This window comes from Megalobrama amblycephala, linkage group LG14 (genome assembly GCF_018812025.1).
Source record: "Megalobrama amblycephala isolate DHTTF-2021 linkage group LG14, ASM1881202v1, whole genome shotgun sequence".
Lineage (NCBI taxonomy): Eukaryota > Metazoa > Chordata > Actinopteri > Cypriniformes > Xenocyprididae > Megalobrama > Megalobrama amblycephala.
This window is the reverse complement of record NC_063057.1, coordinates 51724808-51846703: the sequence shown is the minus strand read 5'-3', so window position 1 is coordinate 51846703 and position 121896 is coordinate 51724808. Positions and strand designations below refer to the sequence as shown.

General features: G+C 37.1%; 1 protein-coding gene across 4 annotated transcripts; it reads left to right on the top strand.

Annotated features, from left to right (window-relative positions):
* Positions 1 to 2547: 2547 nt before the first annotated feature.
* On the top strand, positions 2548 to 75983 carry gramd4a (GRAM domain containing 4a). 4 transcript variants are annotated; one of them, XM_048154972.1, is made up of 20 exons: positions 2548 to 2814; positions 8878 to 9085; positions 20948 to 21056; positions 48023 to 48143; positions 49900 to 49961; positions 51870 to 52005; positions 53893 to 53918; positions 54040 to 54131; positions 54546 to 54637; positions 55904 to 55952; positions 56693 to 56764; positions 57092 to 57135; positions 59125 to 59234; positions 61042 to 61184; positions 61397 to 61414; positions 66679 to 66823; positions 66990 to 67083; positions 67754 to 67844; positions 69235 to 69303; positions 69762 to 75983. In XM_048154972.1, the coding sequence occupies exons 1-20, from the start codon at positions 2786 to 2788 to the stop codon at positions 69858 to 69860; spliced, it is 1809 nt and encodes a 602-aa protein (XP_048010929.1). In that variant the 5' UTR covers positions 2548 to 2785; the 3' UTR covers positions 69861 to 75983. The 4 variants fall into 4 exon arrangements, with proteins under 4 accessions (XP_048010929.1, XP_048010928.1, XP_048010930.1 ...); XM_048154971.1 differs by having other exon boundaries at positions 2550 to 2814; positions 61030 to 61184; XM_048154973.1 differs by lacking the exon at positions 61397 to 61414 and having other exon boundaries at positions 2550 to 2814; positions 61030 to 61184.
* Positions 75984 to 121896: the final 45913 nt, after the last annotated feature.

Genomic DNA, 121896 nt, shown 5'->3' with positions numbered 1-121896 from the left:
TGTTCTGTGTACTGTAATCTTATCAGTAAAGAATAAGTGTTTCTTGTTTAAAAGGAGATTATTGATTAAGTGTAGCAGTCAAAGGTCATGAGTCTGATCCAGGACAAGAGTTTGAGTTCTGCTCATCGTCACTGAGAGTCATGCTTGAAAAATGTAAGTAAAACTTGTGGCATATAACATTTTAATAATTTTTTTACTGTTCATGTATTTTTAATTTAGGTAATAGTTACTACAGCTATTGTTGCATTAAATACAATTAATGGCAGAAAACAAAATTTAAAAGAGGCTAAACACCTTTTCTGTTTATTTAATTTATTGTGATTTTACAGTAGTAACAATGGTGTTTTGGCCTAAAATTTGGTTATTGTTTTTAGAAACAGAATAAATCTACCTTTAGTTTAACATATAACCTTTTCTTAATTTGTCTTTTTTTTTGATGATCAAAAGATATTTGTGTAATTTCATGCAGTAAATGCCGTTTTATTAGCTCAAATTAATTAAGAAAATACATGAAATATTACAAGCACAACTGTGAGTGCTGCTTTTATACAACAGTTCTATAGAAGTTATATAATATTATTATAATTATTAATAATATACAAATATTAATTATAAAATAATAGTGAAATATAATTGATATGACTTCAGTCTTTATCCCATGTGAGTGTACACAATATATATATATTTAAATAATATTCATGTAATTGTGTAAAACTTTGAGGGATATGAGGGATAACAAATAGTGCAAATAGTTATTTGCCATTTTAATAACCTTCACTAGTAGTTCACTAGTAGGCTAAATAATCATGCAGTATGACAAATATAGAATGCAAATATTAATATTTCTTATATAGTCGCACAATTAAAGGTGCAATATGTAATATTATCTGTCCGCTAGAGGTCGCTAGAGGTCTATTCAAAACAAAGGCGTAGCTTGACGACAAGTTTGAATGTGGAATCTTGGGACATGTGCGCTGCCTCCGAAATCAAATACTACTCTACTATATAGTACTAAAAACAGTATGCGAACAGAGTAGTATGTCTGAATTCATGGAATTCTTGGACACTTTACTATCCTATGAGGCCACAGGAGAGGATTTGTGAACGGAGTTGAAGGGACGTAACTGACACTGGTAGGTCACGTGACAGTAAATAGCGGATGTAGTATGTCTGAATGCATTCATACTACACGCATTCGTACTATATAGAATGTACTTTTTCAATGGTCGTGAAGTAAATTTAAATTCAAATTTAGTACCTACTAAACAGCATGTGATTTCGGATGCAGCCGTGGTCTTCACCTCACAGCTGGTGGAAAAGAATCGGGATAGGACTCGGGCAGAAATCATGTTCATGGACGCGATTATTAACATTACTATAGTATAAAGCAGAGCAGGACCGAGTGTTGTTGGAGCTGAACGAGGCCGCTGGAGCGATTGCGCAACACACGCCTCACGAGCAGCTGAACTTTTATTATGACACAGTCGCCGGCGCTGCTTCCGCTTTTCCGGTCATGAGTATGAGGTAACTCAGATCTGTTTATCATATTAGATACATTTGAGACTGTTGAAAATGATGTAATAACGTTACTCTGTGCGTTTGCTCAGCCGCTGCTGTGAGACACTGTTGCACACTGCAGTAAGATAGATCGATTTTAGAATATCATATTAAATATTGGATGGCTTGTGTTGATAAATGGCTTGCAGATAATTTTAAAACATTTTGTATAATGGAGAAAATTCTATATTATTGTTACTAAAAATAAAGCTGCATCTGATTATGCTATGTTAGCTACTTCACAAAATAGTGTTTTTCTCTGAGGCATGGTAAAGCATGGTACTCACAAAAAATCAAGAAAATTTGATTTAAACTATAAGGCTAAACGTGTTGGGCTATATAACAATAATTAGTTAGTAATTCTGTCTATAAATATATCAAAACAGTTGTTCCCTTGTATATTAAAACATGTAAATATTAAAGCGTCTTTGGTGTTTCCATGGTTTCTACAAAATAAAACCGGAAACCGAGGGTAACGCGGGTATAACGCGATTAACAGGCGACTCCTCGCACGTCCTGGAGCCTTGTTTAAAATTGCAATTTTCTCACGATTTACAAATAGTTGCAAACATTAAAGTGCTCAAGTGAACAAAATATATAACACTGGCCTTGTGGTTTTTGGATATTTTACTGCAAAATTCTTACATATTGAACCTCTCAGTGGCGTGCACAGACCTCTGCGAGGTAGAAATCGCGTTCAGGGGGGAGAAATGGGACCGCAAAGGGCACTTTCACTTTCGCGATCAAAGGGGCAATGGGCTCAAGCCCCCCCCGGACGCCCCCCCCTTGTGCACGCCACTGTTGCACCTTTAATATAAAGGCATACAATCTGCAATAATAATAAGCAAAACGCTAACAAGAATTAAAAAGCAAAATAATAAAAAAGAAAAGTTAATGACTTAATGACTGTCAGCTACCCAAAAAACATGAATGTCAGTCTGTATTTCATTAAAGTAGACAGTGCTGCGGCCCCTTTAAGAGATCAGTGGACGCGTTTAGGAGATCTGTCCGTCTGCTGTATGTGTGAGTTCAGTGACATCAACAAGACACGCAGATCCGTGTTCTCTGGGGGGATTGACATTATCTCGCGCATAATCAAGGCTCCGGGGATATCGCGCGGCTCTTTTTAGACAGCAGAGGGGAAGCTGCTCGGGGAGCTGGAATATATTTACAGCAGTTTTCCAGCAGGTGTTACTGAAGGATCTATCACAGACTATCAGCAGGGTTCATGAAACTTTGCTACGATTTGCGAGCTGGGTAAGTGTCCTTTAAACAGATTCAAGACGGCAACAGGCGATTTACAGTGTGTGTCTTCAGGACTGTCATAATTCATAGACAAAACCATTTCTGTTATGAGTAACGCTCTTTAAAATGAAGCTGTTCATATCACTGACAGTGTCGCACTAAGCTCGCTGATTTAAATAGCTAGCTAAGCGTGTATACGTCATAATCGAATGTGTCATCGCTTTGTTTAATTTGACATTTAAACGCGTTCCAAGAACGTGGCCGTTATTCTGTCATTGAGACGCGCGGTTCAGTAGGGACAAAATGTATCATTCTGTGGAACACAGGACTAGATACATTGTCTCCACACAACATGTAGACGGCCTTGAGAACGTGCGAATGATGGAGCGAAAGTTATGTGTTAGTGATGTTGCGATGATGGTCGTGGATAATCTCGTGAAGTCATTCATTTATCTATTGATTCAGTGACTGATTCATTTAGCCTACTTATCCATTGATCAACCTGTTCTGTTCCGCTCAGGCTTGATCAATAAAATAACTGAACAGTGGATTCATTGATTAACTGATTAATTTATGTATTGAGTTGATCTTCATCGATTAATTCATCGACTGAGTCACTGATTCATTTATCCATTGTGAAATCAACTGAATCATTGAAACAAACCGATTCATTGATTATATTTCCAATGATTTTTACTTTTTATTGATGTCATTGATGAATTAATCCTGATCCGTGGATTAATTCATGCATTGAACTATTGAGTCAATGATTAATTTATAGTAAAAGCATCTGAATCACTGAAATCAATCGATTCATTGATTAATTGGTCTGTTGATTCATCTTTGGATTAAAGGGTTAGCTCAACCTAAAAATGAAAATTCTGCTATTAATTACTCACCCTCATGTTGTTCCACACCTGTATGACCTTCATTCATCTTCGGAACACAAATTATGATATTTTTGATGAAATCTGATGATTCAGTGAGGGCTCCATTGACAGCAAGATAATTAACACTTTCAATGCCCAGAAGGCTACTAAAGACATATTTAAAACAGTTCATGTGACTACAGTGGTTCAACCTTAATGTTATGAAGTGACGAGAATACTTTTTGTGTGCCAAAAAACATGATAATGACTTTATTCAACAATAACTAGTGAAAGGTGATTTCAAAACACTGCTTCATGAAGCTTCGAAGCTTTACGAATCTTTGTTTCCAATCAGTGGTTCGGAGCGCTTATCAAACTGCCAAAGTCACGTGATTTCAGTAAACGAGGCTTCGTTATGTCATAAGTGTTTCGAAATTTCAATGGTTCACCACTGGGGGGGCGTGACTTTGGCAGTTTGATACACTCTCCGAACCACTGATTCGAAACAAAAGATTTGTAAAGCTTCGAAGCTTCATGAAGCAGTGTTTTGAAATCGCTCATCACTAGATATTTTGTTTTTTTGGTGCACAAAAAGTATTCTCGTCACTTCATAACATAACATAACATAAATATGTCTTTAGTAGCTTTCTGGGCATCTGAAATTGTTAATTATCTTGCTGGCAATAGAGGCATCACTGAGCCATCGGACTTTATCAAAAATATCTTAATTTGTGTTCTGAAGATGATAGAAGGTCTTACAGGTGTGGAACGACATGAGGGTGAGTAATTAATGACAGAATTTTCATTTTTGTGTGAACTAACCCTTTAAGTGATCTATAGATTTAATGACCTGAGTCACTGATTCAAATAAACTGAATCATTGATCTTTTGAGTCATTGATGAATTCATATTTTGATTAATTGATCCATCCCAGAAAACATTTGGACGTTTAATGACCGTTGAAATGACGCCCTCCAGCACGTCCAGTCATGGTTGAAAAATAGTTCCAAGATGAAATTTGACGTTATCTTGTTAATTATTATATATTGAACTACACATAGCTAAAAGTCAAAGTAACAATTATACTTGCAAACCTAGAGAACTGTAGATATGTACAAGCTTATCTGAATGAATTTTTTGGAAATGTTCTGTGTTACATATTTTTTTACCTACTTATACCATCCTACCACGACTATTTTTGCCCAAGGACACGACGTTGCCATCGGACCAATGTTTGCTGGGATGGGTTTAGTAATTAATTGAACTGTTAGTCACTGATTCATTTATCCATTGAATCACCAATTGATTCAGTCATTTTCATATTCTAATGGTTTCAGATTCAGCTGTTTTCTCAAGCAAACCATGTCTATGATCAGTGTGAACTCAGTATTCCTGCACTGAGAGAGTTTATGTAGGCAGCACCTGTGGTTTTGAACTCTGAGAATGACTAATGCACAAATAAAGGAGTATATTTTGCTTTTGTGTGTGTATTGTGTAGCATATATTTGATCTTGAATGAACTGAATATAATCTCTGTCTCAGATATGAATGACCTTGTCCTTGTTTGCTTTTGTAAGTCATGGTGTTCGTCCAGTGCTGTAATGGTGTTCAGATAGAAGTAATTCAGAGAACATTGGTGGTGGATATTCATGTAGAGATGCGGGCAGTGTGGAGATCTGTGGGTGGACGCAGTTAGTTCCGCCTTGTGTACTTGACTAGAGACTTCTGCAGCTTTCACAGCATGCAGAATCACAATAACAGCCAAATATAATTTCATAATAATAAGCACCAATAGTTCTCAAGGCAATACCTGTTGTATAATGTAGTTCAAGAGAGAGACGGTTACAATTGAAGCTCCTGTCCCCATTGTGTAGTTGTCTCTCTTGGCTGCATCTATAATGTATGACATGATTTTCTCTACATAATACCTTTTTATTCTCATCTGCTTATCTTCTTTTCAAGTGTTTGTTGAAATGACCTGTCATTGTAAATATTAGCTTAAATTGTAAGTGGTAGAGCAAAAAAAAGTGTTAAAATGCTGTAATTTACTCACCCTCATGTTCTACACCTTTATATCTTGCTTCCATGGAAAAGAAATATAATTTACATTTACTTTTAGCTGATGGTTTTATCCAAAGCGATTTGAGAAATGAGGAACATAACAAGCAATTAATTACAGAGTAAATTATATTCATAGACATTACCAAGTTTATTAGAAAGCTAGAGTAGGAAACCAGCTAGAGCAGAAGAGAAATGGAGAAAAGAAGAAAAAGGTGTTGGTTTTTAAGGTTGTGGAGTAGTTAAAGGGAAAATTCTGTCATTAATTACTCACCCTCCTTTCATTCCACACCCGTTAGATCTTCGTTCATCTTCAGAACACAAATGAATAGGGCTGGGTAAAAAAATATTAATTTCTCGATTTTAATCGATTTTCATTTTTACAAACCGATATCGATTCTTAAATCCAAAGAATCGATTAGTCTAGTCTGTTTTCAGTTGATGAATGAGCAGAATAAGTAGCGCCTCCCATCCAATAAATCACAATAATCTTTGTGCTTTGTTACTTTTGATATGAAGCGAAGTCTCAGATTTCAAATGACGTCCATCTTATTATGAGATTCAAAAAATAAATACCGTTTTGGCGCTGTTTAATGTGACGTGAAAGAAGCGGCAGCACGAGCGCATGTGAACATCCTCTCCTCCGCTTTAATACCAGTTACAGCGCGAAATAAACATGAATGAACATCTGAAGGTATGTTAAAATATATAGTAAAACTTACAGAAATCCGTATCATGTCTCATGTATTAGCTCAATCAGTGTTTCAACCTCGGAAAGACGTCAATAAAACAGCTTGTAGTAAACAATGTCACGTAACATCACATTTACCTCAGAAAAAACATATTCAGTGACCATAAACTCATCAGTCAGCTAGAAAAGTGCTCTAGAAAGCAACATTCTGATAAATATAGCTATGCAACATTGCATATTCATTATAATTTTTAATGTTCTTCAATATTTAATACATGTTTGAATAAATCAGTTATGGCAGCCACGATTTAAATGTTTATATTTAAAAAAAAAAAAAAAAAAAAAAAAAACGAATGGGAGTAGAAATATGATTATGTAATTCTAAACTTTATTTATAATAAAAACATCATTGAGTGTAATTTAAGTGTTTGTATATAAATAAGTTAATTTAACCTTCAATATTATAGTAGTACCAACTGACTTACATGTGTAGTTTACAGCATTAGTTGAAAGATTTTTTCCCTCTAGAAAATTTGCCATGTACTGTAACTGAAATACTACATCCAAGATAATTGATATCGAATCAAAATCGTAATCGTAATCGAATCGAATCGAAAGCATGTGAATAGTAATCGAATCGAATCGTGAAAATTGTGTCAAATACCCAGCCCTACAAATTAAGAAATTTTTGATGAAATCCAAGAGGTATATGACTCGTCCATAGACAGCAATATAATCAACACTTTCAAGGTCCAGAAAGGTACTAAAGACATTAAAACAGTCGACGCGACTGCAGTGGTTCAACATTCGTTTTTAGAAATGACGAGAATACTTTTTGTGCGCAAAAACAAAACAAAAATAATGACTTTATTCAACAATCTCTTCTCTTCTGTTCTCATACGTTGTTTATGTCCATCACTTCCAGGCTCTACATCAGAACGCTGACTCATTATTGGCCGGCTCCTGCTTCAACATCACACGAAAGCATTGTGGTGCTCATGTGATCAGCTTTGGCCAATACTGAGCCGGCATTCGGACGTAAACACGGAAGCCTTCACTATGCTTGCTTCATCAACTGCGTAAGGATAATGACAGGGAAGAGAAGAAATTGTTAAATAAAGTCATTATTTTTGTTTTGTTTTTGCGTGCAAAAAGGATTCTTGTCGCTTCATAAAATGAATGTTGAACCACTGCAGTCGCGTCGACTGTTTTAACGATGTCTTTAGTACCTTTCTGGACCTTGAAAACGGTGGTTATTTTGCTGTCTATGGAGGAGTCATAATACCTCTCAGATTTCATCAAAAATATCTTAATTTGTGTTCCAAAGATGTACAAAGGTCTTACGGGTGTGGAACGACATAAATAATGACCTAATTAAAATTTTCGGGTGAACTAACCCTTTAAGTGTAAATAATATATTATGAAACATTGTAAATATAAAATTGTGCAAAATGTCACAAAGTCTTGAATCCATTTGTTCTCTATAATGGTTGAAACTATTACATTATATTATGTTTCAAAGAGGTAGTGACATGGCCAAATACATTTTGTGGGAAATCCACACATGGCACACATCTCCACTATAATAGAAAAAAAAAAAAAGAAAAAAAGAAAATACTTTGGTCAGTGATTCATGCTCGAGGCAGGAAAAGCCCCAGCAATCCATTTACAACCTATTGTGTTCATTAGAGATTTTCTCTTGCTGTTTGTCTTTAGAACAAAACAGCAAATGAATTCCCTAGTGTTTTAAAAGGTCAGCAGATTACTGAGAACTGATTCATTCACGTGTTTTTGTAAAAGTCCTGAGGATATAAGCATGTGTCACAGAGGTGACTTCTGGGTAAACTATAATGTAATAGCATATTTTAGAGAGGAGATTCACATTTAATCAACTGCATGTTATTAAATGTAGTAGCATCCATTATTTTGTACATATTCATTATAAAAGCTCCAGGTTGTTAATTATTTTAATCACCTCATTAATGTCAAGTGAATAAAACATTGATTGCTGTTGGATAAATACATGGTTATGTTATGATGGCGTATGATTTTTTTTAAATGGCTTCAGAATGTAACTCTTTTGATAGAGGATGGTCCTGATTTAAGGCATGAGATTATACACACAATTTCTGAAATCAAATGAACAGTACACAGTATTTACTTGCACTTTTGTCAGTCGACCAAGTTGACGTGAGCATCAGCCAATGGCAGTAATCTCAAACGAGCCACAAATTGGCTAATTAATGGAATTGGATGATATATATCGGTCTGTCAGTACTATTGACTTACTGTGATAAAGCCACTTTGCATCTTCATTATGTGGACTGAGCTTTCTCCAGTAGGTTGGCAGCGTAACACCTGTGTTCTCTTAACTATTTATTCTCTTGTGTGAGTTCTTACTTTTAAAGTTTTTACTTTCTGTCCTTAATGCTTTGTTGTACTTTGTTGACTCTGCAGGGCTGCCATACACAATGTTAAGGTAAAGCCTAAAGCAGCTGTGTTGAACATGCTAAAGCGGCTGGACAAAATAAGATTCCGCGGTCCCAAGCGAGATGACTTCCTGGATCTACCCGAGTCCCCTACTGGGTCGGACACTGAATGTAGTGATGACATGCTGCTGAGACCTCGACCTTCAATACGAGACAGTGATGAGCAAAGAGACCCTGTAAGTAATTACATTTTAAACTTTATGTATAAAGTATGAAGTACTCATTTAGGAACTTCTGTACAAAACCTAGTGAGCTGCCTACCTAGACAACATTTTAAAGGGTTAGTTCACCCAAAAATTAAATTTCTGCCATTACTTACCCTCATGCAGTTCCACACCCGTAAGACCTTCGTTAATCTTCGGAACACAAATGAAGATATTTATGTTTAAATCCAATGGCTCCGTGAGGCCTGCATAGCCAGCAATGACATTTCCTCTCTCAAGATCCATAAAGGTACTAAAAACATATTTAAATCAGTTCATGTGAGTACAGTGGTTCAATATTAATATTATAAAGCGACGAGAATATATTTGGTGCGCCAAAAAAAACAAAATAACGACTTGTGTAGTGATGGCCGATTTCAAAACACTGCTTCAGGAAGCTTCGGAGCACAAATTAATCAGTGTGTCGAATCAGCGGTTCGGTGCGCCAAAGTAACGTGATTTCAGCAGTTTGGTGGTTTGACACACGATCCGAATCACGATTCGATACTCTGATTCATTATGCTCCGAAGCTTCCTGAAGCAGTGTTTTGAAATCGGCCATCACTAAATAAGTCGTTATTTTGTTTTTTTGGTGCTCCAAAAATATTCTCGTTGCTGGCTATGGAGGCCTCACTGAGTCAACGGATTTCAACAAGAATATCTTAATTTGTGTTCCGAAGATTAACGAAGGTCTCACGGGTGTGGAACGGCATGAGGGTGAGTAATTAATGACAGAATTTTCATTGTTGGGTGAACTAACCCTTTAAGGCATCATAGGTTTACCTCCAACACAAAAGGTAGGATGCAACATTATGCTGCCTTCTAAGGTAACGTTTGTCCAAATGATTTGGACTTGAGTTCTCATTTTGGGCCGTCAGTGTAACCCTTTTCTGAACCAACATTGGTCAAATGTCACAAAACACTATAACCAATTATGCTATACCAGAAAATATCAGAGGAAAACTATGAGCGCTTATGTTGCCAATTGTATCCTATTGACGTAAGGCACTCCCTGAACGCATTGAGTTGATTGTGAGTATATTTCATTCAGCACTGAAAAGTATCAATAAAAATGCACTATTTTACCAGTTAAACTTTAGAAAATGTCATGTTGACAGCAAACTCTATTGAAATCAATTGTGAGTTAAGTCTGTCCACATGGCTATTTGTGTGGCGCGTGGTGTTGTTGACTATGTAGAGCGTTTTTAAAGGTGCCCTAGAATGTTCTTTCACAAGATGTAATATAAGTCTAAGGTGTCCCCTGAATGTGTCTGTGAAGTTTCAGCTCAAAATACCCCATAGATTTTTTTTTATTAATTTTTTTAACTGCCTATTTTGGGGCATCGTTAACCATGCACCGATTCAGGCTGCGGCCCCTTTAAATCCTCGTGCTCCCTGCCTTCCTTTTGGAGGTCTTTTAAACAAATGAGATTTACAAAAGAAGGAGGAAACAATGGTGTTTGAGACTCACTGTATGTCATTTCCATGTACTGAACTCTTTTTATTCAACTATACCAAGGTAAATTCAATTTTCCATTCTACGGCACCTTTAAATAATTTGAAGATGCATATGGCAGTTAGAATGTTGTGTTAAAGGAGTCGAACACCGGACGAGAAGTGCAGCATCGTGCCATGGCACGTCTTTAAATTTCAAACACATTATTTTGTATGAGTGTATGCACACTGTCGCGGTAGCCAGCTACGACTCTAGAGGCTATTCAAAATTCTGCTGTGCAATAAAGTTTTCCATTACATTTGTTTTGAACAGAATTATGTGTCCGCAGTGTGTACACAACCACCCTATAACCACCCTATTGTGGTAAAAATCCATCCACTCAGTTTGTTATTTTCCCTATAAATCGAAAACAGTGTCTCAAAATGAGCCATTCTGGAATGTGCTCCAATGTGACGCCATATTGGAACAGGCCCCGCCCACGACTGGCGACGGAATCTGCCCTATTAGCTTATTGGCTCCCCTGAGTGAGCTGTTCACAGTCCGCCATGTTTCTCTCCTTGCCAGAGCATTGAACAGCAGCGTTCAATAAGAAATGTATTCTTATTAAAGCTACTAAAGTTATTCAGTCATGAGTGTGATTTCTTTCCTTGCTGTTTACGTTCACAGACATAACCGACTGTGTTTGTGAACTTTGTCTGTTTTTGACATAACCTTGTGTGTATTTGAAGAAGTGAAAGAGAAATCAGTTTAATACTCACGCGACGCGCCGCGACATCCAGCTTTCTGTGTGCGTGCTTCGGATGTGTGCGCTCAGAAAAACTGATATGGTTTTAAAATGGCTGCAAATAATAAACTTTCATGATGACTAAGAACTGCAATGTCACATGAGCGTGACCACAATGGAGATGATAATCAAAACCAAACAGATGTTTTGTTAGTTTTGGCAGAATATTTTAGCCAATTCATAGGTGCTATTCATGTAGGTCGTGTTTTTCAGAGGCAGATTTGAGCAGTGAAATGAGAAAAAACGCAAGGTCTCGAGGCATGATTTTTAAACGTTTTTTAAATGCTGTGTCATTTTTGAGGAAAAATGGCATGAGTTCAACAATGCATCCATTTAACACAATTTTACACAGAAAAACAATAGTAAAGAGCAGTGGAATGCAAAAATGTGTGAATGGGCACTAAGAAGGTAGATGCAGTTCCTTCGAATTGTGCTTGTGATAAATCTCTTTATAGAGTCTGACCTTTTCACATTAACTTCCTCTTTATCTTCCATAATGTTGCAAATATTCTGTATCAGCGTTATCTCATTTGGCTGCTTAAACTGAGTTGATATGCAGGAAGGCCTCAGTCTGTCATCTTGTAGCCAAATGATGCTTTAATACACTTCACTATCCTGTTAAAACCAGACACTGTAGCTTCAGTCGGGTACCTTTTCACAGATGGTTTCTGGAAGAATTATTTGCCGTAATCATGTTAGAGATGTTTTCTGAGTGTTTATAGTCATATCTGTGTAATTTGGTGTTCTGTTTATTTTGAGGCTTTCCCCTTAGTGATGGAGCCTCAGATTAGTCATAGTGTTGCATAAGTGTCTCACAAAGAGCCAACTTCCTCTGCTTCCATATGAAACATTAGAGTCTGTTTTTAAATGTAAACTGAGATGCTGTCAAGTGACAGTCCTGTCTCTAGGATGCTGTAGGGCATCTTAATATATGGTAAGGTGTCTAATCCTCATCCCTCAACCATGGCTCTATTCCAAAACCTGTGAGTTGCCCACCCAGGTAGTAGTTTCAGGAATATTTGAGTTTTCCAAATAGTAGGTGGCAAAACCATCCATCCATCCATCAATCCATCTTCCAAACCGCTTGTCCTAAATAGTCATGCCTGCATGTCTTTAGATTGTGGGAGAAACCGAAGCACCCGGGGGAAACTCAAACCAAAAAGGGGAGAACATGCACTCCACAAAAAAAAGGCCTTGTGGCTCAATCAGGAGCAGCAAAACTAGATATTACATTTTCACGAAAAGTGGTGCTGATCCATGCAAAACTTGTAGCTATGATGCTAGGGTGTTGAGTGGTCACCAGGTTGTTGCTATGTGGTTTTCAGCAAGGTTTTCAGATTGGTTTTTAACATGCTGCAAGACTTCACCCAAGTGTTTATAGTAAAATTTAGTCAATACTTTAGTCAATATGATGTTTATATTTACACTTGAGCCCTAATCGGACAGGATTAGTTTGAAAAGGGTAGATGGAGTAATGTAATTTTACCACAAGACGTCTGTAATATTAATGGCCAATTCACACGGGATAAGAAATCTCAGTAAAACTAAAAGAAATGGGAGGGGTAATGAGATTTACACACTGCTGTCACCTCCCTGTCATCGTGTGTATTACATATAACTACAACCTGAATTCCGGAAATGTTGCGACATTTTTTACATTTGAATAAAATGATAACTAAAAGACTTTCAAATCACATGAGCCAATTTTTTTATTTACAATAGAACATAGATAACATAACAAATGTTTTAACTGAAAAAAATTACAATTTTATATACAAAATGAGCTCATTTCAAATTTGATGCCTGCTACAGATCTCAAAATAGTTGTGACGGGGGCATGTTTACCATGGTGAAGCATCTCCTCTTCTTTTGAAAACAGTTTTGAAGACATCTGGGCATCAAGGTTATGAGTTTCTGGAGTTTTGGAGGCAGGCCAATTCAGCACCCGGACTCTTCTACGACGAAGCCATGCTGTTATAATAGCTGCAGTATTTGGTTTTGCATTGTCCTGCTGAAATACACAAGACCTTCCCTGAAATAGACATAGTCTGGAAACCTTTATATACCTTTCAGCATTCATAGTGCCTTCCAAAACATGCACGATGCACATACCATATGCACTTATGCAACCTCATACCATCAGAGATGCTGGCTTTTGAACTGAATGCTGATAACATACTGGAAGGTTTCCAACAAGAATGTCAAATTTGGACTCATCTGACCATAGAACACTTTTCCACTTCGAAACAGTCCCTTTTAAACGAGCCTTGGCCCACAGGACATGATGGCGCTTCTGGACCATGTTCACATATGGATCCTTTTTGCATGATAGAGCTTTAGTTGGCATCTGCAGATGGCACAGCGGATTGTGTCTACCGACAGTGGTTTCTGGAAGTATTCCTGGGCCCATTTAGTAATGTCATTGACACAATTATGCCGATGAGTGATGCAGTGTCGTCTGAGGGCCCGAAGACCACGGGCATCCAATAAAGGTCTTCGGCCTTGTCCCTTACACACAGCGATCATGTTAAAGACCTGATATCAATTAACTTAATTAGTTGCTAGATGTTCTCCCTGCTCAGTCTTTTCAAAATTTCTTGCTTTTTCAGCCATTTGTTGCCCCCGTGCCAACTTTTTTGAGACCTGTAGCAGGCATCAAATTTGAAATGAGCTCATTTAGTAGATAAAAGTGTAAAGTTTTTCAGTTTAAACATTTGTTATGTCATCTATGTTCTATTGTGAATAAAATATTGGCTAATGTGATTTGAAAGTCTTTTAGTTTTCATTTTACTCAAATTTAAAAAAAACGTCCCAACATTTCCGGAATTCAGGTTGTGTATATATATATTTATTAATTCAATTAATTACGTTCTGATTGAATTCTGTTGGTAATAGGCACTTACCTAAAGCTAAATAAAGTTTTGTGCCTCTAACAAGTGCTTTTGGCCTTCTTTTTGATCTGAATGGTTTGCGGGAAACACTTGAGGTTTGCCACAAACTTGTCTCACTGCTTAGAACGCTGAATGCTGCTTCAAGTGCCTCCATACTTGAAAAACTGTGGAAAACTACTTTTAAACAGAAAATGAAGGAATATTTACGTACATATTTGCACGGGATTATCATTACCTGAGGTAATTTTTCCGGACATTTGTATAGAAGGAAAAAGTCACCGTAATCTTTGCTGACATTGTCCGTGATGATTACTGAGATGGCATATTCGGACGTTACTAAAATCACTGAGAAGCTCTGGTAATAATTACTTTACCCCTCCTCTCCATGTAAAACTAATCCCATTTGAATAGGGCTTTAGACACACAAATGTGTCTGAAAAATGGATTTCAATCCATTCTACTCTTTGGAATGAGTCCTAAAACCCGGAAATAAGATTTTTTGGTTAAATGACTGAAATAGCACAAGCTCAAGGTATATTTTACATTTTCAAGTGGCTAAATGGAACTACGGAGGTTGTCAGGAACAATGAACTTCATCACACCAAACATGTAAACTCATCTACTTACTAGTCTGCTTTTACATTCTTGCTGTGTTTATAAGTAGTCTTAATATTTAATGAAAAAGTTAAAATTCTAACTCAAACTTTTCTACTTGTATGATTTAAATAAAGACTGAAAGACTTATAGGAGGTTTAGTGGTAGACCGTGGTACAGTTTTTTTATCACCTAACAATAGTTTTTTAATTCAGGCACTTGTATTTAGGCTTCAATAAAGTAATTTGTGAAGATTATCTTGACGAACAAAGCATGTAAGAATCATAAACTTTTGTTGGTTACACAATGCATTTTCTGCAACAATCCAAAAGCCAAAAAATGAAAAATGCTATAGGCTTTTTGTTGAGGAGACCAAGATAATATTAACTTCGTGGTTGGCCTACAAAAAGATTTCACATCTGTGATGATTCAGTTAAATCTTCTGTTGAATGATGCAAATAAACAACCTTAACTATTATGTATTTTTGTTCTTAATAGAGAATTGAGTCATTAACTTAGCAACATGTTAACATCAGACTCCTCAAACAAGGTCAAGAGTGTTTTAAAAACAGTAAGTTAATATACTGTCAGTTAAGATACTAAATGCCAAGACACTGGGTAGACACTGAGACATGTCTCTAGGGTGTGGAATGAAATAATCACTTTCTTTTCTCATCCCCCTCTCATCATGGATCTAGGCCATGAGCACCCTCCTGAAAAAAGGTATGTTTTGCATGCTGGGGCCAGGTTGCTGGGAACTGGGATTGCTGGTAGACCAGCTGTACCAGCTCAGTTTTGCTTGAGAACAGCATGACTGTGCTTTTCCACAGCTAGACCAGCACTGTACCAGCTCTTACTCAAAAACCAGCCTGGACCAACATGGAATTCATGATCGTTTATGCTGGATTTTTCCGCAGGGCAATATGAAATGAGTACTATGAGGATAAGACCTAAGACCTTGAAGGACTAAATACAACCTTAAAAGACTTGCACTATAATTAAACTTGCTTATATGTACTTAGTGAAACAACAGCGTCAAGCTACTGGACACAACAAAAACCTGTGCTGGTAATAAAAACAATAGCTTATCAGCGTTATTTACTGTTGACAGTTGAGAAATGGCGTGGACGTCAGACGTAAATAGCCACGCACATTATGAGGCAAGAGTCACGTCTTGTTATCCTCTCAAGCTGAAATCCTATCAAACCAGCACATATGGTCACAAGTTTAAATCCCAGAAATCCCAAGTGTGCTCAGTGATTTAAGGTCTGGGTTATGGGAGTGGTATGGAATTCTGGGAGTGACCCAGCCGCTTGATGCGAACTGTAATATCACATGAGATTTTCAAAACCCTGTATGGGTGTGTTCGTTTTTGCTTCCAGACTTGATTCTGTTCCTGATCCGTCTTAGTTTAAACAATTTCTAAGTGTTGGCAATATTTTTCTAAGGCAACAAATGATGCAAGTTTTACAACAGTAATTGTTTTTTTATTGGTTGCCCATGGAATGATTTGCACACATTAATTTTATCCTTAGAATCTCAAATATCACATACTCATACTGTAAAGTCCACATTAATGAAAAAGAGATGGTAAAATGTCTGAAAATATAATATTACTGTTGGATTTAACATGATTCAGTGCTTATTTATTAATTTTAAAAAAATATGGATTTTGAACATTTGTTATAAAACACATGTTAGTGTTATAGTATGAATTATTATTATGGTCTAATTGATCAGACAGTTTATTGTGAAAAAAATCCTATAGACTTGCACTGAAGGAGAGGCTCTTAAAGGGTTAGTTCACCCAAAAATGAAAATTCTGTCATTTATTACTCACCCTCATGCCGTTCCACACCCATAAGACCTTCGTTAATCTTCAGAACGCAAATTAAGATATTTTTGTTGAAATCCGATGGCTCAGTGAGGCCTGCATAGCCAGCAATGACATTTCCTCTCTCAAGATCCATTAATGTACTAAAAACATATTTAAATCAGTTCATGTGAGTACAGTGGTTCAATATTAATATTATAAAGCGACGAGAATATTTTTGGTGTGCCAAAAAAACAAAATAACAACTTACATAGTGATGGCCGATTTCAAAACACTGCTTCAAGAAGCTTCGGAGCATAATGAATCACTGTGTCGAATCTGCGTTTCAGAGCGCCAAAGTCACGTGATTTCAGCAGTTTGGTGGTTTGACATCATAATTTGACACGCTGATTCATAACGCTCCGAAGCTTCCTGAAGCAGTGTTTTGAAATCGGCCATCACTATACAAGTCGTTATTTTGTTTTTTTGGCACACCAAAAATATTCTTGTTGCTTTATAATATTAATATACATTATTTTCATTTTTGGGTGAACTAACCCTTTAACCCTATCAAGGCACCAGAATATCATAGAGGCTTGATGGTGGGCTCTTTGGACCTAGTAACTTATACCTAGTAACCACCCAGAACACCCTAGCAACTGCATAGCAACATGCTAACTATGACCCAGAGCGCCTTAGCAACCCTATAGGCAACCATTACAGCATTTTGCCATTAACTGTTTCCATACGAAAAATCTGAATATCACAAAAAGAACTTGCGAATAAGGCACCATTTCTAGTTTTTCTACTAGTTTCTATTGTAGTTAGTGTGCATGTCTTCTTACTGAATAAATAAAATGATAAACCTTCACTTCAGAATCTTGGCGAAAGTAGTAGGTCATCCGTAGACTTTTCGCCTACTGTTTTTCGAATATTGTGTATTTGGAGATACTACTCTTTTGGTGTACTGTTTTTGCATACTATATAATTGTAAACTATTCAATTTTCAGAAACAGCATTGGTGTTTCAATCCATAATTTTTATGCAGTATTCTAAAATGTGAATAAAAATATGTGGTTGTCACCCCCCTTCTATATCTAGTTCTCTAGTTTTTCTGCTGCTGTGTTGGGATTACTTCTATGATACCCAAAAGAAGCTTTGGCTTGTCCAAGGTTAAGCTTTTAAAAAGGTCTGTATTATTAAAAAATGATAGTGTGATGGTTTCCACAGACCTTGAGCTCCCTCCAACATAATTGTGTTTTGGCAGTAAAACATTTTGAAGAGATCCGATATGCCTCTGCAATGGCTTTCAGGAAGCATGTAACCTGCACATGCTGAGAGGCTGACCAGTCTTACCACTCCGTTTGCATGTGTTTGCATTGGTAATTTCCTGCATCAAGGGCAGCTTTAGTGTTGAATGCAACAGCCGGCTAACAGAGATTGTAACCAGTGGTGCCCTGACGTTTAGACAGCAGTGAGAAATGAGTCATCGCTCACATGCTGATCGAAATAGCTCTGCCGCACACATACAAACACAGACACACATGGAGCCAGCACAACTCTCGTCTGATATTGTAGTGCTGTGTAGTTTGGACTGTGTCATTGCAGCACTTTTTACTTTTTGATTCATGCATTAATGACTCCCTGAAGGCCTCAGGGTAATGAGATCACTTTTTCACACAAGCAGGGGTTTGATTGTCTTTGAATACCCTGTTTATGAAAGCCAGTCTCCTACAGTTTCTCTACTGGAAACTGCCTATTCTTTTGCTCTGCTAATGACCCTTCTAACATGGACACTCAGGACACTTTATTTTGTGCCACAGAGGTGCAAGATGCATGTTAGCTAGTAGGGTTGGGAATTGAGAACCTATGGTAAATTGGAGTTTGCTATATTGTTGTAAAATTTGGCAATATTAGTATTGAGTCATTTAAACACTGGAATCCGATTGCCCGATTCCATTATAATATTCTGATTCCCTAAATTCTGATTCCTATCCCTGGAATATGCCTTTTAATTGGAAATTAGTTGCATGTAAACATCTAATTCAGAATTTATTTCCCAACCATTTCCATTTTTTGGTGATGTTGTCGGCATTTTTGAAGTCCTTATTAAAAGATTAGTTCTTTTTCAAATTAAAATTTCCTGATAATTTACTCACCCCCATGTCATCCAGGATGTCCATGTCATTCTCTTTTCAGTTGAAAAGAAATGAAGGTTTTTGATGAAAACATTCCAGGATTATTCTCCTTATAGTGGACTTCAATGGCCTCCAAACAGTTGAAGGTCAAAATTAGGTCAAAAAAAGGTTCTACACGATCCCAGACAAGGAATAAGGGTCTTGTATAGAGAAACCATAGCTCATTTTCTAAAAAGAATTAAACTATATATACATTTTAACCATAAATGCTCATCTTGAACTAGCTCTCTTCTTCTTCTCTATTAGAATTCCGGCAGTGTAGACACTGCTAAGTGTATTACTGCCCTCCACAGGTCAAAGTTTGAACTAATTGTTATATACTTGCACTAGCATATTGTATATGACAATTTAGTTCAAACTTTGACCTGTGGAGGGCAGTAATACACTTAGCAGTGTCTACACTGCCGGAATTCTAATAGAGGAGAAGAAGAAGAAGAAGAGAGCTAGTTCAAGATGAGCATTTATGGTTAAAATGTATATTTTTAATTTTTTTTTTTAGAAAATGAGTGATGGTTTCTCTAGATAAGACCCTTATTTCTCGTCTGGGATCGCGTAGAACGCTTTGAAGCTGCACTGAAACTGTAATTTTGACCTTCAACCATTTGGGCTCCATTGAAGTCCACTATAAGGAGAATAATCCTGGAATATTTTCATCAAAAACCTTAATTTCTTTTCGACTGAAGAAAGAAAGACATGAACATCTTGGATGACATGGAGGTGAGTAAATTATCAGGAAATTTTCATTTGAAAGTGAACTAATCCTTTAAATTATTGTGAAATGTAGTAATGAAACTAAAGACTGAGTGTACTGTATAACCAAAAACAGCATCAGAATTTGTTAAGTGGAATCTAAATTGTATCCAGATTTGTTAAATTCGTATCCCTATTAATTGGTCTATATATTTTAATGAAACAACAATTTTTGGAAGCAAGAAAATGAAGCACAAATATATTTTACATAGTAGATGTTTTGCCAAGTTATTTAGAGGTGTAATTTTTTTCTCTCTATCTGCTGACTTTAACGTCACTATTAAGGGTAATCGCTAGCGAATAGCATGTTTTGATGCCATCAGCCAATCAGCTGTCAGTGATTAGCTTGGCTCGAAAAAAACTGTAACCTAGAAGTAAGTGCCGTCATAAAATCTCTTCTACTTTTAGCTACCTTTTTGAATAAATGTTTCTTTGTGCAAACTTATGAGGGGTCTCTTTCATTCTCTTAAAGGGATAGTTCACCCAAAAATTCTGTCATCATTTACTCCCCCTCAAGTTGTTCCAAACCTGTATAAATTTCTTTGTTCTGCTGTACATAAAGGAAGATATTTGGAAGAATGTTTGTAACCAAGCAGAATTAAGAGTAGGAAAAAATACTATGGCAGTCAATGGGGGACGAGATCTGCTTGGTTACAAACATTCTTCCAAATATCAAAAATCTAGAAATTTATACAGGTTTGGAACAGATTGAGTCATTTTAGGTGAACTATCCCTTTAATTTCTCTTTCCCTTTCTCTTCCACGCACATCCCTAATTTTCTATTTCCCAAACTGTTGTTGTTTATTTATGTTTAGTAGATGTGTCTTATCAGCTTGGATATAAACCCACGACAAACTGCATGAAGCAAGCATTTTACAGTCATAGGTTTAATGCAGTGAAACCAAACACGTGTGTGTGTCTCAGTGAAGCTAGCATGCCTGCACTGTCAGTCGCATTGGCCTCTTAAAGAGACACCTCTGCTTTTCTGCTGTGTCTCTGCAGTACCGCCCTCTCGCCTAATCTCTCACTCACCTACTTTCTCTGTCTCTCTCTCTCACTGCGGTTCGTCTTTCTGCAGATCTTGCTTTCTTTCGGCCTGTGTGTGTGTGTGTGTGTGTGTGTGTGGGGCGGAATGGAGTCAGAAGCAGGTTCATGTTGTGCTATCAGTGAGTCAGAATTTTACATTCCACATTTGTCATTGAGACCGGTTTGAGGCTTATCTAACTAAAACAAGAGGAAGACACCATATAGAGGACTAGTATTCTGTAAGTCACCGCTCGGAGAGGCTAGTTTTTTGTGTTGGATGGATCACATACATGTCTGTTAATAACCCTGTGTGTTTCTTTCTAGGCTGGTTTGGGGACTTTGTCTGTCATGCAAGACCTGAGGAGCGAATCAGAACGTCTCAATGAGGTCAAGGGTCATTTGGAAATTGCCTTACTGGAGAAGCACTTCCTACGTGAGTACTGGAAGGAGGATGTCTCCTTGTATTATGATATGTGGAGTAAAGCTGATCAAAAGTTGGGATGCTCTTTATGTACAGTATATGCACAATGTTTCATACCTACCTACAGGTTATCCAGTAGAGAGATGGTGTTCAGTATGTGCTGTATACTGTATCAAAAATTTACTAGGATACAGTATGATATATAGTGCTGATATTAAGCGATATGTGGTGTTATAGGTAGGGTTGGGTGTACCTCATCTGGAAAATGATTAATGTGATGGCAAGGGAGTGGCATGAGGACTGTGAGGGGTGGCAACACCAAAGCAAACAAGCATTGAATCATCTACTTAATCTATACTATATCATCTATACCACATCTATACTTACTATAATTAAAAACAAAATAGTCGCAAGCGGTAATCATCGGGGTCCAAGCACCAATGCCCATATGGATGATAGCGATCCAACTTAAAATTAATCTTATGATGTTTTGCTTTTCTTTATTATAAATATTATGTTTCAATTTAAATCCAGGGCTCATTTATAGTTCAACACTGGTTTGTTTTTGAATGTCTCTACCTTGGTGCTTTTCATGTAGGTACAGTATGTTAGATGTTTTAATCTTCATTTGTGTGAATGGCACACAAATTCTACCTTTTTATCTCTTTTAGATATATATTGTGCTTCATTATACTTCTCGAGTTGTGTTGAAGGTTTATTGTAGTGACATGAACAGATTATTTGTATTCTCTGTATCTTGACAGAAGGATTGTGTTTATGTGGTTGGACAAACTCATGCGGTCAGTTTACCACATGGTTTAAGTCTTGTTCACACCAAACTAAAAAGTTGTGCCACATTTCCGTATTGGTGCAAACAAATTATAATTGTTACCTAATTGTGGACTGATTAACTATTGATCACCCAGTGGTACTTTTTGGTACTTGTGTGTGGATGTTGTTGGTCAACGTTTGCTCTCTTTTTATGTAACTGAATGTCTGCACTATGATAGTAAAGCAAAAACACCTACATTATGTGGACAAAATGTTCTCGCTGCAGTTCTCATGAGAAAAACTCTTTCACTAAATAACTAAAATAACATATCCCTTTATTAAAGGGATAGTTCAGCCAAAAATGAAGATTGTCATGTTGCTCTAAACATGTTTGACTTTCTTCTGCTTAACACAAAAGAAGAAAAAATTAAGACAACGAATAAGAACTGGAACTAAAAAATAATAATATATTTACTGATAATCCAGTCATCTAACTGCTGCACACTGATCTTTAAAAAACAAAATCAAATCAAGTTGATTCAGAGAACCGATTCTTTTTGATGAGAACAAATCATTCAGAACAGTTTTAAGAATTCACAGAAAAAAATAGCTCGATTCATTCACAAACATGACATTGCTTTCATGAATAGCCAAAGAGAGCATAGACTGATCTTGAAATTTTCAGTGAATAATGACTATTGTGCATAACTTTTATGGTACTTTCATTGTGCTTTTAAGTCCTTTTTGAAGCTTGAAAGCATTAGTGGAAAACATATACTGACAAAATGTATACCTTGAATATTCCATAACTTGTATATATCTGCCAAATGCATGCAATGTTAATTGCAAATGTTTCTGTAGGGGTTAGGGGTATAGACAATATAATTAGCTCAGTATAACAACAAAAGAAGTCAATAGGCAGTTTCTACCCTGAAAGGAAAAAATATTTAAATGTACAGTGTGTGTGTGTGTGTGTGTGTGTGTGTGTGTGTGTGTGTGTGTGTGTGTGTGTGTGTGTGTGTGGATGGATGTGATCATCGTGTCCATCACAGCTACAGTAAACACTGGTCTGGTTCAGTGTCTCATTTGAGAATGACATATGAACAGCAACTGAAGGTCATTAGTGAATGACACAGTCACAATCGACTTTTATATAACCCTAAGCGTGCCCTAAGAGAACCCACACATGAGAGGGAGTGAGAGAGCACGCATTAGTAAGCTAGAGGAAAATGAATGGGGAGAGATATATTAAATATGAAGTAGGAAAGGGATTATGGAGTGAAGCTGCTGGAGCATCAGGACAGAGGATTTTTGCTCAGGAAACACAGAGTTATAGCCATATCTGTGAGCTCTGATTTGTGAATATTATGCATATATGTGAACAGGAGAAATTACAACACTAGAATCGCAGTGTTATGAGCTAAAGATTTTATGATAATCAAAGTATACATCTTCTATACATCTGAAGTAGGCATAAGACTTGGGGGACATGTCTAAAGCTTCATTTTTTTAATTGAACAAAAGTTTGAATTGATTTGAACATGAATAAGATTTTTGAGGTGAATAAGAGCTGAAGAGTACAAGATTTTCTGTGCTTCACAACTTTTTTGACCTGTTCCTCACACAAAGCTATCGCTTCTTGAAATATAGTAGATGTGTCTGCTTTTAGGATGCTTTTATTGGGCTTTTCTAATTTTTTTGAAGATCTACTTTTTATTTTTTATTTGAAAATTCTGTGTAATATTATCTTTTCTGTTTCATGGACAAGAAAATCATGGTGCTTGTGCTTCTTCTGTTCATTCAACTAAGGACATATATTTTACATTGATGCACCAGCCAACACCATTAGGAGATGAACCCATGATTTTGTTGCTCAACTACCAGTAGATCACGCTATGATCTAGTAGTTCAACTACAGATATTGTTGATGGGAGTGTGTGGAACAGACTCTGGGTTTCACCCTCTGCTGACATCAAATCCTACATATGACTGAGAGTCTATTTTAAGTGTGTGTGTGTATGTACATGTGTGTGTGTTTATCCCATGTGTTCCCGTCTTACGGCTCTGACCCATTTAACACTGAGTTTTCCAGTCATTACAAAGCAGTTGTGCTGACATCACAGGCACTTCCTGTTTATTTGTCTTCAGTATTCTGTTTTTCTCAATCTAATTTAAATTTGCATTGTTTGATGAGATATTATAAGTTATAATGATAATTGATAAATTGATAAAATTGATAATGATAATTTTTCTTTTTGATTTTTATTATTTTCTTTTCTGTTTTTGAGTTGGATTATGGCTTTATTTGTTGTATCATTTAAAAAATAAAAAAGTCAATCTGTAAAAATAAATACAAATTGGACCTATGCACAAACAGTCTTTCCCAGTAACAGGGTCAGAACTCATTCCTTGGTGTATAGCCTGTTATGTAAATATGCCAGGTATTTAAACACTGGTAAGCATACTTGGAATTGGCGAAGTCACACAATCTGAGATCGCCCCCTATACCCTTAAATAGGGCACTATTTGAGGGAACAGCCATTTGTAGAGGTATCCAAAACCATAGTGGATGTTATCAAGTGCACTCAATCAATCCCATAATGTACCGCAATATCGAGTGTACCAACTGATGTACCTCAACGGCTAGCAAATATCCATAAATCACTGTGGGGCTAGTGCCAAATGAATTTCTGTGTCTCACCAGAAGATGGCGCTCGCAACTGAATCATCCATCCATCCATCCATTTTTCAAATTGCTGGCCCAATGTGGGTAAAGCATAACATTATACAGGTATAAATTCCTTTTGAATTGGTTATATTGTTTAATTAAGGTTTATACATGCTAGATTCCATGACAGAGTTCAAGATAAATGTTTTCATTACTACTGAAGCTTCCATTTTGCTAAGTTTCAAATGATTATTTAACAGCAAGCACAAACTATACAAAAGCGGAAGCCACTCCGGCACACTCAGTGTCCGAATTCACTCACTCGTTTACATTCACTCCTTCAAGTGGACAAGATTAGTGGAGTATTGTAGGGAATAGTGAATGAGGTACAGGGGCCGATTTCAAACACAGTTATGGTTAACATGGCTAGTCCATGTGGTAATTATATCTGGCAGGACATCCAAACGTCTGCCTTACATTCATTGACCTCAGACATGGCTTATCATTTGAAACATGTAAGTTGTTGCCTGATGTTAGCTACTTTGCATGGTGGCTCGGTCTAATCTTAACCTAGATAAATGTGCGCTATTATTAGGTGCACATCCAAGTGTTCATGCAAAGTGTGGAAGCTAAATTAGTACCGCATACTTAACTTAACATGCATTTCTCTCTAAAGGAGTTTCATCTTTGCAGTCGAGACTGATTCAGAAATGGCTTAAATGAGCAACTAACTACTCGACTAGAAAAATCTTTAGTCGGGGGCAGCCCTATTATTTAGTATGTCTTACAATTTTGATTAATGGCCTAAAAGTAGGTTTACATTGCGTTTTAACTCCTACATTCAATGTGGTGTCAGACTTTTGAACCCCACTGTATATTGAATGGTTTTATGATGTGATAGATAGACATGATTGAGTCATGGCAGCATGTGTGTGTCTGTTGCAGTGTCACAGTTCTATGTCTGTTAGGGTTAAGTAATGAGATTAAGAGATGAGAAGTTCATCACCTTCTCTTTGGCAGCACACACAAAACCCTGACATGAAAATGCTGATTCAACTGACATCAATTTGCTATATTACAACCCCAAATCAAGAAAAGTTAGGACATATTGTAAAGGACGGAACACACCAAGCTGACGCCGATGAACTAGTGGCGACGAAAGCAGACTGCGGGGTTGGCTCACGTCGGCAGCGTCTGTGTCCAAAGTTGGCCTGACACACCAAACCAACGCTAGACAGTCGACGGCCAAGTAGCACATCCGTTCTGCACCTGCGTAAGATGAAATGCCTTTCCGAAACAGCAGGTGGCAGTATCTGAACAGCCAATCAGGATGATCAGATGGCCCGATGGACCAACGAGCTCCGACGCCGATTCAACATTTCAAATCGGCCGAAAAAAAGCAGATGAGGACCAACTTCAGCCGATGGTGCGGAACACACTGAGAAAACTTAGCCGGCCGACGAACAAAAACTGCCAGATGGCCGTTCCTGCCTTAAAACGCAATGAAAATCAAGAATCTGTGATTTGTTCATTCTTTTGAATCTTTATTTAACTGCCAAAAGTAAAGAAAAGATTTTCAATGTTTTCACTGACCAACTTGATTGTATTTTGTAAATATAAACAATTTTTGATTTTGATGGCTGCAACACTCTCCAGAAAAGTTGGGACAGAGGCACGTTTACCACTGTGTCACATCACCTTTCCTTTTAATTTAACTTTTTAATCATTTGGGAATTGAGGATATTCATTGTTGCAGTTTTGCAAGTGGAGTTTTTGCCCAGTCTTGCCTGATACAAGACAGCTGCTCAACAGTTCGTGGTCATCTTGGTCTGATTCTCCTTTTAATCCTCCTTGGTCTGATTCTCCTTTTAAGGGCCATTCATTTTCAATAAGAGACACATCTAGACTGCAGGTGTAGAGTGTCTACGAAACCACTCTATTGAAGCATGTGCAGATTGAGGCTTGGCAAGAAAGTTGTCATCTTGAATGGCAGTATATGTCTCTGTACAATCCCAATATATGCCTCCACGTCAGTGGTACCTTCATATGCAAGTCACCCAATGCCGTTTGCACTGGAGCACCCCCATGCCATAACAGATGTTTGAACCTGTTGCTGATGTAAGTCTGGATGGTCCATTTCATCTTTGGGACTGAGAACTTGATGTCCGATTTTCCCAAAAACAAGCTGAAACGTGGGATCATCTGATCACAGCACACATTTCCACTGTCTTTTGGACCATCTGAGATGAGCTCGGGCCTAGAGAACTCGCCGGCATCTCTGCATAGAAATGATGTATAGCTTTGTTCTTGTGTAACAGAGATTCGCAACCCAGTCTCATTAGAAAAATGTATCTGTGGGAAGGTTTTTGCGAGTCGCAAAATATGAACCAATACGTACATATCACTGCAGTTTCAAGGTGAAATGTCCACTGAGTGGCGCTAAAAGCGTGTTCATTTTTTTTTGCCGGAACAGATAAACATGAATATGGTAAGTTTTTATGACGTTGTTTTTTTATATACGAATCACCGCAGTTCTGATTTGAAATTTGCACTCCATTGCATTTTAAAATAACATACCACCAACACTACACCTAAACCTACCCGATAGTGTTAACAAAAGCAAATATGACATAAAAAGCACCCTCCATAACTCCATATCAGCTGAGCTACCGAGCAAGCTTGTTATGTTAGAAAAGCGAAACATATGGAGGTGGTTAAGTTATGCAAAGTCCAAAATATATTCGTTTACAAATCGTGCACTTTGGTAAAAAAGCGATTTGAAGTCATAACATAAAACCCACGTTAACATAAAACGATTAAAAGCGCTTGCCGTTGTACTGCCTCTAGCGTTCTTTTCTGTTGGAAACTGCAGTGATATGTATGCACTCTGCTCTGGTACGTATTTTGGTGACTCGTGAAAACGTTCCCAGAGGTACGTCTTTCCTATGAGACCAGCTTGGAGATTCAAGTAGAATTTGATGCAGCGGCAGACTGTGTTAAGTAACAATGGTTTTCCGAAGTACTCCAGAGCCCGTGTGGCTATATTTAATACAGTAGCATGACTTTTTTTTCACGCACAGTCAACAGAAGTTTCCTGTCTTGCCCTATACGGACTGAAGCTTTTATGGATTCCCTGAATCTTTTCACAGTGTTATGTAGATGGTGGAAAACCTACATGCTTTGCAATCTTACATTTTGAAATGTTTAACTTAAATATTCTGTGATATTTTCACTATTATTTTGTCTCTGTCCCAACTTTTTGGAGTGTGTTGCAGCCATCAAAATTAAAATTAGTTTATATTTACAAAATGCAATTAATTTGGCCAGTGATTTTTTTTTTTCTTTTTACTTTTGTCAGTTAAATTAGGGTTTAAGAGAATTATCAAATTACAGAGTTTTGATTTTATTGCGTTTTTACTATTTTTGCGTTTTCTTGATTTTGGGTTGTATATGAAAATTGACTCCATTTAAGTTATTCATAGAAGCTCATTCTCTGGGTTTTGAAAAATACAATATTCATAACATGTGGGAAGGAGTGTTACATAACAGTTTCTAGTGAAGACACATCACAGCTGAGGATTCCTTTTCCTGCATTATTTACTCTTAATTGCCCAGCTTAACACCAGCCTGCTCTGAAATTAGCTGTTCTCTTTTACTGTTATTAACATCCCATGTTTTCTGTCTCGTATTTCCTTTTCCTTCCTACGGGAGACATCATGTTTTGTAAGGTTTCTAGAAAGAAATTTGAACTGGCCATAAGCATCACTTATAAATGTGTAATTATAGGGGTTCACCCAAAAATGAAATTTCTGTCATTATGTACTCACCCTCATGTCATTCCACACCCATAAGACCTTTGTTCATCTTTGTAACACAAATTAAGATCTTTTAGATGAAATCCAAGAGTTTTTTTATCCTCAATAGAAAGCAATGAAATTACCACATTCAAGGTCCAGAAAAGTAGTAAAAACATTGTTAAAATAGTCAACATGACTACAGTGGTTAAACCTTAATTTTATGAAGAGACGACAATACTTTTTGTGCGCAAAAACAAAACAAAAATTCAACAAATTCGTCTCTCCCCTTCAGACTCGTATGCAGTTGATGCAGTGAATTTAGTTCGGAGCTTCCGTGTTTATGTCTGAACACTGGCTCAGTATTGGCTGGCTCCAGCATCACACGCATGCATCGTGCTGCTCAAGTGAACAGGCGTCGGCCAATACTAAGTCAGCGTTCTGATGTCGAACCTGAAAGCATTGTAGAGAATTTGTTGAATAAAGTCGTTTTTTGTTTCGCACAAAAAGTATTCTTGTCGCTTCATAAAGTTTGAACCACTGTAGTGATGTTCACTATTTTAACAATGTTTTACTACTTTTCTGAACCTTGAATTTGGTAATTTCATTGCTTTCTATTGATTATAAAAAAAACTCTTGGATTTCATCAAAAATATCTTGACTTGTGTTCCGAAGATGAACAAAGGTCTTACAGGTTTGGAATGACATATGAAGGTGAGTACTTAATGACAGAAATTTCATTTTTGGGTGAACTAACTCTTTAAGGCCCGCTACTTACATAGTATAAGATCAACCAGATATCAGTAAAGTTGTATGATTACTTTTTTTAAGCAATTAGACTTACGTCTAACCCTCTGGAGTCTGAGGCTGATTTGGGGCTTGTAGAAGTTTTGACATGCCCTGACATTTGTGCTTTTTTCAGTTGTTCATAAACATATAAATGACAAAAGTGTCATTACACTGTATTCAGCACAAACTAGGCTACAATAATATGTGAGGAACATGTATGTACATGTTTGTATTTTTGAAGGAATAATGTTTATGCGTGGTTATTGAAAAAACAAAAAACTTAAGTCACTGAAATAAGGCCAAAAAAAGTATATTAAATCTGTGTTCACAAGACTTTTGGGTATTGGAGTTTGTAGACTAGAGTTTTTGCTTCAGAATTATGTAAAAATTATGCTGCCTACTCCTTCATATAAAACTATATATTGATTTAGTTTTTGTAAGACACTTTTTGTCAAGAAACACAGTATGCGTGGAGGCGTGAATCTGCATGAATAATGGGCCATTTACACCTGAGAAGACAAAAGAATCACATAATAATTACCTGAAATGACTTGCATATTAATGAGGCCTTTCAGTCAGGTAGGCTGTGAAAAAAACCCTCTGTAATAATGTCTCAGCTCATCATAAACAGCAATACTGTGAAATATTATTACAATTTAAAATAATGGTATTCTATTATATTCTTTAAAATATATTGTATTTCTGTGATGCAAAGTGTCTGAACAATTATGTTACCTCTATGGCATTTCATATAGGCTTTTAGCTTAAAAGCATGCACATTTGGAGAAATATTGATGGATTCTTATATATTTATGTCAATTTTCTATACTGAGAAGGAATATTTATTGTCATCACTATGAGTGCTGGATACTGTTTTTTCAATTCATACTTGCAGCCGGAGGGCGCTCTCTGTACACCTTTAGTCCACAAATTATTCTAAAGAAGAAGAGGACATTTCAGGAATGGTGTTTTTAATTCATACTTGCAGCCGGAGGGCGCTCTCTGTACACCTTTAGGCCACAAATTCATATAAAGAAGAAAAGGAACTAGGAACTAACTGCATGTCTTCTAGAGATCGCTAACCATTGCTTTAACATCCAAATAAACACTTTTCAAGATAATAAATACACGATTGAGACAATGAATGCATGTATTGCCTCTGAATTTGCGTCTGAATAGCGCTGGCTCCGTGGGCGTGGCCGCATTAGCGGATAATGAGCTGAATCACAGACTTCTGACATGGCTCTCTTTTCATACAGATTACATAAACACAGAATGTTTGTTTTTGATTTGACTTGCACGATTTAAAACCTGACATTTCAACGTTTCTTTAGACGTAAATGTCATTTTTTTTGTCATTAGTATTCATAAGTTACAGTTCATTTTCTGAGAACTATCAGATTGGACTTCGTTCAGAGGGAGAGGAGAGATCACGCATCATGTTAGTTTTCTTTATTTTACAAAAAGCACAACATTGTGTTTTTACTCTGAGTGTACACAAATAAAATAAGACATTCTATAGTTTCAATTGATATATTACTTATGTCTCTATGACAAGAAATGACAGAGTATTTTAAGTCTGTTTTGCTGCAATGTGAAAAAAATCCTGCAAAACGCGCCGGCGCGTTTTCAGACCTCAGGGAGTTAATAAAATAAACAAAATTGAAGGAGGGTCCCAAGTTGTATGTAGGTTATAGAATATGAGAGAGTTCAGAGCAACATTTCAGAACACCTTTCACATTTCAACAACCACATAGCACCTCTCGCATTTCTATAGAAATGTATAAATGTAATTTTCTCTTCACAAACTACAAAGTGATAAAGAATCATTGGTTGCTTGTCAGATTTGTCCACTCACTGTGGCCTTGACTCATAATTAGTATGACAGTGGTGCCGCTGGCAGGAACTGTGACAGCCTGTAAAATATCAGCTGAAGAGCGGGACAGAATTAGGCCAGTGAGTGGGCCAACATTGATCCAGAGCTCTTTACACAGAGGATAGATAGACAGAAGAGAATGAAACAGCAGAAAGAGAAAACAAGAATGTTAAAAGAGAATATGTGAAAATGACTTTCATTATACCTCTAAAAACTCAGCAGTCTTGGTAGTTTGCCCCCAAAAGAAGTGCCCCATACATTGTAGTGATAAATGCCAACAGAAGCCTGGTGGCTCAAATGGCCTCAACCTGCTGGGGTTTTGTGCTATTTACAGAAACAACATGCCGATGTCATTTCCCTCAGTACTCCTCTAATTTTGTTCCTCCCAAACTCTGAGAGACTGTCTCTTATTTACTACACCCACACCATCTCCTCCGCTTTCTGTTTCTTTCAGGCAGGTTACTATGCGACAGCGGCATTCACTTAGGGGTTTATTGTTGCACTGAAAGGCTGCCGCTGACGCAGAGAGAGAAAGCTTATGTTTCCTCTCAGAGGAACGAGAGGTTCACTGCTGTGAAAGGCAGCTAACATCACAGTACAACAATACGCCAACCATGTCTCAGCCCTTGGCTCTCAAAACCAAGAACAGTGTCTCCGAGATCTCACCATGAATAATTAAAGATTGGTGATGACAGCAGAATAGTCCATCCAGGCATTTGTTTGCTGGAATATTGTAGCTTTTACATTATGAGTTTAACTTTATATTAATGGTCTCTTCAACCATAATAATGGATCATGTCTCAATGGCAAAGTCCTCAATTGCCAGACCCCGTAAGATCAAATACCAAACTCCCAAAAGACCAAGACTAATAGACCCCTTAAGGCCTAGAGCCATTAAAATACCAAAAACTAAGACCAATTCTGGACTACCAAAGACTCTGGACTAAAACCAAACTTCCTAAAAATCTTGACTAATACCTGATTCCCTAAGACCCAAACCCATACCAGATCCCTTAAGACTTAGACCTGTTACAGACTCCCAAAGACTCAAATCAATACCAGGCCCCAAAATCCCAGAACAATACTAGACCATTACCTAAGGCCCTTACCCACACCAGTGTACCACACAATCTGACCCAGTCTAGAATCAATACCAGACCCCCTAAGTTTCAGACCAGTACCAAACGGCCAACCATCCGCTTAGTGTGTCCCTGGCTTAAAACTCAGATCCAAACACATAACAGACCACTTAAGACCCAAACTAATACCAGAAACCCTAAGAGCCAGACCAAGGCCTGACCCCTAGACAAGGCCGAGACCTAACAACAACCTGTTGACCCAAATCCATTTCAAACACCTGAAACAGAGAAAATGCTGATTTTTTTTTTTTTTCAGCATTTATTTCAATCACAGAGATATTTTGTACGGTGGCTCAGTTGCCTTTCTGAGCTTTTATGAAATTATTACAAATTCTCTTAATGGCTGAAGATGCCTGCTGACCCGTGGTTGAGGCAATTATCACCTGTACAGCGGAAATAGACTGGTGTTGTCTGAGATAAGTCATAACTCAGATCTAGACAAAAAAAAAAGTGAATAATGAGACCCAGACTAAAACCAGTAATGAGTAATGTCAAACCAAGTATATGTTTATTTGGTCTTTAAAGGTCTCTAGACCAAAACCACAAGAATTGAGCTCTTCGTAATAAAATAATCGGGCACAAACAAAGAAATGGTCATCCTATGCTATCTGAGAGCTTTTGATGATATCAAAGTAAAAAATGATGATTGATATTGTTTTAGTTAAAAGAAGTGACACTTGATCTTCTGACTTGGATGTGCAGGAAGTAATATTTTCCTGTGTACCCACAGACAGATGAGATACATCTCAGGTAGTTTCCAAGAAACAGGATGTTGGTATGGAATAGCAGAGAATATTGCCTTGTGCATTTGTCTTTAATGACAGTATCTGCATGTCCCTTGACATTTGAAATCAAAACAACTAGGACAGTGTTCCCCATTGGCATCATATAAAACAATATCAAAGTTAAACTGATACTATTGATGCAAGGAATAGATATTTTCTGAAAAAAAAAAAAAAGTTTTGAGGAACCTGAACCCTGGTTCCTAATGGTGCAATTCTGTTAGAGTTATGAATAGGTGTCACAAGTAGTGGCTGATTTGAATAAAGATACACCAAACTCTTTGCGCATGCAAATTATGAATGGAAAAAAATCAAATGGATCCATTTTAAACAACAGTCTGGTTGTTGACAACACTAAACTTGAGTCATGGAAGCGTCTGGACCAAATTACGATACCATGTTGAGTTTGGTAACATCACTATATTGTGTTCGTATTAGTACATGGCTCTATTTCAAACAACTTACTGCTCAGTGTTGTGGAAAAGACCTCGAAAATGTGAACAGAATGGGCTAATGGTTTGTCTGATGAATAGAGCTTTTGTTTCACCTCAATCAGTAGGGAACAGTAGTTTTCCTCTAGGTGCTTAATTCTCCTGCAGGGTTTAGATCCAGTCCGCTAAGCCTCATTTTGTGATTGTTGTTTTAAGGGTTGTAGTAATGGACCTACACAATCTATTTGATGCCAGATTCTAGATTCTACATTTCCTGCCATTTGGACTAGTTCACAACAGGCAAAACTAGCCAAAGTATTTGGTGCACCAAGAAGCAAAGTCGAATTTTAAGAAATTTTTTTTTGTTTTGTTTGTGGAGTCAAAAAAATCACTGGGGCCTTGATGACTGAAAGCAACTATGCTCAAACATTAGAGGAACCATATTACTTCGTTATTCATGAGGTCTTGATACATCGGGCCAGGATGGAGGCCTATCTCTCAGATATGGAGTTATTCTGCGATGGAATCACAGATGAACTCAAAGGCAACCTCAGCCTCAGTAAGTGGTCAACACTATTTTAGCCAAGCTCTTGATTCCCTTCTTCTTGCTGAAAGTGTTGATTTAAGATAATAGTTCACACAAAAATCACTGAGCTTATTTCAAGAACAGAATCGGTGAGATCTGTGAATAAATCATTCAGACCAGTTTTAATAACAACTTAAATCTGTTTCTCACACAAAAATATTTTGTGAAGACTTGGAATTACTTTAAAGTACATTGAATTGAATAATTGAAAATTGTAATTGAAAGTAAGAGCAGCAATGCAAATAATCTGTTCCTTTTGTACTCTACAGAAGTGTGTGAGTAAGTGATAACTGAATTTTAGATGTACTATTTCTTTAGAGTCTCAATTCTGTATTACTAATTTGGTAGCACTTTATATATATTATAGTAATTACAATAATTGGGTACTATCCCTGAACCTACCCCTAAACCTAACCTTAACCCATGTAGTTAACCTACATTAACCGTACTTTCCGTAACACTTTATTTTAAGGTCTTTTAACTAGTTGCTTATTAGCATGCATCTTACTAGAATATTGGCTGTTTATTAGTAATTATTAAGCACATTTTAATGCCTTATTCTGCATGACCTTATTCTACATTCTTAATCCTACCCAATACCTAAATTTAACAACTAACTTACTAACTATTAAGTATTAAGTAGTATTAAGGAGTTTATTGAGGGATAAGTCATAGTTAATAGTAAATACATGTTCCCTATACTAAAGTGTTACTGTACTTTCTTAGGTAAGTACACTTTAAGTACATGGAAGTGCACATACTGTAAAATAAAGTGCCACCACTAATTCTGCATTCTTAAGTTGCTTTTTAAAGATGTGGTATTTATGATAATTGATATACTTGTCTAGTGGGATCCACACATAACTCACTGGCTGAGAGTTTGATGGTGTGTTGTGACAACAGTAAAACAGGTCATGCCCAAAGCTATGGTCCCATGATGCAGTGCAGAGAGGCAGCATTACCAGAACATCAAACCAGGCCACTGGTCGATGCTAATTACACAAGCAGAGACCAAATGAGAGAGAAACTGATAAGAATGTTTGTTCTCAGTTAACAGGGAGCTGTTTGTTAGCTGTTAGCTTTGTTAGCTGTGTTGTTAGTATTTCTCCAGGCTAGGGTCATTCATCTCTGCTGTGCTCTTAATAGGTTTACATGAATTGCTGCCATGCTTAGTAAGAGCACATGTAAGCTTCCTAAGTTCAGCAACCCACAAGTGACCGCTTATGACCTTTGCTTTAGGTTGTGTCTTCTTTAGGCCAGTGATGTTGTCTACAAAATCAAGAATCTGAGTTCAAAGAAAACTGGTTAGTCACACTTTATACAATAATACAGATTGTTTCAAACCAACTTCACAATAATGAGGAAAATGACAATAAATGATGCTAACTTTATCAAAGTTAGTCTCCGATGGTATGCCCACAGTTGTTTGTTCCTTGCCTAACTATTATGAAATCATAAATTTGAGTAGTTGCTCTCTTTACATGTTGGTATAACAGTCTCTCCCTTTCTATGTGGGTGGTTCTTGGCCAAAATAAGCTATAAATCAGCCTCTACGCTGATGGGCAGAGATGGATGGGACTCAAAAACAGGCTCAATCCAGCACAACCCAACTGTGGATAATGTCCTGCTACATTAGCCATAACCTTGGCAGAGACTGTCCTCCTCAAAAAAACGACCCTATAGGTCGTTTTTTTCAAGCACCTTATTGCGACCTATATTTATGTTTTAAAGTCATGCGCCCTCTAGCTGGCGTAAAAATAAATACAGTGTCGTGTTACGTCTGTCGTCATGAAATGATGTATTACTGTCGTTACCATTTGTCCTATTTCCATTTAGCAAAACTCTTTTTTTTTATTTTTTTTTTTTTTTATTAACGACTACACCTACCCTAACCCTAAACCTACTCTTAGTGATTTATAGTGCATATACACTTTATGTGCACATGAGTTCCCTGGGATCAAACCCATGATTGCATGATTGCATATTGTTGTATATTGCAATGCTCTACCAATTGAGCTATGCAAAATCCGAAATATGATGCAGATAAAAGGGTACAATGCATTAAAATGAAAGTGTCCTGTTGTCGATAGGGGCACAACTTTATCAAACGTATTGGTTGGAGGACATGTTGCCTCGGCAGGAGTATTATCTACTTGATATCGATTTCACTTTTTGTTATGTTGTAAATTATTTAAGTTGCAAAGGCAGCAATTAAAGAAACACACACAATAATGGAAAAAAAAAACATTATAAAGAGTGATTTGTTGGTCATGAAATCAAATAGCCTCATGTTCTTCAGAAACCAATTATTTATTTGGATTTGTTTTGAGATTTTACTGATTTTATTACCTCAGCCTTTGCAGTACAGTGTTATTAATATAACATCTATCACCCACTATGTTTGGTTTGCACAGACAGCAGTAGAAGTGAGATGTGGTGGTAGGATGCAAGGAGGAAAGCTGCATAGACTAAGTAATCCATAAAAAGAATAATAATAATAATAAAAAAAACAATTTTAATTAAAGTAGCAAAAGAACTGAGAGTGGGCGTAATCCTGTATCGCCTATGTCAGGATCCGGGCGATGCGATATAAATGGGCCAGACTGAGATTGTTGCAAGTCTTTGTATAATTGCTGCTCTCAAAGTGGATCTCTCAAAGAAATTTGTGGTGTGACTGTGTTGTTCTAGTAACACTCGTATGTTTCAGTGTGAAACCATTAGCAGAGGAAGTCAATGAGGTTTTATTTAGGGATTGACGGATGAGGATGAATACATAGAATGACCTCAAAGCCTTACACAGCTAGTCTGGTGTGAGTGTATGTAACAGCTCTGAGAGCTTCTGAATCTTTTATATGGTCTGATAGGTGGAGATGAAATTAGCTTATGTGTATGTGTGCTAATTTATCATGGTGTTCTGACTTGGAAATTGAGGTATGTGTATGCAATGTATTATATTTCTTTATTTGGGGTAAATATTGTTTTTTATTGTATATATATTATATGCAATTTATATTTACATTTTGGTAAGTTGGTATGGATGAGAGACATTTTTCTGATCTAAACTAGCCTTAAGGCAGGAACACATCAAGCCGACGGTCGGCCGTTGGGCAGTTTTTGTTCGTCGGCCGACTAAGTTTTCAAAGTGTGTTCCGCACCGTCGGCTGAAGTTGGTCCTTATCGGCTTTTTTCGGCCGATTCGATCAGATGGCCGAGCTCGTCAGTCTGTCGGGCCATCTGATCATTCTGATTGGCTGTTCAGCTACTGCCACCTGCTGGTTCGGACAGGCATTTCATCTTACGCAGGCGTAGAACGGACGTGCTACTTGGCCGTCGGCTGTCGAGCGTTGGATTGGTGTATCAGGCCAACTTTGGACCCAGACGCTGCCGACGTGAGCCAACCCTGCAGTCTGCTTTCGTCGCCACTAGTTCATCGGCGTCGGCTTGGTGTGTTCCTGCCTTAAGACCGGCAAACAAGTACAGTACTTCTTAGATATAATATAATAACATATACGAGCTCTGCATCCAGACTGCTAAGAGTATAATAATAATAATAATAATAATAATGGGGCTGCATTTCCACTGCAGGTCTTGATGCTCAATTCCAATTCGTTGACCATATCCGATTTTTTTTTTTTTTTTTTTTTTTTTTTTTGATAAACAGCTTATATCTTCTTTTAAAAGTGACCCATATCCGATATCTGCATTTACACTATACACTTGCCGAAACAACCCAAGGTAGATGCACCGAACCAAAAAAAACTTAGGCTGAAAAGAAAGTAAAAATGGCATGATTTGTCATGATAATGCAAGCTTTTGCTTTCCGAACCATCTTTAAAGGTCAGCAAAACATTGGCTTGAGCTTTTGACCTCTATTACGCCATTGAGCCGTCACTTTTTCAATGGCATATAACTTGCATTGACAGGGAAATATCCGTTCTGTCTGCTTACATTGCAAATGCACATATCTGATTCATATCAGATTTATGTCCTCTTATGAATGAACGAGAATATCGGAATCCATGTGTTTTTTCCTGCTTACACATTTGTGGGTCATATCCGATCTGTGTTGGGTCACTTGAACCATAATGTAAGTGCAGCCTAACAGACATTATGATGTTATAGAGAGGCTACTGTATGTACATTAATGTATGCATTTGACACATAGTCCTAAATAAACGCAATGTGATAATATTCCAGCGACAAGCTTTTTGTCTGACCACAACAGGCACGACCAACTACAAGATGCAACAAAATCAATCTCAAATCACAGTCAATCAGAAGAGTGTGCGGACCGGCTCTCACAACAAAATGGATAAATACAATCAAATTAAGTACACAATCAAATGAATAACCATGAAGCCATTTTATCATTATTAAAATACATACTCAAGGGCTGAGTCATAGTCATGATCTTTGTCATGGAAACACGTGTTCACATAGAGTTCACAGTTTGAATGTTCTTGTTTCCTTTAATTTATTTTCAAGATCTGATTGTTGTTGCTTTCATTATGACTTTTAGTCATGCACGATGAAATATGAATTAAGATTATACCTTTTAACATTATTCATAGAACCTATGATTATCATCTTTGGACACACAGTTTCTATGTTCTATGATGCTGCGGAAAAGATTGGCCCTTTGTGTCTGGTTAAGACATGGTATTATGATGTGTTTACATTACATTAATATTCAAATTGAAAATGTAACAAGCAAGATGACTGCATTTAATAATGCAATATACTTTAATGCTAATGTTAACTTTCATTAAAATAATAATTAAAAGACGTGCCAGATTTCATGAAGTTCAGATTTCCTTGGCCTAGTTTTATAAAGTTGTGTCACAATTTATATGACAGTGCTCAGACAGTATAGTACATTCAAAGATATGAAAAAATGATGTGATGCACTTATGTGCAAACTGAAAGGACAGTGCATGCTTCTTCACTTATACATATCATGTTTTTGAACACGTGGTAATCTACTGACATAGCGTTATTCTATGATATTCTTTGGAGTAACATATAAATACAAAGGTACATGAATATGATAATCTTTTATTAACATTGTATATATTTAAACGGGTCATGAACTACATTTTTACATCAAAACACATCCTAATTTAGAAGTAATAAGATATTTTCTATCCTGTTTTTGACCATCTATTTCGAACACTCCATTTTGATGGGCGCACCACATTAAAGACTTGAAAGTAAACACCCACTGCTATGATTGGGTAACAGTTTTGCATATTAAAATAACATCCCTGCCATTACACGTGGAATTGTTTTGAAAACTTCCGATGTTAGAAAATAGTTGCCAACACTGTGAAACATTTATGCATATTACATATGCTTTATAAGTCTTGTTTGTGGCAAATAAAGTTTAAGTACTTGGAGTCACCAGTCGACTTTACGGTGTTTCGTGTAAACGGAATTATGAATGAATGAGCCATTGCTTGTCACACTGTCGTTCTTATAGGCCGTTCATAGTTCATCATTTACAATAAAGTGAAAAGCGTATACATTGTCATTTGCAGTGTCGTGTTTTAGATAAAATGAAATGTGTTGTAATGTCTTACTGATGACAAAACAGTTGCTTAAGCTTTTATTCAGGATTACAGCGAATGACTTCAAAAGATCAAAACAGTAATAAAAGAAACGTTCTCTATGTGCTTTCTTCTGTATCTGTGAATCCCCCAAATTAACCCCATAAATGCTGAAGCAAAGGACAGAACAGCAAATCACAACTATCACAAATATTCACAGTTTTACTGCAGCTCTACAGCATAAATACTCAGTACATATCAAACGATTTGTATCAAAGGAATAGTGACACATAGTAAAAACACTGTTTCTCACACTTGAGTGTTACGACATAACTGTCAGATCCAGTATAGTTGGCACTGCATCATCTTTTATTTTCAGTCTCTCTAGAAAGCCTGCATTGAACTCTCATTTAAAATGAATCTGCAATAAAATGAAATGAACTAACGAACGGTGTCTTACTAATGTGATCTGACTGAAACTGTTAAAAATAAAGTTCATCCACGCTTTCTTAATGTTATAATCACAAGGAAGGCAATGCAAAGACTGTGGTGATGGAGTCTGTCTCGTATTTACTAGTACATGACATGCCCGAATTGGTGGGTGGGGCTAAAGAGGCAATGATGTAGAAGTAGGTGTTGCTCTTCTGCAGAGGCAGTCATTACTTCATAATGTGACAAAATCCGAAACAAGTAATTTTCTGTGCTTTGTAAAGCTGTTTTTGGAATGAAATTGAAGTTTTGAGTTCTGAAACTTGCAGGATATTTTTATAGTACAATGACCTCTTATATATCAAAAGATCAAATCAAATTTGATTTCTCAATTCTTGACCCTTTAAAGGGTTAGTTCACCCAAAAATTTAAATTCTGTCATTTATTACTCACCCTCATGCCGTTCCACACCCGTAAGACCTTGAATAATCTTCGGAACGCAAATTAAGATATTTTTTTGTTGAAATCCGATGGCTCAGTGAGGCCTGCATAGCCAGCAATGACATTTCCTCTCTCAATATCCATTAATGTACTAAAAACATATTTAAATCAGTTCATGTGAGTACAGTGGTTCAATATTAATATTATAAAGCGACGAGAATATTTTTGGTGCACCAAAAAAACAAAATAACGACTTATATAGTGATGGCCGATTTCAAAACAATGCTTCATGAAGCTTCGGAGCGTTATGAATCTTTTGTGTCAAATCAGCAGTTCGGAGCGCCAAAGTCACGTGATTTCAGCAGTTTGGTGGTTTGACACACGATCCGAATCATGATTCGACACAAAAGATTCATAACGCTTCGAAGCTTAATGAAGCAGTGTTTTGAAATCGGCCATCACTATATAAGTCGTTATATATAAGTCCAAATTGGTGGGCGGGGCTAAAGAGGCAATGATGTAGAAGTAGGTGTTGATCTTCTGCAGAGGCGGTCTTTTGTCGCACTGTTACTTCACAATGGAACCACAATTGAACCATACCTCAACTGGATGGAATTGAAATAAATACTTTGAATGGTGCGATCCTATCGGACTTATGATAGTACCCTGAATCGTAACAAAGCACTGTTCGCTAGAGGAGAACTGGCCCCCCGACTAAGCCTGGTTTCTCCCAAGGTTTTTTTCTCCATTTTAACACCTATTTGCCACTTGTTTGCCACCTGATGTCACCTGTTGGAGTTTGGGTTCCTTGCCGCTGTCGCCTTTGGCTTGCTTAGTTGGGGACACTTGACATTTGACTTGACATTTGATATTCAACAGTGCTTTGATCTGCCTGCATTGACACTATTCTTTAAGAGCTGCTGTGCAGCCAAATAATGTACCAGTTATCAATGTAAAGCTGCTTTGACACAATCTACATTGTAAAAAACGCTATATAAATAAAGGTGACTTGACTTGACAATGAGACAAAATCCGAAACAAGTCATTTTTTGAGCTTGGTAAAGCTGTTTTTGGAATAATATGGAAGTTTTGAGTTCTGAAACTTGCAGGATATTTTTATAGTACAAAAAAGTACCTCTTATATATCAAAAGATCAAGGAAAATTTAATTTCTTAATTCTTGACTCTTTAAGAGTCAATTCTTAATTAATTCTTAATTCTTTAAGGGTTAATTCACTCAAAATCCATATTCTTTCATTATTCTTTTGAAAAATTATTTTTAATGAAACCTGAGGAATATCTGTCCATCCAATGAAAATCTAGATAATCAAAACATTCCAAGCTCCAAAGCTCCAAAAAGGTCATAAAGGCATCATAAAAGTAATCCATGCAACTCCAGTGGTTTCATCCAAATTTTATGAAGCGTTGTGAATGTTTGGGTGTGAAAACAAAACAAAGTCTTCACAAAATATCTTCACTTTCACATAGCTCATCTTGATGCGTGCCGTTCACGTGAAAGCTGACCTTTTGGAGCTTGAAACCAGAAATCTCTTTGGTTTTAGCTTTTAAAAAATATCTTAATTTGTGTTCTGAAAATGAATGAAAGTCTTATGGATTTGGTACAATATGAGGGTGAGTAAATGATGACAGAATTTTTATTTTCGGGTTAACTAACCCTTTAAGGTACTACCATGATATCATTGCTTTACCATGGTGCAGCCACAGCTCTTTTTGGTAAGGACTGAATTAAGCACAAATAAAAAAAAGTCTTTATATTCCTTCAAATTTCAGCCTATATATAATGTATAAAAATAGCATAAGTTAAGCTTAGTTCAATCTCCAGAGTCTGACTAAAATGCAACGTGTACTCATGAAATACATCAGACATAATGACTCGTATCTAGGGATGCAAAGAGGCGGAAAATTTCCAGAGAATTTCTGGAAACTTTCCAGGATTATTGGAAACTTTTGGTAAAATTTGAAAAGTTTCTGGAAATTTACCGGAACGTGTACTCATGATAACATCAGACATGATGACTCATATCTCTATTTATCTGTCTAGTGTTTGTGTGGTCATTCTGAAATGGCTCTGTTGTGCAGGATGGAGGACTATCAGCACTAGAGTAGATCGCTCCACTTCTGTTATTAGTGCCTGATGGCGACTCCTGTCTGTCTGCAGGGTGCTGTGAATCTACTGACAGATAGAGAGAGAGATCATGAAGCACATTGTGAAGAGCTATGATTACTAAGAGAGAAAGAGAGTGATGGGAGAGGAGGAAGCAATATATATTTCATGACCTTCCCAGCATTCTTACTTTGACAGGCTTCATAGGCTTATCATTAAAAGAATATGTTGCTAATTCATACCCGGCACCATAATTAAACAAGAAGTTACTAGAGGCCTTTCTATATTGTTAATACAGTCAAAGTTAAAGGCTGTTGTTTTATTACAAGAATTAACAACAACATCATTTTATTAAGCAAATTTGTTAGGTGGCATCCTTCCTAACAATATATTGTCCCTGACATATCGGAAAAATGTTATGCAACAAAAACAATAAAAAAGCTGATGGAAATGCTGTATTAGCTATATAAGCTAAATGTTTCATTTAATACTGTAAAATTTGGTAACACTTTATTTGACAGTGCCGTAGTTACACGTTACTACATGTACTTATTATAGTAATAACAGTAAATTATGCATAATTACAAGTAACTAACCTTAAACCTAGCCCTAACCCTAACTGTAACTCTATAGTAAGTACATGTACTTAATTAATAGTACTCAGTACTTATTTGAGTAATTACAATGTATCTACAGCACTGTAAAATAAAATGTAACCTAAAATTTTGTTAATTAATTAAAACTAATTAAAATGAAAACTAATCCCTGACAATGTTCAAGAAACAGCTGAAAATGACAGTTCAGCAGTAGCAGTCTGTGGAAGCCACAGAATAAAATAATAAAAAATGATTATATTTCACAATTTTGACTTTTCCATGGATTTTCCTCCATTTGTTCCCACTGTTTTTCTGCCACCACAATGCACATGTACACGCAACCGTGATGTCTGCTTCTAAATGGTTTATTCTAGCTTGTTCTATTCTGAACGATGGCAGAAACTTTGTACTGCTTGCACTTCTCATGTTCATTGCATCTTTAAGATGAATCGTTGTTGTATTCCTCAATTGTAAAAGCATCTGCTAAATGAATATATAAAATGAACTATTTTATCAAATAGTTTTGAGTATCGAGTTGTTAGCTTACAATTATACTATTAGAATCAACTGGGGGTGTCAGTAAATTGTCTTGTGTGATTTACATGAGGAGTTTCAATTGTGAATTTTGATTTTGAAATCAAAATGTTACACTAAATGTCCTGTTACGCACAATAGGTTGGTCAGACATTTGACAGAAGTATAGGTTCATTGTTGAAAGGAGGGTTTGCTGATGGACGATCAATCTTAGTTGAGGGTGTGTAAATGAGAGAATTTTTTGAACCATCACTTTAAATAACCAACATTGAGGTTAGACAAAAGTTGTAGTGCTGTAGATCATTAAACTGTTAGACTGTCTCAGATGTATGTATGAAATCAGTTTCGTGAGGTACCTTCATGCGGAAATGCTGCCTGCAGAGTCATTGCCTGTAGGGCAGCGAGGCAACAAGTCAGCTGCCTAAGTTTTCGGATGCAGCCTAAATTAGCTCCTAATTCAGAGTAGGGTCTAACTCGGCACAATAGGAACTACCAGTGACGTAAGTGTAATCTGATTGTCCTACTGCTTACAAAACACCAGTACCCCCCATTTAAAAAAAAGCTGTGTACACACAGTTTATAGTCTATATATTTACTCAATGAACTAACTCTACGAACATGGAAAACAGTGATAGATGGACCTCTCAACCTTTAAGCTAATGAGAAAATCCAACGCAACTTTGAGCTAGCGACATTGAGCATCAACCACACAACAAACGCTATTGCTTTTTCATATACTGTTTACTTTATTTTTTATAACAGTTCATTCTAATAACGTATTAGACAGGACTGTTAAACAGATTGTAAACTAATGAAGACGGAGAATGGGAGAGCTGTGTGCTCAGGCTCTGGCAATATAAATGTCACAACAACAAGCACAGCTTATGTCACTTCAGAGTTCCTACTGGCGGTGTAGATGCAACCAGGAAAATGGCCCTATGGGAACATTTAGTTCTCAGGAACCACCCTGGTGGCTTGTTACTATAACTACCGAATAATTCTAGGAACTCAGTTATAGGAACTAGCCACTAGGATGGTTTCCCCAAGAACTAATTTCTCCTCCGGGCCATGTTCCTGGTTGCATTCGCACCGGGAATAGGATTGTGAAGTGGCCGAAGATGGTGTCATTAAGCGCAACATTTACAACTGGTGGATGGAAGATGCCGTGATCAGAGCTGTGTTTGTTGTGTGTCGTGGGTTTCGTGATAACAGAGATGGAATATAAACGCATAATTTGCATGACTGAAAGAGCAAAAATTGGGGCTAAGAGACAAAATCTTCTTATGATAACTTTCAGTATTACAAAGAAAAGAACACAACCCTGCAGACAACAGGTAAATGCTGTTATTGCTGTTTTCCATGTTCGTGAAGTAAATATGTTTACATGACTTTTTAAAAAGACCCTACTCTGAAGTAGGAGCTAACTTAGTTCCCCCAAAAGGAGTTCCTAGAACTAAAATTGTTCCTAGTTCCTGCAAACATGGCAAAATCTGAGTACTTCAGCCAATAGTTCTTGGAACTATGAAAAGGTTCCTCCAGTGTGAAAGCCCCTTAAGAGAGAAAGAAACTATGAGAATCTGGAAAAAAAAAAGATTATTGAAAAAAAAAAAAAAAAAAAAACATGTAGACCAATAGCAGGTTTAACTGTTGCCCCCCACCTCCCAGTTCAGTTACCAACATTTCTGTTGATGTTTTGATATGACTAACATATAATTTCAGCACTTCAGTCAACATATTCTGAAGTTCATAGACTGATCACAAACACATTCAGCCTTTGAGTAAGAAAATAGAAAGCAGAAATATATGATTTTCCTTCTGAAGAGACATGAAGATCAATGAGAATTACAGACAGAATGTTGATTTTGTAGTATCATAATCAGTCTGTTCTCAGTGTGGCCTGCCTATAATGATCAAGACAGATCTGAAGATGTAGCTTGCTGTTGATTAGAGACACCATGGCTTGGTACATTGGGTGATTTGTCCATCCGCAAAATTAAAAACACTTTGAAGCACCCTTTCCTTAAAAAAAAAAAACTTTCAAAGAATTTTGGCATGAACAATTTAATTTGTACTGTATTTGATTTTCTCGCTATGAGTGTTGTGGGAGGTTTTCGGAGTGTTACGATGCTAACGTTGTCAAGATGTTATGAATGGCTGTTGACGTATTGCTGTGCAGTTCTTATAGTGTTCTGAGTGGTTTTCATGGCATTGTGGTTGCTAAAGCCCCGGGTATACTTCACTTTCCGCACCCGGACGCATCTTTGGCACAGTCGCGTCCGCGCATCTTTCAAAGTATACTAAACCACGAATGCGCACGGATGACCGAGTTCGACACATGCACAGTACAATTTTTTCTATACTTTTACCAGACATCATGTCATCAACGGGACATTCGCTGGGCAGGATCGGAGAAGAAAAATAGTGCATCCACCATTGCAGCATAGTTCAGAAGATACACCAAGAGAACAGGAATCAAAAACGATGTAGAAGGCATGCTTTTGAGTTTACTCGTCTTATTTTTCAATAACTCTTCACACTCTTCTTCGACAACTGCTCATTGTGTTCAGTACTGTGTGTATTGCCACCTAGTGGACTCTTCTGTCCTGCTTGCGCATGCGCTGTTGCACGCGCAACGGAAATTACGTCATGCGGACGGTGCACGAACGCGGACGGCCGAAGTATACCCTGGGCTTAGGATATTCAAAGTGGTTGTTAGCATTGCTAAGGTTTTCAGAGTAGCTGTTAGCATCTTGCTGTGCAGTTGCTAAGGTGTTCTGAATAGTTGTTACCTCCTTTAATGTAAAGCCCAAAGTATACTTAAGTAACACAATAGTTACTTTCCCTGGTAATTAGTTACTTTTATAATGATGTAACTCAGTTACTATTTGTGAGAAGTAACAAGTAACTATAACTAATTACTTTTTTAAACTAACGTGCCCAACACTGATGACGTCACCGTTTTCACAAATTCACGTCTTTGTAGTTTACATGGAAATGATAATGGTATTGTTTTTGTGTAAATGAACAGCAAAAACACATAAAAAGTTTTCTGTTTTTAGTTGAAAATGGTGTCGTGTAAACAGCCTCCTAGTCTAAGGGATTTTTAATGATTTTATTGTCAAAAGCGAAAACTGTTAGTCAGATTGATTAGAAAATTAATACTACACCCAAAGAAACATTACGTGCCAAGTTTATTATTATTATTATTATTATTATTATTATTTACTAAGTTTGTTTAAACTTCTATATCTACGCATGAGCAATAGTAATAGTGATGCTTGCCTTAGCTAACACCACTAAAAAGGGTTGGATGCTAATCCTATATTAGGATCCCCGGGCTTTTTACTTTAGTTAGAATCTATATTTAGGCAGTTCAGGCTTGTGAAAATCTAAATGCTGTTAATAGAAACATCACTATAGATTAATTGACTGCCTGCTTAGTGATGTACCTCCGTACAAGCTGACAGCATTCATCTCATCTGAAACCATCTGTCACACAGAAGCACTTCCACTAATGGCCATTATTCTGAACTCACGGTTCAGGCTCTAGAGTTTTATAGAGCACTGATGGTCATTCAGATCTTATTCTCTCATTTATGGCTCTCTGTATGAGGGAAGCTCATATTAGCACTTAAATATTTATAACGCTTTGCTGGGAACAAAGACCATGTAGAGTACATAGCTGCAGGCTCGCAGCGGTGCATTAGACTACTGAAATTTCACAAACAGAAGACTGGAGAGTTATTGAGGAAAACACTTTTAAATTGTCCCTGATGTGAAGCTGAAACATCTTGTATTATCCAAAAGGGACTTATTTTGCGATAATGACTGAATGAGTGCAATGAACCTGCTTGTTGCAAAGCTACTTTGCTAAGTGAATAAATATAAATTACATATTGATTTGAAATCTGTCATCACATGAGAAAAAGAGAGTGTGAAGTGATACAAGAGATCAAAGTATAGCATATTAGTTTCCAGTGAAAATGGCTACAGTATATATTGTAAGGTGTCATACAAAATGAAGTAATGAACATGTTTTAACTGTAGCGTTTAAATCTTATTAACTTATTTTTTCTTACTGTATTTACTCTGGTTTTGTTTGTATGAATCCCCTTGGCGAAGTATAGTATTGTATTATGAATACATCCATCATCACCCATTTAGGCATTTAGGCTTTAGGTGGTGATATAAAGCATCAATATTGCCATATTCGTGTGCCAAATAAATAAAAATCACTAAAAATAAAATGAAAATAAAATATAAATCACCCTACTATCTACATGGTACATCTAGGTACTTTACAGTATACCATTGCATTACTATGGTGTATGTCAAAAAACATTTTTGTAAGACAAGAAATGTTTATAAAACTTCATGTTAACACTTACATATCCTGGACTAGATCATAATATTTGTCTTCATACAAAAGGGTTAATTGAAGTATGTGGTAATTTGTATGATTTTTATTTCAGAGGAGGAATTGCGGAAGCTCCGAGAAGAAACCAATGTGGAGACCCTTAAGCAGGAGCTGGAGAGAGAGCGCAGCCGAAGACTTGACCTGGAACAGAAGATGAATGATGTGCTGAAGACCAGGTGAATATAAAACAACTCAAAAATAGACACCAACAAAAAAGAGCTTTACAGAGTTGACAAAGTTTCAGATAATGGATGTGGAGCACATGAGACTTAGGCCATAAATGCTCAATAAATAAGTGTCATTGGTTAATGGTTTTTGAACGTCCACATATTTCCACATGAACACTCAAATTTTATTGTACAGTATATAGACATTTATAGTAATGCGATTTATGAACAAATTAACTAATCAGTTTATTTGTATTAGGGAAGCACAGCATACTGAACATGCAAAAGAAAGAACAGAGCCTCTGCTTAAAAAAATAGTTAACGTACATTAGTTAATTTAGACAGGACTGTTAAACAGATTGTAAACTAATGAAGATGGAGAATGGGAGAGCTGTGTGCTCAGGCTCTGGCAAAATAAATGTCCGCCACGCTGTCAAAATAAGTCACAACAACAAGCACAGCTTCAGAGTTCCTACTGGCGGTGCGAATGCAACCAGGAAAATGGCCATTAATGCATTCTTAATACATTCTTTTTTTTATCAACACTTGAATTTGGGTAAGTTTCAAACAAAAACAACATTTTGAACAAAAACCTGAGAAAAACGCATTTGTGTCGAAGACTACGTCCGGACATGATTCAAAATGATGATCAAAACATATATGGAGTGGATCAAGTCCATCAACACACCCAAAGCTTCACAGTCCTATAGCTTGCCCCGGGGTCGACATTTCATTACTTAACGTTAGGAAGTTTTGATTTATATACTGTTTGTTGTTTGATGATCGTGTTAGCGTAAGCAATGCTTCTTCTTCGCCTGTGTTTTGATCTTTGATCTGTACTCTTTCAGAAGATGCGTATTAGCACCCACTCTACTGTATAATAGCGTAAACATCAATTGCCGTAAAATTCCGAGAATTGTTGTGTCATAAATGGCGAAAAATTTCATCAGTGGTGGGGAAAGACATAATATCGGTCATATATTGGTTATCGGCCACAATATGAAAATAATTATTGACAAAATCAATTGAGTAAACGTTAAAAGTTGAATTAAGTTGTTGTTTTGAAGAAAACGTTAGCATTATGTTGTTTTATAGTTTCCTTCTATAGGCTGTGGTAAACTGATGTGTGTTGGCAGTTCAATGACCTGCTCCTGTACTCTGTCACAGCAGGACTGACTGCAGTGGGCTGCCCACGCCACATGCCAAGCTATAAAAATAGCTACTACATCCCACCCCCCATGACCCTGTCAATGTCTATACGTAGAGAGGCATTCACAGCAATATGTCAGTACAGAGTGTTCTTTCCACTGATGTCATTTCAATATCTAATTGATTCCAATTTGATTGGCGACCCATTTGGCTTGTGTGCTGTATGTTGAGGAGAGGTTTCTGATCATTCACCTGCATATATGTGTAGATTTTGACAAAATAAATAGTTTTATATCATTTCAGGTTAGAATAAAGTTCTAAAAAAATAAATTAGATGTATTTTATTTCAGCTTTATTTCAATTATCAGTTTTGTTAATAACAACACTTATTGCAGACTCCTTGACTCTAGTTGGTTAAAAGTCATTGCAAAAATTGCTCAGAATAGTATGGTTAGGTCCGAGAAAACAATTTGTTTGCAGATTGTTTGAGTCATGTTACAGGTGTGTTTTGTGGATACTGTGAATGTTTAATAGAACTACATATTGTCATTTTTTTTTTTTGTATAGAAGTTTTGTATGAACTGAAGGTTAATGTAGTTTGTGTTTCCTGGTGCAGGTGTGAAGATTCTCCACCTCAGCCTCCACGAAAACAGCAGCCACCTGCAGCTAATGGCACAGGTAACACAACCGACAATGTTATGACATTAAGGGTACATTTAAATGACAATTAAGTTTTTCCTTTGCTTTTTTCGAAATGGTTCCTGTTCACACAGATCCACAAGAAGGTCTAAAACCGCTGTATTATTCATGCTAGGCCAGTAGTTGGTGATGTCACTTTGTAAAAAAACAGTACGCGCCTATAGACTTTTTTTTAATTTTTTTTATTATTATTAGTAAGTGCCTATAGACTGAAAATGTAACACGCATGCGCATGATGTCACCGTTTTCACAAATTTGCGTTTTTTTTTTGTAGTTTACATGGAGACAATAACGGTATTATTTTCAAAACTTGCACTTTGAAACCCGTTTTCGAAAGTTTTTGTTTTCAGGACATAAAACGCTGTTGTCGTGTAAATGAATGGCCAAAAGGCATTAAAAGTTTTCCGTTTGTGGTTGAAAACAGTGTCGTGTAAACAGCCCCTTAAAGTTTCAAAATTATTTACTTTTAGATGAAAAAATGTCTAAACCTCACCATTTTCAGATCAACTATAACTATAGAAATTTTAAGGCAGAATTATATGTATTGTTTTCAGATAAGGCAACCCCACAATACACTGAAGAAAGCTTCGTGAAAAGAATTCATCCAACATGGCGGACAAGAAAATTGTAACGGCTAAATATATTTCTCTTTCAGTGCTGAAAAGTATCGATAAAAATAGTTCAGTTTTATTCAAAGTGAATCATTTATATCTTTGTTTTTGTTTTGCTTCTTTGCTCTTATTTTTAATAACAAAAATGAAAAACAAAAAACAAAAGTTGTTTTTATATATATATATATATATATATATATATATATATATATATATATATATGTAAGCAATAAGGTACGAGAGGCTGTGGTGCTGTATTGTGAATAAGTCACAGCTGAAGGGCGTTGTTAGGCACGACGCGAAGCGGTGACTTATTCACAATACAGCACTAGTCTCGAGTACCTTATTGCTTTTATAAAACGGTTACCACACAATACAAATATTAAAGCCAAAAATATGTATCAATGCAACTTTCATTAAGTAAACTTTCTCTAAAAGGCTTTAGAGAAAGTTTACTTAATGAAAGTTGCATTGATATCCTTCCACCAGAAAAAATAGTCCCTGACCGTGAACAGCAACAGAAGTTACATTATTGCGGCATTAGATGTCTTTATGAGTATGTCAGTCAGTAGCAAAGACTTTTACATTGAAAAGACTGAATTGTTGTGAACAGAACAAGACGCTTTGACTAGTGCTGTCAGTCATGGGAAAACCCCTTAACTGTTAAAAGGACAGGCTAATACATCTGACATTTAAACAGATTTTTTATTATGAACATAGGACTGACCTGAAGGAAAATGCTAAATCTGAATGCAGGTAATATACTCGCTCAATCAACCTCTTTCTCACAAAACTCTTCTACATAATACAGTAAGTTTCAATGAACAATATCAATTGAGAACAAACAGTTTACGTTGCAAAGAGTGCACAAACTGTTGGGTGAACAAAAAAACAAATTTTCCCCAACATTTTGTAAATTACTGCAACAAAATCAGTCATTTCTATTTGATCTCTATTTGACTATTGCTTTTATCTGTCAGTCATCTGGGTTGAAATGGTAATTGTGGCTCTAATCTTATATAAAGGTTTTGGATTTCTGCTTGTGTGTGGTTATTAATTCTGAAAACTCTGCTACAGGAAGCTTTCAGCTGTTATTTTAGGCACTTGTCTAAATTTGTAGACCAACTAGGCCAGACCGACCCCTTTTGTTTGAGGCAGGAAATGAGAATGTAGAGCACAAGCTCTCTGTCTCTCACTATTCCCACTGTTGGATTTAGATTAATAGAGCTTTGGTTATGGCCTCTGAATGAAGTATATCTCTAAACTCTCCCTGTAGACAAACAGCAGAAGGAGACGGTGTGTTCGCGGCTGCATAGCTGGCTGTATGATCGGTTTGGGGTTTACATTGAGGATTTTCGCTTCCAGCCTGAGGAGAACACGGTTGAGGCTGAGGAGCCACTAAGTGCTAAAAGGTCAGTGAAGAAAGATCACCTGTATAACATTATACAATTCAGATTATTTTGTTGCGCATGTGTTTTTAAATTATGTACAGGTTTGGAAGAATTGTTCATCCTTCATGTCATTCTTGTTAAACTAAAATACTCTGCTCTGTTATCATTTCCCATAGGTCTTTCTCTGTCCAGTAAAATTTTATTGTAAACATTTTATTGCCCCCCTGTGGTCAGGATGTTTTTAGTCAGAATAGGCCAAGTATAGTGGCAAAGAGGAGATCTTCAAAAGGGGCAGGACTTGCATAACATGGAGCTTTTACTTTCAGCAGAAAGTTAATTTGCATGTCAAAATAAAAGTTTTCTGTGTTCTCTGGTTTTATCAAATGATGTATTTCTCAGAGGGTTAGTGTTAGGTTTTCCATGCCAAATTTAAGCTTGATTGCCAAATTTTTGGTGGTCCAGCCCTCAAAATCTGGCCCAATTTTGAAGAGCTGGCCTTCTTTTTTTGTAGCTATATGTAAAATAATATTCTGTGTTTAATGCAGCTTGTTTTAAAAAAAGATATTTCAACTTATCATATTGTAATTAATATTAGAGCGTAACTCATTTTTGAATTCGTTTACTACTAATATTTTGATGCAATTGAAAACAAGACAGTCAATTCTGCTTGTAAAGTTTTTTATGCTTGGGGGTTGTTGATTTAAGACTTTTATTTTAAAAAACCAATAAACTTATGAAGAGTTTTCAAAATAAAAGTCAAATTCATAGCAAAACTCCCAAACCCTTCTCAAAACCATTACTAACATTCTGTGTACAGCCTTGTTTTTACTTTTCGCCTACTGGAATTTACATTTACTATACGATGAACAAAACTATAGAAGCAGGACTCAACATGTAATAGAAAAAAAAAGAATCCAGTATGTTCAGAACTTCAGAAGTTTTAGAGCTTCCTCAAAAAATGGTAAGGTTCACTGTTTGTTTATTTAAAGGATTAGTTAATTTCAGATTTACTCACCTCCATGTCATCCAAGATGTTTGTCTTTCTTTCTTCAGCCAAAAAGAAATTAAGGTTTTTTGAGGAAAACATTCCAGGATTTTTCTCCATATAGTGGACTTCAACGGCTACCAACGGGTTGAAGGTGCTTTCATTCGTGGTGCATCGCAGAGCTAGTGCAAGATAAGCATTTGTGGTTAAAAAGTATATGCATTTTTATTTTTATTTTTTTAAGAAAATGACTGATTGTTTTGCTAGATAAGACACTTATTCCTCAGCAGGAATCATGTAGAGCCCTTTGAAGCTACACTGAAACTGCAATTTGGACCTTCAACCTGTTGATAGCTGTTGAAGTTCACTAAATGGAGAAAAATCCTGGAATGTTCTCCTCAAAAAACATCCTTTTCAACTGAAGAAAGAAAGACATAAACATCTTAGATGACATGGGGGTGAGTAAATTATCAGAAAATTTTGAACTAACCTTTAATGCAGACTACAGTTATTTCGAAACCTATTGAGAATCTTCAAAGTTTTGTGGTTTGTGGTAGAATTCTCTGGAGTTCTGAATCTGATGTCCAGTCGATGCATGTAACTGCCTCAATTATACATGAGGCTATTGAGTCGTCCATGTCTCTTAAACGTCCCCTCAGGGATCAATGGAGTACATCTATCTGTCTCTGAAGAGAGGTATTGAGTGTGTTCTGCCCACAGCTGTCTGCATTCATTGATTTACACGGTTTAAGTGTCACTTTGCTATAAAAATACAAGACAGGCTGTGGTTGGTGGAAGAAATTAGTGATGTTTGCTGAAGACAAGGTAACTTGTCCCCACTGTTTGTGCCGTTGACGTGAATGATATCTCAAACTGTGTCTAAATGAAACTGCTTTTGCTTGTTTGTTTTGTCTTTCTTTCAGATTAACAGAAAATATGCGACGACTTAGTAAGTCTATTTTTGCTGTTGTATTAAAGTGTTCATGTGTTTTTGTTGATGTTAAAGCACTAATATACACTTCATGTTTTCAGCTTAACTTGTTTATCTTTTCATTTTTGCTTTTTTCTAGAACGGGGTGCCAGACCGGTAACAAATTTCTTACGGAATCTTTCCGCCTTATCCAACTGGCACTCAGTTTATACGTCAGCGATTGCCTTCATTGTGAGTGGCTTTCATCAGTTTTCTATGTTTACATATATACTGTACATATTACACATCCTGCATTTCTTTTGGACACAAATAAGTTACTTACAGTATGTAATTTACTATTTACCACTAAAATATGCAAAAAATCTTTGGTTACACTTTATTTTAAGGTGTCCTTGTTACAATGTAATTATACATTTAAGTACTGAGTGATATTAATTAAGAACATGTAGGTTATGGTTAGGATTAGTGTTTGGTTTAAGGTTAATTTCATGTAATTATGCATAATTTACTGTTATTACTACAATAAGTACATGTAACAAAGAAACTAAAATAAAGTGTTACCAAATGTTTTACTTACAAAATCTTTACTTGCTCATTAAATTGTGGGTTTTAAATTGTGTGTGGTGTTTTTGTCTTCTGTCACAGATTTATATGAATGCAGCATGGCATGGCTGGGCTATTCCTTTGTTTCTATTCTTAGCCATTCTGAGGTTGTCGTTGAACTACCTCATAGCCAGGTAAGACATTGTTCGCTTTTTCACTAGTACGTCTTTGAAACTGTGACAAATCATTTCAGTGTTCAATTTAAAACGTTACCTAGATTTAAAGGTGCCCTAGAATTAAAAATTGAATTTATCTTGGCATAGTTAAATAACAAGAGTTCAGTACATGGAAATGACATACAGTGAGTCTCAAACACCATTGTTTCCTCCTTCTTATATAAATCTCATTTGTTTAAAAGACCTTGGAAGAACAGGCGAATCTCAACATAACACCGACTGTTACGTAACTGTCGGGATCATTAATATGTATGCCCCCAATATTTGCATATGCCAGCTCATGTTCAAGGCATTACACAAGGGCAGCCAGTATTAACGTCTGGATCTGTGCACAGCTGAATCATCAGACTAGGTAAGCAAGCAAGAACAATAGCAAAAAATGGGAGATGGAGCAATAATAACTGACATGATCCATGATATCATGATATTTTTAGTGATATTTGTAAATTGCCTTTCTAAATGTTTCATTAGCATGATGCTAATGTACTGTTAAATGTGGTTAAAGTTACCATCGTTTCTTACTGTTTTCACGGAGACAAGAGCCGTCGCTATTTTCATTTTTAAACACTTGCAGTCTGTATAATTCATAAACACAACTTCATTCTTTATAAATCTCTCCAACAGTGTGTAATGTTAGCTTTAGCCTTTTAGCCAAGGAGCATAGCCTCAAACTCATTCAGAATCAAATGTAAACATTCAAATAAATACCATACTTACGCGATTAGACATGCTGCATGACGAACACTTTGTAAAGATCCATTTTGAGGGTTATATTAGCTGTGTGAACTTTGTTTATGCTGGTTAAGGCAAGCGTGAGCTCCGGGGGAGGGGAGCACGAGATTTAAAGGGGCCGCAGCCTGAATCGGCGCATATTTAATGATGCCCCAAAATAGGCAGTTAAAAAAATGAATTAAAAAAAATCTATGGGGTATTTTGAGCTGAAACTTCACAGACACATTGAGGGGGCTTTTAAAAAAGACGTTCTATGGCACCTTTAACTTAAATTTCTATATGTGAGGGTGTTGTTGCATATTGGCTAAAATTGCGAATTGTAAGAATTGATGTACTACTAAAAGATCAGCAGTCAACTTGGGCCTCATGTCAGGCAGGCATTATCACTGTACATGTACTTCACATGCAGTGACTGTATATTAACACAAAACAAACATACGTATTGTGTACATACATGTACAAATCAATTTAATTTTGTTCTTTTTTCTATAGAGGATGGAGAATTCAGTGGAGTATTGTGCCTGAAGTTTCTGAACCTGTGGTAGGAATGTTTTTTGCATGTTCTCCAACCAATACATCTATAAAGGTCGTTTATCACTTCCCTGAAATACGACCCACAGGAGCGTTTGCTAAAGTTGCGCCCCATCGACAACAGGACACTTTCATTTTAATTCATGAAATACGACCCATAGGAGCGTTTGCTAAAGTTGCGCCCCTATCGACAACAGGATACTTTCATTTTAATGCATTGTTCCCTTTTATCTGCGTCATATTTCGGGTTTCGTGTAGCTCAATTGGCAGAGCATTGCGATATACAAATATATGCAATCCTGTGATCAAACGATCATGGGTTCAATACCAGGGAACGCATGTGCTTGTAAAGTGTATATGCACTATAAATCACTAAGGGTAGGTTTAGGGGTGGGGTGTGTGTAGTCGTTGATAAAAAATGAGTTTTGCTAAATGGAAATAGGACAAATGGTGTAAAAAGTCCACACATTGCATTTAAATGAACACGCATTTTGATTGGTAATGACAGTCATACGTCATTTCATGATGACAGACGTAACACGACACTGTCATTATTTTTACGCCAGCTAGAGGGCGCATGACTTCAAAACGTAAATATAGGTCGTAATAAAGTGCTTGAAAAACGACCTATAGGGTCATTTTTTTTGAAGGACAGTCTGGTTTTTTGGGGTAATATTTCAGTGACTTTTGTTTTTATGTTGTGCATATTTCAATATTCTTTCTTGTGGTCTTTTTTTTTTTTTTTTTCAGGAACCTCCAAAGGAAGACCTGACTGTGTCTGAAAAGTTTCAGTTAGTTCTCGATGTTGCACAAAAAGCACAGGTATCAACTTTACAGGCTTTTACACATGAACACATTTTCATTTTAATAATAAAGCTGCCCATTGATCTGATGGCTTTTTCTTTTATGTATGAACTTCTTTACAAAACAAAAATAAATTAAACAAAAAATGTTTGTTATGAGTGAGTTTGTGATATTGATAGTGAAGGAAAAGCAGCTGATAGTTGTTAAGCATAGATGGATTATTTTATAGCTTTTGAGGACTTTTATTTTATAATGTGAAATAGTCATATGAAATTGTGATTTAAAATGTCTCTCAAATTTCATTTTGTGTTTTGTTCTTTTTGATCCACATGTATTTTTCTGCAGAATCTTTTTGGTAAAATGGCAGATGTTTTGGAGAAAATCAAAAAGTAAGTACTTTTATTGTTGGACTACGGGCTCCTTGTCTTAAACCCCTTAACTGTCACCGTCCCGCTAGCAGAACGCTTGTCATTATATATTTAAAACAATAATATCTTGGTCTAATCCAAAAATAATAATGACAAACTATATATTGGTAGCACTTTATTTTACAGTCCTGTTCTCCATGCGGCCACGCCCACGGAGCCAGCGCTATTCACAGGCAAATTCAGAGACAACACATGCATTCATCATCTCAATCGTGTATTTATTGCTTAAAATTGTTTATCTGGAGAAAAAGCCATGGTTAGCGATTGGAAGACATAATTCCTGTTTGTTTTCTTCTAACTTTAGCGCCCTCCGTGTAATAAATAGGTACTCTTCTTCTTAGGTGAATTTGTGGACTCACAGAGCGCCCTCCGGCTGCAATGAATTGCAAACACCAGCGCTATAGAGATAACAATGAATATTAAATAAAAAATAACCCTCTGTAAAAAATTGACATAAACTATGAAATCTTATTTCTCCAAATGTATGCTTTTAAACTAAAAGCCTAATTCAGACTCTTTGCACACGAAATAATTATATTTTAAAGTGTAATAAAATTTTTCGTATGTTTCTATACCATGTAGCTTGAAATAAAGTTTTTTTTCACAGCAACCTATATGTCTTGTCATTACTATTCAATTCTTGTGAAAGCTTACAAATTATAGTTTTCATATTTGTAGTTTTAACTCGCAATAACAATATTTTCAGGCTCATAAGGCATGTTCAGACATTTATTTTGAAATGGCAATGAATATAAAAATCTTTTTTTTTTTTTTTTGCATGTCTTTTATCCTGTTCTCCAAAGTACTTATTATAGTTGAATTGTGTAATAAATAGGTACAAACCAAATACTGCCATTCTGCCCATACTACTTATGAATAGGATTTCAGTTTCATAAATTGTATGAATATTATAGAAATAAATGGTTCAGGTCACTCAAACCATAGGCTTTATGGAAATGGAAGAGTCCTTCTGTGGTCACGAATGGAGCCTGTGTGGTATCTAGTGGAAAAGTTTGGTACTGCGCCCAAACAAAATCTTACTGAAAGCTCAATTTTTGAGCTATCAACCCAAAATTTGAAACACAACTTAATTAGATTTTAGATTTTGACTTTGATTTTCTTTCAGTTTTAGAGTAAAACAGTTTTGTAAAATATATTTTATATAAATTATAGGAAGTCATATTTTTAAACTAAAACTTCAATAACATTTTTTTTTTTTTTTTTCACTTTCATATTTCTTCTTTCACTTCTAAAATAATTTGCCTGAGGTCAAAAGTATTCAAGATTTAAAACAATTTAAGTTGGGGTCTTTTCCCCAAAAATGGCAGTAAAGGGGTTAAAGAAACATGGTGATAGTAACATATGAAATCAAATGTCAAACATTGATATCAATGCTTTTGTGTTCGCTTGCAAAACTTTTGCATTTTCCCTAGAAACTTAAACAAGTGCAAAATTTTGACAGGAAACTGGTGATGAAAATAATACGAGATAAGAAGAAAAAGTATTTATATTGCGAGAAAATGCAATACTTTTGCGAGACAATACAAAACAGCACAAAAGTTTCCAGAGAAGCTTCTCGGAGCAAAAGTTTTGTATTTGGAATTGCGAAAAAAATGGTGATGGAAATAATATGGCATGAGAAGAAAAATGTTAATTAAATCTCAAATTAAATTTGAGAGGGAAGAAAAGATATATCAGTGCTGTTGCGTTTGCCTGAGAAATATAACATTTGAGCCAGCAAACAAATCTAGTGATGGAAACATAGGGGAGTTTTTTGAGAAGTTTCAGAGGGGAGTGCAAACATTTTATGGGTGAACACAAAACCATTAAAATATTAGAGCTCTGTACAGAGAAAGTAAAAATGAGCTTATGACCTGAAGGAAACTAATGAATGTTTCTCCATGTTTGCATGTGTTTGGGTGGATGTTTGTGTGCGTATGTGTACATCAGTTTGTTTATGTGGGTTCAGCCTGAGATCACTCAGAAGTTGTACATCGCTCTGTGGGTGGCCTTCATCTCCTCCTGCGTCCTGCCCTATAAGCTGATGGGCTTCATGATTGGTGAGAATTATTACTCATAACCCCACACATGTACAGTACATAAACACCCCATTCACACTAATAACATTACAACACATACAAACCATTCTAAACGGCTTATTGTTGCTTTCATATGAAACATAGTCATGTCAACAGCACTGAATGGGCGTATTTAAGACAAATCCTTTTTCAGTGAGGGGGGAGTTCACTGAATTGTACACTGCATGAATTTCGACCATAGATTGGGTTGAATTTTTTGCTGTAGTGAGTCATTTTAACGCCGTATTCACTAAAGGAAGTATACTGATCCGATAATGGTGCAAATATGCTAATATCTGATCATTATTAACAAGAGACATTTAGCGACAAGGTACACTACTGTTCAAAAATTTGGGATCATGTATGTTTTTGAAAGAAGTGAATACTTATATTTGGCCAGAATGCCTCTTTTATCAAAAGTGACAGTAAAGACTTAACATTGTTACATAAAAAACAATCAAGTTTCCAAAATAATAATAATAATTAGCACAACTTTTTCCCCCAAAATTGATAATAAATATTTTTTGAGCCCCAAATTATCCCCAAATTAGAATGATTTTTGAAATATCATGTCACTGAAGACTGAAATAATGCCTGCTGGAAATTCAGCTTTTCCATCTCAGGAATAAATTATAAACTACATTAAAATTGAATATTGTAATAATTCTTCACAATATTACTGTTTTTACTGTATTTTCGATCAAAATGCAGCCTTATAAGAAATACCTTTCAAAAATATTAAAAAATCTTACTGACCCAAAACTTTTGAATGGTAGTGTACTTAAAGGTTTAGTTCACCCATAAATGAAAATTCTGTCATTAATTACTCACCCTCATATCGTTCAAAACCCGTAAGACCTTCGTTCATCTTCGGAACACAAATTAAGACATTTCTGATAAAATCCAAAGGCTCAGTGAGGCCTGCATTGACAGCAAGACAATTAACACTTTCAGATGCCCAGAAAGCTACTTAAAACATATTTAAAACAGTTCATGTGACTACAGTGGTTCAACATTAATATTATAAAGCGACGAGAATACTTTTTGTGCGCCAAACAAAACAAACAAAATAACAACTTTTCAACAATATCTAGTGATGGCCAATTTCAAAACACTGCTTCGAAGCTTTATGAAGCTTTTGTTTCGAATCAGTAGTTCGGATCGTGCCAAAGTCACGCCCCCCAGTGGTGAACCATTGAAATTTCGAAAAACTTCTGACTTAACGAAGCCTCGTTTACTGAAATCACATGACTTTTGCGCTCCGAACCACTGATTTGAAACTAAAGATTCGTAAAGCTTCGAAGCTTCATGAAGCAGTGTTTTGAAATCGTCCATCTATTTTTTTTGGTGCACAAAAAGTATTTTCTCGTCGCTTCATAACATTAAGGTTGAACCACTGTAGTCACATGAACTGTTTTAAATATGTCTTTAGTAGCTTTCTGGGCATCTGAAAGTGTTAACTATCTTGCTGTCAATAGAGGCCTCACTGAGCCATCGGATTTTATCAAAAATATCTTAATTTGTGTTCTGAAGATGAACGAAGGTCTTACGGGTGTGGAACGACATGAGGGTGAGTAATTAATGACAGAATTTTAACCCTTTAATAGTAGCTTTTTGTCTTGTATATTTAGTAAATAAGAGCATTCTGTGAAATTGAAATCAAATTTAAGTTAATTTTATTAAATATAATGAAATAAATCTTGTAAAATAACATTTTTTTTTGTGCTGAAGTGCTGTTGTTTTTATCATTCTCATGTATGTGTGTTTTCCCTGGTAGGGCTTTACGCAGGCATCAAGTTCTTTATTATAGACTTCCTTTTTAAGAGCTGTCCGAAACTCCGAGACAAATACGACACTCCGTACATCATGTGGAACAGCCTGCCCACCGACCCTCAGCTGAAAGAGCGCAGCAATGCCACTGTGTCTCGACGGGTGAGAAAGAAAGAGACAATGTCATACTCTAACAGCAGCCTCCTGGGTGTTTTTACATTTAAAATGTCATACCTATTTGAAACATTTTTTTCAGAGTGTCAGGCACTGTAAATGTGTGTGTGTGAGAGTGATGGGTGTTGCCTCGTAGGAGAATCATCAGTGCAGGTCGCTGACATGACGATCACATATAATCTGTTGTTTTTCTCTCTCAGCTGTCTGGGTGTGAGAAGGTAGGGACTGTGGTGTGCTTCTGCCAGCACCTGTGTGTGTGAGATCAAACCAGCTGACCTTACTTTCTTTACCTGTGTGTGTTTGGATCTAGATGCACCTTGTGATATGAAGTTTGCCTGTGCCCAAATGGATCAAAATGGCCACTTAGTTTCAGTAGCCCAGTTAACTTAACTTAGGTGTATTTCACAGAGAAATGTCCAGGTCATATTTCACCACAAAATTAAAAGATATTTATATATATATATATATTGGACCAGGCTTTTATTTAATTTATTTAACTACAATTATTTCCCACCCAAGTTTTTGCTATTATAGACCTTGTGTGCAATTTTGTGTCACATCTGCATCACTGTCGAAGAGTAATTAGCAGTGATGGGAATAACGGCATTATAAATAAATGGTGTTACTTTTTTCAGTAATGAGTAATCAAACAAATTACTTTTCCCCCCGTTACAACGCCGTTACCGTTACTGACAAAAAAATGCGCCGTTACTATAATGAGCTCACTGAAGCGGTTTTCATCCGAATAGGCTCTTTCACAGCCATACGACCTGCAAAGTTTATTCTCTGGTGTGTGTGTTGGGGTGGGACACGTAAGCTAACTGATGATGATTGATGTGTGACTAGAGATGATAGACTGTTTTGTTGTAAAGAAATAGTACAGGTTAGTCATACACAAATATAAATTTAAACTGATTTTTTCTAAAAGTTTTTTTCTAGTCGACTCATAGTTGTTCATTTAAGCAATTAGTTGACTGATCACATTCATATTCATTTAATTTCTTAAACGCTGCAGAGAATAAACCATAATAATGAGCGCACACATAAAGCCTGCCATAAAGAACCGGCAAAAGTAATGATTATGAATGTGACAAAAACATCAAGGAGACATTTATAAGACGCGCTCCAGTTCACGTGCAAGTGATCGCGCCGGCGCCTTCATGTCATGATTATATTGTCTGCTATAGGTATTTGCTTGTTATTTATTAAATCCAGGCAATTGGTTGATGAAACATTTTATTAAAATTAAGATGCAATTTTTACAAAACGAAATTTACTTTAAAGAAAGGCTTTCAACAAAACAAAACTTAATGAAGTGGTCAAAATCATGTCTGACCCACTCCATGTCTCCTGATATATTGCGCATTTATGATGGATCCTGTCTTATGCTGTTCTCTTTTCATAATCAAATAGATGAAATTAAAAAATAACATTAAAATAGGCCTCTTTAAACATAAATATGAAACTAAATAAGTTTTCTTTAATACCAACACGTACAATACAGAGAAATTTCATGTTGTGAGGAAGAGCGGATCATGTGTCGAGACGGATCAAGCATAATTTATTTTTAGACTTATTTGTTGGCCAGTTGTGGTCTGTGCAATAAAAATTAAAAGTTCTAGACCATCTATTGTGTTTTATTTTTCCACAAATGATAATATTTACAATAATATATTGAATTTGATAGGTATCTCTCACATTGTCCCAAAGCAACATTAAAATTGATTAGTGTACAATGATTTATAATAATGCGTTTTTTTTTTCCATTTAGTGTCCATTTCATTCATTTAACATATGTAATATTGGGGCATCCAAGTTATTTGACATATTTGAATTTTTTTTTTTTTTTTTTAAAGTAATGCAATAGTTACTTTCCCTGGTAATTAGTTACTTTTATAATGATGTAACTCAGTTACTATTTGTGAGAAGTAACTAGTAACTATAACTAATTACTTTTTCTAAGTAACATGCCCGAAACTGGTAATTAGCTGGTGAAGTGGATTTAATTGTAGAAGGTTATCATGAGCATTGTAATGTTTGAAGCTGATATCATAACAAATGTCACTAGACTGAGAAGATTTTAAAACGAGATCTTACCTTCATAATGTGGAAATATAAACCTGAAGACAGAACACAACGAGTGTAGTGCTGAAAAGGGGCAGGGCTACATAAGGTCTATAATAAATGATAATAATAGAAAAACATTCTTTTTATTGTAATGCCAAAAAACCTCTCATTACTACGTAACCCCTAAAGTGACATGATGATGGAAAAAATTAGATGGGTTTTTTGCGAATGTACGCAAAGTTTCTCGGCGGAACGTAAGACATTTGCGAGAGAATGCAAAAGCATTGACATAATTTTTCCTCCCATCTCATTTTTTTTCCATTACCATCTCCCTTTAGGGGCACTGTACTTTACTCAGCCCCATGTCATCCAAGATGTCCACGTCCTTCTTAGGTATAGTCTTAAAATCGTCTTTATTTTCTTCATCCAAACTCTAATTATGTGGTGTAATATCAGATAGACATTTCTTGCTCTCTGCTGTATTGGCTCTTTATTTAAAAATCTGGTATAAAATATCATTAATTGACTGATACAGCTGTAAAATAAGATTAAGATTGACTGATACAGGTGTAACATATAGAGCTAATGTGCCATTTTGAATCCATTTTCACAGACTATGTGTTGGGTTTGCTCTGTGTGTGCATACTGTAGATAGTGTCATTCAGGACAAAAAGGATTGCTTTGCTCAAAATCTGAGTAGTATCCACCAGTGTTATTTTAGTATAATTGAGATACTGTTATATTGTTTTTATTAACAAATTGTATTATTTATTTATTTTTTTTACTTTTTTTTTTATATTTTCAGTTTCATTTTAGCTAATTTTTAAAAAAAAAAAAATTATTTTTTATTATTTTTTATTATTTTTTAAGTCTCTCTATATATATATATATATATATATATATTTTTTTTTTTTTTTTTTTTTTTTTTTTTTTACAGTGCAGCTGTAGTTTGGGTTCATTGAAGTAGATCATTAGATCATTAGAGGTAGAAATAGTTGAATTTTTGCCTTTAGGACCCTTCATGTATTTTGACTGTGTTGTCATGGGAGTCTTTACAGAGAAAACATACTACATGCCCTTGAGAATGAGCTCAATGGCGGTTGGTCACATTACCTTTAACCTTCTCTCAATATCATTACACTGACTTACCTACATGAACGCATTTCATGTTGACTTTTGCTTTCATGTTGTAATTACCGTAATTACGAGATGACTACACGTAAATTGCTGTTCACGTCCTTGGACTCGAAATTATGCGCAACACTATCAACCACAATATGAATCTGCAGCGGTCAAGTGGTACAAGTCGGAGCTCTCCAAAAAATTCCCAGTTTACAAGTTGTAATTATGAGTTCTATGAGGATGTGAACGCTTTTTACATGTCGTAATCTCTTAATTGCGGTAATTACAACATGCCGCAAATGCACTTTGTATAAGTGATGATGAAAAAAAAAACTTTTTTAAGCTTAAAGTCAACAGGAAACCAAAATGAAACCTGTTTGCTTCCCTAATGTATATTAAAAGTAAGGGATAATCCACTGCTAGCTGTGTATTAAACGATTTTAATGCACAACGTCGGGGGGAAAAAACCACCTGACGCAAAGTGAAGCATTCAGATCGTTTAATGTACAGTTAGCCATTGATTATCCCGCTTATACCATGGTCATTTGCCAGCATTGACGAGTTAAAGCTGTTATTGATGTTTGCAGCACAATATTTGACCGGAAGGGTTAAAACGACGTTAGAGCTAGCATTCTTTCCGCTTTAAATCTTACACAGAGATAAAGTAGTAGAGTAAGGTTACATTTATTTGATTGAATTATAGTATTTATTTGAATGAATTAGCCTATCGAGAGAGAGAAATGTGCGTGTGAATTACCTGCATCTGTGCAGTGTCTCTCTACTATCATTGAAGCTGTGAGTTGAATTACTTTAAAAAACAGAGACGTTACAACCTCCTTGCAGACTGCCGAGTAATATAATTTAGCGATTCAGTAGCGAAGTTAATGTATTAATAAAAATTCACGAGTAGCTTTGACAACAAGTTTTTTGTGTGCTGTGCGGGTCAGTTACTTATGTGTGTGTGCGCGCTTCAATGAAAATTTGATATAGAATGGTGATTTAACTGACTGGCATTACTTGTGCATTAAACAGTTTTATTGCACACCTTCCAGCCAATCAGAATCAGACAGACCATGGTATAATTCCTATTGTGAGTGATTGATTAGTGCATGTGCTTCCAGAAGAAAAAAAATGTTTCTTTACCTCCTCAAACAGCTATCCTTTATAAATATAAATATCATGAATACCCTGTCCCAGAAATATGTGAGATTATGTAAGTAGAATGGGAAAGATTTACTTTAATGTTTTGGCTAAAACTATCAGTTAAAGGTGCAATATGTAAGAATTTTGCAGTAAAATATCCAAAAACCACTAGGCCAGTGTTATATATTTTGTTCACTTGAGTACTTACAATATCCCAAATGTTTGCAACTATTTGTAAATTGTGAGAAAATTGCAATTTTAACCAAGGCTCCGGGACGTGTGAGGAGTCGCCTGTCAATTGCGTCATACCCGCGGTACCCTTGGTTTTATTTTGTAGAAACCATGGAAACACCAAAGACGCTTTAATATTTACATGACAAAACTAATAATTGTTATATAGCTCAACACGTTTAGTCTTATTGTTTAAATCTAATTTTCTTTTTTGCGAGTATCATGCTTTACCATGCCTTAGAGAAAAACACTATTTTGTGAAGTAGCTAACATAGCATAATCAGATGCAGCTTTATTTTTAGTAACAGTAATACAGCATTTTCTCCATCATACAATACGTTTTAAAATTAATTGCATGCCATTTATCAACACAAGCCATCCAGCATTTAATATGACATTCTAAAATCGATCTTACTGCAGTGTTTAACAGTGTCTCACAGCAGCCGCCGAGTGAACGGACAGAGTAACGTTAAAACATTTTCAACACACTCAAATGTATCTAATATGATAAACAGAGCTGCGTTACCTCATACTCATGACTGGAAAAGCGGAAGCGGTGCCGGCGACTGTGTCATAATAAAAGTTCTGCTGCTCGCGGCGTGTGTTGCGCAATCGCTCCAGCGACCTCGTTCAGCTCCCACAACACTCGGTCCTGCTCTGCTTCATACTACAGTAACGTTAATAATCACATCCATGAACATGATTTATTCCCGAGTCCTATCCCAATTCTTTTCCACCGGCCGTTGAGGTGAAAACCACATATCCCAAGATTCCACGCTCAAACTTGGCGTCATCAAGCTACACCTTTGTTTTGAATAGACCTCTAGCGACCTCTAGCGGACAGAAAATATTACATATTGCACCTTTAATGCAAACTGTTTCTTTGAGTAGTTATAAAATCCCTCCCTTTTATGTTAAGATTCAGCCAGTGGTCTCACGGAGCAGTTTAGCCACCATCCCACCCGGAGTGGCCCGCGAGGAAGAGAGTGGCCGTCCACACAACACAAAGAAAGGAGCATTCCATGAGATCTTCAACCTACCTGAGATTGAGAGACCTCTGCCCGGTGAGATCTCTCGTAGACTTGGTTCTTGTCTTATGAGACTTTGCATCCCGAAGAAAAAAAGTACTTGAAACCTAAATAAGCTTGAGTTGGACACGCCAAACAGATTTTTACTCGCTTCTCTTTCCACTTGTTTACAACCATGTGATTTAGTTGTGTCTTTTTTCAGTATGTGAGAATGGATGGAGATGCTGTCTGATAAACAGAGACAGGAAGATGCCCACTGACTACATTCGCAACGGGATGCTCTATGTCACCGAGAAGTAAGAAACATTTGCTCAGCGGTGTTGGGGAAAGTTACTTTTAAAAGTAATGCGTTACAGTATTGCGTTACTCCCTAAAAGTTACTAATTGCGTTACTTCTTATGGAAAGTTACGAGTAATCGCTTACTCACATTTAGTCTAGAACTACAATTACCATCATGTTTACACCTCTTCACTTACTCAAGATTTCTCTCAACATGGAGACAAGAGAGGTGCCAGTCAATAAATTTGAAAACAAAGTAACTTGCGTTACTTATTTGAAAAAGTAACTCCGATATTTTGTTGTATATGTAAAAGAAATGCGTTCCATATCAATCAGTCACGTTTGATGTTACGTCCCATTGTGTCAATCAGTTCTGACGTAACGTCTCCGTTCCCTCCTTCAGGGAACGGGGGTTACATTAGACACTGAGACATTACTTTACTCGTTGCTTGAAAAAAAGTAATCTGATTATGTAACTCACGTTACTTGTAATGCGTTACCCCCAACACGGTTGCTCAGTATCTGATTGCTGATTCTTCTAAAGATCTCTTTCATGTCATCATGAATATGTTCATGCAATTTTTTTTACATCATAACAGATTGAGAGACTCCCTAGAATCAACATGTACACTGATGTATATTAATGAAGTAACAGTATAATGACAATTTGCTTGTCTCTTCATCAGCTACCTGTGTTTTGAGAGCTCCAGCTCAAGATCGGGGTCTTCAAAGAAGAACAAAGTCATAAAACTGGTGGACATCACAGATATACAGAAGGTATGTTTAGTGTTATTAATGTAATGAAATAAATGACAACATGACAAACTTAAGTAGCTATTAGAAATGTTGCATTGGTAACTAACTGAAATAAATGAGACTGTTTCAGCTTTTGTTATTAACTTTATGGATCTTTGACTACTTATGCTTCATGCACTTTCTTGATATGAGGACTGACTTTGTGTAACACAGCAGTAGGTGGCAGCAATGCACCACTGGCATTGAAAAATGCATTTTCTTTTAAATAATTGAGGAATTATTTTAAAATTCCTAAAAGCAGTTTTGGAGTTAAAATTCTAATTTTACACAATTATAGTGCAGTTATAATTATTATAAAATTGATTTGCAAATATTCAGATTGCTTTTGCAAAACAAAAAACTACTAATCTAAGATTCTAATATATTAAAAAGCATTTTTAATACTTTCACTCATTTTCTCATACCATAGAAATGGAATACAACTTTTGCCCAGATCTGCAGTCTGTCAATTGTCAGCAGACAGACTTCACAGAAAGCTGCATAGTGTTTGATGAGCACAGACTTTTTAGGCATCAGACCGTTGGCTGTCAGATTTTATGTCAGAGTCTGAGCCCAGACTACTCAACTCTGACTGGCTTTGACTTTCAGCAACTAGTATCATCTTGTCCGAATTAAAAATCAGAGCAAAAGTGCTGTAGTATATTCCAGCCTAAAACTGAACAATGGCAAACTCAAATTTAAATTCTGCAGTTTCCAAGATGGTGAAGTTGATACAAATGAACACATCTGAGGAAGAACTAGTCACTTTGATTTGACAGTTTTGTGAGGTTTACAAAACATATTCAGTTCTTTAAAGTCGGCATGAAACAATAGTTGCGATAATCTTTTCTTCCCTATTGTGATGTGTATCCAAGTGAAACGGCTTCTGGAATAAAAAAAAATGGAGGGTGGGATTTGATTTTGTCGTTCAGGAATTGATTGGACCATAGGAAAGTGGGCGTTGCTAACTAAGTGGAGGCAGATCTGAATAGTAGTTTGCAGTCAGTTGTGGAGGATATTTAGTCCCACCCTCCGCCGAGACACACGTCATGAAGAGAACAGACGTCGCTTCGAGGGGGAGGGGAGGTTACCATTTTTGATTAATAATGATGTGCACGGAAAAGTCATTTATAATAAACACTGCAACAGTTTAATTGTTTGTGGGAAAATAAGCTGTAAAGTGGACCAAAGTGAGCTACACTTTATTCATAATCCTTTTGTTTTCCCATAGTAGGACATCATTTTGAGGAATTGTTACCATAATATTTAATATATATATATATATATATATATATATATATATATATATATATATATATATATATATATATACTACTGTTGCTGTTTCAATAACTCTTTTCCTTTTTCACAGTACAAAGTTTTATCAGTTCTACCTGGGTCTGGAATGGGCATCTCTATTGCCACCCCATCAACACAGAAGGTAGTCACGTCAATTTGTATAGTGCTTCACAGTACACATTGTTTCAAAGCAGAAAATGTTATGATGTTTATAATATCTTATAGTCGCATTTAGCAGATTAGTACTGAGCAATAATATAGCTTACATTTTGGAGGATACAAGCAATCAAGCAGTTGCTATATTGTATATATCACCCTATGTGAGCATACTGTATATACATACTTATATATCCTACTTTATATAAAGAGCTGGATGATAATATATTTAAATTTTGCGATGATATAAACAATCAAACAGTTGTGATTTACTATATATTATAAATCGCTTCATGCATGTATGCAGATAAATATATCTTGCTTAAAAGCTATTTGATGTCTTTTTTACAGTGACATCACCCTCATTGAAATAATTAAAGTGTCTGTTTTTGATGAATAATTGAGTAAAGTCTGACAGTGAATCGCTTTATCTTGTTCTCGTAGCCACTGGTCTTTGGTGCCATGATACACAGAGACGAGGCCTTTGAGACGATCTTCACCCAGTACATGAAGATCATGACCACAGCCAACCCTGAGACATAACTCAACCTTTTATCCTTCTGGAGGATATCTTGTTTGGAAAAGTATGGGACCAGTGTTTCCTGTCTGGTTAACTTTAATTGACAGTAATTTGGATGATTGTCGGCTTATGATGTGACCAGCAGGAGATTTAGCGAGCTGACATTCCAGCGAGAGTTCTGCATCTCAAAGAAGAGACTTTTTTTCAACCGGAGGGATGCGGGCGGCTTCTCGTCATGCTCGACTGTGACCTTTTTGGCTTTCAAAGATGAGCACATAGATCAGACTTCATGTTTTGTACTCATCTCTCAATGATTCAGATTTCATGTCTGGTTTTATCCTAGAAGATGTTACGGGGGGTGGGGGTGGGGTGTTAAAGAAGGTCTTTAACACTTTAAACATTGCAAGAATACATTTTCTTAATCAGTATTTTTGTTTAAAACAAGACACATTAGTCAAACTTAATTCAAGATATGTGTCTTGTTTTCTTACACAATTTTGATTCTCAAGTAAATTTGTCTTTTAACGAAATTTAGATATTTTGTACTGGAAAACGACAAAAATACTGATTAATACAAAGAAAAAAAAAGGCTGTTCACACTTTAGGTGTTTTGCAGCAACAAATCGACTGGAAGTCATTAATTTTCAATGAGAATTGGCAATTTAAGGCACCGTACAGGTAGTTTATATTCAATCTTCTCAGCCATGAAGCTTTCAAATCTCATTTGTGCCAGTGTTCAGTTAGAAAAAGATGACTTTTTTATTTCTAAAAGTTATGAGGCCGGTTATAAAGTTGAACTTTGCTCACTTTTTTATGTTGGCAATGGTCGCTGATTTTCAAGTTGCAAGAAATCGACAGCTTTCATTGAAAATGACTTCTGGTTACTTTGTCACTGCAAATCACTGTCAGTGTAAATGACCTTTAAGACTGATAAACAAAGCCTTTTTTTTCTTTTCTTTTTTTTTTTTACATTTGTTTACATTGTTGCTGTGTGCGTACAACACAGACACACACAAACTCACTTAATCTCATCTCTCAGCAAAGTGTGCTTCATATGTTTTTAGCAGAACATCTTCCCAAACTTAACTTTGGGAAAGTGTATTTTCAAATGGTTTCAAATGGCCTTTGCTGTAATGTCGTAGCAGTCAGCAGAATCATTGCTAATTGATTGGTTTGCTTACATTTGAAAACACTAGTTAGATATGAAAGGTGTCAAACACAGATAAGAAAATTTGGTCGCACTTTATATTGCAGTATGTGTACTAACTGTGTACTTATACAAGAAAGTACTGAGTAATATAAGGTAACTACTTGGACATAATATTAAGGTTAGGTTTAGTACATAGTACAAACATGTAGAACAGGACTGTAAAATAAAGTGCTATCGAACATTTTTACCAAGTATTTCATGTATGTATGTCTTACAGATGAACACCAGTTACTTGATAATATTTTGTCACTTAAACTGTTGCTAAATGAAGTTAAATATAGTAGATGTTCACAGAACCTATTCATAAAGTGACTGTAGTATAAGTCTTTGGATGAATCTCACAAAGAAATATTCAGATCATATTTCACCTAAAAAAAATGAAAATAATGTAAAAATAATATATATTAAAAACTTGAGACAGTTTCCTCCACACATTCTCAATAACATAATGCAAAAATAAAAATGGCATACATTAAATTATACTTAACATTTGTGTTACAAATGCACTTTATAATTTCATTAAGTTTATTTTTCATTATGAATGAGATTTTATTTTCACATCAAGAAAATGTCACATTGAAAAAAAAATGCTAAGAGGTTAAAGTAACATGTGACGTGTAAATTTCAGTTTTTGTGAGATTCACCCCTTTACACTCATCAGCCACTATAAAGTGTAACTTTTAATTGCTTTGGTTTAATTAACATTGAGGGAAAAAAGCTTGACTTTTAGTCAGATTATTTCAGAACAGCTAATGTATAAACTTTTGAAAAACATCCTTTGGCACAAACAAGCATCACATCTGCTCAATGCTTTAGTAGTAAATGCAGTATGATGCGAATAGCCTGTAATGTTGCAATTTACCATAATAGGTTCCATACTGGAAAATAAGAGAAACCGAAATGAAGGAATTTTTATTGTACAGTATTTATAGTGGGCCACACATTTTGTTGCTCTACCCTAAACTGAAGTGGTTGATTGCACAGATATACTACAACATTAAGAGTTGATTTTAATAAGTAGCGGATATGTATTTGTATCTAAGACATTCCAAAGATCATCATTTTAGGAGAAAATACTGTTCATACTTTGTCTTCCCATACATCTGTTAGTTTATTCACATTTTTGAGGGACTGTTGAATGTTGCTCAGCTCCCAAAGATGAATCAGTGTATTTTACCAAAGGCCCTCTAGAGCAGGTGTCTCGAACCATGCTCCTCAAGGCCTACCATCCTGCAGAGTTTAGCTCCAACCCTAATCAAACACACCTGAACCAGCTAATCAAGGTGTTGAAGGTATAGCAGGTAAGTGTATTGGAGCAGGGTTGGAACTGAAGTCTGCAGGAAGGTAGGCCTCCAGGAGCAGGGTTGACTACCCCTGCCAACCCTAGAGCTTTTGGAAGTCTCCCACACTCTGGCTGTTGTGTTGGATTGCACTAATGAAGCGCAGAATGAATAGGATAACTTCTAGGTTACTAATGTAACCCCTGTTCCCTGAAGGAGGGAACAGAGACGTTACATTGCTACTGGCCTATTGGGGTCTTGCCTGGGAGCCCAATCACCCAAGTGGTAACTATACAAGCCAATGAACATTGGCCAGTGAGATTTGCATGACGAATCTCACCTACTCAGACATGTGGGTGTAAATATGACAGGCAATACTCACTTCATTCATGTTTTGCTGAGGAGCCGAGACTCGGATCCCGGCCATTCAGTGGTCGTTCAGGGCTGTGGCAGGAGGGAGGTAACATCTCTGTTCCCTCCTTCAAGGAGCGGGGGTTACATTAGAAGCTAGACATTCCCATTCAGTCAGTCATGTTCTATGTTACGGCGATACTGATATATGGGGGTTCCTATGGAAAGCGCCACAGCCACTGAATTTTGTTACAAGTGTTGGAGATACAGATGCTGACAAGTTGTTGTGTGCCCTTTTGACAACTGCCCTCTACGCAGTCGTAACCTACCCAGCGCTCCACGTAAGCCCAAGGAAAATAGTCCTCCATACCAGTGGGATATTATGATAAGAGGAACTCACCTGAAGAGCAAGTAGGCACTCGTATCCCCCCGTTAGAGGGGAATGACACTGCAAGCTAGACACCAAGAAACCATCTCCACTCGGAGATTGTAGAATCTCACAAACGTGTTAAGTGTCACCCAGTCCACAGCTCTGCAGATGTCTGCCAGAGACAGACATCCAGGGGTCTTCCTGCCAGGAAGAACACCAATCAGTGAACAGACTCTACTTCAAACATAAGTGTGCCTGGTAGAGGGGGCTCTAGCTTGAATGATAGTGTCTACTACCTCCAGTGATAGGCAACTTAATTCCTCTGCTTCCTGTCCAGAGACCACACGTGGAGGTTCCAGAGGTCTGGGCACGGGTGCCACATGGTGGCCCGTCCTTGAAAAAGCAGGCCCTTCCTCAGGGGAATCTGCCAGGGAGGGGCTGTCGCGTGGAGCATCAGGTCCGAAAACCAGGTCCGGGTGGGCCAGTAAGGCACAACCATCAATACCTGCTCTTCGTGCTCCCTGACCTTGCACAGTGTCTGTGCGAGCAGGCTCACTGGGGAAATGCATACTTGCGTAGGCCCCGGGGCCAGCTGTGTGCCAGAGCATCTGTTCTGAGGGTCCCCTTGGTCAGAGAATAGAACAACTGGCAGTGGAATGACTTCTGGGAGGCAAACAGTATTACCTGTGCATTCCCAAATTGACTCCAGATCAGCTGGACCACCTGGGGGTGGGGTCTCCATTCTCCCAAGAGTGTAAACTGTCATGAGAGCACGTTGGATGCACGATTGAGCTTGCCTGTGATGTGAACGGCGTGAAGCATCATGAGCTTATCCCGCTTACATGGAGGTTGATGTATGCAACAGTCACAGTGTTGTCCGTATGGACCAACACGCACTTGTCCTGAAGCAACGGTCATAACTGCTGTATGACGAACAGCACTGCCAGCAACTACAGGCAATTGGTATCCCATTGCAGTTGAGGTCCTGTCCAGGAGTCCAATGCTACACGCCCATTGCACACTGTCTGTGTGATGGCCACACGGAATGTGCCGCAGAGCTATGCCCATCTTGGGACTCGGCCGTGTAGCCAGTGCTGAAGCGGTCTCATATGCATCAATCCGAGCAGTGTTACTGTGGCTGCGGATGCCATATGCCCCAGGAGCCTCTGAATTTTTTTCAGTGGAACTGCTGTCTCTTGCCTGAATGTATTCAGACAATTCAGCACTGACTCTTTGGCCATGCTGACCAAGTTCAACTCCATACCAAGAAAAGAGATGCTCTGTGTGGGGAAGAGCTTGCTCTTTTCCCAGTTGACCCGAAGCCCCAGATGGCTGAACACCAGGGTCCCCTGTGTTTGCCTAACTGATCCCAAGAGAATGAGTCAGTCATCGAGATATGCAAGTTCAATATGTGAATGCCCACCTTCCTGAGCAGGGTAAGGACAGCCTCTGTGACTTTGGTAAAGATGTGGGGAGACAGGGACAGCCCAAAAGGGAGACCTTGTACTGATATGCTCGACCCTCGAAGCAAAGCGTAGGAAAGGTCTGTCGAGGTAAAATCGAGTGCTGGGTGGCAACAGAGGGGATCTAGATTTTTCTCTGTGCACAGCCCTTTCATGAAGCGAATCACCCCTGTATGTGCCAACACCCCGGCAGGAGAGATCCGAAATAAACTATTTTTAGCAATTAAAATTGCTCTTTCTCTGTACAGTAATCCACTTCATTTGAAGAATGACTGGAATGAGTTGATTGCTTTTCACAACCACTCGTCTCCAAAGCAAAATATAATAAGTGAGTAATGCCGGTCATATTTATGCCCGCATGTCCAGGTAGGTGTGACTCGGCATGCAAATCTCACTGGCCAATGTTTATTGGCTTGTTTAGTTACCACTTGGAGGTGACTGGGCTCCCAGGTGAGACCCCGATACATCAGTATCAGCGTAATGTTGAATGTGACTGACTGAATGGGAACTAATAGTTTTGCCAAATGTTGTTTCTTTAACTGCTCATTGTCTGTCTCAAACTGATGTTTACACAAGCTGGGTCAAAAACAGTCAAGACCAGTTTGATCCCTGCTAACCAGCCCAGCCCAGGGGCATGAAAACTGGTATAATATCATTTTTGGTCTTTTCTTGGGGAAAGGGGATATTTTTCTTATGGTATTGGGCACAAATGCTTTTAGAAAATGTATCAGCTCTAAGACACTAATTATGAGTATACTGATATAGCACATGAGTGAATTTCACAAAAACGGACAAGAACATGCCCAGGGGCCGGATTCACAAAAATATTCTTAGGAAAGAAGTTTAAAAGAGGTTCTTTAGATAAATTCCAAGAAGTTCTAACACTGTGTCTACACCGGACGTGACCGTTGATGTGTTGTATCGCACCGCAACATCCAGTGTCTACACTGGATGCAACAAAGCAACCATTGCAAATCCATTACTGATATATAGTTCTGCTCCACTTCACATACGATGAGTGGTAGGGGAATTTTAGAATAACACGATAGCCATTTATGACATTTTATTTAACAGCAACTGCAGCTCATTCTGCACGTCATACATCATTACGCCATTTCTACGTCATTGCACATGCGCAGTTCTTTTGCACTTTTGGTATCAATCCGATCAAGTGTTTACATGTCTTCTCAATCCGATTACAAAAGGAATTAACCACCCCTTCCAATCCAACAGAAATTTAATTCGGATCGAGCTCAATCGGATCAATTAAGGTGTTTACATGAAGGCTTTTCAGCTGTCAACGGATTGGTTGCATGTAAACGTAGCCACTGTTTATGGTTCATGATCGATTGGTCACTTCGATCACATTGGAGTACTCGTCCACATTCCTAATATGTATTACTCTATATGTAGCTAGTGTTGTAATGCATGTTAATATTTGACACAACCCAATAAATTCACTGAACATCTTACCTTTGGGGATTTTTTTTTTTTTTTTAATTCTTTAAATATTGTTTGAAATAAGTATTCTTTGAATACGTCTTAAATTGTGTCTTAACATTGTTAAGATAACATTCTTAAGAAAAGATTTTTGGAATACAAAATATTCTTGTGTTTTCTTAAGTTAGAAAATAAGAAGGCAATAGCAGTTAAGAAGAATTTTATTCTTCAGAATGCTTTGTGAATCCAGCCCCAGGTCATATTTCACTCAAAATTTAGAAAGACACTTTTCCCCAAATTTTCTTTTAAAAAATCTCAGCTGTTATATAACGGAGCCCTGCACATGACATGACATTGGAAAAAATATGGATATCGTGGCCACCAATTAGTTTTATGATCAATCCGATTCCCTTGTTTAACTAAACTGTGGCCACATTGTAATAATTCATTCCCTTGTAATTCGTGGCCACGTATATATTTGTCCGCCTGTCATGTGCAAAAGACGGCTCTGTAAATATGCGAAAAACAATGATATATTTAAATAATATAATGTAATATAGTATATTTTTAAGTATTTCTCATGGTTATATTTATTGTACTGCCTTAAATTTATGCTGATTTAAATTTTTAAAATAGTGTTCTGGTGACATGATGCTCATTTCCATCTGCCAAATTCTCAGTACCCTAATGCAAAAAAAAGAAAGAAAAAAAAAAAGATTAAAACTTATTTGCATTATGGTAATGAAAGTTTGGGGATACAATTTCACAATACAAAAACACTTTTCTTTATGCAAAATATAATTACTTATTTTTTTCTTTTTATTTTATGGTGAATTGGGGGCAGTCATGGCCTAATGGTTAGAGAGTCAGACTGGTAACCCAAAGGTCGATTCTCAATACCGGCAGGAAATGACTGAGGTGCCCTTGAGCAAGGCACCTAACCCCCAATCGCTCCCCGGGTGCCACAGCCAAATGGCTGCCCACTGCTCCGGGTGTGTGTGTGTCAACTGTTTGCAGTGTGTGTGTGTGTGTGTGTGTGTTTGTGTGTTAACTACTCACTGCTTCTAATATGTGTTGGATGGGTTAAATGCAGAGGACAAATTCCAAGTATGGGTTACCATACTTGGCCTTCACATGTCACTTTTGTTTTTTCCACAATATGACATGGACTTGTTTGTGAGATTCACACACACAATCATAGTTTCACACAATCATGCTAAAAGAAACACAGTTTACATTAAAATGCTGTTTAACTAAGCACCAAAAGTCATTGTGTATTCGGAGGTGCTCAAGTTGGAATTTTTTTTATGTGGCACTAGTTGATAAAGTATTTGTGTGTAAATGTTTGCTATTTTCAATATAATTTCACTGCAAAATAACAAGTTCATCTGACAAATGTGAATTGTTGTTATTATTTGTTATCTGTTTTTTCTGGTTGTCTGAAGACAAATGACTAAAAATGAATTTATATACAAAAATAGAGTAATATAAGAAATGTTCTGTTCTGATTTGAATAGAACAATGTATATTGTTAAATCATAATGTGTTGTACACTTTTTTAATTTAAGTAAATTAATGAATTGTATATGTGTCTTGTCTGTTGATTAAAAAAAAAAAAATCTATATAATGATTTTGAGCTAAAACAGTCTCCCATTTACACCAATCAGGCATAACATTATGACCACTGACAGATGAAGTGAACACTGATTATCTCTCCATCACGGCACATGTTAGTGGATGGGATATATTAGGCAGCAAGTGAATATTTTGTCCTCAAAGTTGATGTGTTTGAAGCAGGAAAAATGTGGATTTAAGCGAGTTTGACAAGGGCCAAATTGTGATGGCTAGACGACTGGGTCAGAGCATCTCCAAAATTGCAGCTCTTGTGGGGTGTTCCCAGTCTGCAGTGGTCAGTATTTATCAAAAAGTGGTCCAAGGAAGGAAAAGTGGTGAACCGGCAACAGGGTCAAGGCTCATCGATGCACGTGGGGAGCGAAGGCTGGCCCGTGTGGTTCGATCCAACAGACGAGCTTGAACTCGAAGTTAATGCTGGTTCTGATAGAAAGGTGTCAGAATACACAGTTCATCACAGTTTGTTGTGTATGGGGCTGCATTGCCACAGACCAGTCAGGGTGTTCATGTTGACCCCTTTCCACCGCACGTGAGAATCAGAACTGGCCCACGGAGCAATGGAAGAAGGTGGATCACATTTTCTTTTACATCATATGGATGGCCGGGTACGTGTGCGTCGCTTACCTGGGGAACACATGGCACCAAGATGCACTATGGGAAGAAGGCAACCCGGCAGAGGCAGTGTGATGCTTTGGGCAATGTTCTGCTGGGTAACCTTGGGTCCTGTCATCCATGTGGATGTTACTTTGACACGCACCAACTACCTAAGCATTCTTGCAGACCATGTACATCCTTTCACGGAAACAGTATTCCCCGGTGGCTGTGGCCTCTTTCAGCAGGATAATGTGCCCTGCCACAGAGCAAAAATGGTATGAGGAGCACAACAACAAGTTTAAGATGTTGCCTCCAAATTCCCCAAATTCTCAATCCAATCGAGCATCTATGGCATGTTCTGAACAAACAAGTCTGATCCATGGAGACCCCACATCGCAACTTACAGGACTGCTGCTAAAATCTTGGTGCCAGATACCACAGCACACCTTCAGGGGTCTAGTGGAGTCCATGCTGGGTCAGGGCTGTTTTGGCAGCAAAAAGGGGACCAACACAATTTAGGAAGGTGGTCATAATGTTATGCCTGATCAGTATATATACACACATATAAACTGATGAGAGAGAGAAAGTTTCCATTCCTAAAATGCTGTGCTTTTATTGATATACATTTTGAGGAGAACTTATTCAAGACCTTTTGACTAGCTGGCACTACCTGCTATCTGCCACTAGACGGCACTGAGGTGAAGGGAATGAAGACACCAGATAGGCATGTAGGGATATACCTGTACATATCACGTAATACAGCTGTTTGAAGCAATAAATGCTTTTATTGTGGTGGTTTTAGAAGGCTCTGTGGAGCGTGTAATGCACATAACCACCAACGTTATTTCCAGCAGAGGTTCAAGTGCCTATTATTATTATCAAGTGCCTAGCAGAGTCCTATTAATGTGCAAAAAGGTTTCCGATGTCTGTGCTGTGCCTTTATGGAGGAATTTCCATCCAATTCAAGACATTCTGTCTGTCAATCTGCATGTTCTTAAATCTCTACAAGACTTGAGCACAGACATTCACATCCTTTAAGCTGCATTCCAAGATGGAAAAGTAACTTATATTGTTTTTGTTTATTATTATGTTTAACTACATTGTTGATGTGCTAGTTTATTGCTCATCCCAGGCATAGTGGAAAATGATGAATGTTTAAATTCTACTTTAATAAAGGTTTATTTATATAGCACCTTTCCATTGCTCAAGGACTCTTTACAAATTAGATACAATAAGAAAAACGATTACAGCAATAAGTAGGTAATAATAACAGACAATTGTACACAGAGAAGAAGATTATTACAAAAATTTGAAAGTGAGCAGTATTATTTTGTACTTGATACGATAGGCCACTGGGTGATATGGGCAGAACGTTTGGTGTGTGTGAGTATTCTTGCAGCAGAGTTTTGAATATATTGCAGTCTGGCAATGGAGCTAGCAGGTAAACCAATGAAAAGGGCATTACTGTAGTCAAGACAGGATAAAACGAAAGCATGAAAAACCATTTCAGCATCTTTAAAACTAATGAAGGGACAGAGCTTGGCAATGCGACGTAAGTGAAAGAATGCAGATTTGGTGACAGAGTTGATATGAGTCTCAAAGGTGAGAGAGGAATCGAAAATAACACCAAGATTTTTAACAGTACTGGAAAGTTTGATGTGAGCACCAGCAATATCACAGGCAAAGTCAATAGGAATTTTGCTAGTAAGTGATGGGGTTCCAGTAATAATGATTTCTTGTCCGTTTAGTTAGTTTAGTTTCAGAAAATTGTATCAATTTTTGATTTTATCAATTTGAGTCGATAGAACATGCTTACACATAGTTTATATTTGGATTTCATCAGCATAGATATGATAATTAAAACCACGTCGATGTAAGATCTGACCCAGACGTGGAATGTAAATGTAAATTTAAGAGAGTCAGTAACTGTAAACTGAAAATATGAAAACCATACTGAACTTTTGGAGAATCTTTGGAGAATGTATATGTTATGGAGAGTGTATAATGACCTATTAAACTAAAACTCGTAATCATAAAACTAATTATCATAAAAGTGGTCCATGTTACTCATCCTTTTTTATGATAAGCCTTTAGAAAAGGCCAGTGAAGACACCATGAGCCAGAGAATAGTTAGAAATATGATACTGTAGGATTTAAAGGGTTAAGAGGTTTTCTAATGAGCTACTTTAACTTGCCTTGAGTCAGTTTAAAACTGACTCAAGGCAAACTCAAAACCATAGTTAAACTACACTGTAAAACTCTATAAGTTATGGTAAATCAAACCATTTGAGGAAACCAATTGCCTTAAACCAATTAAGTTTTAAAACCAATAAGTATGAGTATTGTACACTCATACACATTAAGTTAAATTCACTTCTATTTTAGTGTTGGTTTAGTAAATCATTAGATTAAACTCATCTTAAAGATTTTAAGTTTATTCCACTCATTCAGATTGAATTCAGGTAACAAATCTAACTTAACAACTATATAGCTACTTAAACGGTTTGAGGAAACTGATTGCCTTAAACGATTTACGTTCATCAAACTCAAAGTAATAAAGTTACATAAGACTAAGCAAAAACTAACATTGGTCCAAAGCAATGATGATAGAACAGGAGCACTGTAAAACTCACTAAGTTCAGAATACTCAAAATATTTAAGTATTTACATTTAACTCAATCATATTAAGTTCAGTTTACTAAGATCAAATTTTGAGTTCACAATGAACTTTCATTATTATTTGAGTGAAACAAACTCATTTCATTTAATTAATTTCACTGTTCGGTTTTACAGTGGGATTTTGAAGCAAAACCATGGTTAATTTGTGGTTACAATGGAATAACTACAATTTGTGGTTACAATAGTTTTATTTATAGTAAAACCATAGTTAAAGGTGCAATTTGTAGGATTTCTGTCTGCTAGAGGTCGCTAGAGGCCTATTCAAAACAAAGGCGTAGCTTGATGATGCCAAGTTTGAGCGTGGATTCTTGGGATTTGTGGTCTTCACATCACAGCCGGTGGAAACAATCGGGATAGGACAAACATTCATGTCCATGGATGTGATTAATAACGTTACCATAGTATGAAGCAGAGCAGGACTGAGTGCTGTGGGAGCTGAATGAGGCAGATGGAGCGATTGCGCAACACACGCCTCACGAGCAGCGGAACTTTTATTATGCCACAGTCACCGGCGCTGCTTCTGCTTTTCCAGTCATGCTGCTGCGAGACACTTGTTGGAGACACTGCAGTAAGCTAGATCGATTTTTGAAAATCATATTAAATGCTGGATGGCTTGTGTTGATAAATGGCATGCAATTCATTTTAAAACATATTGTATGATGGAGAAAATGCTGTATTACTGCTACTAAAAATAAAGCTGTATCTGATTATGCTATGTTAGCTACTTCACGAAATAGTGTTTTTCTCTGAGGCATGGTAAAGCATGGTACTTGCAAAAAAAAACAAACAAAAAAAATCAAGAATGATCAAGAATAATTATATAAGAGCTAAATAACAACAATTAGTTTTCTGTCTATAAACGTAACCAAAAAGTTGTTCCCTTGTCTATAAAACATGTAATATATTAAAGCGTCTTTGGTGTTTCCATGGTTTTTACAAAATAAAACAGAGGAGACCGAGGGTAACGCGGGTTTGACGCCATTGACAGGCGACTCCTCACACGTCCTGGAGCCTTGGTTAAAATTGCAATTTTCTCACGATTTATAAATAGTTGGAAACATTTGGGATGTTGTAAGTACTCAAGTGAACAAAATATATAACACTGGCCTAGTGGTTTTTGGATATTTTACTGCAAAAATCTTACATATTGCACCTTTAATAAAGCTCTCAAATGGCATTCTCCATTTGGGTTGGATTAGCGAAATTTGGTGTCAATGATGGACAACACGGTGAATTTTCAGTATATAATGATTTGAAACTTTCAAAAGCTGATGATGGAGGCAGAGTATTTTTGGCAAGCGTGGCCTCTATGTCAATTTTGACAAGGCAGTTTGTAAACGGTGAGGGACATGGCAATTCTGTGATGCTGCAGATCCATCATGATCCTACAGAGAGTAGACTAGATGATCAGAGAGTGAAGAGCAGAGGTCGAGCGATATGAGGGAAGTGAAAAGGACGTGACAGAGAGTTTGGGTCGTCTCTGGAGGCCAATAACGGGTACACAGATTGATGCAGGGCTGTTGAATGATGTGGCAATCATCATCTATGTGGCAGAGGTGACCCTGCTATTGCATTAGGAGGCCATGCCATAGTCATTTGACAAGTTATGAGTTGCCCATATTTTATGTGCAAATGTTAAAAGTGGCAACAGCAGTACAGGGACATGACCGTAAGCAATCACTCTCTCAAAACTAACTTCTGTCCCTGTGCTGGACAGAATATCCATAAGAGCTGATGCACAACACTTTGTAGCATTTGATAAGAGGCAAATGATGTGTGGTGGCTGGAAATATAAAAATCATGCTAGTAATTGCATGACCCCTTGTGGTAACATATGAAAAATGTGCATTGCATCACATCAAATAATAATTGTGAACTGCATTGTTGGGAAAGATACAAATACTTCAGGTTTAACAATAGAAACTGACAAATAACAAAAGAAATGTAGTTACAATGCTTTATTATCCATTGAATCCATTGTTGCCCCACATGTTGTTCAACTCAACTTACAAGTGATTCTAAAATTACAAGGAAAACATTTAAAATGTGTGAAAAATCTATTGAGAGAAAGTGATAAAAGGCATCTAGTGGTGCTTTTCCACTGCATGGTATGGCTCGGTACAAAACGGTATGGCTCAGTTGAGGTTCCAAGCTGACCGTACAGATACTACAGTAAATGTGACGTGTAAACACTGCAGATCACTCATTGGTCAGAGAGAATCATCACTACCAGCGTCGTTGGATTTGAAACACCAGACTCCAAACCCGCTAGATTTAAATAGTCAGTAACAGCCACCGCAATATCATTTGTTCGCAAACTTTTTTTTAAACAACTTGCTTTAAACGAACGTCGCACGCAATTTGAAAAAAGAAACGGCTTTATCGAGGTTAGTAGACGAGGTCACTCATTAATAGCCGAGGAGCGCATCCTCGGCAGTTGAGGCAGCGCAACTATTTCAGTCTATAATCACACCCACTTTGAAGCGGTACTAAACTGCAGTGGAAAAGCAAACCAAAAGTAAAGTGAGCCGAGTCGTGCCACACAGTGGAAAAGCGCCATTACAGACCCTTACAAGAAGAGAGCAGTGGAGAAAAAAAGCTGCCTGTGGAGCTTTGCCATGGTCATGGTCATGTTTAGTTTCATTTTCTTGTTTAGTTTTTAGTGATTTAGTTATTTTTCAATGTTTTGCCTTTGTTGTCATGGTTTCTGATTAGTTCATACCTATTCTCTATTCTGGTAATGATCTTCATTTTCTATATTTAAACCCTCAGTTTTCATCAGTTCATTGTCTCTCGTAAATGGTACGTGAGGTTTTGGTAGTTGTGTTCTTGTTTATTCTTATTAAAGTAACTCTTGATCGTTTATTCTATGTCATGCATTATGTTGGATATAAACTACATGCTCCCCTGACAGAACAAGTGACCCAAAACGATTTATAACAGCGAAAGAGAAGGAAAGAGATATGAATATCCCCGCTGTACACCTGCTCCAGTTGGAGCAAGGAGATTGCTTTCTTGAGGATCACATTGGGGATTTTCTCGATCTGACATGCCTAACCCACTATCCCAACCACTCGTTATGTATTTTCTGCCAGACCGGGTTTATCGAGTGGTCAAAGGTACGCCTATCCATGGATGGTCCTCAAGGGAGCTTTGTGGATTATGTGGAGTGGGTGCTGGTAAGATGTGGATCCCCTTTCACCATCTGCCCTGTTGAGGAAGACTTCACCAGCCCCACTCTGGAGCCAAAGCCCAGCCCAGTGTCAGCCATGCCCGCAGTGGAACAGCCAGAGCCCAGTCGAGAATTCTGTGACCAACCGAATTATGTGACCCTAGTAGGCGCTGTATTGAGCTAATTCTAATACCAATCCTAATCCTAACCCTACCATCACTACATTATGTGTACGGTCACATAATTTTGTGGGTCCAGAATTCAGTATAACACCGGCAACAGCGTCCATCACAGAAGGCATATTAGTGGAGTTCAAAGGGATGAATTGGAACCCAGCACCAAATCTCCTTCATCGACATTGGCTCTGCCCAGCTCCAAGTCTCATTCATCGTGGAGACGAAGTGCAGCCTCCCTCTCCCTCCTCCTCCGCGTAAGTCATCCAGTTCCTCTGCTTCGTCTCCCTTCAGCTGCTCGGCTCCTCCAGTGGTTCCGCCCAGCTGCACAGGTCCACCTTCTCAGTCATCAGCTCCACCCTGGCATGGATCCCTTAGCTCTTCTTCAAGCCTCCAAGCCCGGGACTCCACCTTGGCTGTCCGACCCATCGGCTCCACCGATTCTCCCTCGTCCCTCAGGCTCTGACTCGGATTTCCAAGTCACCTGCTGTGCCTCAACTCTCCACCCCTCTGGCTCCACCAGGCTCCTCCTTCCCTCTGGTTCCTCCATTGTCTCTGTCAAGGTCATGTTTAATTTCAATGTCTTGTTTAGTTTCTACTCATGGTTTTCTTTGTCACTGTTTTGCCTGTGTTCGAGTTCATCATTAGTTGTCATTGTTTCATATTAGCTCAAACCTGTTCCCTGTTCTGTTATTGATCTTCCATTGTATATTTAAGCCCTCAGTTTTCCTGTTCATTGTCTCTCTTTGCTGTAGTGTCTAAGTAGGAAATATCAGTTTACATTTCCAAACGTTCTTTTGCCATTAATTGTAATAATCCAGTGAGATAACTGAAAACAGCCGGTATGCTTCACACATAAATCAGATTTTACCATCATCAAGTCCATCTGGGATTACATGAAGGAAAAAAAAAAAAACTGAGGCAGACTAAATCCAAAAGAACTACACGCTCCCCTGACAGAACAAGCGTGGGACACCATGCTTTGCTCTTTGGGGCCTGTCAGTGTCTTTAATTCTTGCTGTCACCCAAACAGAGAAGGTTTTCACAAAATAGAACCTACCTGCAAAGCTACCTAAAAAACTATGCGCAAGTGTACCTAGGACAAAAGCTGTTTTAAACGCAAAGGGTGATCATACCAAATATTGATTTGATTTAGTTAATAGAGGTTGATAAAATGTATGACATTTTTTTGAAAGCATCCTCACATTACAGCATTTTTATGTGCCTAAAACTTTTCACAGTACTGTAGCTTTGCTCTTCAAGCATCTCGGAGACATTGCCACAGTTTCCTACTTATATACTACAGCAAAAGATATAATTAACTGGCTTAAAACGTAAATACTAACGTGCCTAAGACTTTTGCACAGTACTGTACAGTCACAATAAAATGCTTGATGAACGAACGACAAGCCCAAAAAATGAACGTACATAACACAATAGTAATACAAAGCGTTCGTTGTTAGTCGCCAGCAGCACAGCAGCTCCTGTGTTACTCACGTGTGAAGCGGAATCAAAGCAGTCTCATTGTCTGTTTTCAGGCCTTCCCACTTAGCTCTCTCCAGCGCAGGAAAGCTTTTCTAATATAAACGTGGGTCCTAAAGCGCTTGCCCAGTCATAAACCTTCATTCCAGTGATATTCTTTTGAGCTCTTTTGTATTGTGTCCCATCTCTCGTTCTGTAGTTTTTTTCTTATTTTCAAATCTCCCTCTTACTCGTTCTCTCTCCTCAACGGTCATACGGCCCCTAATGCTGATTGGTTACGCATTTGTTGTTGGTGTCGGCCAGGCTAACTTCCAAACAGTGTATTTGAAATTCTACTGAGTCCACTTTTAAGGCATACTAACTACAGGTTGACGGCTGTAGTGCCAACCGCACAACTTTGCGATGCTGTTTGCGAATGTTTGTTGAAACAACAGAACTTGCGACTATAGTTGGCTAATGATGCACTTGGGAAAGTTAATTTTACCACACTCTACCTTTACTAAATGTTACATTTAATGGTTTGATGTGTTTTTTTCTCATGATAATAATCTCTCTATCACTCTATTTTTCTTTCATTCTCTCACTCAAGTCATGAAGGGTGAATGCTGAGACAGACTGAGTAAATCTCTCCACTGATTGGTTTATCATCTCACTGTCACCTCACGCCTTGTGTTGAAGGTTACTTATGAATAAATGAATCGGATTCTGACATTAGCTCATCCTCCCCGTTTCCAGAATTAATTCCACAGTTGATTTCGCTCTGGGAATAAATCCATTGCTTTCACGTTCTTGATGGCGGCTTTAAGCCGACACTGTCTGCATTGTCAATTGCTAATGAGCTAGCATACTGTTTACCCGTCATGCATGCTGCACTGCTGCACATGGGGTGACGGCTGCCTGTTTTTAATGATCTTATGTGGTATACGCATCAGAGGCAAGGGACCACTATGCTCTTATCGACAGATGTTTAAGTCGAAACAGAAACACAAGGCACAGCTGTTAGCAGAGTTGTGCAGGAAGAGCCGCTAACCTTCTAACAGACATCTGAACACCTTTTACTGGCCTCAAGTGTAAAACTAGTGTCTGCTAGATGGATTGTACTTTTATGTTCTCAAACATCCATTTTTCATAGTTTATTGTCATATCTGTTGGTTGCACATTGTTTAAAGATGGTTGTTTGATTTAAAGATATGACTTTGTGCACAAGAATATGTAAATGAACAATAGACTATAAATAAATGAAAAGTGGCAAACACGTAATAGACCAAATATACAATACATTCTTGAGATGCATAGATGAACGTAACTTGGTTGAAAGCCAAAGTGTCCAACTAATGGCTAAAACGCAACTTTAATAATAAAGTGAACGCCAAGGAACATTAATAAAAAGACATGCCATTTAAAGGGTTAGTTCACCCTGGTGTTGTTCTAATCATGTCATATGCCCTTCATTTTTTTCAGAAGGCATAATATAGGGTTTGGTGAAAAAATATTTTGGCGAATTGGTGGCTAATTCGTACGATCTCATTCATACATTTTTGTACGATCTACTTACACCTCAGTGATGGTCATGTTTAGAGGTGTCTTCATGCTTACATTTTTCTAAAAATTGCATGTTTTCCTATGATTAACATAGTGCACATTCATATGAAATTGCCAGCTCATAAATAGTCTATTTTCTTGTGAGATTTGCTTGGATTTAAACAGAGTTGAACGTAAGAGCTCGCTGTTGTTAATGTATATTCAGCTATTTATTTATGCATTACAATGTTTACTGGTAATTGTAGTCCTGCTGTTACTAACTTTAATTACATAATTAGGGCTGTAACGATATGCGATATGAAACCGAAATCGCGATACGCAGGTCCACGAACCTGTATCGCGATGTGAGAAGGCAGAATCGCGACACACCCCTTCCAACTCCCAGAGTTATCCTTCCTGTCCAGATCCAATGCTACCACATTTTTAAATTACTATAAGTATTAGGGGTGTAACGATTTATCAGCTCTCTAGTTCAGTAAGTGTTTCGGGCACACATTGAATCTTGCAAGCAGGTTTAAACGTTTCTCATGTAAGTCTCTTGCATGGTCGCGTGAGAAAAGTCGTGGCTTTCTTTCACCGCAGTGCACAGGAACAGCTGTGCTCACAGAAAAGCAAAAGACGCTTGCGATGCTTTGCTTTAAGAAGTTCTGTGGGGCCGTTCACATATTGCGTCTTTTCCGCGTGCAAGTCAGTTATTATTTTCAAATGTAGCCGCGCGGCAGGCGCGCTCATAATGGGATCAACGCGGTCGCGACGCGCATGCAATTCTCAACTTCTCAGAATGCCGCAAGCGCACCGCAGGTCGTGTGACAAGAATCAACCGATCAGCTATGGCCTTTCCGTAACAAAACATCAAAAGCTCAGCCGAAAAGCTGATCATAGCTGTACATGGTGGTTTTTATATCTTATCTCCATCAATATATCTCGTAGTAAAACTAATGCAAGGGCTAGAAATCATTTATCCTTTGCAGAAACATCCTGATCCTCTTGGAGAGCTCAGTTCATGGTTGCATAGCAACGACCGACGCCACGGGAGCGCAAGCGCTTTGGAAAGGAGAAGCGGTGCGGCCGCGCCTTCCACGCGTTTTTAGACGCGATATGTGAACGGCCCCTATTCATAATTCTAAGTTCATGTTAAATTTAACATTTTTTTTCAGTGACAGACAGCCCTATTCAACTGTTAATTTGAATACAGAAGGTTTTTATTAAAATTTTATATTTATTTATTTTATTGAAATGTGATCTTGTATGTACAACAAGGAAAATTATTGAAATTTGTTCATGTTTTTTTAATAAATCTTATTTGAATTTTAGTTTCATTTTGTTCAAAATATCGTGATACGTATCGTATCGTGAACTCCGTATCGAGATACGTACCGTATCGTGACCTGAGCGTATCGTTACACCCCTATACATAATACATTAGTATTGGTGAAATTCACTGCAAAACAACACAAAATAGAAGGAATTGTTGAGAAAAGCTGCTGCAAATTCTATCTCTGGAAATCCTGTCGGGACCACACAGTGCTGCAACATCTTTGACAGCATCATTCTAGTTATTCCCCTGCTTTGTTCATAACTGATGTTGAGAAATTATCAAGTTGCTAAAAATGTCTGTACAGATGTATCATGATAAACTTCTGATGTTGTGGAAGTGTTGAGACTCGCATTGTCACATGCTATCAGAAATGGGACACCATGCTTTGCTCTTTGGGGCCTGTCAGTGTCTTTAATTCTTGCTGTCACCCATACAGAGAAGGTTTTATTATTTGTTTGTGGGATGGCGATACATGTCAGACCAAACTGAGGGAGTTTATAGATGAAATCTTTCTGGAGGCTGGCTTATGTCACAGCATGACGGAATGGAAGACTCCAGTGACGGGTCAGAGGGCTGCTAGAATTGCTTTTGTCTCTGCCAGATGCTACCCAGTGGCCTCTAGACCTTTTGCTGAATGCAGGTTGACTGTGTGTATAGACATGTGATCTTTTCCAAAAACAAGTGAGCTGCCTACAGCACCATTAAGACAAGTCATTATTGATACAAAGTCTGTCCTAAATTGTAGGCAACTTACATTTTGTTCAAAATCGTTTGAATAGAATAGAATAGAATAGAATAGAATAGAATAGAATAGAATAGAATAGAATAGAATAGACTTTATTGTCCCATTCCTGGGAAATTTGGACATCATGACATGGCCAGTCTACAACTTCCATCCCACACAATACATTACATAACATACAATAAATTGAATGCTGCCTTATCACTTGCATATCTTGGAATTTGGAAAAAAACAAAATAAAAAACATTGCAATCCACTCATACAGACTTTTGATGACATGCCTTTGGGAAATCATGAATCTAGAAAAAGTGAGAAAAGGGAGGGGAAATGAATAACAGCACAGAAAGCTATGCCCTTGTTTTCCAGTGAAAATGTAATAATAACAACAACAATAATAGTAATATAAGATGTTATAACTTTTTTTCTTATAATATATTTTGATAAAGTGAGGTTTACATTTAAAACAAGAGGAAAATGGCACAAGGTAAGTAAAATAATTGAAACATACTAAAAATAAACAAAATTTAATAGGGTATTAAGACTTCTTTTAAAGTAACCATGAAATCAAAATTGATATTATATTCCGATTTCTGCTGTCCATAGTTGAATGAGATTGGGTACCAGTCAAAGTTACCATAAGGTCATCATATATGCTGCATTGGCATGCTACATGTATATGAATCAAACCTGCGCGTAATGAAACAAACACTCGTCCCTTCTGTCATGAAATTTTAATAACTACTGTCTGTCAGGAACCAGAGAGGTGAGGAGGCATGGGTTAAGTTCCTTCTTCAAGTTGGAACCAAGCACGGCATTCCCAACGGATGAGTCCTGCTTTCTCTTTCCCATCATGCCAGTGGACTCGCTTGACTGTCTTGGATGCCCGGGGGTCTCTTTACCTTTGAATAATGAAGAGGGCATGCGCTGCATGTAGCCTCTAACACTAGCACACTGTGATGGTACATTAGTTCTGCTGCGTATCAAAGAGGTCAGGGCTATTTATCAACTCTCAGGTAAAACCTTCACAAATTCATTCCCAGATTCATTGACCCTTGCAATCGGAAAGATTTAGGATGTGTGAAACAATCTTTTAGCTTCTTCATTTTAAATAAAGGAAGCTATGAATATCTGTAGATTTCCACTTTGCAGGTGAAAATCTAGTACAACCAAATTGCCATAAGACAGCCGTTTATATCTAGTATTAGCATGTGCTTCTGTGTCTTTTATTTAAAATATATCAATAGAGCATAAGTGGAATTTGATAAATTTACCAGTTCCTGGGTTACAGTATTATCTGAGACCTAGCCTGACACCTATTAGCAGCCCAGATTCTAAACCATTAGGTTATCCAAACCAAACATAAAAACAAGAAAAGTAACTATTTTCAGAGGCGGCAATTTCATATAAATCTGTATGATGTGATTTATATGAAAATCTATTACTTTTTAGGAAAAGAGTATGCATTAAGGTCCACTCCTAAACCTTTTACGCACTTTTTTGCATGTATGATTTTTTTTAACCCTGCATACTCTGTACCTTAAAGGATTAGTTCACTTTCAAATAAAATTTTCCTGATAATTTACTCACCCCCATGTCATCCAAGATGTCCATGTCTTTCTTTCTTCAGTCGAAAAGAAATTAAGGTTTTTGATGAAAACATTCCAGGATTATTCTCCTTATAGTGGACTTCAATGGCCTCCAAACGGTTGAAGGTCAAAATTACAGTTTCAGTGCAGCTTCAAAGGGTTTTAAACGATACCAGACGAGGAATAAGGGTCTTATCTAGCGAAACGATCGTCATTTTCTGAAAAAATGTAAATGTATATGCTTTATATAAACAAAACATCACCTTCCAAGTGTTTCCGCCAAAACCGCATTTTCATATTTTTCAAAAAGCTTACGCTGTATGTTCTACGCCTTCCCTATTCTACTTATGGAATAAATTGAATTCATTGGCATGCAGGGATGGGCAGTATTTATGATACATGTATTTCAAATATGTATTTCAAATACAAAGTAGTATTTTGTAATTTGTATTTGATAGGGTTGATGAAAATGGCTTCGTATTTTGTATCAAAATACTTTAGTGTTTTGTATTTTTGTATTTTTAAAATACTGTAAAATACTTTGTAAGAAGTCTACATGATGACATCATAAAAATGCGGCCTCTGATTGGTGCTTACTCAGTGGTTTGCCCAGACTTGTTCAGAACAGATGTTAAGTTTTGGTGCTCATTTTTAGTAGCCTAGGCTAAATAGTTTAATTTACATAATTTTCTTTAAAAAAATTATACCAAGCTGCAGCCCCCTATATTTATAATTAACAATCAATTGATTAATTAGTTAGAATACAGTTGCTATGAATACAGGAGCCATCAGTTGTCTTCTTATAAATGACTTGTTTTGAGCCTGTGTTGCTGATGCAAAGTAGGCCCTTTGTTACCAAACATCAAGTAACTTAATTAGGATACAATTATAAGTCATTCGCAGACTGTTAAAAATTAAACTGCTGGTTACTTTAAAACTAACCTTCATCTGGGTGATCACAGGGATATGTGAATATTTGATCTGTTGAATCCAGCCGCTAGAGGTCACTTATTCAATCCTTCATTTTGTGGAATCATGGGAGGTGTTGTTTTCATGTCTACAGCCAGTGGAAAAGAATCGGGATAGGACTCGGGCAGAAATCATGTTTATGGATGAGATTATTAACGTTACTGTAGTATGAAGCAGAGCAGGACTGAGTGTTGTGGGAGCTGAACGAGACCGCTGGAGAGATTGATAATGAGAGACAAGCGCGAAACGTCTCGAGAGCAGCAGAACTTTTATTATGCCATAGTCGCCACTTCTGCTTTCTTTTGCTCTAGCTTATGTTGGGTAATGCAGCGTTGTTTATCATATTAGATACATTTTTGTGTTGAAAGTTGTTATAATGCAACTCTGTGCTTTCACTCGGCGGCTGCTATGAGGCACTTGTTGCACACTGCAGTAAACTAGATCATATAGTCATGGTAAAACATGGTACTCGCAGTAAATCAAGAAAACGAGATTTAAACACATTACATAGTTTTATGTTGATGAATGAATCCAAACAGTTCCTCATCTGTCTAATAATACCTATAATTTGTTTATTAGACAGATGAGGAATATAATGCGTATTTGGTGTTTCCATGGTTTCTGCAAAATAAAACCAGATATCGAGGGTAACGCTGGTATGACGTGATTGATAGGCGACACACGGACACGGTCCATGTCCTGGTTAAAATTGCACATTTCTCTGGATTTAAACATTCTTGGAAACATTTGGGATAATGTAAGTACACAAGTCAACAAAATATATAACATTGTTCTAGTGGTTTTTGGATATTTTAATCTAAAAACCCTACATATTTGTGCCTTTAACTGGTTGCATATGTCAGATTTATTAATTGACTCTGGCAGAGAAAAGCTGTTGCTATCAAACATTGTTTACTTAATCAACTGAGTCAGTGTAATGGTGAAGGGATAGATCAAATAGGCCAATTGATGGAAGGTTTGCGTAGAAATTTCATGCTCCCTTGTAAAAGTATTTTTAAAATACAAAAATACAGTATATTATTTTGATACATGGTTTGGCTGCTGTATTTCTGTATTTAAAATTAAGGTATTTTGTATTTTATTTTAAAATACATTTTGATGTATTTTTGCCCAACCCTGGATGCATGTAGAAAAACTGTGTATCCATCTGCACATTATCCATTGTTGGCTAGTGAAGTGTTGTACGCAACATCACTGCAGTTTAGCAAACGACCACCATATGGCACTCTTGCTGCATCAAACACTCATGCAGCAATAACATGAACCTGCAGGGCTGCTGTTTCTTGCCTTCACCAGCCAGAAACAGCAAGTGTGCTTTTAAAGCCATGCCAAGCAAAAGAATTGCTGCTTATCTCCCCACTGCCATACTAAGAGATCACTATTGTTCACAGACACATCTTTGGCCCGTTATGGCCTTCCTGCCTGGGTCTTTGCGGCTTCTTTTTCTGTCAGCTCTACAAGACAATCAGGGCGTAAGAACTCCCATTGGACGGCTCTGAGCCACAGCGGCTACAGATACAAAGCACCATGGGAGCGGTCCCCCCTAAAAGGCCTCATTTCATGCGAGGGATTCCCACAGACACTATGGGTCTTCACAGCTACTTAACGGTTGTTGTATTTCACAGAGTGGGTGAACCTGCCACTCTTGTCTTAAAGAGAGATTTGTCTGACTGCTGTGTGGTCTCTCTTGCGCTCCATGAGGCTCATTTGTAATGGTGGTGAGAGCTTTAAATTGGAGTTCTGGCTGGAATGAGAGCTGTTTCTCAGAGGGTTGAACCACTTTGGATGTGTTGGGCCCTGTACTGTCCCAGCAGTTGTTCTTTATATGATGTTGAAGACCCCCTGCCTGGTGAATATGTGTTTCCTGTGGTGACAGGAAGATGGAAAAAGCACTTTAAGCTGCAGTATTTACATACTACTCTGCTGTTCCACTCTGGGATTCAAAGGTCCTATGAAAGTGTTTTTCTCCAAACTCTGAATTATGGGAAACAAACTGTGCTAATTGCATATTTTTTACAAGTCCAAATGGATGGTCTGCACTTGATCAAAATTGGAACAATCATGTTTGATTCCTCGCTAAATGTTTCTATTTTAAATGTTTCTTGTAAATGGGATTGTATGCTGACCTCTGAAGCACTTCAAGCTGTGATTTTTGTATGAAAGTTACTATAGTAATTGCATTTTGGAGTCTTTTTTTAAACTTTTTCATATTTTGTTTTTTTTTGTCATCCTATCAAGAATAAAAGCTTTTTTTTAAGTGCTAACTCAACAATATGAAGACAAAGGATGCACATCAGGTGCATGATTGATCCTGTATTTATGTGTTTTATGTTACGCTGAAGTCTCATTGGAAATACAAGATGAGGGGTGCTTTTTCCATACAACGACATAATTGCCTGCTTAACTACCATAGATTGTAATGTTGGCGAAATTAATTACTCACGACTGTTTTTTTTTCTTAAAAAAGTAGTAAATGGCGTTAAAGGTGGGGTATGTAGTTTTTCAAAAACACTGTTTGGAAGTTAGTCAGGCCGTCACCAACAACAAACGTGTAACCAATCAGCATTAGGGGGCGTATGACGGTCGAGGAGAGAGAACAAACATGAGGGAGAAGAGACACAATACAAAAAAGCTTAAAGGGTTAGTTCACCCAAAAATTAAAATTCTGTCATTTATTACTTACCCTCATGCCGTTCCACACCCGTAAGACCTTCGTTAATCTTCAGAACACAAATTAAGATATTTTAGTTGAAATCCAATAGCTCCGTGAGGCCTCCATAGGGAGTAATGACACTTCCTCTCTCAAGATCCATTAATGTACTAAAAACATATTTAAATCAGTTCATGTGAGGACAGTGGTTCAATATTAATATTATAAAGCGACGAAAATATTTTTGGAGCGCCAAAAAAACTAAATAACGACTTATTTAGTGATGGCCGATTTCAAAACACTGCTTCAGGAAGATTCGGAGCACAAATGAATCAGTGTATTGAATCGTGATTCAGATCGCGTGTCAAACCTCCAACGGCTGAAATCACGTGATTTTGGCGCTCCGAACTGCTGATTCGACACACTGATTCATCTGTGCTCCGATGCTTCCTGAAGCAGTGTTTTGAAATCGGCCATCACTAAATAAGTCGTTATGCCGTTACACTCTTTTTTGGCGCTCCAAAAATATTCTCGTCACTTTATAATATTAATATTGAACCACTGTACTCACATGAACCGATTTAAATATGTTTTTAGTACATTAATGGATCTTGAGAGAGGAAGTGTCATTACTCCCTATGGAGGCCTCACGGAGCTATCGGATTTCAACTAAAATATCTTAATTTGTGTTCTGAAGATTAACGAAGGTCTTACGGGTGTGGAACGGCATGAGGGTGAGTAATAAATGACAGAATTTTCATTTTTGGGTGAACTAACTCTTTAAAAGAATATCACTGGAATGAAGGTTTACGACTGGGCAAGCACTTTAGGACCCGCGTTAATATTAGAAAAGCTTTCCAGTGCTGGAGAGAGCTAAGCGGGAAGGCCTGAAAACAGACATGGAGGCTGCTTTGATTCCGCTTCACATGTGAGTAACACTGGGTTTGATTGTCTGGAGCTGCTGTGCTTTTGGCGACTAACAACGAACTCTTGTTTGTATTTGCTCTTGTGTACTGTACGTTCATTTTTTGTGTTTCCTTGTCGTTCGTTCATCATCTGCACTTTATTTTCCATGAAGCATTTTGTTGCGCATCAACTGTGATAAACAGACATCCACTCGCATTGCGTGTGTAACAGTGGCCAGATAGTGAGAGTTGTGCACTTCCGACTGCTAGAGAATGCAGTGTTTAGCGTTATTGTTAGTGCACTCGCCTTGCATACCAGCAGCGGACGAGTTTGGAGGGTGAGTTTTGGAGGTGGAGCAATGAAGAGAGGGGTGGGTTTGTTTGGGTTGATTTCAAATATCAACAATGTCCAACAGTGTTTTTGAAAATCTATTTACCCCACCTTTAATGACATCACATAGGTTGTGGAGTATTAACTTATGGTAATTAAGCCACTTGAGATTGAATTAATGTCAGATTATTTCTGTTAATAACAAATACGGCATCTGAGAAATGTCTTGTATTGCTGCTAACGCACTTCAGTGTCTGATGTGGAATTAATAAAGTACCTACCTAACTATAGGTCAGGAGCTGTACCTGTAGTTCCAACTTTGCGATGCTATTTGTGGATACTCTGCTATCCTTCTCGGGCACAGAATGATGGGAAATCATGGTTTTGTAACAATTGTAGACTCATCATTCTGCTTTATAAGCAGTATATTCTACTACTTTTCTGCTATGATTCTTTAATTCACAGGCAACAAACTCAACAAACTCATTTTGTAAATATGATTATTTCATCAAGAAAAAGCTCAAAGTGATTTCATGCAGACTCTATAGTGCTGGTTTCTTGAATTCACTATTTGCAAATGTTCATTTGAACTGTTTCAGAAGAACACCAAATTGTCAAACTATGTTGTTAATGACGAAATTTGCGACAATAGTTGGCCAACAATGATTTTGGGAAACCCAGAGCTGTTCACATTCTTTTGGATCTAATTATCTGAACAACACACTCTCGTGGCAATTTGGAACTATTTTATGTTTTGTGACTTGGTAGTGAGTTTGTATGATTATATTTTTTGTATCCTTACATCCCACTGAGGGTTAGGATTAGGGGTAGGATTAGACCTTTCTCTCTAAAAAAAAAAATTTGTTTTTACATGATTAAAATCATACAAATTAATATGATATGGCAGACCAATAAAATAGTTGCATTTTCCCATTGGGTTGATTTCATTTTCATGTTTGATTCCTCGCTACACTTTGGTTCGACAAAAAAAAAAAAAAAAAATGTTAACGTTTTCCACTAGAATTTTTAACTTAAGCCAATTGGGAGAATTACATTAATTCAAAGCAATATTTTGAGTTGATCCAACATAATGTTTTAAGTAAGGTGAAGATGTTTTTTTGCCACAATAAAAGCACATTTCTAAGTAACATGAACTTAATAATTGTCAACATGAATGCAACTATCTAAGTTGATTCAACATATTGTTTTAAGTAAGGTGAAGACGCTTTTTGGACACAATAAAACACATTTCTAAGTAACATGAACTTACCAAGCACCGCTTGTCATCATGATGGTATAAATCTCCAAAAACCCACATTAACAGAAACTCTTCTAAATTAGCATAACAAAATACTAATTACTGCTAAATCTCCCTTACCATTAATCTTGTGCAAAAAACATTATATAACACTTAATTTTAGCATTTACTCTCCCTTTCAAGTGCCATGGGCAAAGCATGATGGGAAATATAAATCCCAGCCCAGTTTCACTTAACTTAAGTTTGTCTAAATTAAAAGAAGTGTTCATACAACTCAAAACAATGAAACACGTTTACACGTCATCAGATTGTATTTTACATTAACAGAACTTAAAATTAAATACATTTTTGATTAACTGAAAATGTTAAACTATGACAAGTCATGATAGTATATCGAATCAATAGGCATAATTTGTGTGTCATCCAAGCTCAGTAAAATAGCAATTACAAGTAAAAAGTCTAACAGCATTTCAGAACTTGATTTTTTCTTTCACAACAATATATATATTTAAGTAATGACTAAAGGTCCCCTGAATTAGTTTTTAGAGTGTAAATGTTTCTATTTTAAATGTTTCTTGTAAATGGTTTTGTATGCTGACTTCTGAAGCACTTCAAGCTGTGATTTTTGTATTAAAGGTACTATAGTAATTGCATTTTAGAGTCTTTTTTTAAACTGAATATATTGAACAATTTCATATTTTGTTCTTTTTTGTCATCCTATCAAGAATAAAAGCTTTTTTTTAGCGCTAACACAACAATATGAATGCTTACACCCCACTGAGGGTTAGGATTAGGGGTAGGATTAGACCTTTCTCTCTAAAAAAACATTTGTTTTTATATGATTAAAATCATACAAATTAATATGATATGGCAGACCAATAAAATAGTTACATTTTCCCATTGGGTTGATTTAATTTTGATTTATGTGCAGCTGGTTTAGAGGCTACATTCATTCTATATTTTAAAGAACTAAGAAAACATAGTAATAACATTGTAATAAATGGCATATAAAATATAAAACAATTACATATAAATAACTAAGCTGCTGTGATTTAGGATTTGTAATTTGATGTAAAAGCGGTCTAGTGAGAGAAGTTTGTACTTTCATAATACTTTGAGTTTCCAGGGTCAACTAAAACAATTTTTTTTTTTACAAGTTTGTAGTTACGTCATTCTGACATGACAAGATCACTCCATTATTATTCTCGTGCATAGAATGGTGATAAATTATACTTTTTTTTTTAAGGTTGCAGACTCATTATTCTGCTTTCTACCATGTTTATTGAATTCACATGCAAAAACACAGAATTTGGAAACTCCACCAGTAGTGTTCATGCACTCTCATTTTGTAAATATGGTTATTTTGTCATTAAAAAGCTTTTTACACAGAGGACTCTATAGTGCTGGTTTCATTATATTCACTTTTGAAATGATCCTTAAAATAGGCGACCCAGAAGCCCTTGAGCAGCATTATCAGATCATAAGACTATATCTAAAGCTCTCAGAGCCAATCCCAAGTACATGAAGGCTTTAAAATAATAAGATATTATACTCAATTATAGGACCAAGCTCTTTCGTTTAGCCGGGTTATGAAAAGACACTACGTTAAGATGATTACAGGGCTGGTGTGCTAATAGCACCTCTTCAATTCACTTATATTTTTATCCCCTCTATATGACATGTGTCTCTAAAGAAACCTTTTTTCCTCTTCCTCCTGGAACAAATACATACTCTAAGAATCACTTATATAGTGCAGTGTGTCAGAGGAACTACATCTCCCATCCCTGTTTGCAAAGTTTATTCCCCTGGTTGGAGTTTTTGAGCTGAATTTATTGTGGGTGGTGGTGTTTCCTGACCACCGGCCTTTAGAAATTAATTTAGTGCAGGCAGTACAGGTGTTCCCAATAAAACAGCACCCCACAGGTGGCACCTGAAGATAAAGGAAGGTGTTGAAAATGTATGTTAGTGTTATATTGGAACAGTGAGTTAGTAGGCAACTTGAGCTTTTTGATCAGACGCAAAGAAGATGATGAGTACTGTTTTCTGTTTTGTGTTGATGTTCATGTATTAACTATTGAAGCAAGAAATATAGGTTGGACATATGAAAGAACTTATCCCTGTTTATAATAGCCAATGTGCTGTTATGGTATTTATAGCATGTTCTTTAATGAAAACAGGTCAAAAAGGACTTGAATATAAGATATGAGATATGAATCATATTCATACCATCTGTTGCAGCACTGTAAGAAAAAACAATTGTTGGTTTAACTTAAAAAAGTAAGTTATCTGGTTGCCTTAAAATTTTGAGTTCATTGAAATTAAAAATTTGAATTACAATGAAAGCATTGATTTAATCAACAGAAACTCTAAATATTATGTTACTTGAACCGCATTAATTGTCTAAGTTGATTTGACAAAAGAAAAAAATGTTGTGATAACAAATCATGAAAGTCATTTTTTACAGTGAGCTTACAGAATCTAACACCTTTTGCTGTGGTGATAATGAATCCTGTAAACTAATTTAATTGTTTAGAAATACTGTTTGATATTGGGAATTGCCATTCATGCTTGGTCACTCTAACCAAGGTCCCTTTAAGACAAGTCATTTCACTCGGCGGCCATCTTTGAAACGCCTCTCGGGCATCCTGGGCATCATGCAGCTCCAAAGCTGTTTGCCAAGCTTTCGATTAAATTTCATATTTGAAATCACCAATGAAATCTGACAACTGTCTCATAATTTTTTTTCCAAACGCTCGAATCATGACAAAAAACCTGTATTTTTATGCTGGATCAAGCTAATGCGCATGCGCAGACCTAAATGCGTGTTTCTTGTGCCTCATTTCGGAGGCGCGCGTCTGACTGTTTCTATAGAAACCGGTGCTTCTAACGGCCGCTGCAGTGACGCGAAGACTTTACCAGTCAGCGATTGGCTCTTATTTAGAAGGCGGGACTTATTCCGCCATATTGCGCGTTACACTTTCCCCCATTCAAAACAATACGAGTGACGAGTCTTGTGTTATTATATCTGGTTGTTAAGTCTGACGTCACGCGGCAGCACTTCCGGGTCCAAACGCTCTATCTCATACCACAAGAAAACAACAAATGGTGCTAATATACACACGTAATACTACAAAAACATATATAATCATAACCTTTATCTCCATACCAATATTCCAGATGGCCAGACAATGATTCATCTTTTATAAATCGTTAAAATATTAATAACTTTGACGCTGTGAGCACGGAGACTGTTGTGTAGACTGTAAGTATTTAAAATGTTTAACTTTTTTAAATGATTGATGTTTAATTTGAATAAATATCGCTCATAAACGGCCGTCGATGGCATTTGCCAGTGAAACGAGTTGAGGCTTGGACCCGGAAACGGCGTTCCTTACGTCACGACTTAACAAGCGGATAGTCTTTGCTCTAACATACTAGAGTGTATTCCAGGACATTCAGTTGGATGTTTCTTGTCAAAATAACCAGAAGCTGGACAGAGGCTTGGCATGAAAGTAGGAATTTGAAATGTGGTAAGACATTAATCTTAATGATGGATATGCTGCCTGCAGAGAAACCTAGAGAATCTCTAATGATGTTGGGCACAGTTGGAGAGATCTTGCCATCCAGATGATAATTCAGGAGGGAGTAGAATGTTCTTGGCTAAGTCATTTAGCAGCATAAGGGCAGTTTTGACAAGTTTGACCTTATATTCCTTTAAAAAGAAACTCTTTAAACTGGTCAAGAGAAACTTTACAGTTATTTTAAGTAGGCCTATATCAGAACCATGAGACATCAAACTGTGCAATAAACATGTACAGTGTAACAGTTCCACTGAAGTTGACTCGGTTTCAGTTTTAGGAAATTTTCTGAACCCATGTGCAGTTTACTCAGTGATATACACTCTAAAAAATGGTGCTATATAGTACTAAAAGTGGTTCTTTGGCTTGTAATCATAGGGGAACCACTATAAGTGCTGTATAGCACCAAAACTTGGTGCTTCAGTGGTTCTTCAGCGGTTCTTTGGGATTACTGAGGTGCTATATAGCACCGCTACCATATACAGTATTACCCCTGTATGGTTCCTCAGAGGTTCTTTGGGGTGGTTAAGGTACTATGTAGCACCACTGCCATACAAAGAACCTTTTAAGCCCCTTTAAAGGTCTTTACGAGCCAAAGAACCACTGTTGGTGCTGTTTAGCACCATTTTTGTTGAAGAAATAAAATGCACTATGGCACCTCTTATGGGTTCTACATAGCACCATTTGACAAAAGTGCTGTAGAGCACTTTTAAAGATATGGTGCTACATAGCACCAAAAGTGGTTCCCCTAGGATTACGAGCTAAAAACCACTTTTAGTGCTATATAGCACAGTGTACAAAACAGAACTTGAAAGTAAACATGACTTAAACATAAACTTGACTTGGTAACTTTGTGCTGATTGGTGACAGGTGGCTGTGATTACAATTCGGACGATGGTGAACATTGTGCGGGAGTGAGGGTGGAGCCTAGCGAATGCAAGAATTGAAAAAGATTTATTATTTAATTTTCTTTATTATGATTCCATGATGGTAATTCCACCCTGACATTATGAATTTAAAGAAGCATCTCATCATTGACACACACACACACACACACGACCAGAGCTTTACTACATCTCAGAAAGAAACTACAGCCTGAAAGAAGAAAATCCTCCTTCAGTGAAGCAATCATAATGGAGGCTCAACAACACATTTTGAATCAAACAGTCATGCAGCACAATAATATTACATAAATCTAAGAGATTTCCTCTTTATGTGTAGCTGGAGTAGCATTAAACAACTCTTCCAAAGATTTGGAACATTAAGAAAACCTTTAAATTGACAAATGTAACCATTAACCATGGGACTGACAAATTCAAACCATTGAGGAAAAGAGTCAATGTTTATTTTGGACTGGTAGAAGTAATAAAATTGTACAGTAAATATCACTGCAAAGAGCTTATGGGACTTATTGACCTTGTCCTTATTGTACTCATTTGGGATTTTGACTGCAAACAGGTTCAATCTCGCAGTCAGCATCACACTGCAGCCGGAGTCAATGAAGTGTCAAAGGCACACTTATGAAGCTGCCACAGCTGGCATTATGGTCCTTCAGCTGAGAAATAAGACATGACACACTGGCCAGTGTCCAGTACAGTATGTAAGTCAATCTCTCACGTCCTTGCTTGCTGAGCAGGTGTCATGGCATCCAACTGCAACGCTGGACATGGTCCCCATCCTATCAGATGTGGTGTATTGGTCTCAGGCCTGGGAGTAGTAAGCAACTGCAAAATACAGGAAGAATTTAGTCTCTTGAAGCAGCTAAAGTTTAACTTCTCACAAAGGCTTATTTTCAAGTGCACAGTAAATAAGATGAGCCATATCTTTGCACTACCCAAAACCCTGTACCACCATATTTACAGTAACCTTAGTGTGGGCCAAGCCATATGGCCTTTCCGAAGAAATGAAGATGACAATGAAGATTTTTAAGATTACCTTTCTACTACCCACTCACCAATCACTCTTAAATAACATATACATACTTACAGGGCCTAAAACTTTTTTGCCACACCTTCCAAAATTTACCAGCCATAAATATTTTTTACCAGCCATGAAACATAGTCAATCAATACAAGAGGATACATACAGGGGCTGAGTGAGTGATTATTCTTTGTCTTTTGTAGTTTGAATTAAATTCTGTCACTTTAAGAGCTAATGCACCAATCCAATATTCTGTTACACATGCGTTTTATTTCTTAACTATTTACATGCACGTTAAGACATAACTGACTATGTTTACGTGGATACTTGCCAAGACGGGCATTTTGAAATTATTTAGTTTGAATATGTCTGTTCAAGTGCAAGAAGATGAGAGTTTAATTCAGTATTTGAGCATTAAGACATGGATTTCTGGGTGCACGCTTTGGATTTTTGCGCAAAGAAATTTCCCGAGCAGCACGTGAGTATTGAATTGAGTTCTCTTTTGTGTCCCGAGCGTTGTTTACGTTTGTTCAGGTTCCTGTTCTCACGATTTTGCATTGTTAGAATTCATAAAAATTTTACTGGTCAACTGGCGATTGACACCGTTTCATATACTCGCCATCACCGATTTTTACTCGCATTTGGCGCTTGACGATTGTTAATTTTAGGCCTTGCATGCATAAATATGTAATGCAATCACAAATGTGATGCAATGATATTACGCAGCGGCTGTGAGCGTGCCTTGCAACCATGGGGACATTTGTGAGAGACACTGCGTAATATCATTGTGCCTGCTGCACCCATGGTACGGCAGCAAAGTTCCTTGATTATTACACCAGAATGAGAGTATAGTTTCTAGCCATATCGGCCTAGAAAATCACAACTTTTCATTTTCTGTCAATCTTAGTACACGATGTAACTACAGAAGAGTCAAGTTTTAAATAGGAATAATATTGAAACTCTTTGGTCATTTTTGAGCGAGATGCTAACGGTCTCATTATATTCAATGAACTATGCTAAGCTATGCTAAAAGTGGTACCGCCAGACCCGGAGATCAGCTGAATGGATTCAAAAATGGTAAAACTCAACTGTTTAACTCTAGGGGAGTTGGAAAATGAGCCTATTTTCAAAAAAAGTGGAGTGTTCCTTTAAAGGGGTGGTTCACTGTTTTTTTTTTTTTTTTTTCTAGGCTTGATTGTGTTTATGGGGTGCAGTTTAACATGTCTCAATGCTTCATTTTTTAAAAAACGCCATATTTTTCATATATTTTACTTTTATTCTACACCGCTGTTTCCATTGTCATTTGAACGGCCGGTCTGACTTCCTGATTCTATGATACTGCTCCTTCCGAAATACACAGTGGGCTCAGATTGGTTAGCTGGCCCAGTGTATTGTGATTCGCTGAAGCATCTGGAAACGCCCCTTATTAGTTGTTGCATGTGCTTTGGTGGAAATGTAAATAATGGCGTCTATATTGCTGTATCAAATTGAGCCCGAATCAGACCCAGATAGCAGTAATGATGAAGAGGGTCAAGCAGAACCTCTGCAAGCACGGTTTTTAAAAGGACGTTTCTGAATGGTAAGTATTTCCATTTGTATTTGTGTCAAAGTGTTTAGATATGCTGTCACTTGTAAATTGTTTATGTTAGCTTTCAATATATGGTTTTATCCTGATTAAAGCTTTACTGTAACGGAATACATGACTGAGCAGCATCATTTTTGTAGAGGTATCGTTTACTTTATAGCATGAACATAGAAGTTTGTGATTGTTGGCATTTGATGAAGTATGCAATAGAATTTAGCTAACTGGCTAGCGAAGCCAAACCGCGTTGGTCTTTGTTTACATCCTTGATGCAACAAAAAAATAGCAACAGAACTATACATTTAAACGACTTGTACAGTACAAACAATAAAACATACTTACAGTTAGGGGACCATAAACAGCAGCTTCTGCTTTTAAAGTGGGAACTGCTTCATCTTTCAGTAATAGCCTTTGTGCAAATCCAACATTGAACTCGTGTAGATTCTGGAAGCTGTCTTCAGCACCGTGTCAGTGTAGAAAATGTCACAGATTATAATGGGTTCTATTATCTTTTGACGCGTCGCATTGCGCTGCACACATCCGGGGTAGACAACTCTTCCGCTTCCTTAATGCCGCGCAACATGGCCTCACCAACTATGTTGCGTGTTCCTGTGGGCAGGATTTATGTTAATTGCAGGGTTTATGATGTCACCAACCCGGAAGAAGCTTGTTGTAGTCCAAACCGGTAGTTTTTGTAGGCATTAAACTGCCATAACTTTAAAAGACAATATCTCCGTTTGCATTGAACTTTCAGCGCTGTAACTTTGCAGACACTGTTTATACAACATAACACACTAACTAAAGTTAAAAAAGTGAAATCGCAATGAACCACCCCTTTAAACTTATTATAACATAATTTTTTTTTTTTTTTGTCTTGATAACATGTCCTTACATTAAGATACCAAAATCAAATAAAATATTACTATATATACTATATTACTTGTGTCTTGACATATTGTGACAGGTGTAGTTTGACTGAAAGACTTGTATATGATGCAAATGATTGAAGCTGTCTGTCACAGATATGCAAGAAAAAAATAATGCCATTTTTATAGAGACACAACATTTTATTTTTTGTAATAAAAATGCAAAATACAGTTTCATGTCTGGTAATAAATATTTATAGCCTTTAAATTTCCGTACTTTTCCACCATTGGTAGGTAAAATTTCAATTTTGCTCCCTGCATACACCTCTTAACCCTTCAATAATTTTCCTGTCAACTGGTGACAGTATCCACATTGGAAGGTTATTTTCTCAGTGACCAGTGGTGCTCCTTGTCTTCTATATGGTTAAGCAGAAAATTGTTCACGGATCTTCTAAATTAGCCATCAGCATTTTCACAATCTTTTTAACTCTAGCCTGTTAGATTGTGTCACTGCCAGTAAGACCATTCACCTAAGTGATTTATGTCTAATATGGAGGTCTGCTTTCTAGCTCATGGTCTCTGTGGTCTACTCAGTTTCAAACAGTAAAGCTTTGATCTGTGGGAAGGGAGTCGAAGCAATCACATCTTTCAGTGCTGTTCTCAAGGTTGAGTCAATAACCTGTTAATGCACCTGCAGGGCCATGTGCATGCCTCGAAAAATGGTGTCCTATGAGTCGTCCCGGGAAGATGAGGAATATAAAATTCACCCTGGGTTGCCGAGAGAGTGTCTGTTGGTCCATTGTATTCCAAATGATAGACACTATGACAGTCTGGACAACCAAGACTTTACCCAGGTTACATATGTCTTTTTTATTAATTAGCAGTGTACATTGGTAAATATGAGGTCTTGCAACAAGGATTAGTGATGGTTATGACTGCTGAGTGGTATAACACCCACTGCAAATAAGCAGTGCAGTGAAAAGTGATGTGACAACATCACGCCACTTCCATTATAATCATTCTATAAGGAAAAGGATATTTACTGGAATAAAAAAATAAGGATATTTACTGGAATAAAACAAAATGAAAGCAGTATTCTAACAAGATATAAAGTAACAGTGTGAACCATTCACACACACACACACACACACACATATATATACACTCCAATCAGGCATAACATTATGACCACTGACAGGTGAAGTGAACAACACTGATTATCTCTTCATCACGGCACATGTTAGTGGGTGGCATATATTAGGCAGCAAGTGAACATTTTGTCCTCAAAGTTGAGGTGTCAGATGCTGGAAAAATGGGCAAGCATAAGGATTGGAGTGAGGTTGACAAAGGCCAAATTGTGATGGCTAGACAGCTAGGTCAGAGCATCTCCAAAACTGCAGCTCTTGTGGGGTGTTCCCAGTCTGCAGTGGTTAGTATCTATTAAAAGTGGTCCAAGGAAGAAACCGGCGGCAGGGTCATGGGTGGCCAAGGCTCATTTATGCACGTTGAGAGCGAAGGCTGGCCCATGTGGTCCAATCCAACAGATGAGCTACTGTAGCTCAAATTGCTCAAGAAGTTAATGCTGGTTCTGATAGAAAGGTGTCACAATACACAGTGCATCACAGTTTGTTGCGTATGGGGCTGCATAGCAGCAGACTAGTCAGGGTGCCCATGCTGACCCCTGTCCACTGCTGAAAGCGCCAACAGTGGGCACATGAGCATCAGAACTGGACCACAGAGCAATGGAAGAAGGTGGCCTGGTCTGATGAATCATTTTTTTCTTTTACATCACGTGGATGGATGGCCGGGTGCGTGTGCGTCGCTTACCTGGGGAACACATGGCACCAGGATGCACTATGGGAAGAAAGCAAGCCAGCAGAGGCAGTGTGATGGGCAATGTTCTGCTGGAAAACCTTGGGTCCTGCCATCCATGTGGATGTTACTTTGATACGTACCACCTACCTAAGCATTGTTGCAGACCATGGAAACGGTTTTCCCTGGTGGCTGTGGCCTCTTTCAGCAGGATAATGCGCCTTGCCACAAAGCAAAAATGGTTCAGGAATGGTTTGAGGAGCACAACAACAAGTTTGAGATGTTGCCTCCAAATTCCCCAGATCTCAATCCAATCGAGCATCTGTGGGATGTGCTGAACAAACAAGTCCGATCCATGGAGGCCCAACCTCACAACTTACAGGACTTAAAGGATCTGCTGCTAAAATCTTGGTGCCAGATACTAAAGGTACTAAAAACATTTAAAACATTTCATGTGAGTACATTGGTTCTATCTTAATATTATAAAGCAATGCAAATATTTTTTTTGCAGCAAAAAAACTAAATAACGACTTTTTAACAATATCTGATGATGGCCGGATCACTAATTTGACTCAAAAGATTCATAACGCTCCGGAGCAGTGTTTTGAAATCGGCCATCACTAGATATTGTTAAAAAGTCATTTTTTTAATTTTTTTGGTGCTATATTCTTGTCGCTTTATAATATTAAGATAGAACCACTGAACTCACATGAACTGTTTTAAATATGTTTTAAGTACCTTTATGGATCTTGAGAGAGGAAATGTCATTGCTTTGAATGCAGGCCTCACTGAGCCATCGGATTTAATCAAAAATATCTTAATTTGTGTTCCAAAGATGAACGAAGGTGTTACGGGTGTAGAACGACATGAGGGTGAGTAATAAATGACATTATTTTCATTTTTGGGTGAACTAACCCTTTAAGACACTTTTAATTTGCTCAGGTTAGGAGACTTGCGGGCCGACCATCTACACAAACTTAGCTACATTGGGGGACCAGCTAATCCTGCTAAGACCAGCAAATCATTTTCCCAGCAAGATCCCCCAGGTACGGGAAATCCTTCTGAAATAGATGTCTGATCCAATTTCCAGTGTGCCAGAGCCACAACTGGCTTTTTTCGGCTCAACCTAAGTCCTGCTACAAGTCAAGTTGTAAATGGTATTCATTCCACAACCTTGGGAATGCTGATTAGAACATTTCCATCCCTTCTCCTGAGCTATCGTCATAACCTCAACCTTGCTGTTTTGTTGTTTTCGCGAGGGGGCGACTGCAGGGGCTTCCCCTCATCGCTGTGGCACTGGGCCTTGGTGCGGTGAAATGAAGATGAAAGGCCGCCGTGTGGTGTAATCAGATTGTCTCCTGCAGTTGGGTCTCGTATTCATCTTGTCTTGGCAACCCGCTGCTCCACAAACTCTGGCTGACATAAATCACAATTGGGCCCCAGTCAGTTCTCATTCCCATAGAGCCACTGAGAGCCCAAATTCAACCCACAGGAACCCTGAGCTCAGGTCACAATCAGCTCAGCCTGAACTTTATTTACAATGGCTGCTGTTGTTTGTGGTAAAAGAAAACTCTAATTAAGATGGATTCCTAGTTAATAACATCATGATGTTGTCTTCAGGGGCGTCACAGTGACTTTCTTTGTTGGATTCCCCAGATGGGGCCAAAAATAGACACACAAGGGCTCTTTACCAAGGTTCTTCATGTTTTTTTTGTTTTTTTTTCAGTTTATGTGTCATGTTCTTCAGCAATGCTGAGTCTGAAGCAATATTGCTATCCTGTAAATTTCTCTTGTAACTCTACAATTGCACAATGAAAAACAAGGATTTATTGCTTATTGGTGGTGCTTGCACAAACATTGCTATTACTTTTGCTTATACTTTAAGGGTTTGAACAAACCCCGAACCCCATGTCCCACACCATGTGTGCTATATAGACGTAAATGGTTCCTCAAATTGTGCAGCTTGTAGGAAAGTATTACTTTGCTAACTTATCTCACTTTTAACCTGGAATTTTCAACTGCCAAATTATAGGAAGGTAAGGTAAGGGTTGTGCAGTAACCCTCGTAGCATCCTTGTTAGTGTGCCCACCTTCAATACTCGTTGTCATTGGTTTGAGCACCTCTCAGAGTGGGCAGAACAGAACCAGTTGCATGGGGAAAAATGAGTAAACCGAGCTTTATAAGAAATATTATAGAATATCATATCACCAAAATATCATAGAGGATGACTCTTTTGGCTTGGACCAGTAAGGCCTAGTAACCACCCACTACTCCTTAACAACCACTCAGATTTCCCTAGCAACCCAATTCCATTGTTCTGCCAACCACCCAGGCATTTCACATACAATGTTGTAACTCTCTGCTTAACCACCGCAGTATGATGCATTGTTCGAGAAATTAACTAGCAAGTCACGACTGTTTCCTGAAACCACAGTAAAGGCCCATTCACACCAAGAACGATAACAATAAAGATATAGTTCTAAAAATCGTTCTAAATATAAATGAATAGCACATGTAGTTGGGATCACTTTCAGAACAATTTTTTTTTCCAGCTGTTGAACGATAAAACAATGACAGCCAATCAGAATCCATTCTAATTTAAGGGCTTGCTCATTTAAAATGGTAGACGATATTGCGGAGAAGTTAATCCAGAAAAAGCCACCACTGTTTGACAAGTCAAACACCCTTTTCAAGGATATATCTTAAAGAAAATGGATATATGGAAAACAATTGGTCATACCTTCGGAATAAATGGTGAGAAGTATTAACAATGAGATCATTATGCCAGACTAGCAAACAGTGTAACATAAAATTACCTCAGTTATCCAGTGCTAGTTTCGACAACATTGTCTTGCTTCCTTTGAATTTGCAGACTAAGCATTGTTTTATTCCACTTTATTGACTTCATCAGCTAAATTCACTGTTAGATTAAATCGATTACACTAGCTATTCACTTGAAACATAGCATTCTTAGGTCATCTGCTGGTTAAAGTCATGTAAATGCAAAAAGAACAGCAAAAACATGTTGTTCACACTTTGAAACCATGTGAGCTTAGAATAAACAGACCGTTATTGTTCATTGATGTGGACGCAAATAAAGTTATCATTATAGTTATCTTTATAGTTATCGTTCTTGGTGTGAATGGGCCATAACCTCTGTTGTGTGAACCACTTTGGTTTTGACTACTTCACACTTTTTGTTCCCAACTTTTTTGTTTTTTGGATCATCATGAGTTCCGTCTTACAGTACTTCATACTCGGCATACAAACAGCACTGACTGTTGACAAGCTAAAATACATAGATTGAAATGTATATTTTCAAAAAGATATACATATAGGATTATAGTTAGATTATAGTTATAGTTGTGTAGTTGGAACATATAGTTCCAACTACACAAGTGTGCGAAACTGTTTTCGAATGTTCTTTGAAACTATAGTTTTGAAAAATGGTGAATCATTGAACTATGTTGGAAACGACTAGTCCACTTTCGACCACTTCCAGAGGTAGTCGAAAATGCATTTGACCAGATTGTTTTCATAGTGAAAACGCTCATGTGGTTGAATGTGTTCGAACAGCCACTAAAAACCCGCCTACTGACCTTCCGACAAAGCCGACTTTGTCGGCTGAAGTTTGTTTTGAAGATGAAAAATGTACCAAGCACAATGTTCTCTCTCCATTCCTGATTTCTAATATGCTCTCACTGCATTCAGCGTGGTCTCACGGCTTTCAGAGCAGAAACGAAAGCTGCTGCTCTCCGTATGTTTTTCCGTTGTCTCCAGGTGCAACATGTAAATTGCGTGAGCTTATATTGTCCATTAGATCGAAAGAGCTGAAAAAACCCATACATTTACCCTCCCCTCGAAAAAAAAAAATGTCGACAGAAGTGGTTGAAAGTGGACAAAAGAAACCAGGTGTAAACAGGTATGTGTCTCCCTCGTCCACTTGTGATCCGATCGACCAAAACACATCTTAATACCAAATGAAAATAGGGCCATAGTTGGCTAACGATCAAGTATCACATTTTCTTGATTGAATGTAAAAAAAATAATAAAAAAAATCATAGTCATTTGAATTTTGAAGCTGTAGTCTCAGCTTTGTCACTGGAACATGAACATCAAGGTTGTAATATGCTTTTCCATATGTGGTTTGCTCTTTGGACCACACACACACCAAACATCTTCATGTCTTATGTTGTGAAAGCCAAAGGAGACATCTGCCACACTGTCTGACCAGGTTGTGTGTCAAGATAAGATAACTTACCTTGGTCCCAGCTTCAGTTTGGCAGTCATGGACTCTGAGCAAATCTACACTGGCTCCTTTTTCGTTGAACCAACTGCTGTCCATATGTTGCATGAGTACAATATATATCAAATATGCCCACAGTCCATTGAAGAATGGATCACAAGTTGTTTTTAGCCATAAATGCCTGGAATAGGAGCAGATGTCTTCATTTACATACATTTTAAATGTGCATATATCATCTACATCTACAAAAACAATAAAGGTAAACTGGTTTGGCTTGCTGTCTGAAATGAGGGGTTTGAGTGTGACACTCAGCTCAAGTTTCCCCTCTGGACCTAATTATAGAGACAAATGTGGAGTTAGATGTCTGTAAAATAAAAATACAATTTGTGGGATGAACATGCCTGAGCTTTTACAAACTTTTGTTTAAAACTTAATTTGGATTTAATTTAATGGTAATAATTTTACCTGCATTCTCTTGAAAGGCTCTTTTATTCCTTTGAATTCAGATATAGTTTCCTGATGTGTGTGTGTGTGTGTGTGTGTCTTAATTAGAGGATGTTAAAATAACCTCTAAGCAAGCCAGATACACAGTGACATCAGGAGCATTCAGCCAGATTTTTATATTGTCTAATAAAGGCGGGGTGTTGGTAGGGTTTGCTCTATGGTTTCTAAGATGTTTGGTTTGGTTTTAGCAGCATTACTTGAGTCAAGTTGAGGACCATACAGTATTTTTAAAGATCTTGGTCTTGTCATGGAGTTGGGAACATTTGGTCTTGGTCTTGGTGTGGCCCAGATCCAGCCCACATCTGGTACATGTGGATTACACACGGACCAGATGTGGGCCGGATCTGGACCAATACAATGTTGCTGTCAGGGGTACTACAACACTGCAGAAATGTTTTGTGGTTTGTGACTCTGCAGACAAGTTCACTTCATGTGCAATGTGAAGGTCTGCATGATACTGAAGCAAAAATAGACTTCATTTACCCCAAAGGAAAGCAAATGTACACTATCTGATGTGGCAGCTGTAGGGTCCTGGGTGGTCTTTTTGCTGTTCTGGTTTGGGTTCCCTCTTCAATGCAAGTCTAAGGGAATTATTTAACTTTTATTGTCTTTCTGATAAAAAAAGCTTTACTCACCCTCAAGCCATCCTAGGTGTATATGACTTTCTTCTTTCTGATGAACACAATCTGAGATATATTAATAAATATCCTGACGCATCCGAGCTTTATAATGGCAGTGAGCGATACTAACGAGTATGAGCTGAAGAAAGTGCTTCCATCCCCATCCATCCATGGATGTCCTTCTGAAGTGAATCGATTATGACGTTATGAAGTAAAATATCTAGCTTCCACCAGACCACCTTCCATATTCAACTAACAAAGAACGTTTAAACTGGCGTCGCGTCAGTTATGCTTTTTCCGTAAGTTCAATAGGGAAGGCGTAGGATGTAGCGTAAGTGTTTTGAACTGCGAGAGTTTTACACACACCCCTCCCTCCCCCCCCAAACACTTTTGTTAAATGCACTACTTGGTTCTTTTTTGCTCTCTATTGTTGTGTCTCATGTGTATGTCATGGGCAGGTGTTAATAACACACCACATTGGTCTTCTCCCTGTGAGCTCAGTGAGGCTTTTCTATTTTCACCTTGTGACTGCAGGCAGATGGAGGCTGATGTAGTTCATAACAGCAGGTAAATTGCAGCAGCAAACATTAAGACAGATGCCAGTGTTGCCCATTGCCTCATAGGAGATGAGTTTAAGGAATTGCATTAAAATGCCACAATTTAGCTGATAGTAGTATATAGAGATTCACTGTGCTTAATTTCCCTGATGCTTAAATTATATTTAATTTAGTGCTATTGATTGGGATGTCGTGAATGGTTTTGTTTGTTGCTTCATCATGCACACAAGTGGAATGTTACACTGTGAATATATCTCTGTGATGATGAAATACAATGATTAACACATTGTCATATTTATTTGGAAGCTTGTTTAAGCCACGGAATTAAAAAAATACAAAAGGTAATTGCGGCCTTTTTATCTCACAATTCTGCCTTTTTTTCTTGCAATGGCATGTTTATATCCTGTACTGTCCTTCAAAAAAAAATGACCCTATAGGTAGTTTTTCAAGAACCTTATTACGACCTATATTTACGTAAAAATAATGACAGTGTCGTATTATGTCTGTCGTCATGAAATGACGTATGACTGTCATTACCGATCAAAATGTGTGTTCATTTAAATGCAATGTGTGGACGTTTTATACACCATTTCTCCTATTTCCATTTAGCAAAACTCATTTTTTTATTAACGACTACACCCACCCCGTCCCTAAACCTAACCTTAGTGATTTATAGTGCATATACACTTTATGAGTACATGCGTTCCCTGGGATCGAACCCACGTTCGCATGATCACATGATTGCATATTGTTATTGCAATGCTCTGCCAGTTGAGCTACGTGAAACCCAAAATATGATGCAGATAAAAGGGAACAATGCATTAAAATGAAAGTGTCCTGTTGTCGATAGGGGCGCAATTTTAGCAAACGCTCCGATGGGTCGTATTTCATGAATTAAAATGAAAGTGTCCTGTAATCTATTTTAGTATTGCTTTTACTTGATTAATCATTTTATTTTTTCTATTTCTTTGATGTGTATTTTTTGTATTTAAATGTGTTGTTTTCTCTGTTATGTTTTCTTGAAAAGCGCTTTGAGAAAGCCACTTTTAAAGGCGCTTTATAAAATAAAGGTATTATTATTATTATTAGTCAATAGGGGCACCACTTTAGTAAACGTATTTCAGGGAAGTGACAAACGACATATATGGTCGTATTGGTTGAGAACATATTGAAAAACTCACAATTGCAAGAAAATGTCAAAATTGTGAGCTGACTTTTTTTCTCAGAATTGGACTTTATAATTGCGAGTTTAATTCTAACAATTCTGAGAAAAAAAATCAGAAATATGGGATATTAACTCGCCATTGCAAGAAAAAGGTCAGACTTATGAGATATAAAGTTGCAATTCTGACTTTTTTCTCGCAATGGAGAGTTTATTTCTCAGAATTCTGAGTAAAAAAAAAATCTGAATTGAAAGATAAAAAGTTGCAATTAGCTTTTGTAATTTTTTAAATTCCTTGGTGGAAACAAGCTTCCATATATTTTCCAGTAAGGAAGATTTTTTAAGCTATGCATCTCAGAGTTAAGGGTTAGTTCACCCAAAAATGAAAATTCTGTCATTAATTACACACCCTCATGTCGTTCCACACCCATAAGACCGTATCACAAATTAAGATATTTTTGATAAAATCCAATGGCTCAGTGAGGCCTTCATTGACAGCAAGATAATTTACACATTCAAATGCCCAGAAAGCTACTAAAGACGTATTTAAAACAGTTCATGTGACTACAGTGGTTCAACCTTAATGTTATGAAATGATGAGAATACTTTTTGCGTGCCAAAAAAAAAAAAAAACTACTTTATTCAACAATATCTAGTGATGGGTGATTTCAAAACACTGCTTCATGAAGCTTCGAAGTTTTACGAATCTTTTGTTTTGAATCAGAGGTTCGGAGCATGAATCAAACTGCCAAAGTCACGCCCCCCAGTGGTGAACCATTGAAATTTCAAAACAATTATGACATAACGAAGCCTTGTTTACTGAAATCACGTGACTTTGGCAGTTTGATACACGCTCCAGACAACTGATTTGAAACAAAAGATTTGTAAAGCTAAGCTTCATGAAGCAGTGTTTTGAAATCGCCAATCACTAGATATTGTTGAATAAAGTCATTATTTTGTTTGTTTGTCACACAAAACGTTTTCTTGTCGCTTCATAACATTAAGGTTGAACCACTGTAGTCACATGAACTGTTTTAAATTTGTCTTCAGTAGCTTTCTGGGCATTGAAAGTATTAATTATCTTGCTGTCAATGCAAGCCTCACTGAACCATTGGATTATATCAGAAATATCTTAATTTGTGTTCTGAAGATGAACGAAGGTCTTACAGGTGTGGAACGACATGAGGGTGAGTAATGACAGAATTTTCATTTTTGAGTGAACTAACCCTTTAAGGTTGTGTTTAGAAATCATGATGGCAGCTAATTAGCACTGACCATTATTAAATGAATGTTGCATGTTGACTGTACATGAATAATAATGTTCCTGAAGAACAGTGAAAAAATATGACTCCTTTAGAAATTAACTTTATGATCTCACCAACTAATTCACTTCAAAACCATACACAGAGCCTACATCACACCTTATAAGAGATTCCAGATGAAACTACAACCTCCTCTCAACTGTCATATATGTAACACTGCTTCACCTGGAACGTTTTTACACATGTTTTGGGAGTGTCCAGTTATCTATAAGTTCTGGTTGCATGTAAATGCAGTTCTAGCGGATATACTTGACATTTTTTATGTTCCCAATCCTGGATTCTGTCTCCTTAATGATAGTTCGGGTATAAATCTAAAGCAAATTCAGCTCAGAATGGTATTTTCCGGGTTTACCTCTGCAAAGAAAACAATTTTGAAAAACTGGTTCTTTCCGGATATGTGTATGAAATCACTCTGGATCCATAGTCTTGTCAACATTGTCAACCTTGAACACACAACTGCACACAACATATCGTAAGTACTCAAGTGAACAAAATATATAACACTGGCCTAGTGGGTTTTGGATATTTTAATGCAAAATTCTTACATATTGCACCTTTAATTACACACATACTGTAGCCTACATCCTTTGCTCTCAATTACAGGTGCTTTGGAGATGATTTTAACTAAAACAAATACATTTTTTATTTATTTATTTATTTATTTATTTATTTATTTTTATATGCAGATCATAAAGCTTTTTACCATGGCATCATCAATTATTTTCCTTAAAGAGATAGTTCACCCAAAAATTAAATATTTTGTCATCATTTACACACTCACATGTCATTCCAAAGCTGTATGACTTTATTTCCTCTGAAGAACACAAAAGAAGGTATTTTTTTGAAGAATGTTGGTAACAAACAAACAAACAAAAAACCTCATACAGGTTTGCAAAAAGTTGAGTAAATGATGAAAGATCCAATTTAATAGTTCAAACTTCATCATAAAAATGTGGTTACATTTTTAAAACTGTGATGATCCAAACAACTAGTGAAATACATGAACTACCCCCCAAAGTAGACAATAACAGTGACTAGAGTCAGTTGAATGCGCATTACATTGCAAATATGAGTCACACAATAAGTATCAGAATATAATGCATTGAATCTGCTAATTTGCATGTCTGCCTGACTCTGCATCTTTTTTTTTTTTTTTTTTTTCTTTCATAGCTGAACCTTTACAAGATGGAGGAGGAGAAAGGAAATGGAGGTGAGGGGTTAAAGACACAAAAAGGGACATGATGGGGGACAAGAGAAACCCATTGAACGGACACGTTGGTAATTAACAGCTGCCTTTGCTCCGGCTCCATTTATTATGCAGTAATCTTAGCGGCCCTGCCCCGTGACACCCCGCAGAATGAGATCAGCTCCCCGCAGACGCCCGACATCTGAATAGGGCTCTTTCAGCTTCCTCTCACTCATTACCGTGTGTATGTGTGACTCTGCACATGTGTTTGGGCCTCAATAGTCAGAATGTGCCATACAGATATGGTGAATCTTTTGTGTGCCGTGCAAGTACTTCAAAAAAGAAAGGTGGAAATCGTATTCAGAGCCTATTGATTGTGCAGGGCACTTAATGAAAGAGAGGAGAGGGGAAATAAGGTGTTCATGAAAAAAATTAATCTCACTGTTATGATGGTGTTCTCTGGGGTTTTATGTAAGGTGCTAAAAGAGTGTGCATAACAGCGATGGGTAAAGTTCAGAACTTTGGCTCCCTTTCAATTCATGAGTTGGACTTTTACTAGACATATTTCTCTTAAATTTCAATACCGTCGAAACAATTTATAGATTTATACAATTTTAATTTAGCCTTAATTTAGGCCCGGTTTCACAGACAGGGTTTAGATTAAGCCAGGATTAGGACTTAGTTCAATTAGGACATTTAAGTAGCTTTTATAAACATGCCTTAGAAAAACAAAAAACAAAAAAAAAACATAACTGAGACAAAACAATGGCTCTAATATATCTAATATAGTTAAAGTAAAACAACTCAATAATGCATTTTAGTCTGGGACTAGACTTAAACCTTGTCTGTAAAAGTGGGCAAGTGATAGTGAACTTCACAAGGCTAAACACTATGAAATAACACAAATAAACATGGGCATTTTGGACATTTTTGTCTTTTTTCAGGTTTTTTTTTTTTTTGATAATTTTGCCTGTGTTAATGCCAACTGCATACATTTTGGCAAAGCTGTGTATTTTTATTGGAATTTTACTATTTCACCTCCATTTCCTTTAAAGAAATCAATTTTGCACTAGGTACAGAAATTAGTTCCTCTCAGGACCTTTTGGACAAAAATGTCCCCATAATTTTTTTTATCCCAGGGCCATTTAACTATAAAATGATGCAATATTTGTTAATAGGCTTTCATTCTGTTGGCAAGGCTTCAAAATTTAAATTACTTTTTTTTTTTTTTACCAGATGGTGCCATTTTCTCAGGTTTGGCCTTTAAAGCAAATACTCACTTTATTCTTGTTTTCTGCTTATGCATATTATAGAGCCAATTGGATAAATTATGCAGCTATAATTGTGTGGGTGTGTTGGTATGGATGTTGAGAGTATGGTTTGTATGTGTGAAATAAAAAAATTGTGTGTGTGTGTGTGTGTGCGTGCTTGTGATATTTGAGAGAGAAAAACTCTACTGCAAATCACAAATCCCAACCACTATGTGCACCAGTGGAGTTTTGCTGGCATCTAATGGGGGAATTTGGTACTGCGCCCAAACAAAATCTTACTGAAAGCTCATTTTTTGAGATATCAACATCAAATTTGGAACGCTTGTTTAGATTTTTGCATTTGATTTTATAGCAGTTTTAGAATTCTTTTAGAGACTTTTTTTAACTTTGAGTTTCAAACTACCAAAGTTACGCCCCACAGTGGTGAACCATTGAAATTTTGAAACACTTATGATGTAACAAAGCCTCGCTGAAATCACGTGACTTTGGCAGTTTGATACACGCTCTGAACCACTGATTCGAAAACAAAAGATTCGTAAAGCTTTGAAGCTTCATGAAGCAGTGTTTTGAAATCGTCCATCACTAGATATTGTTGAATAAAGTCGTTATTTGTTTTTTTTGGCGCACAAAAAGTATTCTCGTCGCTTCATAACATTAAGGTTGAACCTCTGTAGTCACATGAACTGTTTTAAATATGTCTTTAGTAGCTTTCTGGGCATCTGAAAGTGTTAATTATCTCGCTGGCAATGCAGGCCTCACTGAGCCATTGGATTTTATCAAAAATATCTTAATTTGTGTTCCAAAGATGAACGAAGGTCTTACTGGTGAGGAACAACATGAGGATGAGTAATTAATGACAGAATTTTCAGTTTTGGGTGAACTAACCGTTTAAGTCTGTGCTCCCAAGCTTCACATTTTTATTACAGTTTTTTTGACACAGATGTTTTTGTCCACTATGGACTTACAGTATGTGTAACTTTTTTTTTTACTGGCACACAAGTTTTAATAGTTTCTTCAAAGTTGCCCACCAGCCTTTGTCTAGATTCCACTTGCGCACACCATGGGCATTGGTTTTCCCTTACATCCCTCAGTGTTCTTCCTCAGCAAAATTCAATTTTTACACTTTCCCCTTAATGACCAACAATGAAAGAAATGGATCATAGGTCCAGATCACAACTTAATACCTTAAACTTAATCTCACCATACCCATGGGTGTAGCCAGGTTAAAAGGTTAATTCACCCAAAAATGAAATTTCTGTCATTAATTACTCACCCTCATGTCATTCCACAATCATATGACTTTTGCTCATCTTTGGAACACAAATTAAGATATTTTTGATGAAATCCGAGAGTTTTTTTTTATCTCCCATAGAAAGCAATGAAATTACCACATTCATGGTCCAGAATTTGTGACTACAGTGGTTCAAATTAAACCTCTCGGATTTTATCAAAAATATCTTAATTTGTGTTTTGAAGATGAACGAAGGTCTTACGATTTGGAACGACATGAGGGTGAGTAATTAAAGGATTAGTTCACTTTCAAATGAAAATTTCCTGATAATTTACTCACCCCCATGTCATCCAAGATGTTCATGTCTTTCTTTCTTCAGTCGAAAAGAAATTAAGGTTTTTTATGAAAACATTCCAGGATTATTCTCCTTATAGTGGACTTCAATGGCCTCCAAACAGTTGAAGGTCAAAATTACAGTTTCAGTGCAGCTTCAAAGAGCTCTACACGAGTGTATTACTGCCCTCCACAGGTCAAAGTTTGAACTAAATTCTCATATACAATATGCTTGTGCAAATATATAAGAGTTAGTTCAAACTTTGACCTGTGGAGGGCAGTAATATACTTAGCATTGTCTACACTGCTGGAATTCTAATAGAGAAGAAGAAGAAGAGAGCTAGTTCAAGACGAGCGTTTGTGGTTAAAACGTATATAATTAAAAAAATTTTTTTAGAAAAAGACAGATCTTTTCGCTAGATACTGTAAGACCCTTAAAAAACTGAAACTGTAATTCTGACCTTCAACCGTTTGGAAGCCATTGAAGACTAATCCTTTAATGACAGAAATTTCATAATGCATGGCAAGAGTCAAAAAAACATGCACAGACAAATCCAAATTAAACACTGCGGCTCGTGACGACAAATTGATGTCTTAAGACACGAAATGATAGGTTTGTGCAAGAAACCGAACAGTATTTATATCATTTTTACCTCTAAAACACCACTATGTCCAACAGGGTTTAATTTGGATTTGTCTGTGCATGTTTTTTTTTACTTATAGATGGAATTCCCATTGACACGCATTATACGACTGACAGACTGCAACGGTTGGAGTTAAAAATCATCATTTGTGTTCTACTGAAGAAACAAAGTCACCTACATCTTGGATGCGCTGGGGGTAAGCAGATAAACATCAACTTTTCATTTTTGGGTGAACTATCCCTTTAATGTAACAGGTATGAAATAATGGATTGGGAGTAATAGTTTAGGAATTAGCTGATGAAAAGAGCAAAACAAATTTGTTGACCCCTAATCTGGATATTGATGGGGACACATAAATACCCTAACATCTATAGAAGCTACAACCCTGGTATTTTCAGCCCGAGGGGGAAAAATGATTTCTTTTGATTTCTTTCCGAATTAAACGGTAAAACTTTCACGCACAAATGACACGATTTGCTGAGGATGCCGCAGGTACAATAGACAGAAAGAGAAACATACTAACACTCAAGAGGCAACTGAGAGCAAGAAGGAGACATATAGGTAGAATAGAAGACAGTCAAAAGAGACCTAAGGGCCTGCTTGAACCATTTCTGTTCCTAAAAATAAATCTGGATGAATCCTTCCCCTGCAGTGGAGCTGAACAAATGGTTCTCATTATCTATGTAACCACCAGCGCATCTGTCACTACCTTAAATGAAAAAAGAAAATACACCTCTCACATCACTCACCCTCTGATTGATGCGCCAGTCATGTGGTTTGTTGGCCGATTTGTTTGGACATGACCCATGTGGCGTGAACACAAAAGGCGAGCGTCCCTGACACCCGTACCGGGGTTTCAGGCCTTGAAAGTAAAGCTGGGATCTTTTCACTCACAGAGTAGATCTTTTCAGATGAAAGGCAGTGAGAACTCTCCGTGTCCTCTTTTGTTGCGATTGGGTTGCACAATGCCGCCGGTGACTGACTCTTTTGTAGTCTTATCGGCCGCGCTGACAGTTGGCCAGAGGACTGTTTTGCTCGGCTCAATAGCTCCCTTTGGAAATGAAGGACACTAGATTGAAAGGAGTGGCTTTCGGTATCAGTGTAGTAGTTGATATCATGTTCTTTGACAGAATAGATTATCTAATGTTCAAGATGTCTTATCGTGACATGCACTACTGGTCAAACGTTTGGGATAATTAAGATTTTTTTTATGTTTTTCGAAGAAGTCTCTTATGCCAGGTTTAGACTACACAATATTTTTGTCTGTTCAGATAGTCGATGTGATTTTGATTCAAAAATTCTTGTTGTGTCATGGACGAGAAACATGTCAGACTTGCTTCCGACTAATCTTTTGATCACCAATTCCAAGTATGGGACCCCATTCTGAAACGTTGTCACCTCATTTTTTAGTGGGTGAATTTTTGGCAACCATAGCTGCTATTTAACAGGATATTTTTACAGTGTGGGTTTTCCAATAAAAAAAATATCTAACTAATTTATGTTTTTCAGTGAAAATATCTAATCATATGGTGAATGTGATTTCACCAAGTACAACATGTTCCTGGATCAAAATCTTTGTTGATCCTGGAACAACAATCAGATTTGAGGGACAAGTTTACCGTTTATGTCAAGTTTAGGCTTGCGACCAGGGTCTGTGTTATTCACCTATCATTTCCCTCTGATTTTAGGGATAAGTTATGAGTAGGGTTAGGTTTAGGAATAGGGTTAGGACTATATTTTCGGACAGGAATGATGTTCCAGGATCAACAAAATATGTTGGACCCCAGGAGCATGTCTTACTTGGCACAATTATGATGACCCTAATCGTATAGACTAGGTTTTTTTGACAAATAAACCCAATAAAACCAACTAAATGTACCTGAGATGTAAATATGTATAGAATCTGCCTTATAAAATAATTTAATTACAGTGACTGAAGGCAGAGCTAACACTTCTGTTATTCAGCCATCATGGTTATCTCAGATACTGTCAGATGTATCTGTCTTTCACTTGTGTTTCAACTACTGTTGAATGCTAATATAATCTGAACCGTTCA

Bases quoted from the DNA above. Each gene is read 5' to 3' on its own strand.
- gramd4a (XM_048154971.1), top strand. From the start codon at position 2,786: ATGAAACTTTGCTACGATTTGCGAGCTGG. The intron at 49,962-51,869 runs GTAACACAACCG...CTCTCCCTGTAG, and splicing joins ACCTGCAGCTAATGGCACAG to ACAAACAGCAGAAGGAGACG. The intron at 52,006-53,892 runs GTCAGTGAAGAA...TCTTTCTTTCAG, and splicing joins GAGCCACTAAGTGCTAAAAG to ATTAACAGAAAATATGCGAC.